Raw genomic sequence first — 121896 nt, forward strand, 5'->3', positions numbered from 1 at the left:
AAATATACACACCGAGTGCTTGAAATTATTACTTTTCATGATGTACTGCGGTTTTCCGAACTTGGGAGAAAAAAAAGCACACCTCATTGACTTTGCCGTGAATTTTGCTCTTTGACAGCTGGCTCGTTTGTAGGTGAAGAAAAAGCATAAACAGAAAAGTTGGCACAATTCTTGTGCCAATTGCCGCAGAAACGTTCCGACGAGTAGCTGAAAACGATTCGGAAACTTGAAGTAATTTGTACTAGCAGATTATCGATGAGTAACGCTCGTTAAGATAAACAGAGCTAGAGCTGCGAAGAGCCAAATGTAAAAATCTTGAAAAGTTGTCGCAGCCCTCGGCGTTTATGTATATGTGGTCGATTGATCCATTGAAATGTAAATTATGGGACTCGAAGATGCTTTATTGAAACAAAATTTATCTATGTATTTGTGCACGCAGTTGGATCATATAGGTACAGGATAGGTGCACGCATACACATACGTACGCAGGCACAGAGCAGAAAAAGAAAGAGAAAGAGAGAGAGAGAGAGAGAGAGAGCCGCACGTACGCTACAAGAATGCTGTACGTGAAACGCTTGATTTGTGGCGATCGTTGATTTATGCGAAGCCGCGCGAGATTTATGTATGACATTAATGGATAACTTCGCACGTAATAAAGTCTCCGGGATTTTGAGAAAACGTGTCGCGCTTTTTCTCATAGAATCTCTATGTTTTAATCCAATAAATTTTACACCGAAGCCCCCGTGTATGCGCGTATATTGACGCGCGCGCAGGTTCTTCTGCATGTGTATTGCTCAAACAGTGACTCAGGGTCAACGTATTTGCCTTGTATTTTTCATCGTAAATAATAAATCCCGAGCCTCGTGCTCGAGTATATATTATAAGCGCGTGTCGCCTACGTATTATAGTCCTGCGCGTCGACCATGTCCGCTGCTCTCTATAACAAATTGCTAATTTCGGGAAGGAATTTCGATCGCCTCGTAGCGAGTGATCAGTGCTTTCGTGATGATCATTTGATGCCTTGCTTGGGAAAGACTCGTCCTTTCGAAAATTGCACCTGCAAATTTAATTTGCGAGATCTATGAGCTACATTATTTTGGGATTGTAACGCAGTTGGTCTCTACCTGCTGATGAGTACATCGATGCGAGCCAATTCAAAAATGATGCATATTAAACATTTATACATTTATAAAAAGAGAGAATAATCTGGGAATGAATGTTTCATACATTTTTTATGTCGTAACAGTTGTATAGTATTGACTAAATACAATTTTTACCAAAACTTTTGACTGCTTTTACTAGGGAAAAAACTCGATACGGAAAACACACAAAGGATGAGTAGTCGCGAGCTCTGAGGCAAAACCGCACAGGTGAAGCCGCGGCACCTCAGATTGCTACTCCGGGGACGAGATACAAAAGCCTACACTGTAGCTTAGCTTTACAAAGCTTACAGTAGTTCTTGGCTTGAACAATATATACTTGCATTGTACGTGTGTGTATGTGCGAATGCCTGTTTCAACGCACCGAGAACATTTACACGTGTCCCGATCACGGCTATATCTGCATAGACTCAGCTCCATTCTAGCATAGAGCGCACATAGGTAGAAGTACTGCGAGGCGAGCTCCCGTGGGAGGTTCCAAATTGAAAACGCGAAAAGTCCCGACGGACCTCACTTTTGCTCTCTTTCGCACTGCGTTTTCCCCTTGCTCGCGCACACACGCGCGCCTATTACATATACACGAACTCGCGACGACTCGAGCTTTGCTCAAAACTAGATTTCCCACGTGCAGTTGCTGCTGCTGCTGCTGCTGCTGAAGTTGAAGCCCGTCGCAGACCATTATGCACCGCAACCGGCAGAGTATCGAGCGAAATTCCAGCCACGCACTTGTCTTTCGCCTGTATGCATAAGCGCGTGTATATGCACATTGTGTATGTGTGTGCGCGCGCGTTCGTAGGTATATATGTATATGGAGGCAATAAACGTCCCCGCGTACCCTCGAATACATATATAGGAATATACAGGCGTTTTTTCTTTCAACGTGCGTGTGTGCAGCTCGCGCGAGCTGAGGGGGAAAGAAGACTCGGTGCTGTCGTCTTCGTTGTCGCCGGCACTGGCGGCGGGCGGCATTCTTTCTCGACGTCGAGCCACTGTATGCAGCAGTATCTCCTCCCTCCGTTTTTCGCGCTTTTATTCCAAGAGCTGCTGCTGCTGCTGCTGCTGCCGCTGCACACACTGCACTCACGAGCTACCGTGCAGCGTCTCTTTTATTTATTTTTTCTTTCCTCTTCTTTTTTCTTTCTCTTTATTTTTGTTCATCGCGAGCGACGCCCAAAATTCTCGCCTGGCGTACTGTACACTGCATCCTCGGCCTCTTCCTACGTACCAGCAGCAGCAGCCGATGTTGAAGGAACAGAAAGTACGAGAGGAAAGAAAGCTCGAATAAGAAAGAAAGAGATCGCGCAGGCATTTAACTCGCTGCTGCCTCCTCCTCCTTCTTCTTCTTCTTTGCTTTTTGTCCAAGTGTGCGCGTCGTGCAGCGAAGGTCTCTCTGTCGGGTGCGGGTACGGAGCTCTGCCCCTGAATTAATTCGAGAAGGGGCCGGAGAATCCAACTGTATTGAATACGAGTTCGCGCGACTCGCCGATATATAACTATACACGAGCGGTCGCTCGTCGTCTAATGCGCACATAAGGCCATATATCTCGACACTTTGTCGCCGCCGCGGCTAACGCCAACTCGTTGTGCAGCCTTGATAAATATAGAGTGCCCGAGTAGCAATCGTCGTCGTTGCCGTGGCCGCGCGAATAGTTTATACGAGTTGCGAGCTGCGAGTAGCAAAGATCCAAGGAGACTCGGATAAGGCTCCTGCGCCGTTAATTCGAGCTGCGCGCCAGCCAACGAGATTAATCGTTTCGATTTTTACCGACTTTTCCCGCCAAATTACTCAAAATTGCATCCGTAACGCATTTCTCATCCGCTACTTAATCTCGAGCACGCCGCTCATAATTGCAATTACGACTCGTAGGTTCTTGAATTTACATAGAGACGCGATGGCGTCCACCTCGTCGTCTTGTGCCAGTGCTGAAATATTTTAAATGACTCGTTACAACATGACGAAATCTACGAGCTGGCTCAATTAGTCCGTTGCCGGTACACAACGTATAATGTAGCTGAGAAATGCGTGTATACACGCGTATATATGTATATAATGCAGCTAATAATAATTAATTTTCGAAGGCTTGCTTGGCTGCGAGGCGTGACAAAGAGCTTGGTCATTATTTACCTTTCAGAAACAGCGCAGCAAAAGCTCGAGAGAACTTGCGCAGCTCCTCGACTGCTTACGCATTCGATAATTTAATCTTTTCCCTTGGCGCGAGCTTTTCGCTCGCTTGTCGAGTTCCCTCCAAATCGGGGATTATTTCAATGGGCGCATCGCAAGACTTGCCACTTGTGTGTGTGTGTGTGTGTGTGTGTATAATACTGTCAGGCCGCGACAACCTCTACCTCGAAGCTGATACATAATGGGACGACATCTCAGCTCGCGGTATGGTGTTGGCGGCGCAGACAATTCTTCGCTTGTGCGAGTATACGCGAAAGATGTCTTCTTTTTGGCAAGGAGGATGACAACGACGAGCGAGTCAGGAGGACGGGGATGTACGAGCGAAAGAGGGAAAATCGCGCGAAAGGCGATCGCTCGAGCGAGAGTGAAATTTCCCCTTCTCGACGCGGCGCACGCAGCAACGCGTTTCCGAGTGCTATATGAAGTTATTATTATATACATGGCGTATATATAGCTCGACGTTCTTGCAAGGGATCCAATGTGGCAGCAGCGGCGTATATATACATGGAAGAAGTATATAGCCGCGGTGGCACGAGGTGTGCGAACGGCGACGGAAATTGAAAGTCGGACCCCGTCGCCAGGGATATTGCAAGGTGTCTTCTTCTTCTTCCTTCTTCGTACTTCTTTATACAAAATATCGAGTTGTTATATTATACAGCTCCTTGGAGCTGCTCCGGATTATATACAGCCATACTTGGCTCGCGCGCGTGTGTATTACGCTGCAGCGTGCGCGCGCTACTCCATTACCCGCCACTTTTGTTCGCGGTTATCGTAAAATTTTATTGCGGTTTATTATGTTTCGCTGTTTCCGCGTATATGCGCAGGCAACCCCGCGGCCGAGAATCTTTTCACGCATTTTTTTGCACACACCTAGGTGCACAGGCAGGGCGCTCAAGTCGACGCGTCGCTTTTCATGCACACATAGCGTCATGGCGCGCCTGGCAGTAAAAAGAGAACTCGAGCGCGAGTTAAAAGGCTCGTCGTCTCGTCGGAGAATAGGATATTTGAGCCTCGAAAAAAGGACTTTTCTCCGTTATTTCCGCTCGAGTGATTCGCGCGCCGCTGCATACATTATATCGGCGTATAATTGATAGGGGACATTTGATTAGGCGGAATATCGAATCGAGCCAGCCAGAGAGAGGGCTCTATAATTGTTAAATGAATTAAAGAGCTGATTAAAATCAATTAGCTTGATCGAGTGGCTGCGAGCGCACAGATCACAGATAGACGCGCACGAATATCGCAGACGAGAATAATCTAGCAATGGAATATAATACATATAAGTATGTATCGTCTGTTTTGGCAAATCACGCGTATAATGAAATGCGGGTAATGTATGTAACCTGTATATCATTATTAGCTATTTCTCTATAAATTTCGAATAAAATACGAGTTCGTAAATTATTTCTCATCCGTTGGATCGATTGCGCGTATAGCTTGGTATACCTATGGACTGGCCGAGATTCCATTATAATATCATTAACACATCGTAAAGTATCGGTGACTGGAACGATGACAAAAATGACGTCGATCGAATTAGCCAAGCGCGTGCTGTAACACAGGTTGTAAGCTTGCTCATTGGCCATCGCGCCTGTAAAATTTAATTCGGCCCGGCAATTCTTCGGATCGAAGAGTACGCCAATAAAAATGAATTATGTGTCGCATGGCTCTACCGGCTCACGTCTTTAAGTAAAGGTACATGTATCGAATGGCGCTTCCTTCCTGATTCCTCGAGTCGCATTGTGTCCATGTTCTTGAATGCCTAAGAGGCACAGTTATACGAGCTGTGGCAATCGTAAACGGACACCGCAAATCTGCGTCAACGCGTGTATGCATTGGAAATTGGACAATGATCTAGTACAAATGAGGGAAAACCTCGAAAAGGAGCGAAAACGAGACACATAATTCACACGCAGCGACCACAACGAGCTAATAGTCGCTGCGATTGGCCGTGCGTTAACGCAGCATCTATTGCGCGTATAGCATTTATACAGCCGCGTCCGCAGCTCCTTATAAGCACATTTATGGCCATCTCGAGGCGCGCTTCTTTTACTTATTTCTCTCCTTTTCTGCCGATCGTGTAGGCGAGCGAGCATTTGGCGTTTACAACGTCTCCTCCTACTTGCAGGATAATGTGCGCGAGCGAAGCCATTGTCAGGACGATCAGGCTCACTTTCTCGCGTGGCAGAGGAAAGAAAAAAGGGACACTTTGCGGATCGAGCAAAATAAAAGAAAGAGAGGGAGAAAAGGACGGCACGCACACAGACGGTTGGGCAAAAAAAGGCAACGTCCGGAAATTATCCATATAAAGCGAGGATAGCATCGTATTCTCGTAGGTATATGCGCGCGGCCAGAGTCTTTCGCGCGGCCGCGCACACGCACTTGTATAGCTACGATATATGCATGTGTGCGCGAGCTCGACTGGCATAATAAGATGTGCATTGGATGCGAATTTCCAGAATGGTACGTATGCGTAAAATAGAAGGGCGAAGCGTATACGCGATATGTGCGCTGAAAAGCTATATCGGGCATAATGACTCGGCGCGCAGAGAGAGAGAGAGAGAAAAAGCCGAGCCGAGATCTTGGCGTTCTCACTCGCGTATATAGCTCTGAGGCCCTTATGCAAAGCAGCCTCTTCTTTCTCTTCTCTTCTCTTCTTGGGATATGCGAGCACACACACACACATACACCTATGGCTTGCTTGCAGCACATAATGCGACGTACTCGCGGCTGTTCTCTCAACGAGCCGCGCGCGAAAGCCAAGGCCCTCGAGAGAGAGAGAGAGAGAGAGAGCTGAGAACGAGAAGAGCGAACTGCAGAAACGACCATACGTAGCAAAACAATAAATTCTCCAGAGAGACGCACGCGCAATCCTTTTATATATAATACCCACACACATGCACGTATCCAATAGCCAAACTGGCAGCGCATGTGCTGTACGTGTGGATATACTTTATACTCTAATACTTTTTTTTGCTTACTTTTGTTTTTCAAGTCAAGAAGAAAGACAGAGGAGAAAAGGGGTTTCTTGCAGCTTCTTCGCGCGAGCTGGTCTGCGTGAAATCGATTATCGCCACTACTGTGTGCGCCAGGCCGCCTGTATATACAGCCTCGCCGCCGCTCCTTTAGTCCTTTGCTCCTGTCCGCTGCTGCTACTCTGCGGCAATATATCCGTAAATCCGTCATTTGGCACGCCACGCGCGTACTGATATCCTTCTAGAAAACCAAGAATTTCGCTTTTGTTTCGCAGCACGCATCGCTTATAAATTGATGAGAGTTGCTGCTGCTGCTGCTGCGGGCAGAGAGAAAGAGAGAATCTAACCAGTGCACAATACACACGTGTGTCTGTATAAATGTGCGCAAAAGCTCGACTGCTGCTGCTGCTGCTGCTGCTGCTGCTGCTTTTGCAGGTTGTGCGATCCGCAGGATAAAAATCAAACGTAGCTGGAAACTAAGGAGAGAACTCGTGCGAGCCTTAGAGAGCCCATACTGCTACCTTGATATCTGTAACGCCATCTGTTTTTCTGAATAAGGCCCCTTCTCAGTTTTATTTGTGCCTCGGCTCGCGCACAGCTCGAATCGATTATCGCTGATTTTATTCCGATGCGCCGCTTCTGTTCTGTGGCTGCTGCTGCTGCTACTCTCGCTGATTCCGATTCTGCGGACTATAAGAATTTCTATAAGCCATTATAATATAACATCCGCAAAAACGTGAGAAAGTTCGGGACTGGTGAAGGAAGAGGAGAAGGAGGAGGAGAGGCGAGAACCGGACGAGTTTTAGCTAATTTAGCATGCGCTCGCGATCGCGTTTCTTCGCATACGAGGCATGCGTCGAGATAACGAGCGCGTCGAGGCCGCTACCGCCACGCGCTTATCCGATCGACGTATTCCGCGCCGTAGCTAACGCACGCGTAACTTGTTCGCTCGCACTCACACACGGCTCCCGATCTCGTTCGAGCTCGTTTCGTCAGTTTTCAGCTAAAGGCAGCGAGTAGTAACAAAAAAAAAATGGAGGGATGAAAAAAAAGTAGCAGTTGGACTATTGTCGCGCGCGCCTAGCTGCAGATGCCATAAGCCTAGTAACGTATAATCGGATTTGTCGGAGTTTAAAAGCCACACGCGGGGATTTTCCTCGCTGCAACTATATACGTACGAATCCGCTGATCGAGCTATATCTCGCGCGCTAACAACGCCTCCACCTCCTACTCCTGCTGCTTTTCTTTGCAGCTCTCCGCGCAGTGCTCCGCAGGCATATCGAGCCAATTTATACGAGTGCGAGCCGCGAAATGCCATGTTACGTGCTATACAGGAGCAACCGAAATTCCAAGCGGCAGCTCGCCTTTAAAAGCCGTCAATTACCAATTAAGAATAAACATCCGTTATGAGTTAAATGCATTGGGCTGCTGCTGCTGCTGCTGTTCAGTTTGTATGAGCCATCCTATATACAGTTTTGTTTAAGCACGCAACGCAGTCGTTTGCCTACATATGTATACATGTACACATTCGATGCGCAAAGTTTCAACTTAAATACAGTCATTCGGTGAGAATTCCGCGCGCCTTGAACGTACACAATATATAGGCGCCAATAGCGCAAAGTTTCTGCGTGTAAGCGTCTGCACGGCGTCTTTACGCACATTATGATATTACCAAAGCAAATGATTGTATATGTACATATGCAAACTGCCGCGAGGCATCAAAAATACAAGAAGCAGCAGCTCGCCTGCGATGTTTAATTTTACACTTTATACTCAAAAGTTGGTATATAATACTTGCAAGAGTTTGAGATGGGAGCCTCTTTAGTTATGTCTTATTCTCTCTTTCTCTCGCGCTCGAGCTCTATATGCATTCGAGACGAGCGTAAATTCCGCCAAGAATTTATATCGTATCGTAAAAGGTCGAAATGTTATTCGCCGCTAGATAGGCAAGCGCAGCTTTGGTCGAGCAGTTCGCTCCGTAATATAGACGTACGACTTTTCACTTTGGCAAGCTCTCTTTCTCTCTCTCTCTCTCTCGCTCTCTACGGTGCAGGAGCATTTGCCACGATGACTGCAGACGGGGGCAGCGCAGGAGGCCTCGTAAATCAAGTCCAATTAAAAAAGTCCAGCTTTCTCTCTCTTACTCTATCTCGACTCGCTTTTATACTATACGTATAGCAATGGTCGATTCCTATGAGGCGCAGAACTGGCGCAGCTTCTTGGTCTTCTATAATTTTACAAGTTTCTTCGATGCTCTTTTTGTTCGGAGCATGGAAAAATGCATTTCTAGCTTTGTTGCTTTGTTGGCTACGACTAATTAATGGCACATAAATCGGAGGCGTCGTGACGAGTCGTTAATGTGCCGCTTGTCTCGTTGCTCGGCTGCCCTCGCTCCAGTCGCTCGAGCTTTGCTTTACGCGCTCGCCTATTTATACGCAACGATAATATAGGCTCTTGAGCGCGTCGCAAACGCGTCACCGTATAGCAGCGCATGAAACAGCTAGACCCAAGTCCAAGGAGCACCATTGCATGTGCGTTGTAGGCTTAGGAGACACGTCGCGCGGCGCGCATATCGGTTGCACGTAAACGCGACCGCAGCGATATTATTGTCGAGAAAGGCTGCTCGGGCTCACGTCCTAGGACTTGCAACTAGGCGATATGTGCACAGGTGCGCAGCGCGTCCATACGCACGCATACGGCTCGATCTGCAGGGCTCGGGCACATAATGCCGCTAAAATGAGACTCGCGCGCAAATGGGCGTTATGCGGCGGCGATGGGAGCTGCCGAGCTCCTGCGGCTAATGTACCGTTCGCGTGTACATTTTAAATGAGATATTTGTACATTTACATGTTGATGGTTTGCGCGGCGCGGCTGCATTATACATACGACTGCAATGCGCCGCGCGCGCAAACGCATATATAATATAAGCTGCCTCGCAACTCGCAACTCGCCTCATTGCCTGTATATTGCGCTCCGCTGCGGCGCGCGAACCGAGGCTATTATTGCACTCCGTTGTGGCGCGCGAAGCAGTCGAGAGAAAGAGAGATTAAGAGAGGCGAACGAAAGGTCGGGGTTAAGGTTATATCGCCAATCGTCCTAGCTCGTACGGCACATGTGCCAGCTGTTGGGCTTTTTTTCGCGGATCAAAAGATATTGCATCCATATACGCATGGGGAAGAGGTATAGACATAACTAAGCGGTTAGCGGGCTCAGCTATACGCGTCGACGTGTGCAGCGGCATCCCGTCCATCTTGCTCGATGCGGCTGACGCCTGCAATATTACCTGGTACTTAAGGCACGTATCGGTAGCTAAACGCCTATATTATAATGGGTGCTCTCGCGAGGCGACGCGATCGGCCAATTTAGTCGAGCTGCTGCTGCTGCTGCTGTTACTGGCGCTGCTCCTCTCGAGAGATGGCTCGCGTATGCACTCGATCACTGTTATTAAGTGTAATTTTATGATTTACGTCGCGACAATGTATCTATCGCGGAGTCGAGGCGAGCTCCGACACCGAGCGCAGCCATAAACGATTCGTCGTCTCCGCACGTCGAGGCCACTGCTCCGTGTGTATAGCAACTGGCGCGTAGTCGCGGAAGTCGTTCGTCGATCGGTGGCCCTGGCTGCTAGCTGCCCAGGACTCTCTGCCACTCTACCTCGCTCGTAACCAGGTTTTCGAAAAAAAAGCTCGCGATCGGCCTTTTTTGCAGCGTTTTCAGCGCGCACAGTTATTACGATCGCTTACTTTTCTATGAATATTCAAGAGCCTCGGCCTTACGCGACTTGCGTAAATCACCGCGAATATGTGTAGCTGTATAGCCGAGCACGCGCGTTTACATGTATGTATATTATAATAGCGAATTGCTAAGGATGGCAGGCGCGTTTGAGTTACAGCGTTTCCTGCGCAGTTTCGAATAGCTGTACAAGTGCGACTGCACGCGCAGTCTAGCTATATCTGTACCTGTTGGAGGAAAGCGCATGAAATCCATGCGAGCGAGCGAACGCAGAGAATTAAAAGTGGCGGCTATGCGCGATATAAAGCTCGCTCGCATCTGGTCGAAGCCTGCGTTATATACCGACGAGCCGGGCCACGAGCAGCCGCACGCACATAAGCCTCGTAAAGCGTCATCTATTTTCATTTCATTCCTCGCGTTCGCGACGATTAAGATTCAAATAAACTCCGAAGCGAATCTCTGCCCTAAAGCAGCGAAAGGCTTTAGCTCGCTCGTCTGGCGCAGTCGGCGGCGGGATGCCCTAAATATTCACAAGATTTATAATGCATGCGCGGCGATGTGCGGATCTTCATGAATATATGCCGCTTTTCTCGTTCGCATAGCCGCATTCCCGAGCCGTGTGTACCAGCGAACTCGGCGTACCGACAGCCAAATGGACGAATGCATTTATGTGTACATCATAATATAACACCTTTCTTTTGCTCTGTTATTTTGTCGTTGCCGGGGAAAGAGAGGAAAAGCAGAACGTAAACTAACATAACTGATTTCTTTTCATTGCAGATGAACATTCTAGCTGCTGTGCGCGTGTGTGCGTGAGAATCGATAGCGCGTGACACGCGAGCGTCGCCCACGCAGTAAAACGCTAACCAATCAATCAAATTGCGTTACACCGCATACGCGAGTGAGCTGTCCGACTGTGCACTTTATTTTCTCTCTCTCTCTTTCTTTTCATTCGGCGCAGCGTGCATAAACTTTTGTTTCGTTTGGGCGTTTTTGTTACGAAACTCGTCGCAAGTAAACAGCGGCCGAGGTTTTTTCTCTCGCACGCTCAAGTGCGCAGTAGCTGTTTACACTTACACAGCAGCATTCGTACAGGTATAAAGCTGCATGCAGGTACTGGTACACACAAATGAGCCGATGCAGTTTATAAGTGCAGGAGCAAGTTGCAGTCTTGGGCAGCAGGAAAAATCGAAAACCGATAAATCTAGCCGAGCGTGTAATCCTGCCACGGCGAACGAGATAAGCGCGATCCCCGGACGCATATAGCTAGCGCTGCACCAGCAGCAGGTCCGAACTTGGCCCAGTACTTGGCAGTTCGTATAAACGATAAGGCGCGCGTATTTTGCACCTACATATATACATAAGACGTACGCGTAATCCACTTTGCATCGTACATCTTTGAGCTTCTTCTTCTGCCGTTGCTGCTGCTGCTGCTGTGTATGATGCACAGCAAGAAAAGGAGCAAAAAGAAGAATGACTTTTTCGATCCACCTGCTCGCGAGTGCGCCAACGTACACATATATACGATGCGTGAATATCGGAGGCAGTGAGAGCTGACGGGAAGCTATCTTTTTTACGACGTGTTTATTAGCTAAGGCCGATGATTAAGATCGTGCAGGCATACGCATCGCCCAGCCATTATAATATAGACTTGTTGTGCGTCTGCTGACGCGTATTCTTAATTAGCTATCCTGTGAGATAGCATCTGCGCGCGCAACAGCCGAGAGAGGGAGAGAGCCACTCGTCGAGTGCCGTCTTTTTTTCTTCGCGCTCCTTCCCTTACGTGTGTTGTATGCACCGTTTTATATATAAACAAGCGACTCTATATCTCCATCTCTCTTTTTTGTCTTCTCTTCTTTCGGTTCCGCGCCTATCCGCGTATGTGCGAGATTTTTTGCGCGCACTTCTTGTTGTTTATTCATTACACGCTTGGTTCGTTTCGTACTTTTCTTCCCGGCGTTGCGTGCGATGTATAAGCGCTATTCCAGCAACAACTGTATTATCTACGCATTCTTAAAAATCAAGTCTATATACTTGCTGTGTACGCGAGTACAGCCCTCGCAAACCGAAAATAGAGTTGGGCAAGTTGCGAGATTCTTCCTCGCGATCGCTACGCTGTACGAGAAAGTCGTATAAAGTCGAAGGCAGCTCCTTTTGATGGCTCCTGCAGCCCGATGAAGAAACTATAAAGTTGCTCGGCACACTCACGCACATGCTGCGCAGCGTCAATTTGCACGTCGCACCGCTACTGCTAGCTGCTTCTAGCGCGGAGGCCTGTTAAATTTTATCGAGTGCATCGTTCGCCCGCGTATGTGTACGAGTATACACGTGTAAATATAATATGCACTGCTAGAGCGACGCGTACACGTACGTAGGGTAGCACGGGAAGCACTATTGGACGTTTACGCGCGAGTCGAGCGAGCGAGTCGACGGGAAAAAGAGTCGCCGAGCTAGCGAGCTAAATTTCATTCCTCTCGTCGACGAGGCAATTCGGTGCAGCCAGCCATACCTACGCTGCGAAACGTTTCTATTCGCAGGCTGCAGTACGTATGTGCAGTAGTGCCTCTAGTCCCTGGAAATGGACTGCGACTGCAGCTCGACGGCTTGGGATATTGCGATAGCTCGAGCGCGGCCAGCCATTATGCGACCCGCACCTATGCAAACACGTACTTATATATCGGCATATTTATAGGCCGAACGAGATGAGACTTTTTCGGCGCTCTACGCCGCCAACGAAGCATTTTGGCTCGCGATCACGCTTCTACCTATACATATATATGTCAGAAAAACGGACGATGCGAACGTGAGCGCGAGGACCAAGTGGATTTCGCGAGGAGATTCGAGCTGGTGGTGCGCTACGCAGCTCCGGACGATTCTCTTTGCGCTTATTTTATTCCCATGCATGTACGACCTCCGTGTGAGTATACAAATGTGCTCGCAGATAAGAGAATGCATTGCGACGGCCACCAGAGCAAGTACCACTGACTGGAATTCCTTTTCTACTTTTATATAGAACCGAGAGTTCCTTGTGCACTATATATTACGTAAAGTATTTGTGTGTGTGTGTGTGTGTGGGTACATAGCTGCTGCATCTGCAAGCGGGACGCGTGTGCCGATGCCGCCAATTTATACATAAGCCATCGTCTGTTGTACGGCTCGACGCTATTATTTAATTCTCGTTGGCTTTGCAGCTATAGCAGTATCCTAATCTACTTTCTTGCGTATACAGGCTCAAGAGCAGCAGCCACCACCATCGCCACAGCTATTTATTCCTCTTGTGTGCGAAATCCCACAGGAATACAGGCATTCGCACAGCCGCAGGAGCAGCAGCAAAATAGAATAAGGCGAGAGGAAAAAGTGCCTATACTGTCGTACTGTTTATTATTATACACATAAATATGTATCATGTACGTGTACATACAAGCTGAGCGCTTTAACTATTAAAGCAATAGTTAGGATCTGCTTTGCTTAGCAGCTTGGGGCTATAATTCTTATTCCGCCTTCGTCGACAGGCCGCACCTTCGGCAAACTCCACATAGCCCGTAGTTGCTTATTCGATCGAATTTGTGCGTCGACGAACAGAAAAAAGAAGAAGAAAATCGTCTCGTCTCCACCCCGAAAAATCATCGCGCCGCAAGCCGAGTACAGTACAATGTATCGTGGCTATTGGCTTTGCGATCGAAGAGGTGTAAATGATTTTGTAATATAGGTATTGGGTATGTCTTGCGGCGTGCATCAATTCGTATTAATGGTATTTCGAGTCGATTTATGGTACATCGATGCATCGCCGGATGGAGTTGGGGGTCGAATTTTCCGCGTGTCCCGCGCGCTCGTCAAAGATCCTTTCGGAGCGGCAGTCACGCGCGCTCGTAAATACACTTGGCTCGGAGCGGCTCGAGTTTCTTTCATAAATAAGCGAGTAGCAGCTAGTGGTAAGTCGCGTACGTGTGCGCTGCCCTAAAGCCAGTGCGCGCCCGCCGAAAAAACCACTTCCCTTTTCATCGCGCGCGGACGCCTCTATACAGTCGGCCGAAAAATCCTCCCTTTGGTTAACGACTGCTGCAGCCACCGCAACACGCATAGAATCTTGGCTATGTAGCGCGAGAGACAAGCGGAGAGGATGCTGCGGGACCGCACGTGCACGCGCGACCGAGTGTGTATATAAATACTGTTGGCCCCGCACAAAAAGAAGTCAGAGACGAGCTGCTGACTTTTTTTTATTTTCTTCTTTTTTTTGTATATATTTTTCGAAAGACCGAGAGAGAGGGAGAGAATAAAAGACACGGCTGTTATAAAGGTTGACATCGAGGAAACGAGCTGCTCCTCCTCTGTGCGCGCACGCGCGCGCGCGTGTGTGTGTGTGCTATGGACGAGCTCGCACAGAGCAGAAAGAGATAAGCATCTTCTTCTTCTTCTTCTTCTGGCTGGAGCAATAGCGAGTATAGCGTAGCAGAGCGCGGTATATGTGCAGGCCAGGTATTTGTCAGAGAGAGAAAGAAAGAGATTCGAGTTTGCGATATCGCGCGGCCCTATCACATAAAGATGCCGAGGCTCAGAGCAGCAGCAGAAAACAGCAGGCCTATGTATATATACTCGAATTAACCAGCATCATACCCGCTGCCGTATATAGCATATACTTTGCTGTAAAGGCGAAGCTATTCCACGCGCTCGTGGCTCCAAGGAATTTTCTCTTTGGCCGTGGACGAGTATCGGTCGAGTCCGCGCGTAGATGAATATTATCCGCATCCCCGCTACCTCAGCTGCGTGCGCGATCGCAACGGCGCGATTGGACCGAGTAATTTTCGGCCTCGTTCGTTGCTTATTATTCTATCCGAGACAGTCTCGAATCGGAGCAGCATATATATATGAAGGATCATGGCAATTTGCAAGAGTAAATACACGCGCGTATATACTTCTATTGTCAGCGAACGATGGACAATGGCAGGTACACGCGGACGAGTACCAAGATTTTCGAGCGCTCGGTGTGGACGCCCGGGGCAGCATCCGTCTCTCTCACTTATATATAGACTTACGCAGGCGAAGAGTATGTACGTGCTACGTAACGACCTAGCTCGCCAAGATGATCTCTACGCTGTGTAATAGTCAGAGCGAAAGATGGGTAAGCGAGAGAAGAGCACACACAACGATGACTGCATGTGGCACGGCCATAGCTCTTATATACGTTACAGAGGATGAGATGCGCATCGACTGTACGATGATTATCGAGCGACGTTGATAACATCGACCTTGCAACGATCGGCTCGCAACGCTGCAACGATCCAACGACGCGAAAATATTTCATCATTTTCAGCCAGGATGCATCGAGTCTTGGTACCGCTCAACGCGACTTGCAGTGTGCCCTCGCAAAGCAGCACTTCAAACTAGTCAATGCGTATAATAGTTGTGTACCGCGCAGAGTACACCTAGTCGAAATTCGCTCACCTCCTGCATGTTACATCGTACCGCAAGTCCGTAGCGACTTGTCATATTGAAACAGTCCGAGAGCGACGTATTTCGAGCTATATACTCGACAATTATATTTGCTCAGCTGGGCTGCAGTTCGCGTAGCATGACTATTCGCCTTATGGAGCTCCACTTGACAGGGCTAGTAACTGCTCGACATCGAACTCGAAACTATTTCGTCCCGCGAGACTCGTGCACGAAACGCGCGAGATCACAGCTCACTGATAAAAACCAAAAGATCCGCAACGACAAAAAGCTCGCGCGCAACTCGATCGTTAAGCGCGTGCCTGCTTTATTTTTCCCCGGCGTGAATTACACTTGTTTTCTGAAGATAGCAACTCGTCTCGTACACGTCTGTAGCGGCGAGCGCGTTAAAATCTGAAACTCTCGATGCTATCGTACCGAGCGTGTCGCTCATATCCACTCGTTTTTATGATTTCTTCGCAGAAATGCGCTCGCTCGAGCCCGCAGTAGACGTCGTACGACGGCGATAGAGCCAAAAATGCTCGCGCTTCATCCACGCTTACCGAGCAAAAAAATGCCAGCATCGCCTCGACAAACTCTACCTCGTGCTACTAAAAAAAGCCTATATATAGGAGTATCTTTCATGCTGATAATCATACGAATTCTAATTATTTTAATGTGGATCTTTTGGAACCGCTCTGCGAATGAGAAATAAAATCGCAGAAATCCATGTTCATTTTTTAAATGATTTATTTACAGAAAAATTGTTTGAATTTTCTGCAAACGCCATCGATGTCACTCCAAGCAAAGCTATAACACATAAACTAAGAGCCAACTCAACTTTTTAAGTTTACAATCATTTCCAAAGACCTGATGCCTCAGCGAGGTCAGGCTCAATATGTAATCGCAGATGAGAACTGCACATCTTTAAACATCAAACAGGAAATGCTGCACGCTAGCTATTCTTGTTCTACTGCAAACCTAATCTCCTGCTACGTGAGTTTACTTTATCAACACGAAAACATATATTAAGCAAGCAAAGTGATGCTTTACATACAGAGGGTGAGATATGTGTGTTTAATTTGACCGCTTAATTTACGCGCTCGTGTAAAATAGATTTCTAACTTAGCTTGGAGCTAGTAAATGTTACTCGGTTGAGTAAAGGACGTAGCAGCCTGCGTTTAGACCATCAAGTAGCCCCACGACACGGAGTAGCAGATACTCGATACTTTTACTAGTGGAAGCGTTAGCTGAATATACAAAAAAAAATGTTGTCATTCAAAGATACAAAATAAAAATTACTACAAAAAAAGGTTTAAGTATAAACAGAATCAGTTATAAGTTGAGTATTAATAATTTCAAAAAATTGGAATTATCATAGTTGTAGGAATTGTATCAGAAATTTTCTCTAGATTTTATTCAGTCTAAATTACACGATTGGCGTTAAAACAATACGCACGAGCATTGTATATTATAACAAGTGTACATTAGGCCTCGGGATTTAGCTGCTAGATAGAGGCTAATTTCAATAAATACAAACTGACAGTGGGACGCACATAATACAATCAGCATACAATGAGAGCAGCCTCAGCCAAAGGATGCAGCGTTTTAGAAGAAAAAAAATGCAAACTATTCCTTTGATAGTGCTGGAAAATATCTAAGATAGCTTCTTCCTTTATTAACAATACGCAGCATAAATCGCGAGTCGCACTATAGGTTGCTGCTGCTGCTGCTGCAGTATAATACCGTTGGAAGAGCGTACGTGTGTCCGTCCTATTCTGCTGTTGCGTAGCGGGAATTTTAAGCTCGAAATATTACGTACTGATTAGGCGGTCACACGCTTCGTAAACGGAGAGGACGAGGACGTTCGAGAGACACAGCTACATAACAGCGCACAGAGCTGCGAAAAAGAATATAAGGAAGCAGTAGCAGCGAGCGAAACTGGTTGAAGGTGCTCTACATGGCTCATTTGTTACGAGCACTGGTGGCGGTGGACTTGCAGCGACTAATGCTCCTAGATAAGCGAGAGAAGGAACGGCAGCAGGTACGGCGCATTGTCCTCGCGGCAGCCCTTACCACATAGCGGCCGCTATCTATCCGCACTCTAATGCTGTACGTATACGTATATATTTCCGTGTACCTATAATAGAACACGCTCGGGTCAAGCCCTGCGAAGCGTATAATGGCTCGTGCAGCTGTGTTTGTTTCTCACTTCTGTCCCGACGCGAGTAAACCGAAGCGCGAGAAAACCTTTTATTCTTTCAGCGTTTCTGCCGTAGTTCGACGTGATTTTCTCAAGACAAGCAAAGCTCGTCGTCGCGCGCCGAGCACTTATTGCTTCTTCTTGTATATTTTTTTTCTTCGTTTTCGTTTCAGCTGAGTTTTTCTCGTAGCCGTAGTTCGCAGCGGGACGTACGTGACGCTTCGAATAAGCCGTTGGCGCACGCGACAACCACGACTCGACTGCGGCCCCGGTGACTAACTAACGCGTGTAATGCTTATACGATTAGAGGACGGATGCGCCGGATGATTCGAGGCGAGCCGAGCGAGTGAGCTTTGCGAGAGGCAGCTCGACGATCATTAGACGTATGTTCGAGCCATTAAGAAGCGCCGCGTCAGCTTGAATGCGCCACCCGCGCGACATGTATGCCATGCAGTAGCGCGTGGCCTTGCCTATATAGATAATGCGAATCTCCGCTGCGGAATATTAATTTTATTCCACACGTGCCTGATCATTCGTTCTCCGCAAGAATCGAGGATGCTGGAGACCGATACGCGCCTTTCTAATAAAAAGCCATTATTAACTCTTTTGTCATGACGCCTCGTCGTCGACTTGATGAACGAAATTAGAATTCGAGCTTGTAGCGGAGCAGTTATAGTAGCAGCCTTTATTCGCGAGGCTGCGCACCCTCGTGCGCTAATTGGATTTTCATCGATTGCCTCGCTTGCGGCCACGCGCATCCATTTCGATTAAAAAAGAAAAATCCACTTTAGTTACCCACGGATGATTGCTCGATAATTAATCGAATATTTTTTTTGTCGCGCCCTCGCTCTTTCTCTCTTGGCGACGCAACGCGTGCTGTGTCTCGTGCGGCGAATTTACGCAACACTTGCTGTATACATTTTCACGCTCCACGGAATTTCCTTTCACAATGCGGCACAAACGACCAACGCATGCGGAGCTGCAATACCCGGCTAGTAATAGTCCGAGGCAAAAAAAAAAATTTTAAAAAGTCCTTCTTTCTTGTGTAATTTATCCAAACGATAAGTCGACTTCATAACTTGTGTATTCTCGAAATATTATTTCGCTCAATTGAACCCTCACAATTTTGCTTATAAACAGGAGCGATAGCGTGCTATTATCTCGCGCAAACATCTCGATCTATGATCCAAACTTTGCGTACAGTATTTGAGCACAACATTTTTTCAGTCTACACCGTATGCAAAGATAAAGTACGACTTTTTAATTGACCAAAAGCTGTGTGTGCGTCACGAACTCTACCTCATTCTCTCTCTCTCTCTCTCTCTTTCTCAAAATTACCCGTGTAAGCTCTCGAGCAAGCACTAGTATAATATACGTATTTAAATATTAGCAAGTCTGGCATGCGAGTGGCAAGAAAAGTTTCAATCGACGCGATTATAAAATTTTTTCCGTCCGTCGCGCTCTTATCTGCTTTTGCAAATCTTGAAAAAGTACAAAATCGCGTGCTGCGTGCGGCCGGTATAATTTTCGCCTCGCAGAGAGAAGCGAGAAGAGAGAATGAGCTGCGGGCCTGCATTTTTCACGGGTATAATTAAAAGCGAGCCAGTGCACACGTGACTCGGCGATAGGTGTGTGTGCATCCATCGGTGCAATCATTAAAGTCATCGTCATCAAACTCGAGCATCGCTCAATTACGAAAAACTGCGGCAGAGCCGAGTTTAGTCATTGTAGAAACGGTTCGGCCGAGCTAACGAATTCCGCTCGAATGCGAGTAACGATCGTGTCGAAAATTACGAAGACGTCTGCAGTGGAAGAGTCAAGATTCTCGATTCGGGAGGACGACTATAGAGGTACGAAATAATTCTCGGCTAGCGCGAGCGACTAAGCTCGCTCGTGTACCACACAACCGAGCTGCACGAGCAGCGGCAAGTTTTGCGAAAAAGTTGCAGCCTCGAGGCGTACATCGTACATCATATACGGATGACACTCCAGCTAATAAAGTATATGTGTACGTAGAGATATGCAGCAGCAGCAGCATCGAGCGATTTTACTCGTCGAGCAGTGAGTGAGAGCTCGAAGCTAAGGAATATTAATACACGTGCATCCGAGTCCAAAGTAGCCAAAGTAGCCAATTATAAGTTACGCGCCGAAGCATAAATCCGTCGACAATTATATCCGCACGCTCGTAGCATAGCAGAGCAGAGCAGATTGGCCTGCAGGGCCTTGGTGAAATCGATACAGCCGACTCATTCTTGGGCTTTTGTTTTGCTGACGTGCAGCGGCCAACCCGGAGCAATCCCAACTGCGTGAACGAGTCGCGGATTACGTAAAGCGCTAATGATATCGCATTTATAGCCTGTCCAATGTCGCGCGAGACCAAAATTATCTTCACGGCTGCAGCTTCTTCCGCGTCGAGATAGCGAGTCGCTGCGCAGGATCTCCACGACTATGCACCGCATGGGATACACCGAATCGAAAAGCGAGCGACTGCATTCGCGCGCTCGTGTGCACACGCTGCGAGCTCTGCCTCTTTTTTCCTCTCTTCGTTTATTTTATTTCATTTTATTTTTTTCTGTTATTGTTTCGGTTGCTGTTAATAAATTGCATCGAGCTCTGCTCTGCTCGTACTGGAAGGTAGAAAAATGCCGAGTGTATGTATAGCTGCAGTATAGCCGGGACAAAAGCTACAGACGCACACTCACGCATGAGATTTCACATTTTTGCGCACCACCTGCCGCTGTCACGGCGCATTTTCACTTTTTCAGCCGGCGCGTCGGCTACGTTTGCTGCTACTGCAATCGTGACTGTGGCCTGCGCCGCCGTAGTCTACTCGGCGCGCCGCCTGCAGTACCCCCGAGAGCTACGCGTACGCGCGCACAGCCAGTACATTCCATTTTGCAAGCTGCTTTTTACGGGCATTACCCTGATGACTTAATACAATTTTTAGACGTATGCGTGTATGTGTGTGCTTGCGTATGTTCGTGCTCTTGACGGGTCCGCAGTACACGTGATTCTGCAAAGAGCCAGCGAGGGTACACGCATACCATATTTTTCTTTTGCGAGCCTAGATGCGAGCTTACGTGTATGATGCGCAGCACTAAAATGAGACATGAGAATTTTAAAGAGGCCGAAATTTGCTCAAAAAAGCCCGCCCAATGTATGTGCGGTCTTCTGTTTAGTTACGCTATGTGCTCTTTTTTTCATCCGCGCGTGAAAATCACAACGAGGCAAAGAGATCGGTCAAATCTTGCCTATTCGCATAGGGCACACGTTGAATCTCGCATCTGGCGATACGTTTAAAGATAAATTAATGTAATTCATTAAAAAGTTCAGCTGCAGAAGACCAAAGAGCAGAAAAATTGGCTGAAATTAAACAAAAAAAAAAAGAAAAAAAGGCGGCCACGGTCATGGATCCATGTGTGTCCGTACGTATGTTCAGAGTGCGCGCGGTAACGCCTCTATTATTAAAGGGGAATGAAATTTTTTAATTAAGACGTGCCGTTAGTGTATATGAATTCGTGAGTATCCTATATCCACATGTATACGCGGGCGTAGGTAGTAACGAGTCTACGTACACAGGCTTAAGCACATCACATATACAGTCGTCGATGTATACCATGCGTTACATGTGTTTGTCTGAGTCAGTAAACAAGTTTTGGGTTTGCAAAACTACTGGAAACGCGCGCGAGCTTCACCCGCACAGGCTGCTCTTGTGTGTATGTATATGAGAGCGTATGTGAGTGTGTGTGTAATGAATATAATACTCGCACGAGTACTGGGACTGTGTGCGCTCGCGTCCTCTCTTTCTCTTTCTCTCTCCTCGTTGTTTGGCGAACAGTAATTGCTTTTGCTTAATCAAACGGGAGTTTCGTTACCTGCGCACCACGAGCAGCGATATACACATACATGCAGGCGTGCATTATACATATCCGCCTCTTTCCCTCTGTCTTTCTCGCATGGCAGTGCGAGCCAAGCGCGTATTATTGCTGAATTTTAACTTATCAACTGTTTATTGGACAAGGCCGAGGCACGACGCGTAATATACAAGAGCGTGTCCGCCCTCGGCGTGCTCCGTACGCGCGTATTAATCTTTCTCGAGATCAGCCGTGGAACCAAGACGATGCGGCTGGCTGCTACCGCACCATCGACTGCGCAAAATTCAAATAAGTTCGAATATCGAATTTGCTGAGCTCTCTCTCGCTTTGCTCGTTGGCGCGAGGAGTGAATTACGACGTGCTGCTCCTCTTGTGCAGTCGCACAAAGAAAAGACGCGTCGCCGGACAAAAAAGCACGTGCATACACGTAATGTATGTACGCGTATTATATACCTTTACTTTTCGACGCGCAATTAAATCATTTTACTCAATTTCCGTTTACAGTTAGGCTGCAGACACTCGTACACGAGCGCATTTACTCCTCGCGCGGCGGCGCAGGATCTTCACTTTGCCACGCGAGCGCGACTGTAATTGAGCGTTGAAGTTATAAAGACATTTTCGAAAAATCTCTCGAAAAAGCTGCAGCGCTACCTTTGTTGCTGCTTCTTTTCAAGCTCTTCCCTCGTACAAATATAAATGTTACTTTTACGTTGTGTTATATTATTCATGTACGAGTACTCGCAAACTGTCGATGGTCGCACATCGAGGGCAATTTCGTGTCGACGACGTGCTGACGACGAGAAGCAAGACCTATATCTCTTACACGATGACGATAATTACGAGGAGCAACGAGGATAATGAAGAGCAATTATATTGTCAGCCGGCGGGAGTACGAAAGTTCGTTTGAAAAATCAACCGATACGGCCGCGTACAGTCACTATGTAGTATGTAAACGCGTGTATCGTACATCTTTACGAATTATACATGCGTGCGCGTATTGTAAAGTTGCCGTTGGCGTGACGCGTGCATGCGCCAAGATTTGAAGCACACATCTGTTGCACGTACGCGTGTTGTATATATGCACGGGTAAACTGCGCACGCCACCTATACAACTACTATTCCTCTCTGCTCTCTCATCGAGACGCCAAGGAGAGCCTTGCGTGTGCAAGTAACGAAAACACCATATTATATATCTGCCGAGCAAAGCGCGCCACTACCCTCAAACCACCCTCAAACTCTATGTGGACAAAAAAATATTCAACCGAAGGATTTTCAAAATAACAAAACAATATAAAAAACCCCGGACAAACTAATTTTACGAGTCAATTTTGTTGCTAACAGTGCAATAAATAAAGAGCCCGTAAAAAAATATAAATTGCTCCTAATGTTCCTCAATCGGATAAGAATAACAAAAGTATGAGGTAATAGTATCACTTTAAAATACAGATATTACATATTTGAAACTAAAAATAATCCATGAGTCAAGAAATTAGTGAGCGATATAGTTTTGTAAAATTTACTAACATGATGAAGTTTTTTATAGAAGTTTTTTATACAACTTTTTTTCAACATTGTCTGATATGATAGACTATTTATATCCAACATTTTTTTAATAACATTTTGTAGAACATTTATAACGTTTTGTCATTAAAGTTTCGATCGTAAATGGTACGACTAGAAAACAACTACAATTTTCGGTCTTGATTAGTACTGTATGCATTTTCATACACGGTCTTGCAATTTTGAAAGAACGTTAATGCCCCTACCAAATTTCAGACTTTAAAACTACACTCAATTTCGAGAGGTGAATCATTGAAATATCAATTTTTAAAACAACATGTGGAAGTGCATGTACTTTTAAACATTATTTATTGAAAGTAGCCAAAAACTGCACACTTACACTTCAACGCTTTCGAATGACACAATAAAAAATACATATTAACGCACAAATCATTATAAGATTTGGCTGAGAAAGTTAATATCTACAATCGTGTTATGGTTGCTGTGCCTCATTTTTCGTATTATAGCATTTTTATCAGGTGATAAAACAAGCAAAGTGAAGATGGAAAGGAAACGGCGCTTTACTACTCCTATTACTTTTACAATTCTATTAATTTATAATGTATTGAATTTGAATGTGAATTTGAAGGAACTGTTTAGGAGGAAACCAATTACAACAAATTTATTTGGGTTAAAAATATTGATTATTTTATGATAAAATAGTATTTTCACACTAGTGACAGCTGACTTTACTTGGAAAACGATAATTAATGATTTTAACCCATCAAGTCCGGGACAGACACATTTTTGATACTTTTTTGAACCGTTGTACTTTTGCGGAAAATGGTGTCTGGAGAACTGGCGAGTAAGCTTATTCTACGCAAAATTTAATGAACTTTCCGAATCCGGTGTCAGTTTTTTGATATCATAAACAGGTCAAAAGTTATAGATGGTTTTATAAAAAAAAAACGTGATTTCGAAAAGAAAATTTTTCTTCTTTTCGAATTTTCACATGAAAATCTTATAAATCCTGACGTCTTTGGTACAAATAAAGCATCCATGGGTCCTTATTTTAAAGTTATGATGGTTCCTATTAGTGAAATATGATTTTAAGTACAAAAAATGGCGACTAGAACATAAAAATATATAAGAAAATTTTTGGAATTTTTAATTAAAAACGATGGATTTGAGGAAAAAAATTTACTGACGAATGAATTCTTTGATAAATTCACGTTTTTTTAATAAAACCATCCATAACTTTTGACCAGTTTATGATATCGAAAATCTGACACCGGATTCGGAAAGTTCGTTGAATTTTGCGTAGAATAATCTTACTCGCTAGTTCTTCAGACACCATTTTTAGCAAAAGTACAACGGTTCAAAAAAGTATCAAAAATGTGTCTGTCCCGGACTTGATGGGTTAACTGCAACTTTCTTTGCAACAATCATTAAAATTTAATGCACTAGAACAATGAATGAAAAAAATTGATTCTATATGTTTGTGAAATGAACCAATAGCATACGACTATATGTATCTAGCCGGCGATATTTGCCTAACTTTTCTTACAGAAGCAGAGAGCCAAGTGCTGTCGCTGTTTGAGCGCGTGCCAATTATTTTGCGGCAGTTTGTGCGCACGGTTTGGTTCGATCGTAGTTGACTCGGCATCCTAAAAGTTGTAGGTTTGTTTCTGTTTTTTTACTCTTTCTCTCTTCTTCTCTCTCTTTCTCTTTCTTTTTCGTTATTCCTCTTTATTTCTCAAAGCGTCAACGTAATTTCCACATTGGGCGCGTTCGCGGATGCATGTAAGATTTCGGTTTAGGCGAATCAACGACTTAATCATCGATGCTGCATAAATCAAAAAGGTAAGAAAAATAAGAAGGGAGCTGCTGTTGCCACATTTAGTTGCTGTATGTAGTATGTAAACTCCTTTATATATAAATGGAGCATTAAATCATCGAGCACAGTACGAGAACTCGGAGCCGGGACTGTTGGAGTAATATTGCAACACCCACCCACACGTGCGAGTTTTCATTTGGCGCTATTCAAGGCGAGAGGATTTCGGCAAATTATTAATAACTGCAAATTTTCGGCAAATCTTACGTGTAGTGTGGGGGCTTACAGGCGATATGAGCGTCGCGGGGTCCTTGTACCTCTCTGCCCCTGCGTCACGTGGAAGCCGACGAGTCGAGCCGCTGCTGCTTCTATATAGGGTTTCCGAATAAGAATAATGAGAGAAGCGCATAAATTACGCAGTAGCAGCAGCGGCTCCTAATGAATTCGCCGACGCCGACGCAGCGCCAAGCCTTGTAGACGAGAAATGATAAAGGGTGGGTATATATGGCAGCGGCGCACGCATTATACTAACCCCTCTTTCGGATATGGAGACCCAACCCAAAATCCCATCTCCTCTTTGGCTTTCTTATATAAATGCGTGCGTGTGTATATGTACAGCGGCACCGGCAGCAGAAACAGCGAGCGAACAAAGGAAGAAGAAAAGTCCTATATCACGAGCTGCTGGCCTGCACTACGCGTACGCCGCTCGCCGCAGCCCACGTATAATACTTTTGCGCTTTATATTAGATTGTATTCCCTAATGACTTTGATACGCCTGCACGCGTCTTCCCCTTGGCTACGCGCTGCTGCGCCAAGTCGCGATGTGTTCTTTCGGCCCGACAATTGCCTCGATTCTTTTTCGCAGCGAGCCCCGAAATCGAGTTCTGCCGCGCGCTCAGAGTATCGTTCGCTGCTTTGTTTACGAACAGCAAAGTTTTTGTTCTTCCTTGCGCTAATAATCATAATTGCGCGCGAAGAGTCAGCCAGTTACCAGTACGCGATACAGCAGCGGGGCTCTCGAACATTGAGAATGTCTGCCTCTCTATACAGTGATCAGTGTATGTGTGTTGCTGTTGAGAGTGGCAGCGAGCAAATCATTAGACATTGTTTCCTTGACGAGTGTATAGTGCAGCAAGTTTCGAGTAGTTTTCGTAAACATCACAGATGAGTGAACCATTTAGGCATGCTACTGCTCAGTGCCTCGCTGCTTCAACCTATACAGGCTTGTGTTCGTCTGTGCGATGCCTAGCCTATAGTGCAGTCCCGACTGCGCGTGATATGGCTCTCTCTCTCTCTCTCTCTCTGTGAGCTCGCTCGCGTTGATAGACGTATACAGTCGTAAAGCGAGAAAAGTGGGTCGCCCGCCGTTACCGCCACTGCTGCTGTTGCTACTGCTCAACTCCTCTCTGTTCCCCCCTTGAGTGCAAATTCAAGTTGTGCTCCGAGGCTCTATGTACATAGAACTAATAAAGTAAGTTTTGAGATAGGGCAGAGAGACAGAGAGAGAGAGAGAGAGAGAGAGAGAGAGAAGCAGAGTCGTGTGTGCATATGCTTCGGAGAGAAATTTCGCTTTTAAAAATAACACATAACAACGAAGGAGGGACGCCAAATTCGCGACACCACTATACCTCGTGCGCTATCTCTTCATTCGAAATGGCCAGACGTGATAAATTGGATGAGTGAGACGCGACATTCAAGCTTTTATCCCCCGAAAATGAGATAGAGAAAGAGAGAGAGAGACGAAGGATAAAGTAAATAAGGAGCCGAAAAAAAAGTTGCAAAGGGAGGCAAAGAAAACATAATAGGTAGGAAATGAGTAGACGAAAAGTAGCATGATAGAAGGAGCAGCAGCGGCACAGCCACCGCGCACAGACCAATCAATTTTATTTAGCACAGCATAGAGCATATACACGAAACCGACACGAAAGCCACAAGCACGTGTGTATCGAGGCACAAATTGCATAACACGCCGTGTATACAAGAGTCGCACAAATCTCTCGACTATAAGTGGTTCATATGTATATATTTGAAAGAACGGACAGATAGACAGGCGGGATAAGGTGTGCGCGCGAGCGAGTCGAACGAGGCTAGTTTAGGCCAGTCCACGCGCGCCCGCTGACCGCTCATATATGTATAATTCCTAAGTATACGTATGGGTAGGGGCTATTTCGACTGGACGACTCCTCTAAGGAATCCTTTTGGCCTGTTGCGAGCTGCGAGCTCGGAGCCGTGCAGATGGTCCAACAAGAGTGAAACATCAAAAAGCCCCACCTCCGGTTTATGTTTTCGGTTCGCGTTAATTGAGGCCTCCGGGGATCGGCGTGCAAGCGGCCAACAAATAGCCAGCCAGCGCAGCAGCAGCAGCAGCAGCAGCAGCAGCAGTCGCTGCGCAGATTTCTTCGTAAAGAAGGCCGAGAAGAAGAGAAAAAAAAAAGCAAGGAGCAAAAGTCGGAGATAAAGAAAGAGAGAAGGAAGGAAGAGAGAAAAAAAGAGAAGCGTGCTTCGGTCAAGTGGTAGATCGGCGAGTACTTTTGAGCTAGTCGCTGGAGCAGCAAGAGTCGTCGCTGGTACGCATCTCTCGGATGACGCAAGCCAGGCCAGGTGGATTGGCCTGGGCCAGCCTGTACCTGCCGTTGGCCAAGCGCTCGATCTTGCGAAAGGCGATGCCGGCCCGGAGAACTTGCTCGACGCTCCAAGCGGCCCGCGTCTCCGTGGTGCGCATTCGGTCGCGCACGTAGCGCACGAGCTCGTCGAAGCTCGCGCCCGCGTCCCGATGGGCGCCCGTCGTCGTGGCCGCTGGAATTCCGGCCTCTGGTCGGCCGTTCCGAGGTGGCATCGAGGATGGAAATCGTCGCCTCGGTCGATCGCCTCCCGGCCTCTTCATGACCGCCCGAACGAGCTCGGCTTCGGCAATCGGCAGCCTGTACAGAAGAGAGAGAGAGAGAACAGTCAGACAGTCGGACAGGGCGAGGAAGAAGTGGAAGAAGATAAAGTTATAATTTTGCCGCTGTGCCGCCAGCTCCGTGATTGCCACTTTCTGCGGCCAGGCAGGCAGTCGCTGGCGTTTATAACAAATGGCAGTAGCGAGGCAGAAAGCGGCGGCGAAGCGCAGCTGGAAGCTACGGGCCCTAATTGGATCACGCACGTACATATCCTACGTATATAGCATGTATATATATCCTGTGCCAGCGACTGTCTGCCTACCTATGTGCGCTATGTGCGCAACTACTATGCGTTTCGTGTCGCACTCCTGACGCTCTTTTTTGCTCCTACGCTCGCGAGAAGCGCGTACAGCAGCAGTGACGGCGGCGACGCTGTATGGTAGTGCCTCGCCTTCGAGTGGGGTATATGCCGAGGACAGTGAGAAAGAGTAGGAGAGAGAGAGAGACAGAAGAAACCGAGAAGCAGAGTCGTAGATTAACGTGGTAATTGAGACACGGCAAGAAATTCGCCATTACTGTTGTTGCCGCCACCGCCGTGCCATGTAGCCGGCGAAGCCCAAGCCTTTCCAAGAAGACGCACCGAGCAAAGTTGCTGCCGCTGACGCTGTTGGCCCAAATGTACGCGGACGTTTCCTAGGCGGCGCGACCGAGAACGAGCGAGCCAGTTCAGCGTGCAAGCATTTTATTTTATATATATACGATGCAATATCTCCCACGAGCCGAAGAGCGAACGAGAACCAAAAGACGAGTCGAAGAAGGCTCCGGAGGCGAGGAGAGAAAGAGACACGAGCTATATAAAGGAGGACACCGAGGGGAGCAACAGGACAAGAACTAAAGAGAAGAGCTAATTTTTCGCGCTAGGAATGATCGGCACGTCGAGTTTCTGCGAATTTTTTCAGCTCGCTATCTATCTTTTTCATTCGATACCTGTATATAGCTCGCGCGTTTTGTACATATAGCCGGACTATACGTGCAGCCGCCGTAGCAAATTTTAACTCGAGTACGGAAAACGAAGCCTCGTGCAACAGCCGTATGTAGTCGCAGCCACAGCCAGCGCGTTATTGAACTTTTCGATGATGAAGATCTTGCCGACGCTTCTGCACTTTATTCCCCCTTAGCCTCTCTTTCTCGCTCGCATTTTTCTTCGCTCTCTTTCTGGCTCGCATGGGTTCGATGAGCCGCGCAAGATTGCGTGAGATGAAGAGAGAGAAAAAGGCGTTGCGTGTGTTTTCAGGATTCTTTGGCGCGAGCGAACGAGTCGAGCCGAGCGATCGCTTGATGGAGACGTACGAGGACTCGTTAAATTTCGCGCGAACGAGCGCGAGAAAAAGTCGATAGGGGAGCAGCAGCGCAGTAGAGCCTGGCAGGCACTGCACTTATGTGCCATCATCATCGCCATCGTCATCATCATCATCATCATCTCTGACCACGGCGAAGCTACACGAGCACGATGAGCCGAGCGAGGGCCTTCAACCGCGATGAGTGTCAAAAAATAAGGGCTATTTTCCCCGTCGCTCATCCCGTGCCGCTTCGCATTCGCTTATATTCGCGTTAATTTGAATTTACCGATTTTTTGCCCGTATATGTGCTGGAGAGGAGGATTAATTGCCGTTTCGGTGTGAATGTCTGTGTGCCTGTGTGTGTGTGTGTGTGTGTGTGTCACTTTTTTGCCGCGTTAACGCCCTTGATCCACGCGCTGGCGATGTGCATACGTCGAGTGGCTGCCGCTTCTGCTTTTTGCTCGTTATAAATCACGCGTGCAAATATTAGAGCATCATCGGAATAAAAGCTTTCGATGAAATTACTCGTTCAGTACACGTTACATAATACGTGCCTTTAAGCCGTCGACGCTTGATTAACTAGATCCATCGAAGGAAAAAAAGCTCTAATACAAGCGGCGCGACGATAAGAATCGAAGGCGATATTTCAAGCTGTAAACGAACGTACAGTGACTCGTAGTATACATGTATTTGCACAACTGTAGATGCATAAAGGTGTGCTCGATTAAGCGCCAACGCGTCGGGGTGCCGAGCGCCCGATATTTGTTCTATTTTGCCAGCAGCCACCCACACTACTCACGGAAATGGTCAATTTCAATTTGAACAAGCCTCGCGCGCGTTTTGGACGATTAAACCGAATGAAGGTGGAAATTGTAATATTTAAACGAGCAGAGTGAGAGCGATTTTTCGAGCTGAGCGCGCGAGAGCCGCTAGCTCTTGCGACGATTTACGCGGGCAAAATAGCGCGTGAAATTTCAACGCTAAGTAGCGCGCTAATTCGAGTGTCACATCAAAGGCTGGCTGTATCCAAAATTTATCGTTGCTTTCCGGTGACGTGTGGAAGGTACAAGAAGAAGACGAGCAAGAAAAATACAGAGGGAGAAAAGGAAACAAGACTGGAAACGAAGAAACCAGTGAGTCGGAATTTCAAAGCCTCCACATCATGGACACTTTTGTGAGTAATACCGTCGATTCGGCGTTGAATTTACCAGTGCATCTTTTTTACGCCGTGGGTGCCTTGTTACATACAGACAAGTACGGCGCACTTTACCGATGAGCTACGATCATTTCCCCACGTGCCCCGGGTCGCGTCGATACGCACACACACTTGATGTTTCGTCTCTCTGTTTCGTGTTGTGCACGCGCACGCAAACCCGAACAAGAATAAAAAAAAAAAAAAGAAATGCAAAAAAGTCAAGTTTCTGACTACGAGTATACATCCATGCACGGATTTCTCGATAAATGTCTCGTGCGCTCGTTTCCAAGGCTTTATGACACGTGTTTACACGCGATCGCTACGCGTCGGGATCGAAAAAATGACGCGCGCTTCGTGTTGCCGAAAAGCCAACTCCTTTGAGCCGCGTCTCTCTGCGAATTGCCCTGTACATTTACGCAGCATGCAGATAGCAGTTGTGTATGCAGAATCGCAACGTTTCTCAAATTCTAATTCCACTATTGATATTTATTTACAGAGAGAGGGAGACGGGGAGAGGATAAGCGAGGCCAAGGACCGTTAGGAGGATTCTCACAAACGACTAAATATTTGGATTTCGCTGCTGCAAAAGCGAGAGAGAGAAAGAGAGACTTGATATTAATAAACCTTCCCTGCATCATACGCAGAGAACATTTATTTTCAGAGAAATACTGCAGCTTTACTCGGCGAGAGAAAGTTTTATAGCAGCAAGAAAAAATGTTTATGCCTATGGGTTCGTGTGTGCGCGCAGTGCAAGGAGCGAATAACAGTCAGCAGGCAGCAGCATGATATACCTGTACAAACATTCAAGTTTACGTAAGAAATGTTTATTTTATCAAAGCCGCGGCGCGCGAGTTATGCGTATTTCGTTCTCTATATCTCTGGGATGCACCCAGAGCTTGCGCGTCGCGAGGCAGTTGCGTGGCGCAGTACAGCCGCCGTTATACATAGCCTTCGTCGTCTCCGTCGTAGAGGGTTACTAAAATATCTCGTGACGTCGCTGCAACTGACTGTCGAGCAGAGGCCCTAAGCGTGTCGTCGCGACGCTATATAGGTACGCTGTTTTTAAAATAAAGTATCCGAATTGCTTCTCGTCGTCGCATAGCAGCGACTCGGCTGTGTATACGGCCATTCTCCCAGTGCGAACGATGTACATACGACGGCCCGTGCAATAGTGACCCGAATTCAGCAGCCGCCGTGAAGCTGGCCAGCGGACCGCCAGAAGTTGCTCAACCTACGACTATTCTCTTATTATTACATGCTAGATGTACGTTCTCTCGGAAAGGCCAATTGTTTCTTTTCTTTCGGTCTATCCTGTGCAGTATACACACTGCCTCGTCGTGTGCCAGTGCACAGCAGTCGGCACATAGGAACGAGCGCGCGAATTTCGCGCAAAACGGATGTAACGCATGACTATCTCGCCCGTGTGTATTCCAAGCCCTTTATTATCTTCTTTTTTTATTTGTCTTTATATACAGAGTAAGAGAGAGAGAGAGAAAGGACTTGGTTTATGTACACAAGTTTTTTGGAACCGGCTGTGCCTGTGCTGCCGCCGCCGCCGCCACCAGCCGGCCGCGTTGGCAAACGGCGCGAGCAAAACTGTCTCTCTCTCTCTTTCCTTCTCTCTGCCTCTACTTGCGAGCCCCGCTGCAGTTTAGCTTTTTGGATTATTATTCGGCCATCCGTTTCCGGCGCAGTTATTCGGAAAATTATGATTACTTACTTATTCGACTATCCGAGCGCATGGAATATTGCGCAGGCTATGGCGCATTATATTCAGATAGATACGTGCGATATTGTTTTGCATTTCTTTTTTTTTTCAAACGCGTACTCGCGCTACGTAGTAGAACTAAAAGCACCGACAGAGGCATTGAATCGTATTTTATGGCCCGTGCATATTCGATGTAGTCCGTGCGTATTTTCTCGGCGGCGTATAAAGCCTCGAAGCGGTGAATCGGTGTTGCTGAGTATGTATATAAAGTCGGAGTTTATGTACGTATTCGCAGTTCGGAGCCAAAGTTTAGTTTTCGTCAAATAGCCGCTCGGCGAGTCATCCGCTTTCGATGTTATCCTCATTTATAAGCCGGTCGCTCGCGACTCGGCTGCACGGGATTGTTGCATGCATGATTCAAGCTGCGGCGATGTATCGAAAAAGCCATCGAGCGAGCGAAGAACGAAGGTGAAGGAGAAGCAAGCAAAGGGTCTGGCCAGAGAGAGAGAGAGAGAGAGAAAAAGAGCACTGCCAGCAGTCTGGCGTGAAACCTTTCCTCGTGATATGAAATATGCATAACAGCAACGACGACGAATGTATATAGTGCTGTATACGACAACGAAGCCCACGCGTGGCCACGACGACGACGACGACCCCCAAAGCCAAATAAATATCGAGCAGCAGGCACCGCACGCATTATGTATTATATCCTATATATAGGTAGACGCACACACACCTCGCGATCGTAAAAACGAGAAATTGCAAGAGAGAGAGAGAACAATTCCGTGGGCGTGTGGCTGTTGTATAAGTATATGTATATATAGCGAAGCCACAGCCGCTGCCAACGCGTCACCCTCGCAAATGCAGAAAGTTTTTCCGCGTTTAACGCAAAAACGCAATACACGCGATACACGGCAGACTCGGGCGCGCTTTTACGCACGGATGCAGGCCGAAATACCTTGGCGAATTGCGAACTGGCTCATATTGCACGTATATGCGCTCTGTATATTGGTGCATCGGCCGAAACATATGGCTGCCGCCTCATTTCCCTCTGTCTCTCTCTTACTCACACGGCTTTATATACCGCGTGTGTGTGCAGCTATACATAATGTACCCTCGTCGCGAGTCTGCTATCGTCGCTCCTCCCACCTCCGGCTGGCCTCGTGTGGGTACCTTTGCGCATTTATATATGGTACTCACACACGTACAAAGCTTATACACCTCGTATACCGCACGTACCTGTTAATAATCATACGTTTTGGACGCCGACGCCGACGCCAGTTCGCGAGTCCCCCTTCCCTCTTCTCCCTCTCTCTCTCTCTCTATCTCTTTTTCTCTTTCTCTGTTTATTTCGCCTCGTCGACTGCGTGCGCCAACAACGAACGAGCGTACGAAGCAAGGCATGGCATGTATAGAAGGCAGACCAAGGCGAAATCCAGCAAAATAGAGTCATTATGCCCGACGATGACCAGGTTTCCGCACCTGTCCGCCGCAGGTGAGAAACTCGTTCTCTCTCTCTCTCTCTCTCTCTACTCACTCAGTTCTCCCTACCTACCTACTTATCTACCTACACGCATGTATACTTACACATATATATTCATCGACTGGGCGTCGAGACAGGTATAAAGTCCACTACTGCTGCGACTACTACTACTACTACTACTACTACTAGAACTACAACTACAACTGCCTGTATACAAGTTTACTAACTAACTGCTATCGGCGGCGGGGCTTTTTTACGAGTCTCGGGCACGCAGCGCGCCAGGACGAGTTGGAGCGACTGCACCACATGTGTGAGTGCGTGTGTAACGTGTGCTCAGGTATAAGTGAGCGTGCAGCGGATAAAAACGACGACAGGCCCTACGCGGATAGAGTCATTACGTATGAATATCGAGCCCGACCGACGACTACTTAGCGGCTCTCTTGTATTGGCTGGGCTGCGCAGCACGCACGCACGCACGCTCGGCTAGCACTTGAATGTGCTACATACTCGTAACTCCAGCCGAGAGAGAGAGACTCGTACTCACGAGTTTTGCTCTTTCGAGTCCGACTCTAGTCTCTAGGTCGGCTACAACGCTGCCTATTAGCCCAAGTACAAATAGCTGCGCACCGCACTCGCTGCTCTACGCGATCTCTGCGCTGTGCACCGTAAAGCCAGACAATCTCTTGTGCGCTCGCGAAATCTGGCCAATTTTCGGTAGCCAATGTTCACTGGTGCGTTTCAGCGCCTTTGTTGGTATTATACATTTATTGAACCCGTTTCGCTCGCCCGCTATCCTCCCTGCCCTGCCTTTAATGGGATTCGTTATAAGTGTGCAGCTTTCTGTCTGTGTCTGTGTGACTGTGGCAACGCACGCACTTGCGCGTTTGCGCGATATACATGACTGCTCCGATGCTCCTGCATCTATGCGTGTTTCTGACTGCGAGCAATGCGATGGGGGGCCCCACTGTATATTCCGCCCTGCCGCTCGTTACATCCTATACATGCGGACGGTGACGATTTGTAGCGGCGACGACAACGACTGCACACTGCCCCGCTGCAAAATAGTAGCAATATTAGTCCTATGTGTGCACACTACCTAGAGACAAATATCAACGCACTGCGGGGGTCTTTCTTCGGCCTACATGTACGTATAACTAACTCCTCGAGGATGTTAGGCTTGCGCCGACTTATGCGTACAGCAGCAGCGATCAACACCTACCCTAGACGGATCCGTTTTTCAGGAACAGTTTCGAAATCGTAGAGCTATTGCGAGAAATAGGAAATTCCACTATTCGGACGAATAATAAAAACGTCATATAAAAACTGAGTACTGCTACTTTAAAGAAGAATCAATCAAACTATATAATAAATAAGTACATCAATTCCCGTAACATTTTTTTTATATTACAATTCGCAGAATCGAATGATATCGTTAGAATTACTCGAAGAATTTAATTTCAGTTAAAAAATTTTGAGCGATCGGTAAACGAACATAAAAATTGTTTTCCAAGACATGGTCCATCGATGGAAATTGCTACTTTTCTATATGATAACAATATCTCCCGGATAGTTTTTGCCCATGCATTCAATGCTAGAATTTGAATTTTTCTATGTACAACAATGTAATATTTTTAAAAAATCGAAAAATCAATTTTTCTGAGAAAAAAAATCATTTTTGACGGTAAAAATAATGGCACCATTCGATTTTCAGAAAAAAATGATAACTTTTTTTAACATTTCTCAATCGTTTAAAATCGAGTTTTGATGTTTTTTTTTCAAATACGTAAAGAGGTCCCTTTTTCATTCATAATTTTGAATTATTATCGATTGAAGCTTTAAATTTTCCATTTTTGTCAGCACCTTCGTGAATCCAAAATATACCCCAAAAATGGATCAGTCTGTCACATACACACAAATATCAATGTACATCTCTACCGTTGCAATCGTCACCTATGTAGTTCAATATTTTTTCGCTCCATCTCTCTCCCATACGCGGCAATTCGTAGACCTGCAGGGCTTTTAGTGATTATACGCTTTCGATTCGATTCATCTCGTCCATCCACCGTTCCATTGCCTGGACATGTTGGCGTGTGGATGTGACTACTCGCTGTGTTATGTATTACGTCTGTTATGTGTGTGTGCACAAGCGCATCCGAGATCTTAATTCCCTTTTATTGCTTTTTCCCCGTTTTGAATAGTTGAATATTTGGCACACACACACACACACCCAAACGGTTATGAATGCATTTAATGGCTATATACAACACGTAGATGTGCTGCCTGCGTAAGTGCGCACTGCAGGATCAAGCTAGCTATTGGTTATATACGCTTTTGCATGTGCATAATACGAGATCGAGCGAGTAAGTATTAAGGTCGCTCGATTGGAAAGTAGGTCCTTGGCCTTGTCAATAATGTTCAACGATCCACACGCATAGGAAAACTAAATCATTGAAAACACGCTTAATATACCTGCCGCCCGCCTATCACGATTACATCACGTATGCATATTAAATAAAACGAGACCAAGAGATGGATTAGACTCGTACGCATGAGTTATCATTTTATGTTCTTCGTTCTTGACACTCGCCTAGCATTTTGAGCTTTCATATGTACAAGCTACTAGAATGCGATACAATTTATTATTATTATTATTTTTTTTTGCATTCATTCAGACACAAGTATACTTATCGGGTGTTATACATGAAAAGCGAATTCTATATACGACACAGACACGCATACACACAGATCGAAACACGAAGCTTTTGTTATTCAACACGTGCAATCTCCGATGAATATTGCTCTCTTTCGTTCAAATCGGCCGAGCGGAATAACGATTTTTCAACGATTCTTCATTGTATTTTTTTGTTTTCACGATTCGCCTATCTTTATGAGCGTAAACTTTTCAATTGTCCAATGCTAGATTCTCTCTCGTGTGCACTCGTCTAGTAGCATGCCACAGATGACTTTGGCTCTCGCAACAAAACAATACTTTTAATTGTTCTATGTAAGCCAGCAGCAGACCACTTTCAATCTTCTCCTCTCTAGCTCTAATAAACATTTTTCCTAGCCATTCGAGGGCATTTCAAGTCTGACATGTCACGACTATTTCAGAGGACAACGATTGTCAATGATTAACGTTTTTATTTATATACGTTATTTCATTGTCACTCGCTTTCAAATACGCAAATATACGCACTTGGGAATTCAGATCGATTTTGAATTTATGAATTCAAATGCGAGTTGAAACTGGAAGTTTTCACTCTCTAAAATCAAAGTATTGATTAAGCTTAGTACTTATCAACCCATTAATCAAATGTGTGTTATTTGTTATTCATTTTGATTTACCAACGTCGATTAAACTTCTTTTAATTATAATTCCTAAAAGCATCGTACGAAAAAATACTTCATTTTTCTTGGTATTATTAAATGTTCGTGCTTAAAAAATATCACTGACATTTCAATTATACTGTCTGATAGGAAATACAAATTTTATTGAAAATATTTCATATTTGGATTTAGCTTCTAAAAGCGTCACAGACTACTGAATGTTAGACGGAAACGGCAAGAAGACTGCACAATCGTTTTAATTTTCAATTCCGAATTAAATCATAAAGTCACTTCAGAATTTAGAGAGAAGGATCAATTTAAATAAAATTTGGAATAAAAAATAAATTTTAATCTAGTTTAACGATAGAATCCAAAAATTCATCGATTTATCAGGTTGAGCTGCGTACAATTTAAAGCTTAAAATATAAGTATGATTGTATTTTTTAATAATTTTTCGACATATTTAACCCATAGTCACATATCAAGTACAGCAAAGTACCTAATGGATTTTAACAACAAATTTACGAGTACAATTATTTACGTAGCCCGTTTCCAATTTTTTTTATGAAATACATATTCAGTGAAACTTATGATTGCGCTGGCATACAACAAAATCAAAACAGATCATTACTTCATCAGGTTATGATTCATCAATATCGATGTTAATCCTCACGTCAACGATTTCATAATTTTAAAGTCCAAAGGTAAGTCTCCAAATAGCACGTAGAAGATTAAGAAAAAGAAATGTTTTAATGTTTATGATGTAGACAGAAGAATAGCAAAAAAGGGACCTGTAGAGAGAAATCTTAGACGTCAATTAATTAATAGAGTCACGAAGACAGAAAATTGGAACTGAATCTACAGTATGTTTGAAATGATCAAATTTTAAAAGTGCTGATCGATAGAAAAACAAAGATCACAGAACGCGCGTCTAATTGAAATACGTTATACATTTAAATGGCTTCGATCTACACAAGTGTGAAATAGTTGTAGAAAACAACAAGTAACACTCTCTAAAATAAAAAGCACAACGGAAAGAAAGTATTTTTCCTTAAATTTTAGCTATAAAAACATGAAAATTGTTAAGTAAGGGCTTGAAATCTTTCGTGCGAGTTGAATAGGATAATTTTTCTAACGAATAAGTACGCTGAGCCGACAAATCCCGAGTGCAGGCCGCTTGGCGTTGATGTAGTGCAGCGGACCGAGATGTGGGGGGTATATCACGCTACGCTGCGGCCGAACTTACACGCAAACTCGTCTGAATAGTCGCTATTTACTGGTACGCCGAACGAAATCAAAGCAGTTTAATTACTATGTTTGTTTAACGCTTGCCACGCGGATCCTAATACCCCGCGCGCTCGCGTATACATTTATATACACATAGCACAAGTATAAATGAAGTGATGAATGACGGACATTTAAAGCGCTGTATAGATGCACGTAACTGGTAATCGTGTTACGCCTCGACGTGCATATCGAGCTCGATAAAACCGTCTCGAAACCTCGATGATTTGTGAGTACTCGACGAGGGACTCGTCCTTATACGCGCCTAATGACCGATTAAAAAGCTGTTAACATTTGTATTTATGTCCGGCTATCTTTCATCAAGCCCCGTGCAAAGTACACTTTTCTGTCTTGAATAAATAAGAAATTACGAGAACTATAGCTACCAAAGAATTAGATGATGCAAATTGGCCGCTCAGGAGACGTTTGGTAAGGGGCAAAAATCAATTGTGCATTTCCGTGTTCGCGCGCGCACTATATCTTTACGGCTGAAACGCATAAAAGAAGACCAAAACACACGTGCGTGCGTACGTGCGATGTTTGAATTTACACATAATATGCTATAAAAATGTTTCACATAAAGAGCAATAGTGAAAAGTTTTTTTGCGCATTATTTATTCAGAGTCAACAAACAAACCCTCAAGCAACGTTGGTGTGCCACGCGATATATATCAAAAAGGAAAGAAAAAGAAAAAAGAAGTCGACTCGAGCGAGAAACCCATCATAATGTGTACATATAGATTACAGCGGGCGCTGGAGTGCGTGTTATACGCGCGCGCCGGAGAGAGCGAGAGGCGAAAGAGAAGAAGGGGAGCGCGGAAAAGGAGGAAAACATTTTTTCCAAGTGCGGGGAGAAATCATCCTCGTACATAGGATATATGTATAGGAGGCAAAAGCGCGGGCAAACTTTTTTCTGCCGGGGTTTCTCATAACCATTTACGAGGAACGTAATAAACTCAACTACCGTCGGCGGTAGCAGTATAAGTTGAACTCTTCACCCAATATCTATATGTATATGCACAAACACGCGCGCACAGAGTTTCGACTACATAAGGTAAAGAAAGTCTTCCTCGGGGAGCATACGGCTACACAGCTTAAGATTCGTAAAATTTTTCTCATAAGCCTCTTTTACTCTTCGCGCGCGTGAGCGAGAGAGAGGGGGAGAGCTCGGGTCAGTAGCCAGTTGGTAATAATCGAAAGAAGCGAGTGAGTGAGTGGAAGGGAAACTGCGAGAAGCGATACGGTCTCGCTCGCGAAGGATAGACTCGTTAGGATTTACAAGCGCTAAGAGAAGAAATTTTTTATGATAGGGACCGGCTTATAACTGCAGGTAGCTACGAGTAGTAAATTATTACCCAGTAGTAATATCTGCAACGGCCTCAGCAGCAGCAGCTCGGGCTTCGCTCGCTTACATACATATATACCTATACATAATACACGAGAGAGCTGATAATAAATACCATCATGAGCGAGCCCAAAGAGAGAAGCTTCGTTACGATGATTGATTGACCATTTGAAACGAGATTATCACCCATTGAGGATTAACATGGAAAAGCCCTTTCTGACGCTTTATTGCAAATACATTTAATTTGCTGCTCGCGTCCACTGCCACTGAGAGCTCACACTTTTTCTTTTCTTCTTCGACACTTGGCCTTGCATCATCGGATTGTCACAAAAACGATCGATATCGATGTAGCTCAAAACTTAAGATGCGATTTCAGAAATTTCTTTGGTACTTTCTAATTTCTTTTTTCTCTGCGTAGTCTTGGATTCAATGGGTTAGATATTTGTGTACGTGATCGGGAAATTGAACTCTTTCTGTGGTCAACAGAACGCCGATTCCATCGCCACAGCAGTAACCATATTTCGAATCTATTTTATCAGTACGGACAAATCATTGCATTCGTTGTGTTCGATCGAGATCCGACTACTAATTGCCATCATGGGTAATTAGAGAATGCGGGACTTTTCACACGTTTCCAACAAATTGAGAATACGAGAGCAGAAGAAAAAGAAAGGATTGGAAACCGAGTAAATGTCCGAGTGTTCCGAGCTCGTAAATATTGTAGGTAAGGGGACAAACCACGCATGTGTAAACTACAATAATAGAGAAATAAAAATGTTAATAGCTGTTTGGATGTATTACATAGTTTGAAAGGCAGGTGAACGATGAAAGTATAAATACTGTATTTGAGATAAAATCTTCAGAAATATCGTGTCGGAAAAAATTGGTTCACTGTACGGATTCAGGTCGGTGCTTTTTGCTTATATATTCGTGCAATATACTAATACGAAACCTCTTTTAATATGACGATATAATGATAATGGATAAGCGCGGCGCGTGGTTATTTATTTTTCAAAGTTTTGCTGGTCAGGCCATGAGGTTTTGTAGTAATAATAATAATAATAATAATAATAATAATAATAATAATAATAATAATAATAAGGAGAATTTATAGAAGTGAATTTTACAATTGCATATTACTGTTGCTTTTAACGAATTAAAAAGTTTGAAGATGACACAGCAGCGCCTGCTACACTTTTCGTTATTTTTTTTTTTTTTGCAAATTCCTAAATACTTATTACGTGGAGATAAAGCGCATACAGCTGACTTGCCCGTGCCTAATAACGATAAAAACACTCAGCGCGCGAAAGTACAATTTATACGGCTCGCTTGTGAATCAAAAAGCTAAAAGTTTAAGATATTTTTTCGGTCATTTCAGAAAGATTAAAGAAATTGAGGTGATGGATGAAAAAAAATAAAATAAGACGAGAAAATCTGGACCCCCTGCACACGCGATATGCGTATGAAGCTCAATTAATAATGAATTTAGGGAAACACCTGTACGGCAACATAAGTGACGAATCTATGAAATATGCACTGGTAGATATGTAGATGCTCGTAGAGTAACAGACGCACTCGCACGGATACATATTCAGAGTCGATCTCGCGCTTGAAGTGAATTCCTTTCTTTTTTTGTTTCGAACGAAGGAAAAAAATACACATATTCATAAGATAAAAACCATCTTTACTTATGCGCGCGAGGCATTAATAATAATCGGCGAGACACTTTTCAAATAGTCGGTGAGTCATGAAAAAAAGAGACGGAGAAGGAGGAGGAGGTGCACACCAGCACCAAAAGTGTCGGTTGCTTCTGTCTACGTGGATGAACTTTAGGTACGTGCGTGCGCACTCATATCGCAACTCTCTTTTTGGCTGTCTGCTGTATTTTCATCGGCGCTCAAATCCGCACTCGCGGTCGTCGAGTCGAGCCGGCATAGATAGGGTGTGTGCGCGCGGCGCTTGAAATCAAAGACGCAAAGCGCGCGACGCCCCGGGAAGCCCGAGAGAGAAAGAGGCACGAACGAACGAACGAACGAAACAACGGGCGAGCGAGCGAATACACCAAGACGAAGAAGAAATGGAGGAGAAGCTGAATAAAAGAAGAACTCGTGTGTGCATATGCACAGGCCTGTGCTGTACATGCGCAGAGCAGTGCGAAGAAGTAAAAGAGTGAAGAAGTATAAGAAGGAGAGCGAGAGAAGCACGAAAGTCACGCGATGATGATGCTGCCGTATAGCCCTCTTGAAAAAAACACACCAGGGATTTACACGTGTAGAGCAAGTCGTCGAGTTGGTGCACGCAGTCTTTCCTCTCTCTCTCTCTTTTCCGCACGTATAATGCACAGAGGTGTGCGTGTATGTGTGCACGATGATCTGCCCTCCACCCCAGCCTCTTTCCAGCTCGACTCCTTTATGGAAATATATCCAGGCAGGGTGGGCCCTTTCGCTCAGCCCTTTCCGCTCCCTCTCACACTTGCTTCTCCGGTACGCATACATATTATACGTACACACACGCACGTATTATTTATACTTCTCTCGACGATTTCTCGCACTTTTTGCACTCTCCTCCGAGCCATGCAGCACATACAGATCTGCGGCGCCCGCCTTATCCCGTCCTTTTTCCTTTTTTATTTTCGTGGAATAATACAAAAAAGGCGCGGATATACGCAGAGAGGACCGATATCTGTCTTTAGTCTACGTCTCTCCCCTGTATCATTTTATCCTCATTCAGAGCATCGAATTATAATATCCGGGCGCGAAGCAAAGCGCGAGATTGTGTCGCACGCAGGTGCATATACATGGGTTTCCGTCTGGCCTCGCGACATCATCATCGCTGCAGTCGGCAGAAATGCCTTAAAATATAGATATTCGAGCTGCGAAGCTCGGTCGAAAAAAAAAAGTGAAAATTGCACGAGCGAGAGACGTCATTGTCGTCGCCGCAGTCGAGTCTCTTCTTTCCAATAATGCATGCGATGAGCTCGCCCGGATGATTTATCTTTCAACGAGGAGTTTTGTTTGGCTAAGATTTCGAGCACTGTACACGATTTATGTATGTGTACGATATAGGCGAGTTGGTGCGATGATGGTCGCCGTTAACCCATCTAACGTGTTGACTTTGCATCGAATTTATAATAAATATTTGACTTTTACGATGACGCATCGCCACACGACCATACATACACGTACGTGCACGATATATAAAATATATGTAGAAGGCAGGACAATCGAGGCACTATGACTCCCGACGATTGGCCCGGTTATTTTTCTTTTATTTGCTTTATGACGTTCTTTCGGCAGCAGCAGCAGTTGAGAGCTTTCAAAGTATATAGCTCGCGCGCGACGGACATTAAGCGGATTAGAATTAGAGCGCAAAACGAGCCCCGATTCTGGCACATATAGCATGCGCGGCCTGTGCAGCTCGCGAGCAACGAAGCGCGGCTCTATTTGCCCGGAACGACGATTGTTTCTTTCAATTTCAGGCTATAGTCGTTTAGTGCAACGAGTGACTCTGCCAAAGCTCCAAGGCGACTCGCTCTAATTACCAGTTGCCTCCTCCTCGTCGTAGCTACAACTGCAAGTGCAGCTAAGCAACAGCTACGGATAAATGGAGGACGGAGCTGGAATCGTGAAATCAGTGGATGAAAGAAAGCGAGAAAAAAAATGTAAATTTTCAAAGTCGCCTTGATTAGTGCATATTTGCCTAGCAGCTTATATTATATATAGTACATAGAGGGGGTAGAGAGAGAGAGAGAGAGACAAAAGACAGCCGTAGGCTTTTCCACATAATGCAGAGGAAAGTTTGAACAAACGATCTCGGCGTACTGCTCCCGCGCGGGGGTGGTCCTAACGTTATAAGATCGGAAAATATAATCAGCGCAGTTCTCTTTCCCTGGCACACAGCTGCGTTATTAGAAAGACAAACACACGAGTCGGTATATACGTATTCGCTGCGGTATACGTACACGGACACGAGCACGGAGCACGCGTACAGGGAGAGATGAGAAATAAGTGGCATTGTCTATCGTCTTTCAGCAGCTATACTCCAGATCTTACACGGAGTGCGGGCTGCTGCGAGGCGCGCGCGGGGCCACGAGCAGTTTGGCGATGAAAGATAAAGCGGCCGATGCAAATTGCCAGACCTCGTGCTTCTAACTAATTAAATATTTGAAGCGATCGATCAGTTACACAATCATCAGCACGAGTTATAGAGCTGCTTTCTACGACGACTGCTACACGAGCGAGAGAAACTGTGCATCTCTCGCCCTCTTTCTTCGTCGCAAATAATCCGAAAGCTATTTACTGCCAAGAAGCGTCAATATTCTCCGAAACAACAGGCCAAGAGAGATATAATAAAGTTTCGTCTTTCATCAATAGGAATTATCGGTCGGTGGTCGGCGGGGCAATCGACACCGAATGTATCGAATGTAAGCTGCGATCGAAAGCTCATCGTTGTCGCGCGCCTTGTAGTGCGTTAAAGCAAAAGCGCGCGTTTGACCGAAATGCGCGAGCCGCATCCTGGACCTTTTACTTTTTACCTTTTCAAGAACGAGCTCCTACAGTGTACCTATGTGTGTGTGTGTGTGTTTGTTTGTTACACGATCTCGATCGTGCGCAGTGGCCTTGGCTTTCCGATCGACTATCTTTGTCGTCGTCGTCGTCGTCGTCGTCATAGTTGCCCTAGCTAGGCTCCTCGCTATTATTCGCAAGCGGCCGCAGCTCGTATGCCTACGGCGAAACAAATAATTGCTTACATCTCTCTCTCTCTCTCTTTCCAAGCGCGACTTATCGCACTCGTGAATCGATATTGTGCATATCGCGAGAGAGACGCTCTTACTCTCTCGCAGCAAACTAATGACTACCGGAAAACGGTAACCCTATACACGGCCGGCTCGTTTCTTCATTTTTTGCCTTCTTCCTTTCTCTCTCTCTCTACTCTCTTTTCTTGCTATGGCTCGAGCCGCGTGCGATGTGCCTATGTATCTGTATACACTGGGTATTTAGCTCTCTTTCTATCCAGCTTGCGCCTACGTGCAAAGCTTCCTCTTGCAGAAAGTCGAGGCAAGCAGAGGCTTTTCTAATGGTTAATTAAAAATGCACGAGCTTGTATGCGGTCATAATAGCTCGGAGCCGCTCGCGACCAAGAAAGAGAAAGGTTTTCTTAGTGCGTGCTCGTATGAGCTATAATATTATATAAAAGCTGCTGATACGGGAGAAAGAAAGAGCCTCGAACGTGTAGGTGATATTTTTTTATTTGCGTTTGATGATCCGTGCGTGTATGTATATATGCGTTCAAGTACAGACGCGAAGACGCGCGAAATCTTGATGGACTGGAAATATCCGAACGCGAGCGTTTGTAAAATGCAATGATGATCGATTATGCGCCGGAGCTCTGCGTCTCTTTCTCACCGACCGACCGACAGACCAGCTCGAGTATCGAGCACTGCGCTCGGATACGTACTTAAAAATTTCATTGTGCTGAAACGATCGATCATTCGCGAGGATAAAAATTCGCGGCTCCGCGCCGCTGCACACAGACGCAAACGCAGACAAGAGAGCGAGCGATCGCGAGTCAGCAACGAGAATCGAAATATGTGGCCAGTTTGCCATTTATTATTCTGTTTGTGACTCGCCATCGATGCGCTTTTCTCCGTCTCCGAGTGTAAGTCAGAGCGCGAGTTTTATTTGCAAATTCAAAAATTTATGTGACACGAGTACACGAACAGCAGCTCGCACATACACGCGCCTCTACTTACAGCTTTATATGTACCTAATGAATCTTTTAATTAGTCCTTTTTCGTTACACGAGTAGCAGCTGCGCCGCCGTCGCTGAGACGTGTTTCTCAATTTACCTCATTATAACACCAATGCATCAAGTTGCCGTTGCCGCGATATCTGCGCGTGTAGATGTTCCAAGCTCCTCTCCTATCCTCGTGCGTACGATCGTATGAGAAGCTCATACCCGCGTATATATAATTATTTTATCTCGCTAGAGAAATCATTACTCGTTATGGCATCTCGAGCGCAATATATTATAATCACATATTATTCCTCTATATACACAGACGGCCGACACATTCATATAAATAGAGTCGCTGCATACGGCCTGGTGTTAAAATGAAAAGGATGAAGCAGTCGTTATATTGCACCTCCAGAGGCGGCGGGGCGGAAGGAAAAATTAGCATTTTCTGCCGATAAATCTTAATCAGTCTAAGGATTTTCAAATTGTAAACGTTTTTTTTCTTCTTCCTTACGCCTAGTCCCTCTCTCGCTCTCCCAGGATATATAATTATAAAATTAAGATATTTAGAAAAGAAGGACGTGTCTGGCGCGCACGTCAGTTGGCGTCGGGGCATATTATAATATTGCACGTATGTATGTATATGCGTGCGAGCACTTCCGCAATGAGGTACTCATTAATTTACCGGTAGTTAGAGGACGTGTTATTTCCTCACGTGCCTCGTCGCGCGACACTGGCTAAACTAGTAGTGCCGCCCGGAACCGTCGCTACTGCTGAAAATGGCAAAAATATTCTCCGGCGGCTGTGCGCACTTTCACCGAAGCCAGTGCACAAGTAAAAGTAAAGGCTGAAGGGAAAGAGGCCGAGGGGTATCTTGCGCTGAGTTGGCTGCTGCTGCCTAGTTGCAAGCTGCACCGAGAGAGAGAGAGAGACAGAGGGAGACCGAAGCAGAGTAAGAGCGAGAGATCAGAGAGAAAGAGATTGCCTAGTAGTATGTACTAGAGAAGGCAAAATTATACCGGTGGATTAATTAAAATGAAGCTGTAGAGCACAAGCGTCAAGAGCAATTAGGATGCTATTCCTACCGTTCCCACCCCCTATACCNCCCTCTTCCCCCTGTCTCTCCACACCTATTTCTGCACCACCTTTAAATATACGTATGCACGAGCCGATGTGCATGTGCACGTGTGTGTGCGTATAACCGATGCTGCATAAAGTAGTCGTCGTAGCACTACTCGTGGGGCCCACGGCGAGACACAAAAAAGCAGCAACGGCTGCTGCTCCTACTGCTGCTGCTGCTGCTTCGTAAGGGGGTGACATTTCGCTCAATTAAATCGGCTAATAAGAAGTTATTCGTAAATTGCACACTTTACTTATAATTTTCTTTCTCTTGCACTGCCTCGCTCTATCTCGTTACATTTTACTTCTATATCGTCCTCCTCCTTAAATATCTTAGCCGTCGAGGTCTACCATTATTTCTTAATTGTTTCTTCTTCGTCGCTTTGCATTATTATTAACGAGGATAGCAGTCCAAGTGCGCGCACGCAAAGTGCATTTTTCCCCAGCACTGAAAATTCATCGTTTGAAAAGACCCTTATTACCACGTTGAAAATAAAAACGAAACAGTTCAATATTTATTTATTTTTTGCAGATATTCGAGCGAGTAAATAAACAAACGAATAAACGAATGAAAGTCAATTTACGCTCGGTAATTGACGAGTTCCGCAGTTGCACGTGTATAGGTAGAGTTTCGCATCCAGCCGTTATTATTTACGAATATACTATCATCCAAGTTCGAATTTACTCCGGTAATCGAGTAGCTGGGCGCATAAAGCTGTATCTGCTACATGCATTATATGCATTCACGCAAATATAGCCAAATGGTATCAAATTTGCACATTTCCCCTAGTACAGTAAATTCGTTTAAGAAAAAAAATCAATCGTTGACATGAAAATACAATAAATTCGATACGAGAGAAAAAGACTAAGTAACAATTACAACTCGGTCAATCAATAATCTAATTATAGGGGAATAAATGTTGATGACTGTTGAAAATCGATCGCAGTAAGGGATATCCATCGTATTCAACAGAGATGACAATCGAAAAATTCATCATATCAAGTCGCTGTTTGAAAAAAAAAAAAATAATAATACAGCAAACGAAGACTCAATTGGATTGTCCAACAATTTTGTTTTAATATTCGATATTTCAAGGCGATTTTTTACCGAGACACGTGCCTGAGCTCAAGAAGTTGCAGTTAAACACAGCTATGCACCAATGGAAATAGTTTATTCATATGTATAAAAGAAGTGGAAAAAGTAAACGCTTTCAGCAGCTATCTATAGTAGATAGCAGCTATAGTAGATTATCTGCGATTAAACTCAAGTACGAATTTAAATCTGCTTTTTCATAATTCTAGATGTGAGCTATGCTTAGGAATAAACTACGTACAGATCATAAGAAGTATTTATTTCACATACTGCAGTACGCGTGCAGTATAAGTACACCAACGAGTGCGAATAGGCCCAATTTCAATAGAACAGTAAAGTCGATGAAAATTACATCGAGATGCGTCCGATTTTCAAAAAAAAAATGTTGTTAAATTTACAACGTAAGTCAAGTTCAAAAATGACGGAAAGTTTCGTACATAATGAACAAGGAAGAGGCAAAAAAGCTAGTTTCTATATCTGCTATCAGTGCTAAAGTCATAGCTAGCCCGACAGTATATAATATCGTAATCACCATTATATTGGCAATTATTTGTTAGGTCGTAATATTGGTCTCTCACGATAACCAACTGCATAATTGCATAGAAAGCATTCCTACGATCAAATAACACGCGGGCGCGAGAACGAGCCACGTAAACATACATTACCAATGTATGTATATATATGAAGACAATTATAAGCCACATCGTAGCGTGCATTTGCAAAACGAACGTCAAATTATCAAAATTCCACTGTGCACTGTGTATTACACAACTAGATATTACCTATCGTTGCGTGTACATATATGTATAGGTACCTATACATACACGTCTACGCGTATTGTGTAAACGAACCATTTGAAACAATCGACGCGAGTCGCATTAGATCTCGGACAATTTTCTACATGGACTGGATCGTTTCGATTAATGTGAAACTTTCGTTTAGCGAGTGTCTTTTTGTACATTTAATTGTTATTGCTCTTTGAAGATGACTTGATTAATTAGTATAGATCAGAAGATGAGGTGCTAACATTGTACATCGATGAAATATTAATTTTCATTAAAATGGACTTAATGACTCTGTGGCGAAAGTACATTAGTATTATTCATGAATCTTTTCCATTAAGCTCAACAAGCGTATCGACCTTCAAAAAGCTCTCGGCAAACAATTTTTTTTCCCGCGAAAATTCTGTAAACGCCTCATCTAATATTGACGATCGTGTTTAATATACATGTTACGCGCTATATCTGCAGGCCAACGTGAAATTTTATTATTCTTTGACGGCAATCTAGACATGCTTTCGATGCGAGGGCGGAGGGCTGCATTTTTTATCGGCGCATCGGCTTTTAAAGTCCCGAAAAGTTCACGAATTGGCACTTTTTCTTTACGAAAATGTATTTAGCTCAGCGACGGATGAACGAATAGTCCAAAAATCCAGTTTGAATATCCGATGTACTTGGCGAGAAAGAGTTCAGGTTGCGAGCAACGTGGACGTATCTAAATAGTCGATCCAGAGCAGTGTTTGGGATTGAAAAAGCCGCGCGCATCTCCACACGAAAGTGCAATTGAGAAATTCTTTGAGCTCGAGTCTACCGAGTGAGGGGGGGTGCTGACGCGACCCTTGATGTCTACATAAAAGTATATGCACAGCCTCGTCAAGTTTTCTAATGAAACAACTTTTTAATTCGCAGTCTCGCACTCATCAGCGTCAAACAGAGGAAACAACATTAATATTACACTATACGGGGGCGGCATGAGCTTTCGTGGCTCGTGCTCCATAGGATCTCTTTTGCGATCCAGTGCTGCATAAATTGTACGAGTCGCGTTAGGCTGCATATACATGTATGCAATTCTACGATTCCGCGGGGAAATACGAAATCGTGTATATCTTTTTTTTCTCGAGGGTACGTCTAATATATATTCTGCTTATGGTAGAAAAAAACAGCAGAAAATCATCAGAATCGAGGCAAGTTCTAATGAAACAACTTTTGTATTTCGTTGGCGCGAGCAGTATCGAGCTTTTAGGGATGATTTGTGGACGGATTTTTCTCTACGTACGCGTTCATTTCCCAAAAGACTGAAAAATGCAGCCTCTGAGGCAGAGATAGCGTGCGCGAGCTAACGGCATGTACGTATGGGTGTGTGTGCAAGTGTAAATGTGTTTGTATGTATGTGTGAGCCACAGTAGCCACTTTGTTGTTCTCTCAGTTCGAAGAGCAGTGGGTGTTACCAACGGGTGTGAAATATGCACTGCGCTGCTACTGCATTATTATTTCTTTTGAAGCCATCTGTTATGATTTTTTCCTCTCTCTCTCTTTCTCGCAGCCGAATGACGCGTTATGATGCGCGAACAATGACGTCGAGTACTGCGTGTATGTAACACTAAAGTTTATTCGAGGGGTGTCAAAAATTATATTACTATATTTTACGGGCGCTCGAACCTGCCGACCTGAACGACTCGAGCGCGTATTTATTGAGCTACTATGTATACACTGGCTTACAATGCGTTAAAAAATATTTAATAGAGAGAGGAGAGAGAGAGAGAGAGAGAGAATGAAAGAGCGAGTTGCGTTTGCTCGGGGCGCCACGACAGATGAAATGATAAAACGCGAGCGAGGTGATAATAATCTCTGTCTCTGTTATACGCGACTCATTTCCAAGTCAAATAAAATCGAAAACTCGAGACAATTTTATAATTATAAACAAACCCTTAAAAATTCTTAAGCAAACGAAGCAAGGCCAACGTCTCGTCTCTTCTCTTTCGTATTTCTTAAATAATCGAGCGGAAAATTTATCTTCATTGTCGAGCGAATAACGGTGGCAGCGGCTCGAGTCTTGCAAGATGGAAAATCGTCGCGATCTCGTTAGCACTTGCTTCAAATGCTCTATCAATCCAATTCTGCGCAGCAAATAATCCCTGCCCCCCTCCCTCTTGCTCGGCCCGTCTCTTAATACCAAGAAGCGAGGCTGAGATCGAACGATAACTCAAACATCGCCACCCTCGGAGAGGACCAGGACACGCAGCGAGCGATAAAACGAATCAATCGGCTTACGAGTAATTAAAAAAGGTCCCCAGCGATTCTTGTAAATTATACGTGTAACGTTCGAGGCGTTTCGCCGCGACAGCCATGTTCGGATATGATGCGCGAGAGGCCATTCGAAGGCTTCCCGACGAGAGATGAATCTCGCACTGCAGTGCATCGCGCGAGTTTCAGTTTCTGGCCTCTACTAGACTATAGACCTACACAGCAGAAGCAGAAGCAAACTCACGCAGGTATTAAAACTACCCCGTGCTAGCGCCCGCGCGCGTGTGTGTGTGTGTGTGTGTATATACCTATAATACAACGTGAAAATGTATATCTGTAGACTGAGCGTCATCCCCTCCTCGTGAAAGTCTGTACTAGCGGCGGCGGCGGTGGCGGCGGCGGCTCTTGGCTCGGGCCAAGCTAGCGCGGAGCCGGCGAAACCGCCGCCGAGTCAGTCGTTCGCGCGCGAGCACTTGTCCAACTACCCGTACGTGCCGACACGCTGCGTACGATCTCGTGTTACGAGTGCATGTGCCGAGCTCGCTGCTGTTGTTGTGCATAACAGTTTATGGCCCTATTGACGTTTTGCGCCTTGTCCTGCGCTGATTTTACCCACAGCAACCAATCGAAGCGAGCGTTGGCGACTGACTCAGCGCGCGCATCGTGTTTTTCAAGAAAAAACATCGACGGATTTTCCAGTGAATCGTTCATTCGTTTCATCGTGTTCGATAAGTGACAGTCGGGGACTACTATGTGCGAGTGATTGTTTTTATACATGGAATAACGTAGCTGGTGCAAGGCTAGCCGTTTATTGTTACTACGCCAACGAAAAGTCGTGCTGTAGCATATTTGAAAAATCGAACGCGTGCCGAGGCTTGCGACGAATCGGTCGACGCTGCTCGCAAAAGAAGATCGGCACAGCCTGTGTATGTGTGTGCGTGCGGACTCGCGAATGGAGACTTGAATGCCTGTGTGTGGTCCAGTCCAGAGCTCTTCTGCTGCCGCTGCTGCCGGCGGTCTCTCTCTCTCTCTCTCTCTCTCACTCAATCGCGCTCGCCAAGGTTAATGCGCTTTGCTCGCCAGGCACTTCTTGCAAAAATATAGGATTCGCCCCCTAACCAATGTCGACGAGACAAGACGTGCACATGACGTTCTTTAATGATAATGATGTCGTCGTTACCTGCTGATGTTGCCGCTGTCTCGACGTATCGTCGCGATTCTGGCAGGCACTGCTGCTCTCCTCGTCGCTAACCACTCAAGTTGCAGGCATTGGTGCGGGTCTTGCGTCTCATCTCTTCGCTAGTGTTGATTGTATTCCACAATAAGTTGCCGTTGATTCAGTTCTTCTAATTGTTCTTGTTTGTTGCTGCAGTTTTTGCAGCTGATGTTGTTCTTGTTATTATTGTGACGGTGTTTAAAGTGCCAACTGTGAGGTGTTTTCGAAGGAAAAAAAATTAAGTAAATGAATAATCAGTCGATGAGCAATAGGTTATAAGTAAATACAAAGTTTTGAGACGGCCTGCGAATGATAATTGTTGGTAGAGATTCGCTAGCTTCCACGACGACGCCGACTACCAGCGAAAGCACAACGGAAGGAGGATGTAGCTCGAGGGGAGACTGTAAGAAGCAGCTCCCTTCAACCCCCGTCGATACGGCAACTGCAGTATGGATGACTCTAGTGTAAGTACCTCTATACGTTCATTATATCTGTATTGAATGTTTTGTCGACAACAACAAACCATCATGACTGTGTAGATATTGCGATGCGCGTCCGACCGTCGCGATCGGCTTTGTTTTGTTTTGTTTTTTTTGTCTATCCTCTAAAGCTTAATCGCGGATTTTTCATGCCGCGACCGGTTTCTCTTGTACTTTACGCGCTCTTTTTGCTTATCTATATTTTTCTTTTTAATATTTTTTTGTCGACTTTTAGTTTGCACTGTAGCCAAGGTGCAAGTTACATACGCGAGTGCGCGCGCGAGAGAAAGAGGGATGATAATTGCAGACCGTATGTATGTATACGACGGTATACAGCGTATACTCGTTGTGCAGTTCAAGCTTGTAGATATTATATAGATGCACACAGGCGTACGTTTAAATGCGTGTGGGGCAATTATAGGTATTGGAAAAAAAGATTATCGTAAATCATAGTGGACGTCGATGAGCATATACACGTGCGTATGTGTAGGCATGGCAGTGCGCTGCAAAGTTATCTATGTATATATGTGAATGTACATGAGCGGTGCACGCGGGGCGACACGCGTTTTAGCATATTGCAGGCGAGCCGCACTGCACACGGCGTGTTTCGAGCTACTATATACACCTAGAGCGGTAATTTCGATCGGTGTATACAGTATATAGTGGTATAGTGGTACTGTGCTCTCGGGCTTATTTACTATCTCGCTGCACGAGAGACCGTTCGACGTGTCTCTGCTGTGTGTGTGCGAGTGTGTGTGCGTGCGTATAATATGCGAGTTTGTGTGCGTGCATTATTCAATACTTACACACGTACATCGTCATTTACTATAACGTATACACGGCCACGAAGAGGTTCGTATCGGTAAAAAGCCAACAATGAGTTATTATAAACAGCGGCCTTATACTTACGAGTGTGTGTGTCTATCGCGTGCTCGACACTAATATGCCCGCTCGGCGAGTCCTCCGCCCACTGCTCTAGGTACACTACGATTCGCTGCTGTATCCAGTACAACAGAAGAATCACGTTGCAAATAGACTTAGGTAGGACATACTTGGACTCGCATGTGTACTCGGGAGGCGAGCGGCACATTTTTACCCATTAGCGCGCGAGCGTCGCGTTGCACAAAGCGGTAGTGAGAGCATTCGCGTACGAGCTAGATTATATACGTACGGAGCAGACAAAGCAAGCAGCAAGCGATACGGAAAAGATTGAGTTGTGTTAGCGATTAGCCGCGCTTTCTGCCACTCTTGCTTAGTATATACTTATACGTTATACGAAGGACAACGAGCAAAACGACTATATACGAGAATCAAGACGAACACGAGGAGGAGGAAGAGGAGGAGAACGAGATTTAATGTAGTGTGCGTTACAGCATCTCCCAACACAATAGCAAAAGAAATTCACTGCTTAGCTTTACCTCTTGGCTGCAGTTCGTGTGTGTGTGTGTGTGTACTCGTTGTATATCCATACGTCTATACGTGTATGTATCTGAGGTGCATCGTAGAGTCTTGCGGCGTGACGAAAGTTTGCCTTACCTTTTATCATGCCATTGCTGCCGTACCTTCCTTGCTCGCTTACACGTGAATATATTCGTACACATGGAGATGGTATTTCCTTGCTCCCTTATTAGTTCGTTCTTGATGCTACTGCCGCTCTGTTGCTCCGCTGCAGTTGGACAACAATGCCGTAGCCAATTGCATACACACGCGTACACACACTATCCAAGTCTCGCTAGTCGCTTTTCTCGTCCTACCTGTGTGTGTATGCGTGTGCGTCTATGCTTTTACGTATATGCATGATAATAATATAAATCTTCGTTTGAGCGCGTATTCAGTCATGTGCGCTCGAGCATTTGGGCCTATTTGTGCGACAAAATGTGCCATTCTCACTTTGCCTCGAGATTATACATAACCGCATACATGCACAAAGTCCCTTATTCATACAATACGATATGCGCATCTGCATCTTGGTCCTTTTTACGCCTCCGTACTCGTATTCATATCTATCCTACTTTGTACAGTATTTGATAATACTATGCCCTAAGCTTTACAGTATATAAGAAGAGAAGTATATTTCGGATGTGTGTGTATTGGTAGTCGTCTGCGAGCGATATTCAAAGGACGCGTCAGATATGCTGCGCAAAGCAGTTCTCGGCTCGCTTCTTGTGCATATGCGCTTGCTCTATATATACTCGGCATGAATGTGCAGTATATGCAATTCTGCTCTATTATGCACATCGAGAGCAAGCCGTGTCAATTGTTGGCGCGAAACCGACTTTTTTTGCTCTCTCTCTTTCTCTCTCTTTACTCTCACTCTTGCCTACTCATTTTTTTCTTTCTTTCTCTCGAGTGTAGTAATGTTCCTCCACAACCTTCTTCGCTTAGCGCGCACACACACCGTGCCGCAAAGAAAACAGTCAACGAATGTTTTTTATCGGTCTCCAGGAACCTCGAGGCTGCCTCTCGCTCGCACTTCCTCGTTTTATATGTACACATTATACCATAGTGTTTGTCAAGCTTATACATATAAGAGGCCGAGAGCCCACAGTCGATGGATACGTTCGCTCTCGCCCTTTTGAGCTTTCCGCGTCTCTCTCGCGTGCTAATTGCGTCTCTCTCTCTACTTCTTGATGCTTCGCGTTTTGGCTTTTACGACGAACACACGAGCATACGTATAGTGCTAATAGGCGCACCAATGGACATGGCTTTGTTGGCCGTAGCAAGAATATACGTATGCGTGAAAAAATATACACCTCTTGTAACTCGATGTTTATGCATATAAAATATAAAATATACCGTTCCGACGCTTCTTTTGTGCTAACATTTCGCTCCATTAGCGGCTTTATTCTTCCTTGCTTATCTAACATTTCGCCTCCACTGTCGTCTTTTTGCCTACCAAAGATATATGTAGCTGTTCTATTTACTAAAAACGGCCGCCGTTTGCAAAACTCTATATCCTAGACGAATAGTCGACTTTTGCATTTGAATCTTCATTTTTACAAACGTCAGGCTAGATGTGAAAACATCCCTGATACATACAGTGCGAAAGCGCCAAACTATCGACTTTCTCGCGACTTTTTTTCGTTTGACTGTCGTCGAGCTGCGCATCAAACGACAGGAGCGGACAGTGACGGAAGACTCGATTAAAAAAGTGGCTTCGAGAGTGCAAATTACGTCGCTGACGCCCTGTACTGGTCGGGCGGGTCGCGCACGGTATACACACGAAAAATTCATTGCGCCGCTCGCAGTCCTTTTTTTCATTGTTTTGCGTCCTTGCGCAGGCGCGTCGCTTGTAATCAAGTGCGGTGCGCAAAATAATGCAAAGCGTCGAACAAATCAAAACTCTTCTCTCTTATTTCGCTTTCTTAAAGTGAAAGTTTTACGTGTGCATCGAAATTCCAAGGCTGCAATCGTCAACTTTTAACTGCGAAGAAAGAGTAAAAAGTTGCAGCTCACGATTGTAGAAAATGCAAATTTAATTACGAGATGTCGAGCAAATACCGGGAGGCTGTGTTGTGGTCCGATATATTTGGCGACATTGGGTCGTTTGCTGGGCTCGGTGTATGTATTTTAAGTAGGTGCCGGTACCGGTCTCTTCCGCCGCTTCAAAGCCGTATAATGCTTGAGCATGCAGCGTTATATATTCATCGTTCTCGCGCATCCTCGTTGTTTTTCGCTGACTGAAGCCTAACGTCTCTATATATGAGCATAGCCTCGGCTTGTGTGTTTGCGTCGAGTGTATTATATTGCTTAGTTCAGTTATGTGCAGTCGCATATCCTCAATTAAATTTTCGAGACCCTACCTACGCTGCGTGGCACGCACGTTTAGACCGATTGAGCCTCTTTATACGTATTATATCTTCCGTCGGCAATTTTCCTTTTACGCCGTGACTGATATCCTTCGTTTCGTATAAATTTCTCGCTCTCTTTCGAGACAAATAATGCGAAATTAACTCGAGTGCAATTTTGCGGTTATATACGCGTCATGCGAACGACTCGCTCAAGCTTCTTTTTTCTCCTTTTTCCTTATTTTTTAATTTCACCTCGCTTGAAATATATACGTGTGTACACGGTTATGAATTTGTGTATGTGTGTGTGGGTGAGTGCACTGCATGTATATAATAATTGATGTAATTTTGAACATCGTTACGAAAGCAGCAGAAGCGGCGGTGGCGGTGGCGTGGCAGCGAGCAGCAATCGAGAAGAAGGAGACTCGAGTACAGAAGAGTGGATTGATGAAATCTCTCTACGGGTGCAGGCGGTAGCAGAATAGCTGCAGCAGCAGCCGCAGTGCTGGGGCTGCTTTTTTCATTATATACGGTTTCTCATCCGATTTATAGCTTCAATACAAACGTACATGCCAGAAATTTGTTTAATATCGCATCAAAACGGGCCTTTTTGTTTCTCCTAGCCTCCATCTGCGTGGCTTCGCTCGTGCCCTGGTTTTTAAACATTTTCTGCACGTGTAGCCATGCTGTGTACGTATAATATATTTCTATTTAACTATTCGAAGAGTTGATGCATATTATATGGCCTCAACTATACTAACCAAGTCGATCGTTATAAAAGTTGGTTGGCGGTTCGTTCGATCCGATGCCGGTCCGTTGCCTGTATAACGTTTCTGGACAGCTATAAAAGAAAAAAAGTTACAAACATTGGCACCTAAAAGCGCATATATACCTATATATATGTATACGCACACTATCGAACAGTTCCCACGCAGGACGACACGTTGAGCCGTTGGAGTCGATAAAAGTTTGAATTTGATGAGAAAATATATACTTTTTCTCTTTTCCCCTCGGCTCGTAAAGGTTGCCGGCATGATGGATGCAGGGACGACGTTGACATTCGAGCTCTATTTGCGTTTAATGTGTTCACCAATCAGTCAAGTCTAGTTATTATACTACTGATATATGAGGCAGATAAGATTTTCACGACTATTCGTCAGAGAAAACATAAGCGTATTTATGTGAAACACATATTAATGATAGCCGGTATGTATATATATATGAGCAATTCTCTAAATGAAACGCATTTTTGGAGGTAGAATCGCGGCAAATTTTTTTTTCAACCTACGCGGATACGGACCCCCGGGAAATGTTTTTGGGGGTCCTAGGAACATGTAACCACGTAGGAACCATTGAAATTTCAATAGTGCTTATTTTCAGAGCTACTTTTGTGATTTAGAGGACGAAAAATCATGTTTTCTCTTAAATACGGCTAAATACTCAATTTCTAAGTCACTAAAAAAGTATTAAAACTCATCTAAAAAAAATAACTGGCTACTGTGTTCGATAGGAAATTTTCTCAGCTTTCCAATGGTGTTATCAGATTTTCCGATAAGTCGCACATTCACCGAGAAAATCGCCATCAAACATGCCAAGCTAAATATCTCGAAAAACTCGGTACGGAAAAAGTGATCTTTGAGGTTTAATTTCGATTTTTCCTCGTGAAAATGAAATTTATCGAAAAATCTGACTGCACCATGAGAAAGCTGAGGAAATTTTCTATCGAAATCATATATTAATTTATTTTTTCAGTGGAATTACGAGCTAGTTTTCATTGTAGCGAGCCGAAAACCTCGCGACCGCGCTGAATACAGCTCGGAAACAGAAAACAGCGAACAAAGTAAAAGAAATTCCCTTGTATAACATTGTAATGCGACTCAAACAATAAATGAAAATATGCTTTCGATAGGAAATTTCCTCAGCTTTCCGATCGCAATATCAGATTTTCCGAAATATTCAATTTTCATAAGAAAAAACCATAAATAAACCAAAAAATTCACTTATTCCGTAACGAGTTTTTCGAGATATTTAGCTTGGCATGTTTGACGATGATTTTCTCGGTGAATATGCAATGTATCGAAAAATCTGATATCACCATCGGAAAGCTGAGAAAATTTCCTATCGAATGGAGTAGTCAGTCACTTTTTTTAAATGAGTTTTGATACTTTTTCAGCCACTTAGAAATTGAGTGAATTGTCGTATTTACGCGAAAAAATGACTTTTCGGGCCCTAAAGAACAAAAGTAGCTATAAAAATAAGCACTATTGAAATTTCAATGGTTCCTACGTGGTTACATGTTCCTAGGACCCCCAAAAACATTTCCCGGGGGTCCGTATCCGCGTAGGTTGAAAAAAAAATTTGCCGCGATTCTACCTCCAAAAATGCGTTTCATTTAGAGAATTGCTCATATAAGGCCAAGTATATATAAATATACGTATTATAAACCTGACAAGTGTGTTGTTGATATAGTTGGAGTTTAGAGATATACAGGGCGGCAGGCACTTGTATAGTGGCACGCGTGCAGTTGTTGATTCTTCTCTTCTGGCTAAAGTCACAGCGTATAGCTCGGCACAAAGAGGGTGGCGAGAGGGGCAGAAACTAATTTCGCCTGCACGCGCTGCATGTTATATAAGGTTTTCGCGCGAAACTGTCAAAGTCTTTTGCTGCTGCAGAGCAGTCAGGCTCTGTTGCAACCCAGGAGCAGCAGCAGGAGTTGCAGCAGCAGCAGTTGTACACGCACATGCGGCGTACACACGCGATGTACGCATCGTTAAGCCATACTCTATCCTATATGCACAGCCCCACACCCACATGTATAACACAGCAGCAGTAGCAGAGCAAAGACGAGAAACTTTCAGTGCGTCTCTTAGTTTACGAGCTAAACTAAGCGCTGCCGCTTATTCGTGTGTAGCACGCGCGCGCTTAGTGTCTTCCGCAAGAGCTGCAATGCGCGCGCGGGCATATATACACACTCGCGAAGGCTATAACGCCGAGCACGTAAACGCATTTTGACGTCTTGCTCGAAATACTCTTCTGCTAATTCGCTCGAGAGAGACAGCAGCTACTTTTGTTATCCTTTAACTAAACGACTCGACCGAATTGCCATGATTCTACAAGGAAAATCCATTGAAACGTTTAGGCTTGCCAATCGGGACCATACAATAATACGCGCGAAGGTGCCAGGGTTCCTTGACGACTTTATGATCTTTCCCTATGCAGTCATCCCCTCCAGTTCTTACATTCCATCTCTCTCTCTCTACTGTGCACGCTCCCGTTGACATGCTCTCGTTCTTTTTTCAAATACACTCATATACATGTCCATTCTTTTGGAAACTTCTTTTTCTTTATAATGGACCGTTAGGTTATTTAGTACTGGGGCGTTAATCACGCGCAGAGGCACATTCGTTTCGCGAGAATTTTCAGCTCTTTCAGGCGTATGGAGGAAGGGGCAGGACAAGAGAAAGAGAGAGAGAGAGAGAGAGAGAAAGAAAAGAGATATCGCTTTTACTCCGGAAAAGTATTATAAGGGTAGGACCTACGGCCCGTTAATTGCAGCTCGTCTAGAGCAAGAGAAAAGTCTCGACGAAAGGTAATTAAAGGATCGCAAAGAAGAAAAGCTGTTGCAAGTGGCTATGAGCAGATTTATTTTACAACTGGAGAAAAGAAGAGAACGCAAGAGATAGAGAGAGAGAAAGAGCGCAAAAGAGTAAAGGCACAAGAGAGCGAGAGAAAAAAATGATAACCAATTCTTGTTAATTTTCAAATAAAAGGTCTGACTGACTCGAGAATATTAATTTCTTTTTGTGTGTAAACCATGCGAGAATTCGTGTAGATTGGGGACAAAATGTGACTACGCCACACGCCATGAAATATTATACCTAATAATACGTGTACACGAGCAATGCTGGTATATTATAATATCATATGCATTGGAAAAAGACAAGAGCGGGCTCGGCTGCTGCTATACCGCAACGCTCATATTCCAAACCGAACTCGATGATTTATCGGCCTAGCTTCCTTTCTACACCCATATCTGCTGCTACTATGCGCGCGTGCGCCTCTACGCAGCTCTCTTGCATATTAATATACGCGGTAGACTTTCGATAAAGTCGACGCGACGCTCTACAAATATATACATGTACATATTTTATATATTTTCCTGCGATGATATTTAACGGTTTGAAACTGGAAAATGTGGAATCGAAAATTCGACTATGTGTCGCGTGCGTGTGGCCGGTTAAACAGGGGGCCAAAGCCAGCAGCAGTTGCGGTGGTGCTCGGGGCAGCGATATCACACGCGCGTATATTCCCGTATAATATAGTTTAATATTCCGTGGAATAATCAAACGTCTCGCCACCACAGTGGTAGCCACGACATTATAACGTCTTTTGTCATTGGATCATTTTTTCCAGAAATTCATCATGTACCGCTTGTACGTACTTATGAATATAAAAAATATGACAGGCTTTCGACTTTCGAGTGTGCCACATTTCCGAGACTAGACGTTAGACGCAAAGAATGCATTTATATAGACGAAACTAGGCACGCTTGGCCACAGCTGCGTCAGAAAATGTGGGAAAATGTGACATGTATGGCAGCCTAGTAGCGACAACGACGTATTCTAGGAGAAAATCTGGCTCGTGTGTCTGTGCGCGAGTTTGCGACGTTCGTTATCGGCGTGTACCGATCTATCTAGCGCTCGTACAAGCGATATATAGTTCTTATTATAAGCACATGTGTGCGCCGCGCACATATACCACATCTCACTCTCGAGAGTATTGTAGGAAATAGACGTAGCGGGGGTAGCTTTGCAGCTCTCTCGTCTCGAACCACGTTAAAAGTCAAACTCGCTCGCTCGCCGAGCGCGTGTTTAGCGTTATAATACGGAACTAGTATAAGAGAGTATACGGTTTAGTGTAGCCGCAACGACTGGCCTGCAGAAATTTCAATGCAAGTCCGTGTGGGTGGCTGTTGTGCACGTCTTGTAGTGCAGCACGACACACGCACACACACAAGTAAGCCTGTGACGCTTTATCGCCCGACGCGCATGCATTAAAAGTCTATGTGCGCGCAAGAAGTACGCCATGAGCTAATCGCGCATCAAATCTTCCCTGTTATACAAATATGTGCGCGACACACATGCTCGCATACGCTCGGGCACGTACATAATAGCGATACGCGTAATGTAACTTTTGTTTTCTGCTTTTTTCTCATTCTCTACACAACTCTTATAACTTTGCGCTTATTTAGACATCGAGTCGAGGCTCGACTCGCGTGCTGGGACGATTCCGCGAAACTTGCCCGCCTTATCGGCCGGCGCGTGTACGTCTCTCCCTGGAAATGTCTGCATAGCGATAATTGAGTTTCAAAATATTACAATAAGACCATGCCTTTCGCTTTCTTCGTAATCTTTCCTGCGCGCTCGTGGCTGCGTGTCCAAGCTTTTGCTTCGCGTGCCGTTGTAAAAATATTTTTCAACTCGACCCTCGCGTCCGTGGACATATATCGGTTTTCAGCACTCGAGCAAAGCGCATCCACGTCTGCATAAACGATCAACAATAGCTCTCGGAGCCAACTTACCTATATATCTATACGTGTCTGCGTATATGTTATACCTAGAGACGAAATCAACGGGCTATTCAATCGAGCGGATGTCGAGTTAACGTAAAAAAGCTGAGAGCTGGAATAATCGAACAGGCTCTTGTGACTCTTGTGACTACTTACGGGCCAAGTCCTCCGATTGGTCGCAGCTGTGGTGATGTAGATATATCTATATTCACGGAGTGCAAGCTGACGGAGAAAAAGATAGAGACGGAGCATTAACGTTAATTAGAATCCTTTTTTCTATCTACTCCTCAAACGGCTGTTGTAGAGAAAAAGCTCACGCATTCGTCGACGCACTTTTCTCTTTCTTCTCTCTCTTTCTCTCTTCGGACTTCTGACTCGTCTTTCTTCCATACTCTCCCCGCCCCTCCTCTCACCCTCCTCCATTCCCCATCTCCCTTTCTCGCTTGCTCTCGCAAACATGCATTATGCATCGAGCTCTGGAGGGCGAATTAAACGAACCCACCTTCCGTATAGCATAAGAGAGAGAACATTTTTTTCTTCGTTGTATGGAATGCGCTGCTATTGCTGCTGCTGCTGCTTCTACTGCTATTACTTCTATATAGCTCTTAGTCTTTCTATTATTTATATCTGCGCTGTATGCATAGATATGTGCGTGTGTATGTGTGCGCACGTGTATATGACGCCAAAGCAATTTGTGCGTCTCTCTCTCTCTCTCTCTCTCTGGCCGCTATTGCATTCATTCATTCGTTCGCTCGTTCGCCTGCAGAGGATTTATTGACTTGGCGTGAGTATACGCGCGTTGGGATTAGCGCTTGCATAGCCAAGTAGTTAATTTATATCCTCGAGCTCAGTGCGTGCGCGCATACACATATAGAGTTGCAGCAGCAGTAGCGCTAACATCGCCGAAAAAGAGTCATGCATGCTGCTTTAAAACATGCACACGCACGCGAATCTGAAATTGCGCGACGCTCATGTAGAAAAGAAATAAGTACAATAGAAAATTTTAATTTTAGACTGCTTTAGCCGCTAAAAAGCAGCACGGCGACACAGATTGCGCGATACAAAAAGAATTCGACAGGTACGCTCGATTTCAGCCGGCATTTTTCTTTTCATTTTAGCTTATATTAGATATATAGCTGGCGAGAGGGGAAGTTGATATCGATATTCTGGCTAATATGATTCATTCGATGTTTGTTCTTCATTTATCATATCTCGCGCTCACAGTCGACGTTCAATCTCCTGTTGCCGCTGCTACTTTTGCCGTTGCTTCTGCTCTCGACGCAACGATTAATTCTCTTAAAAGCATATTAGTACAGACGCATGTGTGTATATATATGTGTGTGTGTGTGTGTATGTATGTATGTAACTCATTTACATGTGAAACTCATCAAAGACTCGGAGCACCTTCTTACGTGTGAGCCGTGGATCTGTCTTTCTTACCATATACTTGTTCTCTTTCAAGTGAGTATGTGTTTATGTAAGATTTTTCACTCATTCAATCGAGTTAATTTAACTCTCTCACACTCACGCACATATCAATTTATGTATTTATGACACTTGCCGCGCTACTCATACGTCTCCTATCGCAGGTATACCTACATCACGCTTACATCGGCTTATCTCTTTTTTTCTCGATATCATCGGCCACTAATACTTGGGTGAGGTGTCAAAGTATTGTCTTGCTCGAGTCGTATAATGTAAATTCGCGAGCAAGCTTGCCAATCCAAGTAAAAGGCGCTTTATATATAAAGAGATCGTTTATCTTATACTTTGCTACGTCTATCATTGTTTTTTCTTAGAAGGGACTGCAAGAAATTGTATCGTTATAAGATAAAAGCGACATCATCATAAGGTGGTAAGTTGGGTCCTTTTCCCCCCACGTAACTTGATCACATTTATATATTTTAAGGCGGCTTTTCGATTAATATTTTAATGTGTCACACCGCCATGGGCCATATTGTACGCGTGGTGGTGGGATTATTATCGGGCTATTTTTAGAAAGCCGTAAAAATACGATCCGCGTCTTTTGACGTATGAAGTAGCACGAAGCATCCATCAAAATTTTTCGTCTTTCCTCTTTTTCTTTCTCTGTTTTCGTTTCTATATTTCTCTTGACACAGAAGCTCGTGCGGCAAACAAACAGCATCTTGAATGCATGCTGCAGGTCTTCATTCTTTGACTGCCAAGCATAGACTCGGACTTTCGTCTACTCATCGTACACATATAAAGTATAAATATAGTCGTGTGCGCGCCGAGCCGACCATGTGGGTCGTCGTAAATCTCGATACCACGTCGCAATCGACAGCCTACATCTTGGCCTTTTCGCTTCGCTCTCTCAGCCAACTCGTCTTCCTCTTGGCACACACACGAGAACGAGTAAACGAGTGAACGAGAGAACGAGAGATAATACACACGAGCTCTGCGCGTCTTAGAATTCAAAGCTTTTCAGCGATGCACATGCAGGCCTCTCTTTCTCTCTCTCTCTCTCTCTCTCTCTCTCTCGCTCTTCGACCTGTATGCACATCATCTCATCATCTCAATAATTACTTACCGATGGTCTGCGTGCGATTGTCGGTGCGCGGCGTTCGAGGCGAATTTTGCCGATACACATACAGCCGCTCGTGCTATACACAATATATAACACGCTGAAATTGAGACGTCTTAAGAGCATGACGTTGCATGCGCGGGCTCGATTTTCTCGCAGCGGCGTCGTGTACGTGATCATCAAGACGAGTACGCGAGCTAGTGCCCGTCTCGATGAATGACGACAATGATGATGACAACGACGATGATGCGGGCTCTCGATATAATAAACCCAAGCGCGGATAACTGGACTCTATCGCTTTTTTTACTCCTCGCCTTCTCGCCGCTGCATGCAGTACGTGCACACAAAAGTTGGCTGCGAAGAGAGGGTGCGAAAAATCCAAGGCGTGTTCGGGGCTTCCTTTTGTCTGGTGCGGCTGCTGTTGTTGTTGCTGTTGTTGTTATACATCGATGCACTTTGTACCCGTGCGTTGTCGGACGGTAATTGAGTTTATATTACATAAAAAAGGGCCAAACTGCCGTTATATTTCTCTTTCCTCGCGAGGAGCTTTATTGTCGTCGCGGCTGCTATATAGCTGGCCGCGTCCTAGGATATATATCAATGCTCTGCGGAGCGAATGCTGCTTCCACTGCACTGGCCGAGTCCTGCTATTGCTTGTGCGCGCCTTGTAGCACCGACACTTTATTGGCTTATCGAAACGTGCGTAAAAGCATTTAAAAAAAAAGTTAAATCATTGCGTACTCGGATTTTGCGCGCTATTCAGCTTCGCTCTCGCGGTACCGATTTGTGTTTATAATATACGAGAAATCACTTAAAGTGACGCGTAATTTATTTCCTCTGGCTTGTGAGAGACTTTTTTACAACCGTGTCTCGTTGGATGGTTTAGTTGTTTTGTTTTTTGTTATTCTCGTCGTGGTCGCCACCATTGGCTCTCGTACGCATTACATATACGAGGCTAATGCGGCAGCAAAGGCACATTAAACATGACTAATTACAATGCTTGCCTCCATTTATTACAACTCTTTCGAGGATCGAAATCATTCATCCTTAGCATTTTTAGTGACTTTATATTGCTAATAAAACTGAATCATATTCTCGATGTTGATGCGACAAACATACCGAAAGAGAGGAAGCGTCGTATAAGCTCCAAAATACTGACAACATTTTTCAACCAGCACGTGCTAATTGTGTCTTCTTTTTTGCCGATATTCTATTCGTCCATCTTTTTTTCTGCTTTTGTATATTATATTATACATGATATGACACGAATTCAAAGCTGTATTTTTACACGTAAACGTCTTTTATCAAAATTTAACAAAAAATTTTGAATTATGGCCATCATCGCGTGAGCCAAAATTGAAATAGAATCGATTCAGTCGTAAGTCGATAAAATTATATTACAATATTCTCTTTTTTCTCATTCCCTGCGCAAATTCCATTTCTTTTGTGCCAAAACAGATCTAATTTCTCGCTTCACAGAAATATAAGATATAAAAACTGAAATATTTTTCTGGTAGACAGCATAAATCGATAATGTAGAATTTGATTTTATGCTACTCGTGTATGTTAGATTTTCAACACTCCGTGCGTAAAATGTGGTTTTTTAACCTTTCAGTGACATAAAAATCACGTTTTACGCACGAAATGTTGAAAAATGTTGTATGCAACTAGTGCGTAAGGAGGATGACTCACACAGGAGTCTTTTCACCCTCGCTACGCTCGGGCGAAAACAACTGTGGCCTTCGTCATCTTCTTTCGCGAACTGGTTGCATAATATACTATTTTGTTACGCAGCCGGTCTAATGGTGTTTTCATGCAACTTAATTTGACTAGGCTTAATAAACAGATGAAAATTAGATAGGAATTACTAAGAAAAAAGTATTGATTTTGAAAGAATGGAAAAGTGAATATAAATTAAGGTAGTGAATTAAGAGATATAGTTTCACAAAACATTCATATACTTGACAGTAATTAGCCTGAGAAAGTGGCGCGATCATATGAGCAAAAATTAGCGGTACAATATATAACCTTATGCACATATGCTGTAATAAGTTTCTCCCCGCGAATACGGCACATATTATGCACTCGACCATAAGCTCCGCAGCAAAGAAGAATTATACATAAAAGCATTTGGATATATAGATATGTACGTATGTGTATACGTTAAAAATGATAGGTACTTTGCGACAGTCGCAGTGAAAGAGAGAAAGGAAGGGAGAAAAAGTTAAGAGAAAATTTTTTTCAGCCATTTGACTTCCGCGTGCGTAGGTATAGAGTATTTCATCCTCCTATCTCTCTCTCTCTCTCTCTCTTGGCATGCGAGGGAGGTACGGCAGAAAGCGGCGGCAGAGAGAAACTCGATCTTTCTTGTGCTTGCACGAATGGCCATTAAAAGCAGCAACGAAAAACAAGTAAAGAAAAAAAAAGTCATGTGCGTGCATGAGGACATAAAATGGTAATTATAATAAAACAACCGAGCGCCATAAAACTTATAGTTAGTTAGCATATAGTTATAAAAGGGCACACATGGACATTCGAGTGTACCCTCTTGCACAAACTCGCGGAGATGCTTGCGTTGCAGTATTCGCGGGAGAATTAATTTTCAGCCATCAATTATTCTATCCACTAGTATACTTCTCCCCAGCGAATTTTCCGATAAACGAGTGCGCGATCGTTTGCATAAAAAAGCTCAACTTTGAGATGTACATACAGGTATATCAGCGTACATGTGGCACGGTTGGCAGAGCGCGAATCAGTGCATAACCGTCATACACAACGGAGCAACAAACGGCAAGTGAAAAACATGTATTGGCCGCTGCAGCTGCTACTGCACAGGCAAGCGTGTGTGTGTTTAGAAGACTCATACACGCAAAAGACAAAAACAAACGAAGGCGAAATACACGAATCGAAGAAAATAAAAGTCAATAAAAAGAGCAGTGCAGCATCAACGCAGTGACTGGGTGCATAACGGCTCGGCGAATGTTCAGATTCCATACGTTGAATGGAGAATTGGCCGCGAGCCTGCTCAGTACTGTACTCGTGTATTACAGCAGGCGCTTGGCGGACGTATCAGTTCGAGACGCGCATCGCGTTACACCGCATACGCACCCTTGAGCTGCGAGCGATTAGCGTGTCTCATCATAGCACTATGCGCACTTCTCTAGCCGGTTTTTTGCTATCCTTTCGCTATAGCATACATTACCTACGGGTATATAATATATATATATGTGCACGTTTGAAAAAGAGAAAAAAGACGGCCAAAAGGTATGGGAAAAAAGAAGAATAAGAAAAGAGCGAGCTATCCCGTACCGTTGGCAGCCACTGCACTATATGCTGGATCATGCACCACAACTGGCTGGCTTGCTTATATGCGTGCGTGCGGCAGCGGTCATTTTTATCTTGTTCCCTGCAATCGTATATGTGTATGTGTGTGTGTGCGTACGTACTGGCTCTGGCGGTTTAATTTACACGAGTATACATACCGCACATTGGCCACTGGCTCCAGCAGCCACTACTGCGGCACTACACTGCCGGCTGCCGAGAGAGACGACACAGAGCCTCGCTGCGCGTAGAATTTCGCGCGACTACCGCTGTTGCTGCTACTGCAACGTTTGCGTAGGCAGCTCGAGCTTATATGTACGTACAGCACGTACAGTTTCAGCTCGATGTGTGCGCGTACGTGTGAGTATACGCGAGTGCCACATAACTCGTACATCCGCGAGAATGCCTCTTGTATTTATGTCTGTCTGTGTGTATGTGTTATAATTATTTTTCATTTGTCGTTTTAGCGAGAGGCTCACTGCGGGCTTATATGTGTGCGTTATAGTGCGTGCGTATACATCGCGTATACTTTATACTCAGCAGCAGCAGCTTTTTTGACGATAACATAACGACGCCGACGGACCGACTTCTTTTTGCTTTCATTTTCTCTCTGTATGCCGTCCTTGTCTCGTGTGCACACAATGCGTCGTACGCATAAATCTCGTTAATATTTTCAAGAGTATGTAGGCGTGTGTCGGTAAACGAGAGCAAGCAAGAGCAAGCGAGAGTGGAAGGGAAATAATTTAAAAATCCGCTAGCTGCAGTATAAGGGGTAAGGGATTATAACAAACGAAAAAGAAGGAAAACAGCCGCTATAGGGGGCATAGATACGCGCGCGGTGGATGCCAAGTATAACAGTTGCGGTGCAGCAGCATCAGCAGCCCCTTGCGAGTTGCGGCTATAATAGCGGGGCGCTAATCTTACCAGCACAAGTAGCAACAGCAGCTCCAAGCTGCAGCAACGGTATCTCCAACGAATTAGTGCTGTTTCGAAGGCTTAAAACTCCGCAGCGGCAATGTGCAGCGGTGCGCGCGTGGGTGTTTGCTCCTGCATATATATATGCTGCCAGTACAACCCAACATGTTCGCGCACCGAGTGTTACCTCGCGCGCACATACTATACTCGCACACGTACTGTACCTGCTGCCGCTGCTGCGCCTAGCCCAAACTTCGCGAGTATCTTTTATACATTTCTTGCTACTGCTTATACTACACGTATGTATGTAATGCGTATACGCACAGGCATTGATTTTTTTTTCAATATGCAGTGGCGAGAGTCAGCTCTAGCCAGCTCCAACCAAGTGTTGCTTTCTCGACGATCTCTGGTCGATGATTTGTGTCTTGCTTCTATAAAATAATAAATAAACATCCATTACATGAACGGCCCATGCATTTGCATTGCTCGTCTCAGCTATGTATATATATATATAATGAACAAGAAATTTATCACGACTCTATCCTATTATGCTTACCGTATATAGTCTCGCGTTCTAGGCTACCGCGTTTGATTCTACGGCTCTTCCTTTTCTCTATCTCGACTTACCAGTGCTAGTTCAACAGCTTGTAGCGAGCTGCATCTAGTAAAATGATCCCTTGCAGCTCACCAGTTTATACGGTACACCCAAGTTGCATGCGTAAGCCAACATAGTGTTATAGAAGCTCTTAATACCCCTAATCTATACAATATCTCAACTTTTAATATTGAGACGCATATATCAAATTCGCATATACACGTGCACCCGTAAGTTTCGTACATTCAATTCTTGGGGGCCGATAATGATTTATGCCCAATGCTTGGATCATTGGGGGCGAAATGTAGCAAAGGTACGGTAGCGAGACACATTGTCAAATTCGCACACACGACAGTGCGTGTAACGCCCGCTGCCGGGGTTTAGATTCCGCATTTCTCTTTCAACCGCGTGCATACGCGCGACAATTTTTCGGAATTAGTTGGCTTTCGAGCGAGCTCCCGGAGCTACTCACGCGTGCTTTTCATTTTCTCAACACAAAGTGCAGTGTAGCATTGTGATTTAGCAGACTCTATTCGGCAAGCCCGAAAAGCTGTCCGCACGCTACATTCACATATGTGAGAGTCAGGGGATGATTAGTTGCACGTCGAAGCTGAATATCAATTTTTATTGTAGCCTACTGCGCGAGCTAACGTGGGACACTGATTAATTGTAATTACACGAATTATAGTCGTAGGCTGTGGCGCGATATACGCGTAAATAGGCGTTATTATCCAAGGGAGAAAAAAAGAGAGAGAGAGACAAGGCGATCAAAGCCCCGTAGTTTTATAAAAATGTTCCTTTTATTCTATGGTGCGAGAGAGCATGGAATTACGATGTACCGATGTGCATTAAAGCGCCGAGTATACACTGCATCGCCGTTTAAACGTTATATATATTTTTTTGCGTACATGAAAAGATGATATGTCATTGCTCACTGTCGGCACAGAAAAGTGCGCACAAAATTGTTTTTAGTGTCTGATATGTAATTTGGCCTACATATGTAATACGATGTGTACTTGTAAGACCCTACTTGCAATTTATGCGTGTAGGCTGTATTGTCGTTTTGTGGCGATGACCAAGACCCATTAAGTAGATGTCTGTCGGGATTCTTGGATACTTTGCATATAATAAATTCTCGCGTATACTTATAATATTTAAAATTACAAAAATATGATATTTCCCGCATTTGTACTTTGCAACTGCACGACACAGACATACGTTCTCGATTACTGATATTATCTCTCAAGGAGGCTTTTAAAGGATAGGAAAATTATAAACGTTACGATAAACGCTTAGTCCTAAGAAATATGAGTACTTATAAGTGTAATGAAAAAATATAGCGTATTAACGCCTGAGCTAGTACAGAGATGAAAGAGCGTAAAATCATCACGAATCTCTAAAAAGCTCTTCATCTCGTTTCGAAAAGAATCCAGGGATTATTATTACATTCGGGTGTGCGTGTATATATGTATATACTGTAGCTCTTCAGGATCAGTATAGATGCAGCAGTAGGTAGCTATATGTATGTATAAAAGTAACGAGCAAAAAAATCTCTTTTCACATCGTCGTAGCTATATGTATACATACGTAGCTGCTGGCAATATGCCACCTCTCATCGGATCACGGGCGTTAGCTAAGCTTTCGAACTATATAGACCAGGCTCTGGCATAGAAGAGAAAAAAGTGAGGCCTAATTCAATTACGGCGCATGAAGCCGAAAAGGCAACAAAAAACCAATATCTCGCTTCTTTCATCGACGGTTGCTGCCATCGTGAAAAGTGCGGCGCGCTGACACCATAAAAGTCATGAACACCCCTGCCGCGTGCAATGCAGCGTCGGCAGAGGTCGACGTGATTCACGACATTGAGAAAAAAGGTAGAAAATTATTGGCACGAGAAAACGAGAAAACACGTATAGTACTCGTTTGGGATGTGACGCGGAATTATGCAAGATGCAATAATTAACGCTCGCGCAAGCGGCCTTGAGACTTGTTTGGGATAAAGAGAGAATAAGATTATGGGCTGAGCATGATGAAAGGTACCGAGCCGATCGGACGGAGAAAGGATTGAGGATGAAAGGAACGAGAAAAAAAGAGCAAAAAAAAATTAACCGAAGCCAGAATAGTGTGACAAGGTAGACGGCGGTGGTGGTGGCAGCCAAGAAGTCCTTTTCGCGTGGATGAAGAACCCCCTTCGCACGTATATAGTATATATATAGCTATACTATGAGTATAAATACGAGCTGAGGCCTGCGGAGATTTAGTTACTTTGGTGGCGTGAAAGCAACGGCTTTTTACCGGATTCCATTGCAGCAGCTTCTACGCCATTTTCTCCCTTGCGAGTATAGCAGACCAGTAATTGATACGGATTTCGATTGTTTGCAAAGTATTATCGCGGGCAAATGGTGTTTTAGCAGCAGCAGCTACGCCAGTCGATAACGCGATGATTTCTAGCACTTGCGCGAGAGCAGCAACGAAATAATTTGTGAGAGCTAATCCGGTCTTTGATCCCCCGAGTTTCAATTACACCCGGACGTCGAGCTTCGTGCAAATTCTATATGCCTATACTATACAGGTATACAACGGCCACTAGCCGCGTACTGACTTTTTTAATGTCATTCAGATACGTAAAGCAGACTATTTAAGTTCAGGTGACGGATTACCATTTAATTTACACGAATATTGCTAGAAAGACTTCATAAGTTATTAAAGCTTTCAAATAGAATACATGTCGTGAAAATATAAGGCAAGGTATACATTGCAAAAAGGCAAGAGACAGAGCGGTGTAATGAAGGCAATGGCAACAACACGAGTCTTTGCGATCTAACCGGCGAAGCTATATAATAATCAAAAGGTCTTTGACTCGGGTTTATTTTTCGCTCTAATAGCTCTTTTTACTCTGCGTTTTTCACTTATTTCATCTTTCAGTGTATACACCTTCGCGGACGCAGAGTGAGTGAGCGAAAGAGTGAGAAAGAGAGAGAGAGAGAGCAAGATGAGAGAGAACACACCGCGTTTTATAAGTGCTCGTTCGACCATTGAGTGTCTCTCTAGTGCGCTGAATTATTTGGAATGAAAATACAACAAAGGATGAAAAGAAATGCTTTCGGCATGAAGCTGCTGCCGCTGTTGTTGCCATTGTCGCATCGCCGACTAAAATTTCCTTCGAGAACCACCAGAGCTTCTTCTGCTGCAGCTATGCTATAGCTATTTCTCTCTCTTTCTCTCTGCACTTTCTGCAGCTCGAGCCGAGTACTAGTTTCTTCTTTATCGAAGAGGCGGAAATTTGTTAGATCCCTTGCATCGCTAGAATTGAATTTTTTTCCTCCGCGTGAATAATGCTTTCGCGCGAAAACCTGCGAGCGGAACTATTTTTATAGAGCTGGGTGGTACTGTACTGGGCACGCGTGCATGTAAATTACAACGCACACACGTCTCTCTTTGGTGCGAGAGCGAGCTTATGATTTATTAAAATTGAAGATGAAACGTAGGCGCACGCGGACATGATACATAAGTCGGGTGAAGAACAACATAAATATACCCGGGGAGCAAGCAAATTTACGCGCTGGCTACGCGCTCATCGATCTAAATAATTTTAACGAGTTATTTCATAAATAATTTTGCGGCTGGCACGAATCGATTATGTCGTTAAAGACTCTGATTTTCTTCACTGTAAGCCGCAAGCTTTCTTCTTCTACATATGGAGGGATTTCTTTCCGTGCGACAAAAACCTCGGCCTCTATTTGTCTCGAGGATGACAAATTTGTTAGATCGAGCGGTAAATCCACTCAATGTAATATCGTATCCATTTGATCAGTGCTGGCATGATCACTAATGCTCAACAACACAGCTGCTGTCGTCGGGATCCATGCCGGTCGAATTGCAGTGTGTTGTATGTGTGTATGCGTTGTACGTCGTCATGCTTTCAATGTGAATATACGTATAGACGATCTAAACGACAGCGACGTGCACCTGGAAGGACACTTTTCTGCGGCTGAAGATCCTTTGTGGTTTACTGTAGTCCGTCGCATAGAGAACCAACAGCAGCAGCAGCAGTATTCAACAATAGCTTCTGTACCTATATGTAGTGTATTATATGCTTCTCTAAAAGTCACAGGGGAAAGAGAAGGAGAGATTTTTGCTGCATGTTTTGGATGTCTTGTAAACCTTTTCTCTCCCTCTCTCTCTCTCTCATCCGTGCAGAGGAAAGCGCGTGTTATTCCTTGTCCATATACGTGTATTTGTGCGGCTTGGACCGATGTCTTGGTTTTTTGAGCCCTGAGAACACGAATGCATATGTATTATATGCGTACAAGCATAAGTAATAGAAAAACATGTTGTGTACATACAGGTACAATAATATAAGAGAGCTTTCGTTCGTCAATCATTACGCTCTGCGGGTGCTCCTCTCCCTTTCTTTTTTTCTGGCTACACATTTTCATGCGGCCGGCGATGCACTGCTTTTGTAAAGAGACAATTTCGACTCGGAGACGACGACAACTCACAATTCTTTTCTGTTGCTTGACTAATTTCCTTCTTTCGTGCTCTCGCTCTTTGCAATACCTTGTGTTGACAACTGCTGTACTGTGACTCCGATGTAGCTGCAGGTGATTGCGCGTAATGCCCATACACAAAAATTAACGTTTAATATAGATTGTGCAATCTCATTATAAGCTATCTATCGCACATGCATCGACTCTTCTGAGGTTTATTTCACTTTATATGGGTCTGTGCGTGTAAATATATGTGTAATGTGATATATATGTGCGCGTAGACCGAGAGGGAGAGAGATAGATATTATTTTGCCTTTGAAGTCCTTGCTCTTTAATGAAGAGTAAAAGCTTGTAAGCAAGTAAGGGTGTGCAGTTGGAGTCAAAGTCGAAATTGAATACATAAAGCGCAACTTTCGCATAATTATTATGACTAGGCTGTTGCTGCTGGCGTTACATAGCATTACACGAAAGAGCGAGTTGAGTCGCGGCAAGGCGAGGCGAGGCTTGCGCGTGCCGCAAAACGTAAGGGAAAGAGAAATTGTCTTTGAGAGAGATAGACGAGAGAAAACGTTTTCCTTTCCTTTCCTTTCTCAAGAGACGTTGCAGTGTTAAAGACGCTTAAATACGGGTTTACAAGTGCACCTATACGTATATACTTGCGTGCGTTTATAAAGAAGAAGAAGAAGAAGGAGCAACTCTTTTCGGGCCGAGCGCGAAGAGTATAAATTCCAAATCGCTTTACACGCAGCAGCAGCAGCAGCAGCCTAGAAAGGAAGAAGAAGTAAGAAGAAGCCCGTGTTAGCGGCAGCAAAGGAAGCCACTGAAACTACTTCACCCCCTCTCTCTCTCTCTCTCTCTCTCTCTCTCTCTCTCACTTTCGTCTTCTCGTACTCGATCCAAAAACCCGTGTAAAATCCCAGAGGCGCTTCGCAAAACGTGTGCGTGAGCTCGCCCCGATCCTTTTTCTCCTTCTCGCTGTCTCTGCTGCTACTGCTTCTGCGTTTGGCTTACTCGTTCGCTCTTCGAACTGAAATAGTAAAACGCTGACTACTCGCCTCGAGTGCTGCTGCTTGAATAGTCCTGTGAAATAATCACTTCATCGAAGAGAGAAAGAGAGAGGACAGAGAGCAAGAGGAAGAGAGAGGAGGAACGAGTTGAAATTTTTTTTACACTTTCCTGTTAGGCTGCTTTTTTTATCGCCATCTTGCGCGCACCTATCTCTATGCAGCACATACGCGTGCGCCTGTGTATACAGATATACCGCCTAGATACTCTATAAACAATACAGTAATTTTCTAGGGTAAAATTATATACTTGCGCATGCGGTAGAGGTGATAAAACGTTTCAGCACACCTATGGCGTCGGTGGCGGCGGCAGTGGCCCGTCTTATTTTCGCAATCGTTAAAAAGCCTGGCTTCATCCATGGCTTCTAATTTCGCTCCGCAGCCGTCATCGTCAATTTTGCTCGTAAAGCACAGACGCTCGCGAGTACACGTGCACGTAGCTATATATCGTCAGCTACCTACCATACATATTGCGAATGGACGTAAAAAAGTCCCTCCTCTCTGTCTATCAACGTTTGCATGGCGTGTCGCGTGTAAATGTGTGCGACACGTTCTCATGTACACCGACACGCTCGCAAGCATTATAACGATGAAATTCGAGGTATGTTGCACATATAAAGCTCGTGAAAATTATTATACGAGCAAACGTGACTTCGTTATAATATCCAGCACCCACATAACCACGCTCACATACAAGAACAAACGTATAAATACTCATATCTACAACGACGGCGGCTACGACGGCAGCGAGATTATATAGACTTTCACCAGGGTGATATGAGCGCGCACGACGTTTGAAAACGAGAAAAAAAAGAGGTAAAAGATTAGCGCGAGCGGCAACATCATTGACGAGAACAAATAGGCACAGGCCCTATAATAGAAGTTAGCTAGAGGCTAAGACATAATGAAGTATACGTTGGGCAGACATCGAGCTTCTCATGCACACACATACACAGCGAAAGTGTCGTAAATCTTGAGCCGATAAAAATGTCCGAGCTTTTAATGAAGCGCCGCGTGTGCGCGCGAGTCAGGGAGAGGCGAATATATAAAAAAAGCAACCTTTAAAATATACACACGTCACGCACACACAGGGAGTGAGACGTAGCTATTCTCTCTGGGGCTCGCATCAGGTTTTTAAAATCAACAGACCTGCAATCATCGGGCCTGCAGCTACTAATCGCATAAACGACTCAGACAAGGAATATATCTAGCGGTTGTGACGCCACCGCCGCCGCCGTCTGACAACTATATTCTGGCATGCGGACGCGCAATGATATGGTGTGTCATGGTGTGCACGAAATTTAACGCGAAGCTCGATAAAAAAAAAAAAGGTGAAGAATAAAAGGAATCGCAGCATATACGCGCGGCATGGAACAACCAAGAACATATCCAGTCTCAAGATCTTGCCGCTTTCTTTAGCGCTCGTACTTTGTATACACCTACTACGAAGGAGAGACTAATTGCCTGCATAAATAAGAAGCCACTGCGAGACTGCAGCCGCCACAGCTGCTCTCATGATAACGAGTTAATCGACACTTTCGTCTCTCACACAGCATGTGTAGATTCGAACGAACGAGCCTATGGAGATGCTTACAAATGAAGAAAAAAAAACTTTTGTTTTTATATAAAATTACCTACGACAAAGCATCCACGAAGCTTCGTGTTTACTATACAGTCCGGCTCAGTTCACGCGGCTCTCGAGAATGTCTATATGTGTGCGCTGTAAATATATATCTATATACATGTTCTTTTGATGAGCTCTCTCTCTCTCTTTCTTTCTTGAAGCAGCAGCAGCGCATAAGCGTTTGCGGTGGTCTCAGTCTCATGACTCTGCTGGTGGCCTATGCATGGCGCGCGGACTTCTTGCACTTAAAATACGTGTATATAGCCAAGAGAGCCAGCGAGCAAGAGAGAGGGTGATCGCACATTCGATCTCTCTCTCTCTCTCTGTATCTACGTGTGAGAGCAAAAAGAGGCATAAGCCGCGTTCGCAAGTATATATAAGGCTCAGGCTGCATTAATCTTCGATGAGGTTCCGCACCACCTGCCGGCTATATTCGCTTGCTCGCTCGCTCGCTCGCTATCTTCTTCTTGTATTCTGCGCGCGTTTGGCTATTTTTCTCGAGCAACGAGGCCTCTACACGCGCGCAATCCTACAACCTTTATATATATAGTTGCAACAATCTACAATATATAATACGTCTGCATGTGTTTGCTTGTGCTACCTCGGCGCTACATTGGCCTAGCCTGCACAATATCCTAGCAATTTTTATATACGGCATCGATAAAATATGATTTCACCTTGTCTCGCTAATATACTCGATTTTTGCTGCTGTGAATTGCTCGTGTGTATGTGTATCAGAAAAAAGGACGAAATTCTCTCATTGAGCCGTCCTTGCCGTGTCGCACGAAACTCCTCCTTTCTCTCTCGATGTCTCTTATTCCGAAGCCGAAGCTAATCGGGCGAAAAACTCTGGGGCTTGTCGTTGTTGGGCCTGCAGCAGCCCTACGACTGGCGCACGCACACACTATATATGCTCTCTTTTGATACATTTTCATCTATACAAATGAGAGTAGTTGTCGTCGTCACGCTGCGGTTAATTTCTTTGTACTTCTTCATCTCGTCATGCCGCTGCGAATGCAGCGATCGCGCGGGCAGCCATATATAATACCCGCCATTGGAGCAAGTATGTAATACGTCCGTGCGTCCTTACAGCATGTATCTATCTACGCGCAAGCACGAGGAGGACGAACGAAGCGAAAAAGACACGATTTTTCTTTTTGTACGCAGGACGACATATGCACACCTCGAAGCGATACGCTTTGATTTGTGCTGCTTTCGCGTGTCTCGCGTCCCGCTCCTACGGTTTCGCTTCGTTTCTAGTATTTCGAAACTCACGCGACGCACGCGCCTATTTGGACAAACGTCGCGAACGAGCTTATCCTTTCTTTGTATCCTATGCTATAGGTCCTATATTTTTCTTTCATTGTCTTCTTTTCCTTTGCAGCAAACGCAAATATATTACCAACGGCATCGACGTGAAAACGGTTACGACCGCAAAATCACAATTATTACGCGATGCGAGAGCAGTACAGGATCAGCACTCCTCGAACTCTGCTGATTGAGCAATCCTGAAATGATAGCGGGTAATCGAGCTGAATTTCTTTTTTGCATCCCTTAGTTATAATACATACAGACATTTATATGGTGAAGAGGGGAACGGGGAAGCCCACGCGAGCAAGCAAGAAAGAATAAATCAACCGGTATCGTCTCACTATATATATAATATATACGTTACTTCTTTCTTGTGCAGTGTTGGCATTATATACAGTGTTATATCCACTCACTTTCACTCATTCTTCTGCTTCTCCTTGCTTCTTCGTACTTCTTCTTTTCTTTCCAAGGAGTTGCTGCTGCTGCGGTTTCTCCACTGATTGGGCCGATTTCAATAACATTTCAATTGCGCACGGCCAAGGCTTGCTATAATAAGTGCAGCCAATCCTTTCATTCTTTTCAATACACCTCTAGAGAGATCTATTCCGAAAAACGTGGGAAACTGCGACCAAAGTCTCATTCCAGTAGCCCCGTCACCTTTTATGCAGCAGCTACCACGCGATACAAGTCATCTTTCTACTTTGCTCACATATACTTTATCGGCCAATTATCAAAGTCGTGAAATTTTCGCTGCTATGTACACCACCACAAGTAGCGATCGATTTTTGTTGAGCTGATTTCGCAGCTCAGGCGCGGAAAATGTTGCTACTCGCTCGTAGAAAATTTCAAAAATTTATATGCTAATTTCATGCAAGCATGCGCTCGTATCAGCGTTTCATTAAATTTTTTTTTCATACCAAGCTACGCAAGACATGCAGTCGCAATAAAGTTACATAAAAGTATTTAACTTTTCTCAAAAGCCCTGCTCGCGGTAATACATCTATGTATTAATTATGTATGGATAATATTAAAATTGGCTCGAAGTTGCGAGAATAAGTGACAGATAAGCTAAACCTATTACATCACGTTGCGCAGGGAGGTAGATAGAAAATTTTGCAAAGGCCGTGCACCTATGTATAGACGCGGTGGTGGCGTTTCGTCTGCGTGCGAGAAAAACAACTTTGTCTTTCTTTTTCTCTTTTCTTCTCTCTCCATCGAGTGCGTGCACGCGTACATAAGTGAAGTTCATCAATAATGTAGTGCGCAAGCTGTACGAAGGGCATAATTGATACGTTTCGAGGTAGAAGAAGCAGAAAAATCTGATCGCGAGAGATGCAGCTCTCTCGCTCGCACACAGAAAGGGAAGCAGTTTTCTACATCAATTTGTTAAAACGCAAATAAATGCTATTATTTATAGAGTCTTGTACGCTTCCGAGTACATCGGCTGCATCTTTTTCATCACATACACATAGCAGCAGCGTAGTACTGTCGATGTATTAGAGACGATAAACGTTTGCGCGCGGATGCGTTTGGCGCGCGAGCGAGCAAAAATCGAGAAAGGCAAAGTCTGCCTTAATTGCACGCCGATTTTATAAAACCTGTGTTCGCACACATACACTCTCATACACATTTATAGACGCACAGAGAAAAAGAGCGAAAAACGGCGTATACGGCGTGCATGTAACGCGCAGTAACCTGTTTTCCCTATTAAGACATAAAGATGAGCATCTCGCCGCAGTACGCACGGGTGTGTAGTCGAGCTGCTTTGCGGCGACGGTGTAAAAAGTCGCACTTCTTGGCAGTCGCCTATGTATACGTATATTATATACCTTATAGGTTCGCGCGCACACATACGTATATAATAAAGGGAGGAAAATTGTCTCTCTCTTGGTCTTTGGACGCGGCTATACGGCTTGGCGCGCGTTACAATATTAGTCGCGTATAATCTAAAGCGGCGGCGGCGGCGGCTCTTTTCTTGCTATAGTGCACCTATGTAACTATATACATATATATACGTGCGAGTTATAATAAACGATATAGAGACTTTTACGAGGAGTGCAAGCACGAGATTATGGCTGCACACACAGGTTAATATGATCGGATTAAATTGGTTGCACATACACTTGTACACGTATATGAGTCACCGCACACTTTGCAAGAAAGAGAGAGAGAGAGAGATAAAGAAAAAGATAGATAGAGACAAAGATAAAAAGATAGTTGAGATAGGTAGGCAGGATAGGATAGTATATATAAGGAAAGAAAGCAGAAAGAGAAACGAAGGAAATGAGCGTGTGGTTTGAAAAGTGTTCTTTTGCTCGCGAAGGTGCACACACGCTCGGGGCGCAGGATGAAGATGTCTAGTGCGAGCTCTGGCAGCTCAAGGTCTGCCACATTCTCCCACTCTCTATCTCTTTTTCTCTCTCCCTTCACGATCCTTCTTTCGCGTGCTCCGCAGAGCACACACTGCGCAGCAAAATCTTGGCAATGCTCGTACATAACACAGTACTCTCTCGCCGCGGCAGTTGCCGCCGCCGCCACTACCACCACAATCATATATAGATACAGTATAAGCAAGCTCTTTTAGTTTTACTCGCGTAGATATGCGCCTCGTATTCCTCCCCATTCTCCTCTTCGCTTACTTCGCCCGCTTCGTTTTTCTTTGCCCATTTCACCTTTTACCTTCGCAGCTGCGAACGAAGCTTTTGGCCTCGGCTCTCTCGCGTGCAGTGTATACGTATAGAGAGAGAAAGAAAGACTTTGAAATAATAGCTTACAGCACTCTCGAGCACTACGCTTTGCGGCGAGATGAGCTCATTAACCTCTATATACCTATACTATCAGCTTTTTTGTCCGATTTTGACTGTCGAGCCTTGTTGTTGGCGCGAGATCCTCCTCTCTAACTATACGGACTTGCACCTACTTGCGGCTTTCTCTCGCGGCAACCTGATTATTTTATGTATCTAACGCTTCGCGCTTTTTTCCCTTTGTTTACAGTGTTTACACTATCGGCCGCTCGGTACTCGGCTCTCGAGCTTTTCTTCTTTCCGATACTCGATAGCTGCATCGTACCTGTTCCCCGATCCTTTGTTTATCTTTGGCTTTTTTACGCGGTGACGATCGAAGGCGGCCGACCCATAACTTTCGTGTTAACCGCTCACGCGCAAGCTCGTTTTCCGATTTACGACGCGTGTTATACAGCTTATAGTACATGCGCTATACATATACAGGTACGCGCGAAACAGTAGCAGACGCGCGTATAGGGTGCTTGTGTATATATATACTCCTTCGGACTAGGAAGCTGATGCATGTCATTGTAAGTTTGGCCGACATACTCGGCCGTTTTATTGCTTTATTGCGCACTGCAGCAGCAGCATGTCATAGCATAACAGTCAACTACGACCTCCGCGTAGATAGTGCCGTGTTGATCCCAAATAACCCTAAACATCGACAGTCGACACGGTGGCTCAGGCTCGGAGTTGCCGCGCAACTTTTAAGCTATACGACGCCTCGACATATGTGTCAGACTATAATGTAATCTCGTGACCTCTGCGGCTTACTCTACATCGTACATAAACACGCGCGTATACGAGCTTCGCGCAGTCTGAAAATGCTCGCTACATTCTATGTTGGAGCAATGCATAATTCGCTCGTATGCGCGACAATATCTTTCGAGCAAGCCGTCAAAGTCCATATAGCGTCAGTCGCACTCGGAGTACCAAGTTGTAAAGAAGTTATGCGCGCAACGCCTATGTGTGAATGGCCCCGCCACTGCGTGCAGAAGGTTAATTGCGCTATGCGCTCCAAGCTCGTGACTCGAGTCGAACGACTTTTTTTCAAGCAACGACAATCGGTAACGGCTAGCAACGGCAGCAAAAGCGTTGCACTTTAAGTAGTTAGTAGTCGGACACATATATATTGTACGTACTTAAGAACGATAAAAAAGAGGCGATCACCGCCGCCGCCTCGCTACGTCGTACCCTACAGCTTGGCTGAGACAAGGCGTTATAGTGTTTTTCTATCCGGCCAAACTACACGAAAAGCCTTTCTAGATGAATTTCCTATGCAAGTTACCCTGATATAAGGATGCTTTCAACGTGCTTGTGTATATGCCTGCTATAAGTTTATACATATATATGTGTACGTGTATCGACGATAGAATGACAAATTGTAATCGTGTCGTCGTCGCGCGGAAAATGTATAGCAGACATTAGCCTGGCAGCGACCTTACATACTTTGCCGTATATCCTCCGTTTGCATGTGTATGAATATAATATCAGTAATCACAAATACTGAGAGAGAGAGAAGCAAACGAATTATATCGAAGCTGGCATTAATCATATCGAGTAAACGAGAGAGTGAATGCTGTTGCGGCTGCTTTTACTGATGATCATGCTTTAAAGCGTGTGTCGCTCTATTATACGTTTATTATAAAAGCCAAGCGCCGCTGAGCTGAGGATGATGGAGACAATAATAACAGTAATGTCTGCTACTTCTTTTCTTGAGCATATATAAATATACAGCATGGAGATTGATGCTCGTAGCTGTCTACCTATCCTCTTTATATATATAACTTCTCGCTGTCGCAGTTGGCAGCGGCTCGAGTTCAACTCCATCGCGTGATTCTGCGCTCCAGACAAAAGACTAACTGCGCGCCTCGCGAGCGAGAAAAAGAGAGAACTTTGGAGCACTATACAGTCGTCTTCTTTAACGCGAGCTCGCGAAAAGATTCTCTTTTTCTCCTTTATTTTCTTCAAACGAGTAGTGGCAACGACAGCAGCAGCATAAGCACCAGCAGTAGTAGTGCAGTATATTATAGAGACATCACGAGAATAAGATGATCTGCCGCTGTCGACGCTTCATTATGTCATCCACTCACGAGGTCTCTGCCTCGACTCGCTGTCTCTCTATTTCTCTCTCTCTCTCTCTCTCTCTCTCTCTCTCTCTCTCTCTGTATGCGACCGCTATATATAAATACGTAAATGATACAGGCGTCTCTCGCTAGTATTATGTACATTTTTCAAAATGAATGAGCGACGTTTTGCCTAATCTCGGCACGCACCACAATATTTAAGCTTCTCTTACAAAAGTGTTGCGTTGAGCGAACGATTAAAAAGTCACCAAGTCAAGAGAGCTAATTTTGCGAGGAAATTAAGCGAATCAATCAAAGTAACGTTGCGAAAACCACGTGCTGCCCCTATGTGCTTATATATCGTACATTATATATATACGCATGCCCCATCATATTTCTCTTTTGTTTCTTCCGCAACAGAGCAGCGATTCATCATCCGCGTGCGTACGCTGACGCCACACCATATCGGAGTGCCAAAAAGTCTCGAGTCATGAACACGTACCGTACGTGATACGTGTAGCACCAGCACCAGCACCACCTCCAGAAACCATCGTCTACTATGTACATATATATAATTAATACGTTTTGTGCAGTCCGCGGTGAGACTATATCTATAGGCATGCGTGCGAACAAGGCCTGCTCTTGCACTGCAGTCCTGCCAAAAGATTCACGGGTATGAGCCAAAAATTCGTCGATAGAAAAGCCACGAGTCATGGGAAAAGCGAAAACAATAGCATCCGCTTATCATTGTGTTATTTTCTTTCATATGCAGCAACCGCATTCCTATATGGGACAAGCTCGTTGCGAGCTTTTTTTTATAAAAGGCAACGATCGTTTGGTCTGCTAAAAAAGAAAAGCGAGTGAAATTTTTCATTTCCATAACAGAGATATTTCTCGAAAGACGAAAAGATGATTTTCAAATCAAATATTATAAATTCTCCATAAAGAAAATTCGATCGATACTTTTATATAATATGTAAGATATATTGCGTGCCAAGAGAGACAATAAAAGGCAAAAAGCAAAGAGACAAAACAGTGTGTTTGTGCACGTACCCATGCGCTTGTGTAAAGGCACATTCTGGGTGCAGATAATATACCAAGGAAGAAAAGAAGAGAGGAAGAGAGAAGAGAAATCGGCGGACAGCAAATCGCACCGTCCGATATATATCTCATCTCGTTCGTTTTCTTAGATTTGCGCAAGCTGCTGCACTGCGTTACATGCACATATAAAATATAGTACACATGCAGAAACACACATACACACATATAGCCGAGGCATAGGGTAGAGCGAGCTGCGAGACAACAGCACCTGACATAGCCCGCGTCTTTCTACCATATAGATATATAGTGTACACACGCGACCGTGCGCATTTATCACACTCGCGAGATATCATCTCTCAGCACGCGGGCTCACGTCAAAGAGAAATATATTCACTACACGGTCCGGCCGGGACAGCTCGTCTATTCTCCATCTTAGCTCGCTGCGCCATACTCGCTCATTCGCAGACAGAGAGAAAGAGAGCGAGCAAGAACTGCTGCTGCGCGCGAATCATCATTAAATCGAAAATTGCGCATTGCTGCGTGCACGTATGTACGTGCAAAAGACGGTGAAAGAAGAGAGAGAGGGAGAGAGGGAGAGTGAGATGTCTTATATGTGCATGTGTGCGCTGTACATAGAGAGAAAAAACCATGATGACTGAGCCCTTATATGCACGAAAAAAAAGCTCCAGAGAAGAAGATAATGAGTACAACGAGGAGAAGGAGAGAAGAGAAGAAGAGAATGTGTATGTGTGACAGCGTGTAATCTTCACTGATGCAGAAAACCAGAGAAAGAAAGAGAGAGAATAAAATGAGAATGAGAAAGGGAGAGGAAAAATAACAGGTTCTTCTTAGATTCTGCTGCTGCTGCCACTGCTGTTTCTCGTCTTGAACGAGAAACAGAGAGGTAACAATTTCACTGCTTCTGATTCTGCAGCTGCATCTTCGAGGATGAAGTGGCGCCTGCACGTTATAATCTCACAACTGATATACGAAAAGAGGACTATTCGACGACTAGCGATTTCCTTCCGTTTCATTTTTTATGTGCAGATGCATAGACTATTACGCGTCTTCTCGGTGAAAAATTTGATTCATCCGCGTTCTGAGGGGCAAATATGCGCCTATATAAAACATGAAACTTATACTACGTACGAGTTTTGGATATAACAAACGCCCGAGAGAGGACTATTCGTCAAAAAAGACCCATCCGTATACAAGGAAAGCAGTGTGCTGCTCAAGTATGAGTAAGTGTGAGTGGGTAGGTGGGTGTCTATCTGGAATGGCGAGTAAATTTCCCAAGTGTATTATACAAAATGTTTAGCAGCTGCTTTATTTCTCTCTCCGCCGACGTATATGAATATTTCTTTCGACCCCCCAAATCAAACTAAATTGAGAGAGAAAGAGAAAGAGAATCAAGATTTTAATGATAAATCATCTCGAAAGTCGAATGTTACGTATAAAAGGCACAAAACGACAACAAAATTTTCTCTCCTTTGCTTGCTTGGCTGCAATAAAGTGTAACGGCCGTTTTTAATCTTCTACTTCGCTTTTATGTGTGATGACGATGAAAGAGAGCCAAATTTATGTCTCTGCGTATTCTAGCAAGTCTTGTGATATTGAACTTTACATTAATTCATAATTGCATATCGTTTATAATTTAAAATGTATTTTTATACGTAACACCCGACCAAACAAACCGGCGACGGCTGTGCGGCAAAGATAAGGAAACCAACGCGTATCTTGAAAAATTCATGAAAATTCAGTTTTCTAGGATTGTGTTTAGATGTCTTTGACAGTCGAAGTTAGTGCAGCCAATTGTGTAGTTTGAAATGAGTTCGTTTATGTTGACATTTCAAATTCGATTGCATATGAATTTCTTGGGTTAGAGTATTGTTCCATAATCGAGGAAGCTCTGTGATGAGTTCGGAGAGAGTTATTTTTAATTTTGGTTTCTTGCAAATTTTAACTATCTGTACCAATATGTGCGCAAAACGAGTTATCTCAAGAATGGCTTGGTCAATTTGGTCCGTATTGGTTTTACCTTTTTTCCTATTTTTTATAAGGATGAAGCTTAACAAAGCTTTATCTCGATCGGAAGAAATGGTGAAAAGAAATAAGAAAAAAGTAGCTGGTCGTTTGGCAAATTTATACAGTATTTACGCTGATAAAAAGAAAAAGTTGAATGGACAAGTAACGGCAACAGCGACAACGTTTTGCTTCGCTTGAGAAACAGATGGGTCGGAGGACACGCGGCCGCCGATGCGCGCCTGCAACGCCGAGAGAGAAGAAGAGATAACGCCGCAGAGTGAGAGGATCTCGCGGATTGAGTCATTAAGTTTGCCACCGCAAAAAGAGCCCCCCTCCCTGCTCGTCCAAATATTGCAGACAACAAAACAAAAAGAAGAGGAAGAAGAAAGAGAAGAAAAAGGAGGTGTACGCGGAGAGCGATTCTGTATTTATATATCGAAAAATAGAAACGACGAGTCGTCGCTCGCGCGATTTTTTTGTTTTGTTTTTTTTTTGCTCGCGTGGCGAACCACGAGCGTGGCGAGAGAGCCGTCGCTCGAAGGTCAGCTAAATGTTGCGCCGTCTTGAAAAGAGAGACAACAGCAACAGCAAAAAAGCATCAGAGAAGTCGAAAGAAGCATAAAGAAAAAGGAGTAAGGGAAGCGAGCGAGAGGCTCAAGCCAGAGCGTCGTGGCCGCCGTAGTTCGTATACTCGTTGTATCATTATAAAGATATCACGGAAATGTCTTGATTTTGCGTCGGTGCTTGCGCGCGTGCGGTTACGCCTTTTCATTATCGTTACACGTACGGGGCTGTATGTGCTGTATGTATAAGTACGGGTGCGCGCGACGATGACGATGCACTCGCGGCTGCGTCGTACAGCGGCAACATTGTTATAAAGCGCGCAAATCCCCCCAGACTCGAAGCTCTCCGTGCGCTCGAATTAAATGTTATGCATCGGGAATATAATGATTTATCCAGCAGCTGCATTTTTTCACGCGAGCGCAAAAATCTAGAACGAGATAACGACTGTATATTTCAAGGGAAAAATAATAATAATGATGGGTGCGCGCGCGTATATGTGCAGCGATGCGCGCTTGCCCTAAGGCGTGATATTACGTCGATACACTTATTATCTACCTACTATATATAATAGCTATATGTGCCCTTGCAATTTTTCGCGCTGGTGTTAGGAGCAGCAAAAGCGTCGGAGGCTGTCTTTCTCTCTCCCCCCCTCTCATTCTGCTCTCTCTCTCTCTCGCTCATTCTGCGGACAACGCGTTCCGCTCGATAAGCTCGTTAATTGGATATACGCGCAAAGAAGAAGAAGAGCAACAACAACAAAGTCTTTATATACACGTATAAGCATCGCGATAGCAATGCCAAGACTTCCGTGCGCACACGACTCGTTGGTCATATCCTATTGTCTTCTTTCTCCTCCTACTTTTGTTCCTTTTTTCACCTCTTGGTAAAAGTGAAAAAAAATTGATAGTTAAGAGCGTTTGTCGCACGTACATAGTACTTATGATTTTTTTCTTCTCTCGCGCTACTTTTTTAACGATCTCGTCGTCATCTTGAGACTCGACGTGTAGCAGCGTTAAGAGCGCGCCACTCGCTGCAAGTTCGTAATTTTCTTGGATACGATCGTCGTGTTGAAAACTCGTTCGCTTCATTATGTATCGGCGATTATTGCCCTCTTAAACGCGCTCACGTCGAGAAATTTTTTTTAGCTTTTTAATAATAAGAAATTATCCGCGCAGATTGTCGAGAGATATTGCGCCAGGGCACTTGTATATCTCGAATCGATCGAAAACTTTACAAGACGTTGCTGCAATTGCCCCTTGTCCCGATTTCGTTGGTTTTCCTTTCCTTTTTTTCATTCTCATCAAGTCGCGTCGATCAACTTACACCGGCTCTCTACTATCGGTGCTTGAGCGACAGCATCTCTCGAATCATCCTCGCGTCATCGCTCTTTCTCGATATGAGATCGCGACGAGGAGATTCCCTCTATACGCAGAGTGCGTATGTGTAATATATATGATATGATATGAACATCTGACGGCTCAATAATACACAATAATTTTTCTGTGTTGGAGCGATTGTTTAGGTCTCGAGAGCGTATTTCGTTGGCGATATTGGACTTTCAGGCCGATAAGCAGCGATAAGCAAATATCCAATTGCGTATTCCGGATCGATGTCATCGTTGCGCGAGCTGTCGAATCAATCACGTTTTTGGCCTCGGCGAATAAAAAGCTTCTCTTATATTCGGAATATAATTCATATACATATGCGTATAAAATTATTTTGACGCTCTAAAAAGTTCTTCCTTTTTTTCTCGGGGTCACGTAGGTGCAATAATAAATCGAGCCACGCGTGCGGAGCGCGATCAAGAATGCATCGGGCTTCGGCCTGAACCGCTGCTACTTCTGCGCAGGCACGGTAGTGGCGGTGGCACTTGTGACAATAGTCAGTGTGATTCAAAAAGCAATCATTCATTCGCTCTCCTGCTCCCTCGCACTGTCTCTGTCTCTTTCACTCTCATTCGCCGGTATAGCGTGCGTGCATTATAAGCTTTCGGACACGTCGCACTGCGGTGTGAATTTCATCCGCATAATAATCCATGCGGACACTTCGCTTGATGCGCACCGCCACCGACACGGCTGCAGCGCAACGTTCCTTTGTAATCCCTCTTACTCTACTCTCGCCTTTTTTCCCCATTGTCGAGTGCGGCTCGGCAGCTACCACTGAGCCACTGCCGCCATCCGCGATTTTTTTCGGTGATTTTTTAATACGCTCGTGTGTGTGTATATTCTTTGGTTATGTAGTACGTGCATATCTTTTTTATCTTTTTTTTTCTTTACAATTTGAGTGATTGTGATTGCGAGTGAGAGAGAGAAAGAGAAAATTGAAAGTGAAGGATTCTCTGTCGTTTTAATAAAAACATTACGTATGTATATGCAAAATGACTAAGGGAGGGAGCAAAATGACGCAGCAGAAGCCCGTGTCTTTTTATTCTCTCTTACTTTGCGGAAGGCTCATTTTTCCGTTTGTTTTTCTTTTCGCGATTCAGTCCAGGGCTCGTCCTCGCGCTTAATCCCGCATACATGTACAATAAGCGAGCTATGTACACACACACGCTGCACTTGGCTCTCACGAGACTGTGTGCACAACGAAACCTGCCTAGTGGCCGCAGCGTTATAATACACATACCCGCACACACTGGCGCGGCCGAGCTACAAGTTGAAGAATTTACGATGCAATCTCGGAGCAACCCTCTTTTCTCCTCTCTTTCTTAAGTTGCTTCTTTGCTCGTTACGTTTTTCCCTTCTGGCTTGGCTCACGCGCGCAGCCGGAGAGTATGGTAGTCGTCGAGGCTTCGGCGCGTCGACGAGCGCGCGTCTCTCTGACTGGACAGTGCAACAACACTGCAATGCGCGATGCAATGCTCCCCTTTCAGGATTCAATGCCCATGCAAAAGAAGAGCAGGAGCGAGAGAGAGAGAGAGAGAGAGAGACAGAGAGTTTGCAGTGTGCGGCTGCAAAACGAACGCCTGTCAATTATCCGTTATATACGGCTCAGACCCTTGCTATAAGCAGCGCATATAGCAAGAGAAGTTGCATCATATAGCCAACACAGTCTTTCTTTGAAGCAGTAGTAGCAGACCCACATGAGGCACAATATGTGGAGCCACAAGTACCTATATGCCCTCGTATGGCATGCACATACCGAATATGCGACGATAGCTGAAAGTCGCTCACAGTAAAGTGCATCTCATTTTAGTCGTAAGGCCAGCAAAGCCTGCTATATACGTACGAGCGTATAAATGTATATGTTAGTCGTTTTCTTGTTGTCGTCGTCTTCCTCGTCGTCTTTCTCACAAGGTTAAACAGAGCTCCCGAGAGCGTGTCCGTATGTACACGTGATAGTAAATTGTGAGGGAGGCCAGCAGCAGCAACAGCAGAGTATAATTCGGTGCACGTTCGATGCAGATATCGTGAGAGAGAGCGAGAGAGAGAGAGAGAGAGAGAGAGAGAGAGAGAGAAAAGAAAGAGTATTGCACTGCTTCCGAAAGCTGGTGGCAGTGCCGAGAACAGGATCCAGACACACATCTGTTGAAGCTTCCTCTTGGCTCGAGCTCATCGTGATGTCACCCTCGGCACCCGGGAGCTTATGCTGGCAAGCGCGCGCAAAGACTCGAGCGTGCATAACACATATAGAACCAGAGGAGCGAGGCACGAGAGATTTGATGTATATTCTCTCGCGCAGCTGTACCCTCGTGCCTCACCCGCTTGGATGAAGAAGTAACGGCAGTGGCAACAGCAGAAGAAGTCGAATGTAAAACGTGTACTTCATATACACACACACACACACACACTCAGCGTGTACGAGCTGGCGATCCCTGCAAAATCACCGCTGCTATTTCGCTTATGCTTCGCTCTTCTTTCTTTTCTCAGCAGCTCTCGAGAGATAGATATATTAAGTGCAGACGAGTTATATGAGTGATTTCGCGCTTGGTTGGCAAAACAGCGCTCGTGCGCCTGCCAGGATTTATTATGTCTGTACACACTTACGCGCGCATAACCCCCCGCGTAGACTATGTACCTATGCTCTTTTGCTCTCTGGCTCAGTCTCTCTATCTATCGTTTTAATGCTGTTTCGCTGTTTCCAATTTTTTCTTCCCTTTTTTTTTACTCATCTCTTTGGCCGTTCGCTGGACTCTTCGGTACCCGCAAAGAGATATCCTCCGCTAGATGAAAGCTTATGCACGAATTGCGTATATAATACGCATTATAAGTAAGGGAATGTTGCTGCTGCTGCTGCTCTCGACTCGTCGTGGCCTCCATTATCACGATTATCATTATCTGCGAGAGATAGCGAACGAGGATAGAGAGACGCTTTACGATAATACTTTTGATGTTTATTGCTGCTTTTCTGCTACCGGAGCTTACTCGTAGTGCGCCTTGTGCACTCGTAACTGCTGCAACCTTCTCGACGGCAGCCAGGAGCAACATGTTTATAATGCTAAAAATAGGACAGCAGCTCTTATGAAGGGGCAAACCTAATACTGCATTAGTGCAGCAGCAAAAGCTCGCAACTCGCAGCTCGTCTTAGGGATGTTCGTGTTCCACACATACAGCAAGAGCGCGCGTAAGCAAGAGTAAGAAGCTGTGCAGCTATTGCACCAAGACGCCGCTAGCGTATATGAAGCGATTAATAATTCATGCGCGCGCGATCGAGAGCTGAGAGCCGCCGCTACTAACGCAACACCGTCCACTGATGAGATTATTAATGCTAATTTCGCCATTTTACCCGATTGCCTCGAAGGCCATCCGCGTAACCAAGCTCTCATAATGCCCCGGCCACCACCGATGCGCATCCAAGTAGTCCCTTCTATGACTTATATTATAGAGAGATGTATATCTGGAAGCTTGATCGACTTTAGCAACACGGTAAAAAAACAACAACATCCACGCGTTCGAAAAGTAAAAACCTGCGTTCGTTGCGTTGAATTGCCAACGAAAATTAATCCCTTGGTCGTCGCAGTGCAGACACCTTTGTGACAAAATACACGTACCCGACTGAGTCAGAGAAAGAATTCGTGTTCTGTGTGATTATAATTTCATTATCACGAACATCGGGCGAGCGAGCACTTTTATACATTTGTCTACAAACTACACGTGCATAATATTTTGTTAATATGAAAAAAATCTGTTTCGCATCCATTAATGTCTGTTTTTTCTTCTGTGTTCACAGGTAAGCGTTGCGAGTCGACGTAGTAGCTTTACGAACGAGCACATTAAATTCTTCAGTGGCAAAGTGAACAACGAAATCGAGAGTAATAATAGCGAAAGCAGGAGGAGGAGGAGGAGGGACGAGGAGGAGGCTGCGAGAAGGCAGCGGAGGGGGATTTGGAGTTGGAGCAGCAACGGCCACGAGGAGGAGAGCAACGACGAAAACAACGACGTGGTGGTCGTCGCTGGGACAGCAATCGAGCCGAGTATGGATGACAGCGACTGGTTCGACGGTGTCGAGGAGATACAATACAGTTACGCAGCCGATCGCTACGACGATTACGACGTCGATTCGCTGTTCGCGATAGTTAGCAGTTTCGTGCCGCCGCCACCCAGGCCGCCCTACCTGCCCGACGAGTCACTGCCCACTGACGGCCTCACCACTTGTGATCTATGTTCCTGGGCCCTCAGGAACGATAGGTACTCCTTTTCGCTCGATGGTACGATCGGTGAGTTTTTTTACTACTTAGAGTCCTTCTGCACGCACCGATTCAATTTTGCTTCGCACTGTGCTACTTTTCTATCAATTTTCATTGGCTGCAGTAGAATTTTTTCTCTTGCTTCCCTATCTCTCTCTCACTCTAGCTACAATCGATCTCTTTCTTTTTACCTTTTGCCTATTTTTTCTTTTTCCAAATTCGCGCTACTTTTAGACATGGAGTAAAGAGCTTCTATTAGTCAAATGAAACCATTTTACTGCTACACGTAGTATATATGCTTGTAGTCAGCGTCCGAATCGCGATTTACTTTTCTCTCTCTCTCTCTCTTTGGCCATTATCGCGTGTTATACGTCCGTATAAAGCAGGAGGACATAGAAAAAGAGGACGTTCTCGAGAGGTAGGTTAAGATAAGCGCTTGCGCGGCAGGCAATCGAAATCATTTGCCTTTCTCACGCTGACTGTTTCAAAGTCTAGTCCCGTATGGTTGTATCTCGATAATCTTTGATGAATTTTTTCTCTCGTCTGCCGTAAAAATAATTTTTACGAATTTTAATGTCAAATGCATGAAACACGACGGTATCTAAACCCCGCCAAGTTTGCCTATATGCGTAAACTCGCTACGGAAGTGTGCAACGCGCCAGAAAGGTAAAAGACCATTTATATTGTCGAAAAGAGCTATATAGCTTTATGTATACAAACACACTGGTATAGTTACACATGAGCAGCCTATATATATGCGCTACTGTGTGGGTGCGAGTGTATGTGCGTGTATGCTGTGCACAGAGAGCGACGTGACCGCCATTTGTTTTGGCCTCCCAAATAAATTTCCTCCTCCGCTTCGCGTGCTCGCAGCAGCACACCATTACGTACACACGCGCGCGCTCGTACATGCGCATGCCTATATAGATACGTATGTATATCGCATAGCATTCGCTTAATCCTAAAGCCCACCCAAAATCGGATGAAAAATAAACAGCGATACTGGCGTGATTTTAATTGTAAATGGGAATATAGTGTATATGAAAAAACGAGCCGAGCATAAAGGATAAAAGTGTCGAAAAGGGAGAGACTGCGCTGCTCGTAATATATACAATTTTTTTATTTTCGGCTTGCATATATTATATTATATTATATGCCATGAAAGTCGCTTTCGCGGCGGTGGTGTGAAGTGCAGCGATCGCTTGTTACACACAATGGCCAGAACAGTGTGCGGCCGACTTTGAGTATAGTTTCATTCAATTGAATTCAATCCAATTCTGCGCGCGTGTACATGTACTGTAGCAAAGGACTCACGATATACAGGTCTACATATAATACACATGCGCAGAGTTGGAGAGGCGCACATGCACGCACACAGCTCCTTTCCAAACAAATGTCAACAAATAATTGACACCGCGAAATTCGCGCGCTAACGACCCTGCGCTCTCGTCGATTCTTTCTCTCTTTTTCCCTTGTGCGCGCGCGCATTTACTCTATGTGTGTGCGTGTGTGTAAGTGTTGGTGCACTTGTGTTATATGTGCGCACAGGAACAACTCTCGGAAACATTAGCGCCGCGCGCGCGCGCGCGCAAGAGATCTCGCTTGCTGATAGCACTCTTATCCCTCCCTCCCTCCTTCTCTCTCTCTCTCTCTCTCTCTCTCTTTCACTCGCATGCGTGCGTGAATTTTCGACCAGAATCAACTGAATATTTTTAACCCCGTGCTAATTCTTTGCTTCTACAGTTACAGTAGTAGTATAGCCTCGCTTGCAATCTCAGACGACGATCTCCAGCTCTTTCTCTAACCGCAAGCGTAGATTTACGTACGCCCTGTGTGCATTTATGTGTGTATGTATGCGTGTGCACCATAGAACGGAGTGAGAGAAAGAGAGAAAAAGAGAGGCGATGCCACGTTGCAAACATACATCTCTCTGCCAAGAATATTGCCAAGAAGAAGCCAAAAGTACCATGCTCTGTTTGTACGTGAGTGCGTAAGAGAGATGAAAAAAAGAAGTTTGTGGTAGCAAGGGTGGGAATTTTCCTCAGAAATCGCGCGCGCAAACGAGCGAACGAGCACCTTACGATTGCCGTGATGCTATCTGGCATCCAACTTTGATATACATACAAACCAATATTGAGGTGTATACTCACGGACGCCTTAACATGCCTTTAAGGTGAGATAATGTTACCAATACAGATATATGTGGATTTGATGTGCAACTGTTAGCGCATAACTATCGGTTCTTTACTTTTTCGCGTTTTTAAGCGTCTTCGTGAAGGACAAATGGAATGCCGAAACATAAACGCATTCTGATGTGAAACTCAAATTTGATAGAAAATAAAAACTTTCAACTTTCCGCACTGGTAGAGCCGTCAATGTTGCCTCGTTCTTTTCAATAATCTCAAGATCAACGTTTTTTTCTAATAATCTAAAGGACTTTTATTTTAAACAGAGTTGCAGCCTACACATGAATTAAACATGCTTTGAGATGTACAACAGGCTTGCAGACGAGTTGGTGAACCCAACAACGAAGAACAGCTTGGCGCGATTTGTTTATTTCTTTCTTTTTCTAGGCTGACACATAAATATAAGTGCGATTTTTCTCTATAAAATTGAAATCATTTGTGAAACAAGTTTGCTTTTTTTTAGCAAATATATGACACTTTAATCCGTATTAAATACACAGAAGCAGAGAAAAGATTACTCAAGTTTTGTGACAAACCTTGACAGAGAGAAAGAGTATATATTATATCAAGTTAGGGGTCACATTAGAGTAATGAAGAAGAATGAGTAAGAGAGAGAGAGAGAGAGAGAGAGAGCGCGCTAAAGCAAGAGGAGCACATAATGTGTATAAAAGCAAAAAAAGTAATCCTCTTGGCGTTTTTTCTCTACAGCAGATGTCACACGGAGCGTATATATACATAAGAACAAGCGAGGGAAGGATACTTCTGGGCGAGTAGATTTAGAGGTAAATTCCTGCAGGGATTATCTAATTGTATAAATGAGATACTTTAGGGTCAGGTCCGTTCGTATATACATTGAAAAAATGTGTTCAAAGTCGTGTATGCGTGTATGCTGACTAGAGGGATGTCGAAGGCAGACAGGCAAACGTATTCAGTCACTGTGTGCATGTGCGGGGGTATATGTATAAATATAAACATAATATATATATACACACGTCCTCTTGACGTCAATCTCTTTCTGTTTGCCTCGTCTGCATACGCACGCGTATACATGAAGTCGCGCGCGTAGAATTCAATTTCCGTAATCGGCTTTTATACACGTGTAGCTAGCTGCAGCTACACAATAGAAAACGCGAGAGCAATCCCAACGACAAGGTAAAAAAAAGGAGCCAAAAAAGTTTCTAAAGGCAACACTTTCACTGCAACTGCCACTACTGCCGATGCTCTTCTTTTTTTTTGCTGACTGCGCGCGATTGAATGTGTGTGTGTGTGTGTGCATTTGTTACAAATACACATAGGTAGACAGGAGCTCTGCCGAGTCACATAGCTCAACGACCAAAATCCTTCAATTCAAACGAGTTTCGCAAAAGAGAGCTCTAGCTCTCGCCTGCCACATAGCAAGGAACCCTTTACATAAATTATCCTCCTCTTCAAACGTATACAACACGACGCGAGCGCAGTAGTGCCTGCAGTAGCAGCGGCAAAAACGTCACACTTTTGTATAGGCACATTTAAGAGAAAACGTTAGTTCCCACTTGAAGTCGCGCCAGTAGTAAGAGTGACGACTGCGACGACGACTCGCCAACAAGACTGCAGGTCAACTGCGATATAGCCAGTATAAATGTATAAATTGTGCGGCTGCATCTGCCGCGTCAATCAACAAATCAACGCTTTACTCTTGGCACACATAGGTATAGGCATAGCATCGGGAGCAGCAGCTCCGCTCTACGATTGAAATCTGGCCTGCTTTTCACGCGGCTACTATACGCGCCAGCAAACGTCGAGACACCGTTAGCGCACTTTTTTTTGTCCCGTGCAGTCCAACGTTTTGTTATTGTTATTATTGTTATATGCTTTTTTTTATCTATCATCTCGGAGGAATAATAGCTATACGCGGCTGTCTGTGAATTGTGTTGATTTTATCGTGCGGCACTGCACTGGCACGCAGACGCATCATCGATATAAATTGACTTTTGCGTTGGCGAGAGAGTTTATCGCTGGACGTGTGCACGAGGCTATGCTTTTGGATTTATGATGGCACGTACGCGCGCAAAAGAGAGGGAAAGATCGAGAGATGTGCATTGTTCGAATTACGCGTAATGCAGCGCATGTATGTAGGCACAGCTGGGCGCATAGATGAATAACGACAGGGGAAATGCATTGGTTGGGCTGTTGATCCGTCGTTGATTGTTGTTCCGTGGCAACGGCGCTGGCAGCTATGACTGAACCGCAAAACAGAGGGCGTAATTAAAAAATACCAATAACAATTGTACACACGCGACCGCTCATGCGCAATCAGTGCTCCTATAGAAAATTTCGTTATAATTTCGGCTGCTTTGTGTCTAGTGCCTCTTGTCGTTGTCGTAGTTGTTGTTGTTGTTGTTGCTGTTGTTGTTGTCGTCGTTGTCGTCACCGCAGACGCGCGTGTCTCTGCATTTGTCAACTGCAGGATATAGCGCTTCGATAATCGCTCAATTAGGACACGCGAGCGCATTTGAAATAGGCTCCATGCGATGCGCGCCTGTATCGGAATTATAGCCGTCGTCTGCAGAACAAACCAACGAACGAGCGGAGGGTGATGATTTTCGACGAGATCTACGCGAACACGTGGGCTTAATCGCGTCAATCGCTACAGACAGGACGCATAGACTGAGCGGTTCAAGTGCTGTACTGCGTTTGGGTGTCTATGCAGCACCCCGCGGTCGTCGGACGATGCAGGTCTCTCTTTCAGTTACTTGTTCCAGGAGAAAAAAAGGAGGCCGTTGAGCGACACCGAGTTTTCGAGCGAACGAAGAATAATTGACGGCGCTGTAGATTTTAGATACTGTTTATGCTGCGATGATGCTCCTCCTCGACGTTTTTTTCTTTTACTCCCTGTCTTTCTTTATTTCTTTCTTTTTTCTCCGTTTTCAGCTATCACACCCTCGCCTCTGCTGCTTTCGCGTGCTCTTGCACGCACAGTGTGTACTCCTTGATGATTTATTTCCTATACAATATTTATAGTACAATATTTCGGAAAAATTGGCGATTCTTATCCGCGCACACGAGCCAAACCAGTATATAAAATATACGTCGAAGAAAAGATATTCTGCCGATTGTGCGTGCATGGCTTTATATAATACACACTCGCACACGTATCTGGAGCCACGCAAAGACGCAAGAATTTATTGTGATTCTGAATCGGGATGTATAGGACCGCGTTCTTGGAAAAAGTAACTCATTATTCATGCGCGCGCCTGCTGCACACATACACACGTTCGCGCGCAGACAGTGAGAAAAATATAATATAACGAACATCGCTTGCAAGCCACAGTGAGTCGACGAGGCTCGGATAAAAATGCAATTATACGGTATCTCTTATTCGAAAGTACGTACGAATAAGGTGCAAAAGAAACGCACCTGTTACTGTCAGAAGGATGCATTCGAGCAGCGCTATACATAACGTTCCCGCATAAGCTGTCGAATTGCTGGAGAATACGAGGAGAAGAAGAAGAAGAAGAAGAAGAAGAAGAGAATGAGGAGGACGAGGAAGAAAGTGCTGCGTCGCTCTTTCGTAATTTAGCAATTTCGTTCACGCGAAGAGATGGATAAAGCTCCGAAAAGCCGTGTGCGCACACGCGAACGAAGCAAGATGAAGTTCATATATATGCATGCGTGCGCAGTGCTGTTTTATTACCTCGACTTGGACAGGGGGCCCCCAATTTGAAAGAGAGCGCGGCTAACGAGCTTCTCACTCGATCGCATCGAAAGAAAGAGGAACAAGAGCAAAACCCCTCCAACGTCGCGCACTTGAAACTCCAAATCCTTTTCTTTCCTTCTTTACCACCTTCGCGTGCCCGAGCTTAATACAATGCATATGCAACTGACAGATGGATTAGGGATGCGAGCTCGCGTTCAACGAGCAAACAATTGTTTTACTTGGTCCCCTTTAACTTTTTGCCCTTTGTTTATTATCTTGAGACGCGATAGGCCTCGTAATAAAGCAATCAAAATTGGAAAAACCCAAGCATTTTTAAAATAAGGTCGAGAAACGAAGAAAATAATGGCCTCATTTATGCAGACATATAATAGCTGTTCAAAAAAAACAGAATCTTTGGAGTGCGTCGTTCCTTATGCACACAGCTGCACAGTGAAATCGGGGAAAAAAGAGGCAGGTCCGACTGTTATAATCACGCGGTGAGCTCGTCGTCGAAGCCGTGTACCATACGTTTAACTCCGTAAAAAGGGCAAACTGCGAAAAATCAGCTGGTTTACATTTTCGACGCGTTCATGCTACTACAGCTCTTCATCTATAAATATATCTATAGTTTATTCCATAGCAGCGAGCGGTGGTACTACTAGCCGCAACTCACCGCGCTGCATCGGAAAGCCAACCTTTTCTACGGTCTCTTTTGCGAAAAATCATTTCGCGTGACTCTGCGCTATAGTATAGACGCGCTCGCGCCCGACGAGCCGAATGAAAGTTGGTCGTTATCGCATACTCTCTTCGCTATATCCGAGCCGCGCGTCGAGCTTTGTCTGCGATATCACGCGCGTGCCACCTCGTCCTGACAAACGATCACGTCGCCTAAACTTTACTCTTAACTAATTTCTTCGATACAAAACCTATGCACTGACGCGTATTGTTACCGATCTCAAAATTTCAATGCCCGAGTCGATGAAAAATGAGAAAACGCAGAAACTTTTTCCTGCGGTGCACAGCCAAAGTCGATAAGTTTAGCTTCTGCTGCGCCTCGACTCGTAAGTCTAGCATGTAACTATAAAGAATTTATACACAAAGATTGGCAGTTCCTTTGCGCATGGAAGCAGGGATTTATATATGTTGCATGTAGCAGAGCGGAGTGCTACTGCCGCCGACGCCACGTGTGAGGAATATTTCGATAAAGTAAAAGCTCACCCCGGCCACCCGGCTTGCGCGCCTATCATCAAAGGAGCTCTTACTTTCTCGGTAAGTCTGGCGCAAAAAATCAGCGGCGGGGTTAAAAATAGGAGCGATCAGAGAAAGAAAAATCAAACGGAAAGGAAAAACACGTTGGGAATCGCATTTTCACTTGGCATTTTCAGTACAGTTGCTGGAGAGGAGCAAGCGAGCTGGAAGGGGGGAAGGCCAAGCTGGAGAGAAGCTCGGTGTTAGTGGTTATCGAGCGTCGCTACATGGCAAGCCGCCAAAGGGGTTTACCACTTGGGCAACAATAAAACTTTATCTCTCTCGTTTTCTCTTGCTCTCTTGCACTGCAGTAACGTGCCACCTATATGTGTGATAGAGCTACCTAGGTATACGCATTATATAGGACAGAGAGTCACTTTAACGCTTGTGCGCTGCAGGAAATCCTGCGAATTGTTTTTTCAAACGTTCACCCTATTATATAGATGTACGTATAATGTACAGAGACGAATGCATTCGCAGACTCAAACGCAGCTATAAGTGTGTATGTATATACGTGTGTGTGTGTGTGTGTGTGTGTGTGTGTGTGTGTGTGTGTGTGTGTGTGTGTGTGTGTGTGTGTGTGTGTGTGTGTGTGTGTGTGTACAATTTTACATACCGAGCATACACGGAAATGCGTTTCTATATACAAATATATACATTGGAAGCTTAAAGTAAACGCGAAAGACGGTAGCGGAGACGAGCGACAAAATCTCGTATACTGGCAGAAAAAGAGAGCTTCGCTCAGGAAAAAATATATAATATATAAAACAAGTGCTGGGTTGGCGCGTATAAGGGATATCGGAATAAAGCGCATCCGATCGCGTAGCGCAAAAGCATCGTGGCTGCGGCTGTGCTGGACTCGCACGCGCTCTTTCAACGAGCGAAAAAGAGATGTCGGCCGAGAGATAAAAATACACGTAGAGCTACTCGGGGCGAGAAAAGGGGTGAATAAATACGCTTACGCTTATACGCATCGAGTATTGTGTATGGAATTTATTATACATACGCGAGTGCGAGCGCGTTTTCTATGTACGTATAATGCATGCATGTATGCGCGGCAATGCCAGGAGAAGAGTGTGAATCAAGCGTTTTGCTCGCTCGCGCGAACGATGCGTGGACGCTGATAAGTACAACTCAAAACAACAGCCACAGCAGCAGCAGCAGCAGCAGCGCCAATAGGAGAATATTATCAATCATCGAGCTGCTACTGGGAGTTCCGAGACTGCTGCTTCTGCTTTGCGAAAGGCCGTGGCAGGCGCATTCGCGCGCGATATACCGAGTGTTCCTGTGCCAAGGGGGCAAAAGTTGCGCCGACGATATGCCTACCCACCTTATATCAACGTAGTACATACGGGCGAGCACTTACGCGTACACCTACGTACCTATACATGCACGTGTGCGACGCATGTGCGTCCACGTACATGTATGCTGCAAACGTATTTGGCTTACGCGCGGAGGTAGGATAGGTGCGCGCAGAGCGAGGTTCGGGGTACGGAGGCTCTTGAGACTTTTTAACGAGGGAGAGCCAAGAGCAGCAGCCGCTGCGAGCTACACCCGCACAGCGGTGCGCCCACCCTCCCCCCCGGAGTCGCTGCTACCGTATGCGAAAGAGTCAGCGAGAAAGCGTCGTCTACTCTAGTCGTCGCCGACGCCGGAAAAGCTGCTGCCTACGCGCTCTTTTTTTCCCTACCCTCGCGCGCTAGCCCTCGCTTACTGCCGCCGTCTCTTGCACGCACTCACACATGTTACGCTTGCCCGTCTCGACTTCTCGGCAGCGTCTTCTTTTCGGCTGCTGTTCTGCTGCTGCTGCTGATGCTGATGCACCTTTAGTCTCGGGCGTTTCGAGTGCAGTGTCTACTGTACGCCGCTGCACACGTTATGTATGTGCAGCAGCAGCAGCATCATCCCCCTTTCGCTGGCAAAGTTGAGACGAGCTACTGCTGCTACAATACAGGAACCCCCCTCGAGCTAGGCCCCCGACTACTTACTCAGCTACGTACCTATGTAGCCCACGTACGTGTTGCTGTGTATGCGTGTCCGGTGCAGTGCGCGATGTTGTTTTTCCGTCTAGACTGCCAGAATAATACTCTTGATGCAGCAGCAACCCTGGCGTATACGACGCATACGTGTCATCGTCCGTCTCTCTTACGTATATGCACTACTTGTAATTCTGCTGCTGCCCCCTCTTGTCTCTCGCATGCGACTCACGGCCTCGCTCGCTCTTACTCGCTCGTTCGCTCAGCTGCTCGATTAAGGTGACGACGACGAATATTGCAAACTCCTGCAATTTTCCATCATCGATTGGGCTTGCTTTTTTCTCTCCCTCGTCCCCCTCTTGAACGAGCGGTATCGGAAAACTGACCTGCTGGCTGCTACGGTATTTAACAAGTCGCTCGGGACATTATTTGAAAAGCGCATCGAGCAGCGAGTATAAGTATAGCCAGCAGCAGCAGCACCGGCTCGTACAGTAATATAGGAATGTATCGCAAATAGCTGGGATTTCGATAGCTTCGGGCCATGGGAGCTCGCGAGCAGCGAGCCATTGTGGCTTTGAAATTCGGCAAAGTCCGCCAGGCTGCACACGTGTACACATGCATACTATATAACGTATTGCTTCTGCTGCCGAGCGACTGGAATGAAATTGTGGTCGCAATCCGGACCGACAAACGCATGCCTCATGCAGCTTCGATTAAAGGATTCCTAAGCGCCTCGTTGTACTACAGCTGTCCTATATAGCTATATAGCTCTCGCATCTAGCGCAAATTAGACTTATTTGCCTACCCAACTTCTCACTCAACTGACTCGGCTATTTATATTAACGATCGATCGCGGATATGCAGTTGTTTATCACTTTTTTCTTTATTAAAAAATTACACGTGAATCGAGAAAAACTGCGCAACTAGTGTGAAAAATTCAAGCACGTCTAACGATGCTAATGATAATGAACAATTCAACGTCTCATCTGTCTTCATTCGATTTTCGAATATTATGAAAGAAGAAGGAAGTGAGTCAAATTTATTACCACGCGATAGTTTGAGAGAGCCTCTATTATCATTATCGTCAGTGAAGCAAAGAACGAGCGCGAAGGAGGGAGAGAAGGCTCCATTGAACAGGTTTAGAAAGAGATTCTTCTTTCCTAGTCATAAAATGCATTGTTTTCCTTTTTTCAAGCGCTAGCGCTTGTATTTCTCTCTTGGCTTGCGGAGAAAAGAGCTGCATTGTTTGGCTCTAGCACGCATGTACACATCTATGCCGCACCTGATGCATTTATATGTGTGTGCGGTTTGTTACTGAAGTAAATTCACCTTGCTGCGGCATAAATAGCATATATAGCGCCGTCCAATTTCTTATTATACATATACCATCTATACCTGACCTTCTCTATGTACTATCGCGTAAATATTTTACCTGGTCGACTTATTATACTTATTACTCGCAAAGCGATTACAGTAATAGAAAAAAAAATATACGCATGCTTATGTGTGTGTGAGCAAATTCGCACGGGGTGCTGCTGTACACGCATGCAGACTGCAGAGTGAAAAAACGAATGAAATTCTTTAGCGCCTCGCACGTATACATTACTGCCCTAAGAGGTTTAAGGGGTTTCGTCTGATATAGCTCGTATACGATTACGCCCTCTCCAAAGAGGTGTAATTTTCGCCTCTCTTTACACAAAGTAGGAATATTTACACTAGCCAGCTCTATACGTATACGCGTACACACTTTGGCTAATAATACCGCGCACACACTTTCTCTTGGCGCAGCGGGCTCTGCTTTAGCACCAGTACCAACACCAGCACCTTTATATAGATATATAAATATGCTACTGCCGCATAATATGAAATAAAAATTAATCTTGTGGCCCTTGGCTTTTTGGTTCGTTAAGCTACAAAAGTATAATTAATTCAGTACCACGTGTCTTGTCTTGCTTACAGAAGCGCCGGGTGAGATCGGATGGTTGTTGACCCTCATCATCGTATCTCTCATATCAGCCGGTATCGGAGCAGTAGTCATGGTCACGCTTTTGCATTGTCGCAGGCTCAAGAGCGCCAACGGACGCGCCAACAGTGGTAAGTAGCCTATTAAATCTACATCTTATATTAGCGGCCGCGAATTAACTATACACGTCAAGTTTAATGTACACTTCAAGTGCTTACAATGAATATCTCTTCGCACCTCGTGAATTTCACTTATATTTATACGCTTTGGCATATCTCAATCGTGCATCGGCAATATAATCCATTTTCATTCGCGAGCTGTGGTGCGCGCGCCAAACAGAGCGAGTGAAAAAAAGGAGTTGAGAGGAGCGCGAGGAAAGGGAGAATTTATTCGCCAGACGTGAGAGATGCTCGCCTGTCGATATGCACATATACAAGCTCGACTGAGTATCGAGAATCGCTCGGTAGCCTATCTCAAGTCGAACGATTATTAACGCAGATGAATGATCTCTTGGACGTCCTGTGTGCCTCTGTATTATATACATGTACATATATTATATACACGTTATTATATACGTACTTGAGCTCGCATTTGAAGCTTGTTTGTTTTCAATTTGTAACGATTCAATACTACCAACTGCACGCGAACTTCCCTTTTCCTTTTCTTTTTTTATTCTCTATCTCTCTCTACCCGTTTATTAATATGAAAAGTATGAAACCAAATACGTATAACCGCGGAGTAGATGGTCTTTTGTACGATATTTTTAATACTTGAAGCAAAAAATAATGATTATAATAATAAAAATGAGCGCTTGTTTCCGACTGTAAATAGTACAACATAATAGCGTATATTGTTCCATACGTGTGTCCGAATGAGAAAAAGTTTTTTCTCGAGTATAGAGTTTAAGCGCGGATCAATCACACGGGGCGCCGCGCAATAGCAATAGCTGTCATCGCGTTTAATAAAGACGCTCAAACGTTCGTACATAAATATATATGGACGATTCTATGTGAAATCGAGAGACAAAAAAAAATTTCGAAGTCGAGGTCGATTAGTACGTGCACTGGGGTTTTCTTTTTTCCGGTATAGGGCAGTATGCTATTTTACATACCCCGTGGCCCGAAAATAGCAATGTACCGTTTAGCGCAGTGGCTGGGAAATGCTCGTTTCGGGCTACCAGCTACCAGCTACCAGCGCGCTGGTATGTAAAAACTCGTTACTCTTGACATTAAGAGTGTTCCCAAATTTTATTAGAATTTTTTGGACCGGCGACAAGTTTTTCATGCTAGCAAAAACAAAAATTTTGGGTCATACGATTCGCAGAGAATAGGCCATATATAAATGTACAAAACGAAGGTGAGTGCGACTAATATAATGGCTGAAAAAAAAATGGAAGACAGAATTTTGAGAGAGCAAAAAGGAAAAAGCCGCAGTTAGTGCATATAGTATACTATAACAAAACTAGCATTTATGATTGATGCGTACAAGGGTACAAGGGGTTATGACGTCCTTGGGCGTCTTTGTCGAATATATCATACGCTCTTGAGGCAACTTTACTATAACTACGTGTATATATAGTAATGACGCGATCAACAAACGCGAGGGCGCATCTATACAATATAATTAAGTAGCTTCATATGTGCGTGTGCGTCTGCGCTTATGTAGTTACTCTGCTCAGTGGAAAATCAAACGTTTCGCGCACTCGCGCACACACACGGCTGCACGATTTTACCTCTGTCAAACACACAGCTACGTATACCCTCGTATAGATGTATGCAGCATAGACGAGAAAAAGCAGACGCTTTTTTTTCTTTTTCTCTCTCTTTTCTCGCCCTCGCTCACTCCGTCTCTCGCTTGGTGTTTATAAGCACTCAAAAGCAGCCTGTTCGCAGCACACAGAATGTTGGTATACGTGCGTTCGCGCAAGGCAACTTGAGAAGAGCGCTGTGCTGCTGCTGCTGCTGTATGTATCGCTGCTACATGTATGACGAGTATGACGCGCGGGGTACAATGAAGCCGTATCCTACCCTTCTGTCGCTCTCTTGCGGTGCCTACTCTGGGCCTTTGTCTATAAGCGCAGCCTAGAATATACATATGCACACGCATACATATATTCATCAGCAGTAACAAAAACTATTTCGACGGCTAAAGCTGTAACAGTCATTCAATAGACCGAACGTTAATTTGTATAGCAGCGCGAAGAAGTGAGTTTATCACGTTAAAAGTGGCCTTTGCGTTTTCTTAAACCATCCACTCAGCCAAGAAAGTTTATCAGAGAATTCATGTTGCGCATCAGACAGAGGCGAGCATCGACGCAGCCGCTTCATCCTGTACACGTTACGATTGCGCCAGAGTATAACAGTAACCCAGTTGCTTCTTCTTCTCGTTCGTTCACGTAGTTCATTTGTTCGTATACATAAATGTAGCAGCAGCAGCAGTTGCATATAGTGCCGAGCAGTGTGCAAACGATCGATTTTCCAATGTTAAAAGCATCCGTCTCTCCCTCTCCCTCTCTTTCCCGCGGGCGAGCTTGCGAGCTTGCTTCCGCCAAATGGCCAAAGTAATAAACTGAATTAGCTATGCTTCTAAGCCAATAATAGTTCATAGCTCGCAAGCTCTTTCTCTCTCTCTCTCTCTCTCTCTCTCTCTCTCTCTTTCTCTTCACTCACATAAATTGAAATATCGTTTAAATATAAATCGCTGACGGTTTTGTTTCCGACCTGTCCTATGGAACAAAAGTGCAGTGAAAAAAATGAACAAGTTTTTCGCGCGCAAATGTATACTTATAGCCAGAGAAAAAGAAAAATATACTCGCAGAGGATGAGACATAAGAGCAGTAGTGGTAGTAGCGGCAACGGGCACGTATGAGAGAACTACCGAGCGCGAATCTGAGCAAACGTCAATCTCACTCTCTGCTTCTTTCGTTCGTTTCTTTTTCTAGCTCACTCTCGCCATACATATATGCAACGCTGCGCTGCTCTATCTCTATCTCCATCTGTTTCTGACTGACTGGCATTATCATAAAACCATTCGGACTGTAGCTCGTATCGCCGTACTTACACATACATACGACGACTGCTCCGTCTCTCGCGCGCCACCGCTTCGAGGGGATGAAAACAACGCACGAAGCGATAGGGTGCGCGTGAAATACGAAACGACATTCAGATCAAGAGAGACACGCGCTCACGTAAGAGTGCCTGCCTGCCTGCCTGCCTGCCTTTTCACGAGTCGCAAAAAAATCGAAAGCTCGAAAAATCTGTGAACCCCCGTAGCAGCGACAGCATCGGAGGCAGTAACGCGTCCCCCGCATACGCATACGCACACACGTACGCGATATAATATATAATAGCATCGCCGTCGCAGCTTCCCTTGCCTCGTATACCGATACTGCTTCCAAAGATATTCCGAATGCGCTTTTATAAACACATGTGCAAACCCGCTTGATACTGTACAATAGAAATAAAGATATACATATACATAAAATGTCTCTAATGTACGCGCGATAATGATGTTTGCTTTATCTATTTGGCTTTGCAGCGAGCTGTTGCGGCGTTGCATTAGACGAGGAAGTTGGCAGTAGTAGTGCTAGTCATCGTCGCCATCACCACCATCATCATCGTCGTCAGGACTCGGCTAATCCTGCAGGTGGCGGCGTCATACTCGCTGGACCGGGACCGGGGGGCGTCGGTCTCGCCGTTATACCAGACAGGCCGCCCTTGGAACTTGACAAGCTGCCGCCCTATCACGACGTCGCTACCCCGTCTGGTTAGTATACGCTTATTCGAACTTATCATTATTCGTTTATTCGCCCAGCAAGAATGACGAGTTGCTGCATCTGTAATTTTCCACTAGCGAAATTAGCTATATCGTATTTCCAATTGAACTGACTAGAGCAAAGGGCGCAAAGTCCAGATTAGTTTTCAAATCTGGGCCGCTGGCAAAAAATACATCGCCAAAAAATATGGCAATTTCTGTTTCTTATTTATTCTTTTTACACGAACAGCTCGTGCGTACATTTCATTTTCTGCTCGAATATAAAATTTTTACCCGATCACTGTAGCATCGAGTAATTACTTAGATGACAACGTAATATTCTCAAGCTTCGTGCCCAATCGATCTACAATATTGAGGAAAAAAAGAAGAAAAGTTGATGAACGAATGATTCTATTCTATGAGTGAAACGTGGATTCTCTTAAGCACTGTGGCAGCTCCGTCGTCGTAACTCGCTCCAAGTTCCTATGCAACTTATACTCGTCGTCGCGCTGTGCGAGGGTGTTCGATTGATTGGATTTCAGCCGTATAGGTGTGCTACAAGTTTAATTCGTGAGCCGCGTCGTCAGAGTCGGTGACGCGTGTACCGAGTGCTCGCTCGCGTGCATGCGAATCCATGTGTGTGGCGAATACAGAAAAAAAAAGCGAGTGAGAAAGAGAGAGAAAGAGAGAAAAAGAGAGAAGGGTTGTTGTGCGTTGCCAGCGGGGCTCTGCGGAGTCGTCGTCGAGGGAGAGTGAGGCTCGAAGCCCGGTAATGAGTGTTTGACACGAGACTCTGCACACGGCTCTGGAAACATAGAGAAAGAGAGAGAGAGAGAGAGAGAGAGATTTCACCCAGACTCGCGTTCGCGCGAGGGGCTTTTGTGTCTCAAGTTTTTTGCAGACGCACATGTAGCCCCCTGCTTTCCCACCCACCTTCACATGTATATATACTCACACACACTCGCTTCAATGTATACTCGCGAGTGCACACGTGAAAAAACGTTTTACCTGGTTCTGCAATGTTCTCCCTTGCTCGCTGACTCTCTGTGCATACGCGAATGCGCGACTTGGCTCTAAAAGAGAGAGAGAGAGAGGGAGAGAGCGAAGGCGACTTTGTGCTTTGTATACGCGCACAGCGCACATGAGTTACAAATTCAATTTAATTACTCCGCTGCTCTGAATATACATAAAACATAAAGACGCTGGCGCTCGTGTAGGCACACGACGATGATGGTACTTTGAAAACTCACGACCGCACGCGACTTTCCTTTTCTTCGCATTTTCACCTTAAAGGATCGTCGAAGAAAAAGGAGCAAGAGCCAGCTTGACGATGATAACGTTGACGATGAAGAGCGCGTGCCGAACCTTGTTCCAAATCACAATTATCATATATTTACCGCTGATGGAATTTTTACTTTCCTATGAATAATAAAAGCTAAACTCTTTATAAATCCTCTTCATCGCTGAGAACGTACTCGCTGGCTGTGTAAACAATTTCGAGGATTATATTAAAACGAGCCGCGCTAACGTGCACATACACGCAGGCACACTCGCGGCTGCAGTATATAAAAGTCGCTCATCGTGCGGCAGCGCTCGTCATCCTGTTAGATCGATACAAGCGTTGAGATATTAAAGCTACTACGTGCGCTACAAGTATATATTCCGCCAAGCGTAAAATAAAAAAGGCCGCGCGCCCCAGAAAGAGCTTGCACGAGGCAACGTCGACGACGACGACTCGAGCTGGGAAAGAAGCAGGAAAAGAGGAGGCAATCTTATCATATTTCTTAACTCCTCTTCTACTTTTCTCTCTGTCTTCTCCAAAGCAATCTTCTTTTTCAACCGTTGGTGGTTATTCGCGCTAGCTCGCTTGCTCGGTCTCGGCAGTTGAAGAAAGAGAGAGAGAACTGAAAAAGAGAAAAAGAGCAAGAGAAAAACTTTTTCTGGGTGCGGGCGGAAGAAAAAATTTAATGAATTCACAAGCAAAAGATTACGCGCACACTACTTCTTGCAGCGTGCGGTCTCGTGCTTGGAAATCATCATATTCCTCATCGGTTGAAATGATTATTACGTATTCACAAAGTTTTCTCTTTCTCCTTTTCCTCCCCAGGTAGCAGTAGAAAAGCCCCAGCTGTGCGTATAAATGATCACCTTATAAATATCCGCTGCTTCATTTGGCCGTTTTTCTGACTTACAGGAGGACACAACGTGAACGTCTGGTCGTGGCTGAGCACGAGGCGAGGCGGAGGGCCCGCCGGTTGCGTGGTCGGCTCGCCTCTCAGTCTGCCAGGTCAGCATCACCATAGCGTCGGAACGTTGAGTCTGCCCGTGGAGAATCATTACACGCATATGCAGCAGGCCGACGAGGCCCTCTACGCCGAGCTCGACTCGCAAGCGGCCAGCTACGCCAGCGGCTCCGAGGACAAACATTATCACGAATTGGACGCCGTCGGCCTTCACAGACAGCACCAGGACACAGTTTGCTCAAGGCACAGTCAGAGGTGAGTGCTTCAAGTACTTGCTGCGCGTCGCAAGCCTGCAACGCTGCAACTCCGCTGACTATCTTTTACCCACCCTCCTGCGCTGCGCCCCTTGTTATGTACCACTTACCCAACGTAGATTTGATTGTTTACCCTGTAAATAGCTACTTTACAATCTCTATACATACATAAATAGATATAACCTACTTTGAGTTTGCTTATTAAACCAATTTACTGATGTAGACAAATTTAGCGAGCTTATAAAATTAATTATTTATCGCGCAAAATGTATAACTCTTCTCCAGACGAGCTTGTTAGCTCGCTTTTGCTTGTGCATTGCGATTATGCTGAACTAGAGAAGGATGACTAAATAAAATGCAGAAGAAAAAACAACATCAGTAATAGGGAAAAATGAAAATGTGACGTTTGTTTTCAGTTGTCGATACCAAATACTCCCCATGATGATGATTGGCTCCGACGAACTTTAGAATATGGATCGATTTTTCTCGCACACTGAGAAGTCCTTAGCAAGTGTGCACTTTGCTAAAAGAAAAATGTACGTGATGTTGTTCAATCAATAAATCCAATGGTTTTTTTTTTTCACTTTTTTCAAGTACATACGCTATACATGATAGCTATTTTCTCATTTCATCGCGTTTTCACATTCATATTATGAAAAAAAAAAAAAATAATAATACATTTTTCACTTTTATGTCGCTATTTATATATATCTGTGTTGAATGCGTTTATGTACATGTGCACATAACTCATGTAAAGTAACAAAAAAAAAAAAAAAAAGAATACTCGCAGGTCGTTGTAGGTACGTTTTGTGTATTTTAAGCTAAAAAAAGTTCACGGAAGATAATCGGAATTGTGTGTGGAGCATTTCATGTCAAATTTCATTTTTTTTACCATCAGCTTACTCGTCGTCGTACACCACGATTATTATGCATGCATCTTTAAAATCTAGGAAGTAATTACACTTGAGTGATAATATCAAAGAAAAAAGAATTTTAATACACATTTTTAACTTTTATTAATAAATATCAATGTATATAACTTCATCTTACAAGACGTTAGTATTAATTCCTTTACAAACAGTTACTTTATTATAATACAAAATATATACAAAAATTAATTTGGTTTTGCAAGTAACTTATTAATTTGTTTCGCCTTACGCGTGACAACATAAATTATGACATTTATAATATATAATTATTAACAACTTTAACGCATGGTGTGTTTTTGTACTGTGACATATATTGTCTAATGAGTTTATTATCGAAAACAAATTGGATATTTTTAACATTTACAACAAACTTCCACACTACTGATCTGATACAATTTTGATGATTATTGGCTGTTCATTTGGTTTTGATGTGCAATCCTTGCGGTTTGCGTCTATGTAATATAATAAACAAAAACAATTTATATAGAACAACTAACGAAAGAATAACTTTCGCAGCAAAATTTAATAAAAAAACTATTCGGAAAAAACAAGTAAACAAGTAAAACTATTCGATTCAAAGCCATAGAAGTTTGCCTTACGGTAGTTGCGCACCGGCGAACGTGCATCTTCCCGCGGCATGATCCAATTGTTCATTCAACAAACAAAACCATTTACAACTGCACGCAACTGGCAGCCAGCTGCGTCAAACTTTTATGATTTTAAATTGTATATTTTCGATTTTCTCGTTGTTTTTATATTCGCTTTGATAAACGCGAACTACTCAATTTTGTTGCAGAAGTAGTTTAATTTTTCATTGTTGACCTGTTACAATTTCGATTTTCATTCCATATAACATAGATACATGTATATTATATGTGTAACGTGCACACATTCACACTCACACGCTCTCACGCGTGAAAATCATAACTATATAATGCACCCAATGAAAAACTCTGCTTTGTGGAAGCTTTACAATCATTTTTAACATCAATTCTGGTCCCATCTCAACATGCATTAACTTCATAAAGTATATACTTTGTATATTTATACAAATAGATTATTAATATTATTATAATAATAACCAATTTTTCGATACGACAATAAATACAACAAACATGAATATTTTTTTCTTAAAACGATGGTAAAATATTATTAACGCCTTAATAAAAGCGTACATTTCACGAGAGAGACTTTCGTTTAATTTCCTTTTTGGGACGAAGATGACGCGAAATGTTATCTGCAGATTTAAAAGTAAAAAAAACTGCGAAAAAATATTCAGCGTGTGCGGTGTACCTATTATATTCAGTCGATTGTGCAGTAACAAAAGTGCCTCGTCTATTTGGCTTATAAATCGCAAGTAACTATTGTGATTGAAAATCTCTTCGCGAGTTCGCGTCTATTGCTTTCCTCCCAATGTAAACATTTGGTTTTAAAAAAAATGGGAAAATTTTTTTTTCACTCGTGGCCGACGAGCCGCGAATGCACGAGCAGAGAATTTCATCTAACATCTCTTCTTTTCTTGAGCATTCACCTAGCATATAACACATACTTGCGCGCACACACATACACGCTCGCATACGTTGTACACCGTTGATGAAAAAAAACATCACACATACACGCACGCCCAATATGTGCATCCAAAACCACACGTCAGACAGTGAAGTATACCATGCTAGAAGCTCGCTTCTCTCTCGCTCTCTCAGACATTCGCATTAAAAGAAGCTAAAACCGCTTTTCAAGCCTCTCCGATGGCAGACGTGTGCATACATGCAGTGTCTGCCATACGCTATATCTATGCACACCCAGACACACAGCTGCACACATGCAAGCACGCACTCGAGAAAAGCCTTTCTTTCTTCTTTACGTATAACACATACACGTTCGTCTGTTTCTCTCATATACATAGCACGCATCTTTCAAGCTTGCACTGGATTTTTGCTCTTCAACGTTTTGTTCTTGTCTTTGCAGGCGGGCTTGCGAGTCCGAGTACGAGATGTACGAGAACGGGCCGAGTTTAGTGCTGCCTTCGCCGCATCATCATCATCATCACCATCACGTGTATCACCACGTACTGGACAAGTCCGGTGGGCCGGGTTCGCATCAGCACCATTACAGCGCGGGTAGCGGCGGCAGTGGCGGTGAGGGCAGCAACCAACCGTCTTATCAGAACACGGCCTACACGGGCAGCGACAACGAGCCCGACAACAGTGCGCCCAGCAGCGCCTATTACAGCGATTTGAGCGCTGGATCAGCCGCCGCAGCAGCTACTGCCGCTACGAATCAACATCATCCACATCATAATCTTCAGCAGCAGCAGCAGCAGCAGCAGCAGCAGCAGACGCCGCAACACATACCCGTTGCCTGCTGTGGCCATCCCGAGGATGACGCGCCGCCGATTTACGAGCCCGCTCCAAATTACAGGCTCACGTCGATTCGCGAGGCCGCTCAAACTGCTAATACCTGCTCGTCGGATTATATATGACGACGCGCCAACGACGCCAGCGTCGTGCAGGAGAGTTCGCACTAAACTGCTCCGGAGATTTAAGTGAGAAGATTCTTCTGACGTAGCTGTTGTTATTCTTGTTGTTGCGACGAACCAAAAAACGCCCGAATGAAACGAACTTTCCATTGTGATATTTACGTTGTAATGAAAGAGAAGACAAAACTGACAAATACGATGCGTCGCGCGCGAGTCGTGTGATTTACTCGTATTGTTTATAGAATTTATTAGCCGATAGTCGTATATTCTCTCACGCAAATATAAATACATACAAGTCCACATACACATATATGCAGAGTACGCGATTTATACTCGATTCACTTTAAACATTAAAACCTACACACTCCTATGCATAAGGCATGTAGAGCGTTGATATTTTATTTATTGCGATTCGTAGTCGAAGCAATGTAGAGCGTATATTGCAGTATTGTGTTCTTCTCTACGAATGTACGCTTACGGCTCCGTAACACGCGTACTCTTTTTTTTTTAATGATATCTATGTCACTTTTTACTAATATCAACATTGTTTATTTTTCTTTTTCTTTTTTTGTAAAAAAATTTTTAGTACTTTGAAAGATCCTGTCGTTACTCGACGCTTTGGATAACATAATCTTGTATTATATCGATTTTGAACAAATACAATTTTTAATGATATAGAATATAGATAGAATGAAAAACAATATGTAAATAAAAAATCATACTTGTTGCACTCAGTTTTCGATTGACTGTAACAATAAACAGAGTTTTATGTATAAATTATAGATAGATTTTAAATAATTTTACACACGCTATAAACTCGCTATATCGTTCTTTAGAGAAAAATATAAATATATCGATAATGCAATGTTTATCGTTCTTGTACATATTGTAAAACCTTTGAGTAGAGATAAGTTCAAATTAGATTTAGTAGCAAAGATTGACAATCTTTATGTCGAATTTAAATAACAAATAAAAGAGAGAAATGTATAGGTGTGCTTGTATGTAGCATGTATAAACATGTAAACGAAATATGTAACTTGTACGATTGCAGCGCGCCTATAAAATATATATGTATATATATATATGAATAAATAACATGTGTGAACAGAGAACAGATGAACACGTATAAACTTTAAACAGTCCAATCATCTTGTAAACAGTAACAAAGGGATGTATTTAAAAGTCATCCCTATCTCACGCGCAATTCCTTCAACTCGCGATAAAATTAACCTAGGCCGAGGATCAAGCCCTATACGCATGCCCGCTCGTGTGAGCACGTCGTATATGCACATGCACACATACAAAAGCCAACGAATCGTTCTCCCATCACGAGGCGTGCATCGCATTCTCTTTTCTCGGGGAAATAATGGGCCCGACGAATTACGCGCAAGCAGGAGAGAATAAAGTTGTTCCGCGGCAAGTTGAACAGGTGGCTTGGATAATTCGACGTTACGCCTCTTCTCCGTCCGATCTACTCTCTGTTCGCCTTTTTCTCTCTCTCGCTCTCTTTTGCTCTCTTTCTTTAACTATCGGCTACTTCCGTTCAACTTTTTACCTTCTCCCTTCTAATTCGAATTCACGTATATCGTGGCAGACACACATACACACGCTCACAATCGCTCAAACACACGCGCGCGCACACACACACACACACATTCTTTCGGTATCCTCGCAGATAAATGGCTCTGGCAGCGCTCTTCGCGCGTATAAATCGTCTTGGTTTTTTGCGTCAAATGCAAGTACTCGAAAATAATTTCTGACTTCTCGATGCTGCGAGATAACTCAGCAAGCGGTAAATGGCTCTCGAGTTCGAAAGTTTATAAGACTGTATAATTTTTCGACGAAACTCTAGCGAAGCTCCATAATCGACTATCGAGTTACAAAATGTTTACAGCTGTGCACGATGGTGCCTAACTACATTTCAAAATTAATGCACTCGCAAAGAGCTGAACACATAGTCAATAGTCATGTTAAGTTGAAAGCCTTCGTTGCCGATGAGCGTTTTGTATAATGTAAACGTAACGAAGTGAGGCCCAACGGTGCCTCATTGCCATTCGAGAAAGGCCAGTCTGCGGGCGATACAAACATAAAGTATATAAGAACAAATTAAGCGTTAATTAACATAAAGGTAATAATAATAATAATAATAATAATGTAACAACGATGCGTAAGAGCGTGTCGAGGCGTCGCGTAAATTAGAAGAGCGTTTAGACGTCCTCGTTACCGTATAAGACGCGTCCAGAGCAAGGATCAAACGTTACCGCGAACTACAGGCGGTTTACCACTGGTTTCAGCGGCACTGCTACCGGCAGCAGCCGCCGCCCCCGCCGACGACGACTTGTTCCTTTGTGCGTTGTGGTAGAGATACGAGTGCACGCGCAAACTATTGCTGTTCTTGTACTTGTTACCGCAGAGCTTGCAGGTGAGGCTCTCGAGCGGGCCGTGGATGTATCGCACGTGTAGCTTGAGATTCTCCTTGCGAGTGAAGTGGCGCAGACACCAGGGACACGAGTACATACGTATGACTTTGCCGCGCTCCATGCGTATCGTCGGCCCGAGCTCGGATATGACCCTGAGCGTAGTCTCGAGCGATAAGCTGCTTCCAGGCAAGCCTTTGACCGTGCGCCGTCCTTTGCTGCTGACGCTGCCGCTGCTCGCTGTCGCGGCTGCTGCTGCAGCCTGCTGAGCGCTGTTGAACTCTGCCAGACTCGAGGATGACGTCCCTCCCGCTGTGCCCGTGTCGTGAAAACCTGCCGATACAAAGACATTTTAGCCTCGATTTTTTGCCTCTTTATTTTTCGCTTCTAGCACTACGCGCCTTAGTCGGATTCTTTGAGATAGACAGAGAAAGCGAGAGCGAGAGTAAGAAACATGTTGATCATACAAGTTTAAAAAACTAGAAAGAATTTTCTCAATTTTTAACGAGCAATACAAGTTACGTAGAGTATACGCATTAATCTGTAAGGATGTAAATAAAACAGAAAATATTGTACAAAATACAAACTGCATTATCTAATTTCACCGATGCCTAATTACTCACTCGCACACAAGCTACTATTGCAACGTCTTTCTCTATTTTATAGAGGAAAAATGACTCCCAAACGAAGGAAAATTTTTTTGGCAACATGGTTCCAGCAGCACTGCTCGCGATACAGCTCTCCAAAGAGAGAGAGAGGGAAAAATTCCACGCTGTTTCGCGTATAGTAATAAAAAACAGATGTTTCGTCAGAGTCTATAAATACGGCATGCATGAGGCAGAGCTTCGTGTTTTATAAGGGTAAAAGGGACACTTGTCAAAGCTCCTTTACGGTAGAAAGCGCGCGAGTCTGTGCGTGCTTTCTCACTCAAGAAAATTAAAAGAAATTCAATCGGGCCTTTATCTTGGCGCAGTCGGCTACATAAAGACCGATCGAATGTAATAAATGACGTCGTCGTCGTTTCGTTTTCATTCAGTGAAGCGCGAGGTGTGTATATGCACCGGCAGCAGTAATAGCATCAAAAGGAAACGGCGAGAAATCGAAATATCGCGAAGAGATAAGAAAACAATTTTTTACAGAGATGTCATGTGCGCAGAGCAATATCGTTACTAATAGTGCAAATATTTTTTATGCAAATAATGGCGAATATAAATTCTTCTTCCTGCAATATAATCATCGTGAATAATGATGACTACGACACGATCACCTTGGAACAAACAACATCATTGCAAAAATAACGCGCGCAACAATATGTATCGTGCACGCTTGTACACGGACGCGAGAGAGCCCGAGCTCGAAGGCAGCGACGACGACAACGAGGAGAAGCACACACCTGTCGCGAGCGATCGTATGCATATTTGCAGTTATTTTTATAGCCATAAGATGTAAGCGCATCGCGGAGCTACTTACCGACCGAGTTGCCGGGACAGTAGGCAGCGGATAACATTTGTGCGTTCAGTAAGCTGTCCATGTGGTCCTGCTCGGTGTAGGGTATTGGCAAGCGGTGCGGCGCCGTCGAGCCACTCAGCGACGCCGCTCCCCTTTGAATACATTCGACCTCGGGAGTCAGGTGGCGAATCTCCGTCGAGCCCAGAGTCATGTTGAGCACATCCGAGGATTTGTAATCGTTGGCCGCCGTGATTTTGGCCTGCTGTACGTGATCCGGGGTGCTGCTGCAATCGAGGGGCTGCTCCTCTTCCTCTTCCTCTTCCACCTCCTCTTCGTTCTCGTCGTCGTCGTCGTCGTCGTTGCCTTCGTCCATGTCGTCGTTGTCGAGCTGCTGCCTCCGAGCCGATTTCGTTGAATCGCCAAGCTGTGACTGGCGCCGATGGTGGTGACGGTGCTGCTGTTCTTTGTACGATGTGATCGATACGTCTTCGACTTTGATGGCTGCTTTGACATTGTTGCAGGAGCATCCCGCTGCGTTGTTGTTAACGTTTTGCCAAGAGGCCGTGTGATGCTGGTGTTGCTGATGTTGCTGATGATGCGACATGTCCAAGGAGCCTGGACTCGTTTCCGCCGTCGTACCTTGTCGTTGGCTGGGTGTCAGATTGTCGTTTCCTCGATCGTGGTGAATCAAAGGCAGCGCGTCCGTCAGCTCCGAGTCGACTTCTTCCTGCGGTAATTCCTATGAATTAGATCATTGGTATCGACCGGTTAAATGTTTCACCTCGTGCCGCGATTCGAGAACGAAGCAAATGGTTCAACCGATTTCGTATATATATCGTATGTTATACTAACGAATCGTCTCACGGTCACGAGTACTTCCTACTTTACCAACCATCGTAAAGGGCAAGTCGTTAAAATCCAATGAAAGCTCGACTCGAATTCAAATGCGAGTCGCGCGTCGGAGAGAAAAAAGCGACATTTGGCTTGGGAAAAATCGGTATGCAAGCCTCGAGCGAGCGACGCCAATTTTCCCGAAAGGGTACAATAATAAACGATGCACTTATCGCGGAATAATTGGCATTCCCGCGAGCATCGCGACGTGAGTCACATGCACAATGTCTTTAAGAATAATAAAAAATAAGTTACTGTATCGCTTGGGTTACATTGAACGTATAATATAATACATATTGTATGTGTGTTCCGTTCGAGCATATAGACATTGAAAACGATTAAAAATTCCGCAAGTCGAAACAAAAGCGGCAAAACAATGAGAAGACACTCGCGCGCAGTAAGTAAAATATATAATGCAGATATACACACGTACACTTTTACGCTTACGGAGGCCTCATTGTTTAGAAGGTGCGTACGTGTATATATTGTATATACGTATACATATGTATTCGAGATCAATTAATGTTACATTGAACTCGAGTCGAATTCGTCCATATTCATGTGTGGCCGCACAAAGTCCGCAGGTATAATACGCGACGCGGTATTAAATGCACGTTAAATTTAAACAAATGTTATGCTCTCCTTATACAAGTGCAGCGCGGCGTGTATGTATAAGTTAAACATCGTTAAGAATGAATTATGATCGGTGAGACGATAAGAAGAATAAACTCGGTGCAGCTTGAGCACATTGTATGTGCAGGAGCGCGCGAATATGCGAATGTGTGCGTATAATATGTAAGGAAAAGCCTCGATCGACGTTATTAAAATTAATGCGATGTACGCGTAGGTATAAAACAAGAGCAGACGTACTTTTGCGCGTCGAACTTGGCCCGCGCTAACAGACATACGTATCGGAGCGAGCGCGCGGGAGCCTAAGAGAAGAGAAGCGACGAGAGAGTTCATTGTTCGGTCTTTCTTTGCTCTTTTTGTTGTTGTTGTTGTGGTTGCTCTGTTTTTTTAGCGCTTTGTATAAACACAGGTATATACACGCGCCAGAGGCAAAGAGACAAAGGTGCGTGAGATGATGCGCGTGAGAGCTTTTACGTATATAGCGCGTGTACGTGTAAGCAGAAGAGAGCGACGGGGGAGACGAGTAGCGCGCAAGTGCGAGAAAAGCAAGTTTAACTGCTCGCGCGCTCTCGTTCCGAAATACATTTATAAAATGTGTAGCGCACTTGTACCTATGTGCAAGTATATATAATAGACTTTTGCCTTTTGCCCGCCTTACAGTGCACGATGCGCCTATCTGACCTGGAATAGCTCCAAGGCGTCGTGCGCGCAAAATATACACGTATAAGCGCAAAACCGCGTCTTGCCGTTTTTGCACGCCTGCAGTTACATCGCCATATACGTCTACCAATGCGTCTTTATTAATTTCATCTTGAAAACTTCCTGACTCGCATATATTTTATTAAACGCCGAATGAATAAAAAGACGACCGATTATTCTTCGGAGCGCGTATTAAATTGGCGCGTTTACTAAACGAAGTTCGAATTTAAAAGCATTTCGCGCGTTCGTGCGGCGCGCGAAAAAATTCGCTGCTTATGTTGCAGAAAAAAATGGCACGAAAATCGATCATGACAATGGTACGTAATAAGAGGTGGCTTACGTCGTCATCATTGGTCCTGGTGAGTCCCTTGATTTTGAGAATCTCCGCGACCTTGAGAAAATTAGCTATATCTTCCTGCTTGATGTTGACTTCACCTTGGTACATAAACTGCAGCATGGCAGAGAGGTCCCGATAGTTGACATCCTTGAGGATGACTATTGGATGTTTACACGTGTTAACCTGTGTGCATATGCAGACACACGTCTCTTTATTATACACACTCACACACGTTCATACAAGTATAAATATAGCAGATATATTGTACGTGTATAAAGGCATATGAGATTGTGCGAGGTTCGGTATGTTTATATATGTATATGAAACGTTATGCCATCACCATCATCATCGTCATAGCCTCATAATCATAATCATCTTTGCCACTTTATATGCAACGTATAATGTATATACACATTATAACTTTAGTAGCGTATAGTGTTAGTACACGTGAGCGTGCATCTGTGTGTGTGCGTGTGTGTGTGTGTGTGTGTGTATGCACGATGCCATTGAGAGCGACCAAGTCGCTATGAATAAATAATAATAAAGAAGACGAGAGACGACTTGGTTCGAGATCGCGCGCGTTGAGAATGTCAATTAATATGCGTGCGTCGTACAGATTAGTTCGCTCCGTCTGTATAATATGCGCGCGAATCTCCTGAGCGACCGTGTGAGTTTAAAAAAATATGAAAAAAAAAATTGAACGAGGCGCATATAAGTCGCGCGTTGCGTGCGCGTGTTGTGTATATAGGAGACTCGCGTATATAAAAAAAAAATTATAATACGAGATGAGAAATACGTTTTTTTTCCTTTTTTGCTTTACAACTATACTTCCAAGTGTCGGTCGCTGGATGCGCGCGTATTTGTATTTTTATAAAGTATAATATATTACTCGATGATCTCACTAATCGAAATTTTTGCCCATCGACGTAATGTTTTTCACGCGAGCGCGAGACGATGTAAAAAACGGAGAGAAAGAGAGAGAAGCAATAACAAGGTATTCGCACACGACTCTTTGTTTTTCATTTTTTATTATTATCGTCGACGTTGGATACGCTGTATATGAATTATGCGAGAGTGAGAGTACGAGCGAGAGTGAGAGGCAGCAGACTTTGTCTAGATTATCGGTATTTCTTCTTATCACTTTTAACAACTTTTGCTTTTTCATCTTGTTTACATGAGTTGCACGTACAGTCCTCTACGTGAACACACTCATATGCACGCATACACGGATGCACGCAAGCGTCCAACATTCTTGTAGCAGCAGTTGTGGCGTCGCGAACGTGTATAATTTATGTGTGTGTGCGTGTGTGTACGCGCGTATATTTTTATCGCAATTGCATCGTGCAGTATAAATATATACACAGAGAGCAGCGTAGCTGACGTCGAAATTTCATTTAGCAGTCGAAAAGTTTTTCCCTCCTCCTCGTGCACTTTGCCTCGCGCGCGTATATATGTATATGCGCAGAGCGCGCGCCTCGCTGCATACGCGATATTATATACACACATGCTAGTGTGCATGTGCGCGTTATTGCGTGCCTGTTTATATACGTACAAAAATAATATAGTCGCGAGGGAAAAAGTGAAAAGTCGCTCACGCATGTTACGGAGCGATCGCTATATGTGCGTAGTAAACGTTACGTATACAGCTACGAGCGACTGGGCGCGTATCGTGTGTACATGTATGCAGAAAGAAGCAGTCGCGTACACCTGGAAGTGCACGTGCGAGTGCCTCGTGCACGCAATTGCCATCAGCTGAAATCCGCTCGGCTCTCGTAGTTCGCATACCGACGTCGACGTAAAATTTGCGCGCAATAAACATGGCGCGCTGCACTCCGTGCACTGGACGGCGTATGTCGGGACGCGCGCGCGGACCTTTAAATCGGCGCAGATTCGAACGAACGTCGCATTTATGCCGCTCCTCCGTGTGTCGAGCGTATTCGTGGCTTTTTTGCTCTTTCTCGTCGAGCACTACTCTCGGCTGCGCGCCGAGACGAGCTCGAGCCCGAGTTGGCGCGCGTAACGCAACAACAAAACAAAAGCGAGTTCGCGTGACGCTGCTGCACACGTTCCAAAAATACAGCGCAATGCACGGAAGTATAGGTAGAGCGCGGATTTGAGACGAGAGCGAGTTGTTTACGCGTTGTTTACGTACCTTGAAGAGATCGCGAAAGTAAGTGCTGCAGACGGACAGTATGAGCTTGTGGGCGCGCAAAATCTGGCCCTCGGCGGCCAGAGTCACGTCGACCAGTTGCTCGCCCGTCAACAGACTGTACAGGCCAGTCGACAAATTGTGCGGGAACGTGTTCCAAACGAGCGAAAAGTGTTGCTGCTGCTGCTGCGTTTGGCCAGGGCTGCTGGCCTCGGCAGACGGCTGCTGTTGCGCTTGTTGTTGCTTCGGTGGCTGCTGAGAGTCGATCGACGCACTTGCTTGAGCACTCGCGATCGGCGCACTCGGATTGTTATTGCTGCTACTGCACGACGACATGCTCGCTGGCTGTTTGATCGCGACACATGAGAGATAAAGCGAGCAAAAAGCTCCCAACGCGCCACAACCGCTGCACCGCAAGTTCAACCGTGAGCTTGAATAGAGAGAGGCTAGAAGAAAGGAGCCTGGAAGCGCTGCGACGATGCCTTATACACGGCGTTATATTGCTCGAGCGCTGCGACGAGGCTTTGGCTTGCCAGCACAAAAGTGCAGTGCGCAGCTATACGTGCTGCGATCGGCAAATAAACAACGCACTGGCTGCACTGCGCACCGAGTCGGAGAGCACACGGGGCGCGATCGTGATGCTCTTTCTGCTGTATACGCAATATATATATCGCGCGCGCGCGCGTACGCACACCACCTATATATCTATATGATATATACACGAGAAGATATATATACACACATATGCGCGTCTCGGCTCAATGCGATGCCAGAGAGACCAGCAACAACAGTACTACAAGTAGTAGTAGTAGAAGTAGTTGTAGTAGTCGTACGACCCCCACTTGTAAAACTCGACGTACGCGGCTGCAGTATTATAGCAGCTTTTTATATAGCCACATGCATACGCATACACGCCAATGGCGTGTGTATATGTATGTTTTTGCATGCTCGGTATGTGTATATATACACGTTTCTCTCTCTCTCTCTCTCTCTCTCTGGCTACTTGCGAATCGCGTTGCGTTACCACTACTGCTACGACTATATACTACTGCGTCACTCGGCGCGATCGCGATGCTCCTCCACCATTCAGCTCATAATACACGCGCGCAGTCCCTGCTATATGCGCGTTGCAAAGAGTTATAAGGAGTTTTGTTGTTAAGCGGCTGCTGCTG

At 44.7% G+C, this 121896-nt stretch overlaps 3 protein-coding genes across 5 annotated transcripts; 1 reads left to right on the plus strand and 2 right to left on the minus strand.

Moving 5' to 3' along the window:
• Positions 1-27424: 27424 nt before the first annotated feature.
• Positions 27425-27772, minus strand: LOC106658360. The gene has a single exon (XM_014380274.1). The coding sequence runs from the start codon at positions 27770-27772 to the stop codon at positions 27425-27427; it is 348 nt and encodes a 115-aa protein (XP_014235760.1).
• Positions 27773-50900: 23128 nt separating this feature from the next.
• LOC106658371 lies at positions 50901-112170 on the plus strand. Its single transcript, XM_023459819.1, has 6 exons — positions 50901-52103; positions 90989-91475; positions 102491-102625; positions 106032-106259; positions 108442-108745; positions 111642-112170. The coding sequence occupies exons 1-6, from the start codon at positions 52089-52091 to the stop codon at positions 112153-112155; spliced, it is 1683 nt and encodes a 560-aa protein (XP_023315587.1). The 5' UTR covers positions 50901-52088; the 3' UTR covers positions 112156-112170.
• Positions 112171-114384: 2214 nt separating this feature from the next.
• LOC106659340 (protein tramtrack, beta isoform-like) lies at positions 114385-121570 on the minus strand. 3 transcript variants are annotated; one of them, XM_023459818.1, is made up of 4 exons: positions 120728-121570; positions 118579-118758; positions 116040-116757; positions 114385-114902 (listed from the first exon to the last, which is right to left on the minus strand). In XM_023459818.1, exons 1-4 carry the CDS (start codon positions 121058-121060, stop codon positions 114403-114405), a joined length of 1731 nt encoding a protein of 576 aa, XP_023315586.1. In that variant the 5' UTR covers positions 121061-121570; the 3' UTR covers positions 114385-114402. The 3 variants fall into 3 exon arrangements, with proteins under 3 accessions (XP_023315586.1, XP_014237340.1, XP_014237341.1); XM_014381854.2 differs by having other exon boundaries at positions 116040-116745; positions 120728-121565; XM_014381855.2 differs by lacking the exon at positions 118579-118758 and having other exon boundaries at positions 116040-116745.
• Positions 121571-121896: the final 326 nt, after the last annotated feature.

The sequence above is a fragment of the Trichogramma pretiosum genome, unplaced genomic scaffold, assembly GCF_000599845.2.
Source record: "Trichogramma pretiosum strain Unisexual culture from Peru unplaced genomic scaffold, Tpre_2.0 scaffold16, whole genome shotgun sequence".
In the NCBI taxonomy this organism is placed as follows: domain Eukaryota; kingdom Metazoa; phylum Arthropoda; class Insecta; order Hymenoptera; family Trichogrammatidae; genus Trichogramma; species Trichogramma pretiosum.

Excerpts from the sequence above, each read along its gene's own strand:
- LOC106659340 (XM_023459818.1), bottom strand. The coding sequence starts at position 121,060 with ATGTCGTCGTGCAGTAGCAGCAATAACAATCCGAGTGCGCCGATCGCG. Across the intron at positions 116,758-118,578 it reads CCAGGACCAATGATGACGAC|GAATTACCGCAGGAAGAAGT; the intron begins GTAAGCCACCTC and ends TCTAATTCATAG. Across the intron at positions 114,903-116,039 it reads CTGTCCCGGCAACTCGGTCG|GTTTTCACGACACGGGCACA; the intron begins GTAAGTAGCTCC and ends TTGTATCGGCAG.
- LOC106658360 (XM_014380274.1), bottom strand. The coding sequence starts at position 27,772 with ATGAAGAGGCCGGGAGGCGATCGACCGAGGCGACGATTTCCATCCTCG.
- LOC106658371 (XM_023459819.1), top strand. Across the intron at positions 102,626-106,031 it reads CAACGGACGCGCCAACAGTG|CGAGCTGTTGCGGCGTTGCA; the intron begins GTAAGTAGCCTA and ends TTGGCTTTGCAG. Across the intron at positions 106,260-108,441 it reads CGACGTCGCTACCCCGTCTG|GAGGACACAACGTGAACGTC; the intron begins GTTAGTATACGC and ends TCTGACTTACAG.